Source organism: Myotis yumanensis, unplaced genomic scaffold (genome assembly GCF_028538775.1).
Source record: "Myotis yumanensis isolate MYYU_CA2020_CCGP unplaced genomic scaffold, mMyoYum1.0.hap1 SCAF_4, whole genome shotgun sequence".
Taxonomy (NCBI): Eukaryota; Metazoa; Chordata; class Mammalia; order Chiroptera; family Vespertilionidae; genus Myotis; species Myotis yumanensis.
The window spans coordinates 100,593,356-100,730,823 of NW_027223755.1; the positions used below are offsets into that span (position 1 = coordinate 100,593,356).

The 137,468-nt window shown below is 50.9% G+C and overlaps 10 protein-coding genes and 3 pseudogenes across 15 annotated transcripts in view; 1 reads left to right on the top strand and 12 right to left on the bottom strand.

Annotated features, from left to right (window-relative positions):
* Positions 1-7,853: 7,853 nt before the first annotated feature.
* LOC139009133 (interleukin-32-like) lies at positions 7,854-12,306 on the bottom strand. 2 transcript variants are annotated; one of them, XM_070413170.1, is made up of 7 exons: positions 12,113-12,303; positions 10,821-10,859; positions 10,623-10,676; positions 10,240-10,266; positions 10,023-10,079; positions 9,507-9,636; positions 7,854-8,400 (listed from the first exon to the last, which is right to left on the bottom strand). In XM_070413170.1, the coding sequence occupies exons 1-7, from the start codon at positions 12,125-12,127 to the stop codon at positions 8,201-8,203; spliced, it is 522 nt and encodes a 173-aa protein (XP_070269271.1). In that variant the 5' UTR covers positions 12,128-12,303; the 3' UTR covers positions 7,854-8,200. The 2 variants fall into 2 exon arrangements, with proteins under 2 accessions (XP_070269271.1, XP_070269272.1); XM_070413171.1 differs by lacking the exons at positions 10,023-10,079; positions 10,240-10,266 and having other exon boundaries at positions 12,113-12,306.
* A 3,097-nt stretch (positions 12,307-15,403) lies between these two features.
* Positions 15,404-18,147, bottom strand: LOC139009489 (matrix metalloproteinase-25-like). The gene is given in 7 exon segments (XM_070413769.1): positions 15,404-15,775; positions 15,918-16,175; positions 16,244-16,396; positions 17,411-17,493; positions 17,661-17,745; positions 17,831-17,947; positions 18,054-18,147. Coding segments are annotated over 7 exon segments (1,074 nt in total). The 3' UTR covers positions 15,404-15,491.
* Positions 18,148-18,330: 183 nt separating this feature from the next.
* Positions 18,331-18,676, bottom strand: LOC139009490 (pterin-4-alpha-carbinolamine dehydratase 2 pseudogene; annotated as a pseudogene).
* Positions 18,677-28,452: 9,776 nt separating this feature from the next.
* LOC139009131 (interleukin-32-like) lies at positions 28,453-37,881 on the bottom strand. Its single transcript, XM_070413167.1, has 7 exons — positions 37,798-37,881; positions 30,987-31,025; positions 30,789-30,842; positions 30,408-30,434; positions 30,193-30,249; positions 29,638-29,791; positions 28,453-28,758 (listed from the first exon to the last, which is right to left on the bottom strand). Exons 1-7 carry the CDS (start codon positions 37,810-37,812, stop codon positions 28,559-28,561), a joined length of 546 nt encoding a protein of 181 aa, XP_070269268.1. The 5' UTR covers positions 37,813-37,881; the 3' UTR covers positions 28,453-28,558.
* A 14,869-nt stretch (positions 37,882-52,750) lies between these two features.
* On the top strand, positions 52,751-56,315 carry ZSCAN10 (zinc finger and SCAN domain containing 10). 2 transcript variants are annotated; one of them, XM_070411583.1, is made up of 5 exons: positions 52,751-53,146; positions 53,371-53,638; positions 53,826-53,890; positions 54,069-54,126; positions 54,760-56,315. In XM_070411583.1, the coding sequence occupies exons 1-5, from the start codon at positions 52,751-52,753 to the stop codon at positions 56,313-56,315; spliced, it is 2,343 nt and encodes a 780-aa protein (XP_070267684.1). The 2 variants fall into 2 exon arrangements, with proteins under 2 accessions (XP_070267684.1, XP_070267685.1); XM_070411584.1 differs by lacking the exon at positions 53,371-53,638 and having other exon boundaries at positions 52,894-53,011.
* A 348-nt stretch (positions 56,316-56,663) lies between these two features.
* Positions 56,664-57,006, bottom strand: LOC139009492 (pterin-4-alpha-carbinolamine dehydratase 2 pseudogene; annotated as a pseudogene).
* Positions 57,007-63,740: 6,734 nt separating this feature from the next.
* LOC139009130 (interleukin-32-like) lies at positions 63,741-91,035 on the bottom strand. 2 transcript variants are annotated; one of them, XM_070413165.1, is made up of 11 exons: positions 90,968-91,035; positions 90,049-90,087; positions 89,851-89,904; positions 89,499-89,525; positions 89,279-89,338; positions 87,902-87,940; positions 87,704-87,757; positions 87,334-87,360; positions 87,114-87,173; positions 86,579-86,708; positions 63,741-64,222 (listed from the first exon to the last, which is right to left on the bottom strand). In XM_070413165.1, exons 1-11 carry the CDS (start codon positions 90,980-90,982, stop codon positions 64,011-64,013), a joined length of 717 nt encoding a protein of 238 aa, XP_070269266.1. In that variant the 5' UTR covers positions 90,983-91,035; the 3' UTR covers positions 63,741-64,010. The 2 variants fall into 2 exon arrangements, with proteins under 2 accessions (XP_070269266.1, XP_070269267.1); XM_070413166.1 differs by lacking the exons at positions 86,579-86,708; positions 87,114-87,173; positions 87,334-87,360; ... (5 more) ...; positions 90,049-90,087; positions 90,968-91,035 and adding exons at positions 65,131-65,281; positions 66,238-66,291; positions 66,436-66,474; ... (3 more) ...; positions 68,485-68,523; positions 69,740-69,881 and having other exon boundaries at positions 63,749-64,222.
* On the bottom strand, positions 72,977-75,776 carry LOC139008402 (matrix metalloproteinase-25-like). Its single transcript, XM_070411689.1, has 7 exons — positions 75,761-75,776; positions 75,416-75,532; positions 75,246-75,330; positions 74,996-75,078; positions 73,855-74,007; positions 73,529-73,786; positions 72,977-73,386 (listed from the first exon to the last, which is right to left on the bottom strand). The coding sequence occupies exons 1-7, from the start codon at positions 75,774-75,776 to the stop codon at positions 73,100-73,102; spliced, it is 999 nt and encodes a 332-aa protein (XP_070267790.1). The 3' UTR covers positions 72,977-73,099.
* LOC139008403 (pterin-4-alpha-carbinolamine dehydratase 2 pseudogene) lies at positions 75,915-76,260 on the bottom strand (annotated as a pseudogene).
* Positions 91,036-98,803: 7,768 nt separating the features above from the next.
* On the bottom strand, positions 98,804-108,646 carry LOC139009132 (interleukin-32-like). Of its 2 annotated transcripts, XM_070413168.1 has the most exons (7): positions 108,401-108,643; positions 102,514-102,552; positions 102,316-102,369; positions 101,924-101,950; positions 101,707-101,763; positions 101,155-101,284; positions 98,804-99,329 (listed from the first exon to the last, which is right to left on the bottom strand). In XM_070413168.1, the coding sequence occupies exons 1-7, from the start codon at positions 108,413-108,415 to the stop codon at positions 99,109-99,111; spliced, it is 543 nt and encodes a 180-aa protein (XP_070269269.1). In that variant the 5' UTR covers positions 108,416-108,643; the 3' UTR covers positions 98,804-99,108. The 2 variants fall into 2 exon arrangements, with proteins under 2 accessions (XP_070269269.1, XP_070269270.1); XM_070413169.1 differs by lacking the exon at positions 101,924-101,950 and having other exon boundaries at positions 108,401-108,646.
* A 1,334-nt stretch (positions 108,647-109,980) lies between these two features.
* LOC139009493 (matrix metalloproteinase-25-like) lies at positions 109,981-116,283 on the bottom strand. The gene is made up of 7 exons (XM_070413770.1): positions 116,280-116,283; positions 114,436-114,552; positions 114,266-114,350; positions 114,016-114,098; positions 112,872-113,024; positions 112,546-112,803; positions 109,981-112,403 (listed from the first exon to the last, which is right to left on the bottom strand). Exons 1-7 carry the CDS (start codon positions 116,281-116,283, stop codon positions 112,117-112,119), a joined length of 987 nt encoding a protein of 328 aa, XP_070269871.1. The 3' UTR covers positions 109,981-112,116.
* Positions 116,284-121,696: 5,413 nt separating this feature from the next.
* Positions 121,697-127,902, bottom strand: LOC139009134 (interleukin-32-like). Of its 2 annotated transcripts, none has more exons than XM_070413172.1 (9): positions 127,791-127,902; positions 126,534-126,572; positions 126,336-126,389; positions 125,963-125,989; positions 125,744-125,803; positions 124,477-124,515; positions 124,279-124,332; positions 123,130-123,280; positions 121,697-122,218 (listed from the first exon to the last, which is right to left on the bottom strand). In XM_070413172.1, exons 1-9 carry the CDS (start codon positions 127,803-127,805, stop codon positions 122,007-122,009), a joined length of 651 nt encoding a protein of 216 aa, XP_070269273.1. In that variant the 5' UTR covers positions 127,806-127,902; the 3' UTR covers positions 121,697-122,006. The 2 variants fall into 2 exon arrangements, with proteins under 2 accessions (XP_070269273.1, XP_070269274.1); XM_070413173.1 differs by lacking the exon at positions 127,791-127,902 and adding an exon at positions 127,423-127,768.
* Positions 127,903-131,124: 3,222 nt separating this feature from the next.
* MMP25 (matrix metallopeptidase 25) overlaps positions 131,125-137,468 on the bottom strand; it is a 10,398-nt gene continuing 4,054 nt past the window's right edge. Inside the window, exons 5-10 of the mRNA XM_070413174.1 lie at positions 133,278-133,454; positions 133,108-133,192; positions 132,858-132,940; positions 131,934-132,086; positions 131,608-131,865; positions 131,125-131,465 (exon numbers count right to left, since the gene is read on the bottom strand). Of these exons, the coding sequence (XP_070269275.1) occupies positions 131,179-131,465; positions 131,608-131,865; positions 131,934-132,086; positions 132,858-132,940; positions 133,108-133,192; positions 133,278-133,454 (1,043 nt within the window). The 3' untranslated portion in view covers positions 131,125-131,178. The remainder of the gene's footprint in view (positions 131,466-131,607; positions 131,866-131,933; positions 132,087-132,857; positions 132,941-133,107; positions 133,193-133,277; positions 133,455-137,468) is intronic.

The window sequence follows — 137,468 nt, forward strand, 5'->3', positions numbered from 1 at the left end:
ACCCCCCAAGGGGTCGCGACCCACAGGTTGAGAACCACTGGTCTAAGGGCTCAGGGAGGGGAGGGCACACCCCTAAACTCTGACCATGGCTCCTCCACTCTCCGAACCAGGGAATCTCTGAGACCAGGAATGGTCTCCTCCTCATCCCCTCATCAGCCTGAGACAGAGGGGAAGAGGAAAGTGCAGATTTCAAAAGCAGGTTGGAGCATTTCTCAGAGCTTCCATAATGAAGAGCTTCAGGCTGGGGAATCAAGGTGCATGGAACTGTCTGGAATGTTCACCAGGTCCCTTGAACAGAGTGCACCCCAGCTTCAGAGTCCAGTGTGCTAGGGTGAGGGACTATGGCATGGAAAAGTTACCTATTGTATTAGGGCCCGGGATCGTGGCAGAGAAAAATTATTAATTGTCTTAAGAAACAAAGTGTTATGATATGCTCCAGCCAGGTGTGACCCTGTTTTCCTACTGAACTTTTAACCCTGCCAGTTAATGCTTTGTAGTTCTTGCCAATAAAAGCCTTGCGGGACCCTTACTCTGCACTACAAGCTGTGAGGTTCCCAGAGGGGGAGGGATGCGGCTGTAGTCAGCTGGCCAGCTTAATAAAGGCTCCTAAATTTAAATTCTGAGTTGGTGGTCTATCTTGCTGATTGAACCCATAACATCCAGAGTTTTTATTGATGGGGAGCATAAGACATTTTTATGTCTAGCAATCTGATTTTGATCCAGTAACCTGCTTTCTACTGCACACTTTTTTTTAAACATTGTGGGATTAGAATTTCTGGTTTCTTTTCTTTTTTAAAAAAATATATTTTATTGATTTTTTTACAGAGGAAGGGAGAGGGATAGAGAGTCAGAAACATAGATGAGAGAGAAACATCGATCAGCTGCCTCCTGCACATCACCCACTGGGGATGTGTCTGCAACCCAGGTACATGCCCTTGATGGGACTGGAACCTGGGACCCTTCAGTCCGCAGGCCTACGCTCTATCCATTGAGCCAAACCGGTTAGGGTTCTACTGTATACTCTTGCTATCTGATAATTAACTCCATTTGTGAAAGAATGTAGGAGACTAGCAGCTGGACTCTGTACCTAGTTTATCACTGTCCCTAATGCACATTCAGGAAATCACTTTCCCTCCCTTAGTTATCTGGTCCTGCAGGAGCTATTTATCTAAATACTCCCAATCTACAATGGTCATAAACCAAGGATGTAACAGCTTAATTAGAGGGAGGTCATTGGTACCATCCATGATAGACATTAGATACAATCTAAGTTAACCATTCTGATTCTCGAAGGTTGGGGGTGGAGTCGGGTTCCACTACAGAAGCGTAGTAGTTAGGGAACAAAGAAACTCAGAAATGTATAAAGAGAAAATCTCATTGTCCAAGTTGTTCAGGGTCTGGATCTTAGAGTCCCCTGAATCAGCAGTGCTGCTTTGAATAAAGGCTTTTCCTGAAACCTCAGTGTCCAACTGTCTCTTCCGCACCAATACCATAAATTCCATATTCCATAACACTATAGCAACAACAGGCTCAGAAGATGGCAAGACCTGCAAGACCCCTAAGGTGGCTTTGTCCCACATAGCCTTGCTCACCCCTCAGCTCTTCCCTAATACCCACCTCTGGGCCAAAGCCCCACACAGCTCAGCACAGCCACTGTCTGCCCTCTGTATTAGGGATCCAGGCCTGCCGGAACAACGCACCACTGGGTGGCTAAACAACACAAACTGATTTCCTCACAGTTCTGGGGGCTAGATGTCTAAATCAAGCTGTTGGCAGAGTTGGTTCCTTCCAAAGCTGCAAGGGAAGGCTCCTAGGATTGTAGATGCCGTCTTCATGTTCACATGGCATTCTCCCTGTATCCATGCTGGGCTACTAACTTCCCACTTTCATGAGGACACTGGTTCTATTGGAGTAGGGCCTACCCTAGGGACCTCATTTAACCTGATTCCCTTCATACAGACCCTGTCTCCCGGTAAGGTGATATTCTGAAGAACTGGGGGTTAGGGCTTCAGTGTATGAATTTGTGTAGGAACACAGTTCAACCCCTAAGATCCTCAAAGAGAACCTGGCCCCTGAGTGGCCACTCTAATGAGCCCCATTGATGTATAGGCACTCCGTCTTGCTACTGTAATCTCTATTCTGTAAAAAACAAAACAAAAACAAAAACAAAAAAATACCCTGTTGTTTGGAATTTTAACCCTGCTATTTTGGCTTCTGTAAATACTTGCCTGCTTGAATAATAGGGAAAATAAGTTCAACTATCTGACCTTGAAAGCCGCTCTGTTGCTGCTTCTAGCTGCTCCCATGCCAGCTATTTGTTAGTTATCTGAATTGTGCTGTGCTCAAAGCCAAAAGCTCCCTACAAGACACTTACTAGGTGCACTGCCCCCCACCCCCCACCCAGCACACAGGGCTTCTTTTATTTTTTTAAAAGCCTACGAAAGGTTCGGAAGTCTCTTTCCAAATTTGGGAGACAGAGAGACCTAGAAACTATAAAAAGGGAAAAGCTACCTCCACGTTGGTGCTCAGAATTTGAGAGACATATTCCTCTGAGCCCACCGGCATAATAAAACTGCGTAACTCCATTTCTCTAAGTGTTGCTGGGTTTTTCTCCAGTCTTCTATAACATCACTGGTCCCCTGACCAAGAAGGACTAAGCGCACTGGCCTTTTAGCCTCTGGTGAGTGGACCAGGTTTGGGGCCTGGGGACACGGGATAGGCCTCTGAGAGGCACGCCCTGCTGATCTTAGCAGAATTGAACCGGGGAATTCCAGGCTCTCCGAGGCCTCAGCGTAGGACCCGGCCGGCATCTGGAGAGAGTGGGCAGACACCTCTGGACCTGTCGACAGAAATGGTAAGGTAGGGGCCCACGCAGTTAGGCCCACTCCGAGAGAGTGGAAGGGGGGATCTTGATCACCTCCCTGGAAGTCATACAACTTCGTCAGGCAAATTAGTCAGGACTCAGGTGGACTCTTTAACTTCTGAGTGAATGTCTGCTGAAGTGCAGTCCATTCAGGCATGCCTTTAGGGGCAGAAAAAGTAGCTGAACACTACTTAGGCAAAATATTTGCCTCAGGGACTTTCTGTGGGTAAAAGTCAAAACTCAGACTGACTGGTGTGTAAATGTGAGTGTGAAAGTGTTAAAGAGAAAGCTACCTTGTGTTGTCTTGTCTTTCTGTTAACTAGGAGGGAATTGTGCTGTCTGGCTGCAGACATAGGAAGTAGTTTCTGTAAATTTGCTGCCTTCAAATATGTGCTAAAGAAAATTAAGACGGGCCCCCAGCCTATGGCCCAGCCATTTGCCCTTGACTGGAATCAAACCTGGGACTCTTCAGTCCGCAGGCCAATGCTCTAACCACTGAGCCAAACCGGCTAGGGATGGACAGTTTTCTTTGTGTGTGTTGGTTGTGCTGTTTTTTAGTAAAGCTGACACTTGTACTTAATGAGTGTTAAAGTTCATCATACATAAACTAGCTACTAGAACTTAATATCTGTTACAATACTGATAGTTTTCTCTTAATCAGGAATAAAATAAAAAACAGAAGAGAAAAATATTTGGTCAAAAGAGAGACAATTAGATAAATGTCTACGTGTGACCAGAAGTGTCTAGGCCAGCGATTTTCAACTGGTGTGCTGCAAGAAGTTTTACAACGTGCAATACCTGACTATGTAGTCATGGGCACTGACCTCTTTTCCTTTAGATGGTCAAATAAAAAAGTGACAGCATCCAACACAATAGCCATCCAATGTGAATGAATCAAAATTATACCTATTTTTTGGTCAGATGGGCAAAAAATATATTTTTGGTGTGCCGCGGGATTTTAGTAATTTATGTGTGCCATCGGATAAAGAAGACAGAAAATCGCTGGTCTAAAGCAAAAAATTAAAGGCATGGTGCAGAAAGAATAAAAAAAGGAATTAAATTTACTAACTTGATGATAATGCCAGAGAGGAAAGCAAAATGAAGTCGGCTCTGTATTGATAACAAGGATTGAAAGATATAATTTCAAAAGAATCATCCACAATATTAAAATGCCTTTATATTTGCCTTAGATGCTGACTTGAGACTAAACTAACACAGCAAAGAAGATGGCTTTTGTGGTCATCACATTCCTTCTCTTCAAAGGGAAAGCTCTGGATGAGATTCAGGATGTCAAATGCAAATCTCCCTCTGGCCTTCCCTCCAGTGCCCATGGCAAGCACAGCTCAGGGATTTCCTTGATGAGGCCAAATTGAGCCTGGTGACCCTTCTCTACACAGCAAGGTGGCCACTGACCATCAAACCCTTTGTTGCTCAAATTGGAACCAATTTGCTCTTCTCAGTTTGTTTTTTCCTTTTTCTCTCTCTCTCTCTCTTCTCAGTTTTGATATTACATTACATGCCTTCCAGGGATAGAGTTCTATATTCATATAACAGCAGTCGTCAATTAATATAATCTTGTAATGTTTTATTTGGAAATGTCTTACCTTTTAAAAAATATTTGTACTTTTATTGATTCCAGAGAGGAAGGGTGAGGGAGAGAGAGATAGAAACATCAATGATGAGAGAGAATCACTGATTGGCTGCCTCCTTCACGTCCCCTACTAGGGATCGAGCCCACAACTCGGGCATGTGCCCTGACCCAGAATCGAACAGTGACCTCCTGGTTCATAGGTTGATGCTAAACTACTGAGCTATGCTGGCCGGGCTAAATCATGTGATTTCTAATAAAAATACAGGAGAGCCTGGCCAATGGTTGGTGTAGGTCAATGGTTGAGTGTTGGTCCATGCACCAGGAAGTCACCAGTTCAATTCCCTAGGTTGCAGGCTTAATCCTCAGTTGGGGGCTGTAGGAGGCAGCCGACTGATGTTTCTATCTCTCTCTCCCTCTCCCTTTCTCTCTCTGAAATTAATTTTTTAAAAATACATTAAAGTACACAAATTATGAAAAAGAAATACAGGAAAGGCAGACAGTCCATCCCAGCTCCAGAGCACATCAGAACTTCCTGTTGTTGTCTGTGGCTTTTCACCCACAAAAATGCTGGGTCTGAGTTTCTGTGGCCCCTCCACCCCACTTGACACATAACTGCTCTTTAACAAGTTTTTGTAGAAAGTTAGAGAACTTATGCACCAGGGCACACAGGACTAAGGGAGGTGGGTGGGAAAGCTCTGAGTCTAGCAAAGGTCAGCATTTTGGGGGTTGGGAGGAAGATTGGGGTATAGAGAGCCACCAGATGTCACACAACAAATTCAACTCCTGGAAAACCCCAGGGGGAGAAATTTCAAAGAGGAAGGATTGGTCAACCAGGAGACTGAGAGGAGCTGGGAGAACCCACGGCACTGAAAGCTTATTATTTATTGAGCACCTACTGTGTGCCAGGGACTGTGTGGGCTATTGAGGGGAACAAAGACTCCAATAGAGGGAGGGAGACAGCCTCAGGAGAGTGGAAAGGGCCTCCCACAGAGAGGGAACAGCATGGGCAAAGGCCCTGAGATGGGAGAGGCTTGGCAGGCAGCTAAAGAATGTTGTCCAGGAGGGGGATCTGCAGGGACCTATGATGCAGACAGAGCCTTACAGGCCAGGGTTGGGCTTCATTCACATGGGGAACACAGGAGATTTTCAGGCCGGGCGTTATTTCATTCTAAAAAAAATATATTTTATTGATTTTTTACAGAGAGGAAGGGAGAGGGATAGAGAGTTAGAAACATCGATGAGAGAGAAACATCGATCAGCTGCCTCCTGCACACTCCCTACTGGGGATGTGCCTGCAACCAAGGTACATGCCCTTGACCGGAATTGAACCTGGGACCCTTGAGTCCGCAGGCTGACGGTCTATCCACTGACTCAAACCGGTTAGGGCGTTATTTCATTTTTAACAATGAAAGCATTTAGAGCTTGGCTACTGGACTGAAATAGCTTAAAAGAGGCAAGACTGGGAGGTGAGCCGAGAGGTAACCTCAAGGGATTGATAAGCCACAAAGCTCCTGGTGGATTTAGCGCAGGAGGACAGTTTTTTCCGTTAGAAGAAGTAAGTGGGAGGGCATGAGCAGAGGTCAGTGGAGGTTTGATACAGAGTCACTTGGGAAATTCATGGACAGGGTTTGCAAGAACAAGAATGGTGACTGATGCCCAGCCGGTGTGGCTCAGAAGTTGACTCATGAACCAAGAGGTCGCCAGTTCATTCCCAGTCAAGGCACATGCCCAGGTTGCAAGCTCCATCCCCAGTAAGGGCTTGCAGGAGGCAGCGGATCAATGTTTCCTTCTCATTGATGTTTCTATCTCTCCCTTCCTCTCTCTCTAAAGAATCCATAAATGTCTAAAAGAGCCCAGCTGGCGTGGTGTGGCTCAGTGGTTGAGCATCGACCTATGAACCAGGAGGTCACAGTTTGAATCCTGGTCAGGGCACATGCCTGGGTTGTGAGTGATTCCCGGTAGGGCATGTGCAGGAGGCAGCCGATCAATAATTCTCTCTCATCATGGATGTTTCTACCTCTTTCTCCCTCTCCCTTCCTCTCTGAAATCAATAAAGACATATTTTTTTTTAAAAAAATCCATAGAAACATAAAGGAAAAAAAAAGGATGGTGCCTGGGACAGGAGGTGAGGATATGGCCAAGGGTAAGTGAAGGCTGGTCAGGACCTGCAGTGGGCAGCCCTTGGAGCCGGGGAATTCAGGCCAGAGATGGGCCTTACAGTGTGAAGGCATGTCAGAGGGTCCCCTGGAAGTGAAGGAGGATAGGATGTGAGCACAAGTGGGGCTCTGCTGAAAGGAACTCTCAGAGGGGCTGCCTTCTTCCTTAGGAAGGTAGGCGCCAGGGCCAAAGGTGAGCAAGATCCTTGCCACTCATGCCCTCCCTGCTGGGCCTGGGTCCCTCCGGATTATCGGGATCACTGAGAAGCTACCTGAAGGGTCAGGGTCCAGCCATTGCTCCTCTTGCAGGACTGACAGCTGGCCCTTACCGGGAGCTCCTCCTAAGAATCAAGATGTCGTTCCTACCAGCCAAAGGGTGTGAAGCTGGCAGAGGAGGGTGCAGGATACTGACCCACAGGAATGCCCCATCCTTCAGGTCTCCTGGCTCCCCCCCGCACACACACACCCACTGCTGGTGCTTGCTCTTCATCAGGCCCACTTCCTCCCTTTTCTTCCTGCTTCAGGTCAAAGCCCTACATTCATCTCATCTCAGCAGCTGCTGTTTGCTGCCTGTCACCCCTGAATGCAAAGTGGGTCTTTATGCATCTGCCCGGGGCAGGGAGTCAGGGCTGGGGGGTGGGAGGCATTTGGCCTCATAGATGGTGAGCAGTGCTGGCCCCCTCAGGCCTCAGGCCTTGCTCCAGTCTCTCCCCCATGCAGTCCCAGGTGAGGTGGCCAGCCCAGAGATCAGATGGCTGCCCCTCTCTACTCTGCCTTCCTTCTAGGCTCACATAGAAGTGCACTCTGCCCGCTCCCTACCTCCACCACTGCCCCAGTCCCTGGGCCTCTGATCTTGGAAGAAAGATGAAGGAGTTTCAGAGGCCCAGTCCAGCCCCAGTGATGAAGGCCCAAAGAGGGTGGTCAGGAAAACAAAAGGGGCCAAAGTCCCTCAGGCCTGAGCTCCTTGCGTTCAGGAACGGGCAGCTATGGAGCACTTATGATGTGCCAGGCCCTGCGAGAAGCCGTGCACAGGCTGACATCCTCATGTGCTCATTATAAGTCCGTGGCCAGTGTGACCAGCGCCCTGTCTACAGATTGGAGAGGTCAGGTGGCTTCTCCTTTCTCACCAGAGCCGAGATCCAGGCCTAGATCCATCTGATTGTTGCACAGCCTCTCCCTGTAACCACTGAGCACCCTGACACCCATTCACACAGGCACTCAACTTGGTTCAATCAACTTTTGAAGCAAATTACCTTTATTGTTGAAAGCATTACAGATCTCCCTTTTTCCCATTGACCTCCTCCACCCACTCCTGCCCCCTCCCCAGGCCAACCAACGTTTATTAAAATGCTGTAACAAGAGAAGGAAACCCAGGCAAGCTAGATGGAGAGGCTGTGAACAGGCTGGAAGTGAGGGAGGTTGTCGAGGATGGGTCAAGGGTGAGCAGGAAAGCAAATGTTACTTCAGAAGATTCTTTCTTAGAAGAGTGTGTGTGTGTGGTGGTGGTGGTGGGGTGCGGGGGCAGAATCAAAGGGCTGGGAGGTGTGATTGAGCTCCTCCAGTACCTCATGGGACTCTTTAGACCAGGAATTAACTTGAGAAGTACTGTGCCACACTGGAGAAGAAATCCTTAATCTCACTCCAGATGGACTTCATCACGCTGACAAAGGAGGCCCACTTCTCCTGCACCCAGGCCAGCAGGTCCTGCCACATCTTCTGCAGTCGACTTAGCATCTTTTGTAACAACCTCAGTACCCGTTCACAAAAGCTCTCCCCAGGCTTCTGGGCCCCTGAGAGAGACAAGTTAGGAAGCAAGGGCAAGTGGAATAGGGAAACTGAGACAGATGGTTAAACAACCAAGCCTTTACAGCCAACTAATACTAGTACATTGCAAAATCCTGTCTTCCCTAAGCAGGGACACAAGAGTAAATGGTTTAGAGCATTGTCCCGTACACAACACAGGTTGTGGGTTAGATTCCCAGTCAGGGTCCATACCTAGCTTGCAGGTTCAATCCCTGTTCAAAGCAAATACCAGAGGCAACCAATTATGCTTCTCTCTCACATAGATGTTTCCCTCCTTCTCTCTGTCTTTCTGGCTCTCTCTCTCTCTCTCTTCGTCTCTCTAAAATCAATAAACATATCCTCAGGTGAGGGTTTAAAAAAAAAAAGACTAAGTGGCTCATACTTCTCTTCCCAAAACAGGGAGTAAAGAGCTTAAATCACCCCATTCAGGGAGATAGTTAGCAGAAATCTAATTAGTGCCAATCACACCCAAGCACAGCTGAAGTTAAAGGAACACATCTCATTTTGGCAAATTAGCATAAAGCTGATGAATATTCTATTGAGATCCTTCCCCAAGACCTCCTCTAAACTCCCAGCCTTTAAACCCTCAAGACAAAGGACCAGGAGCAAGCCCACACCTTTCTTCCCTTTCAGGCATGCATCGGCTAAACCCTGGGACCCCGGGAGACTTGCAACCAGAGGAGCAGTGGGCAGCAGCAGCTCATCTGGACTGACCACCCCCCAAACCTGTCTCCAAGGCCCCCCTTTTCTCTAAATTTCCAGAGAGCCAAAGCAGCCCTGCCTAGGCTCTCTGCTGGTGCTTCTTCTATCCTAAGTCCTCCTCATTTCACTGTCCCCAGCTTTATTTTATTTATTTATTTATTTATTTATTTTATAAAACAGTTGAATCCTGAAGATTCATGTATATACTGCTAAGAAAACTGTCTAATTGTGGAAAAACTCTTAAAATACACAATGATACTCCCGGGAAATGATTAGGAACGTGTAAGAAACACTTGAAATTCAAGTAAATAGAGACGTAATATCTCTATGGCCGTGTTGAATCACCCGGATTCACTGTCCCCAGCTTTAATTAACATCCTCTCAAAATCACCTGGACTTTGGTTGGGCGATCCTTCTGGCTCAGAGTCCCACTCCGGGCCTGGTTTTTGTCCAGGGCAGGCTCTGCTACGGATTCTGTTACGCAGTTCCTGCTGCTGCTCCGGAAGTAAGGGAGTAGATTCCTGTGGGGATGGGGAATGTGTAGGGTCCGACCAGGTTCTGACAGAAGCTCACGCAGGGAGCTGCCTGCAGTCCACAGACAAAGACTTCTCGCAGAGGTTCAGCGCCCCAACTCCCCTTTGTAGCTAAACCACGATGGTCATACCTGCTTGTTGGCTGACTGGCCTCTGAGGCCAGCACCAGGCCCAGGGGGTTCCTCATTAACGCATGAAGTTGAGGGCAGGGCTTTGGCCACTGTGTGCTGGGTGGGGAGGTCAGGAGCTGGTGCCAGCCACCCCTCCACCCCCACCCCACTCAGGGCTGTGTATGCACATGGCAGCACCAACATCACAAGCGATTAGGGGTGAAGGGGAAGCACAGAGGGCTCTGACAGGAGCCTCAGACTCACCGGGTTGTTCTCACAGTGAGCAAGTATGGGATCAAGCGCGGCCTCATTGATGCTGCTCTGAGGAGAGGAGGGTGTGGAGGCTGCAGACCTGCTCCTGCCTGCTGTGGTCTGTAGTCCCCACTGTGACCTCCAAGGGAGCCAAAGCTCACCCCAATAACCTGGCCCAGCCAAACTCCTGGGGACTGAGCTTTGGGGGAGCGGGGAGGCCAAAACTCACCCCGAGCTCTTCTAGGCATATGTTGACCTGTTGGGAAAAAATGACTTTGTTTAAATTCCCCCGGCCTCCCTCATTTTCAGTCTAATCCCCTGTTCTCAGCTCACCATCTCCCCATAACTGGTCCAGCCATGTGCCTGGGGACCTGCTCTGTCATCAGTATACCTATGACTATGAGGCCTCTCAAGCTCCCTGGGCCTTCCTATCCCCCACCTGTGTACTCACCCGCCACACAGGTGTGAATTTTGTCCAGTGTAAGGAATGAGCCAACCTGAGGTGGCACCTTCATCATCATCATCATCATCATTGTCATTATCATCATCATCATCATTGTGAATCCTCCCCACCCGAATTGTGCAGAGCACAGAGTGGGAACCCTGACCCACCTGCTCCTCTTCTTCGGGTTTGACTTTATCACAGAAATTGTTTACAGCCTTGAGCTGTAAAAAGAGATAGAGTTGGGACAAAGCGATCTGATCCTTCTCCCTCCTGGACCCCAGGAGGTCGAGAACATTCTTAGCCTCCCACAGTAAAACCCAGGCCCCCGCCCACACCCTATCGATACGTGGGGAAGAGCTTCTTACCATTTCACTCCTCATTTTCTCACGATCTTCTTTGGATATCTGTGGAGGTAACAGTGACATTGATCTGATATGACTTACCAACCCCCAGACCTGTGGTACACATGCTCACACACTCACACTCACCATGACACACAAGCGTACAAGCATGAACATCGTTCTGGAGTGTGCAGGGCAATCTGGTTCCCAGATACCCAACCCTCTGTGGTACCGGTGAGAGTTGGCTGAGGGAGGAATTGGCAGTGGCCATCCCTCTCTGAGGAGGGGACAGACACAGCGGTGCCTCGATCCAGCTGCTCTTCCTGACTGCTGACCTTGCAGGCCCACAGCACCCCAGGCCCTTTTCACCCCTAAACCCTTGGCTCAACCAACGAGGCAGGGAGTTCCCCATAGATTTCCTCATGAGTCCACCTTATGGCCCCAATCTGGTCACTGAGCCCTGGATCACTTTATTCCTCAACGATGATTCCACGATCCCTTGGTCACCATCCCAAAGCATCCTGGAGCATCAGCCAACCTCATGGTTAGGGTGTGGGTGGGGCTGGGGGCGGTGGTAGGGTGGGGGAGGTTGGAAGGCACCACAAAAAAGAGGAATAGACACTGAGGCCAATGCCAGTACTGGGCTGCTGGCCCAGGCACCTGAGAGGATTTTTAAGTTCCCAGGAAAGCACTGCCTACCTCCCACCTCCCACCTCCCACCTCCCACCTTCAGGGTATTAAAATATAAAGGATCTACTGGGATTGGTGTTTCTTCTCACCTATAGACCCTCCCATTCTCCAGCTCTTCCCACAAATATGTCAGGTCTAATTGTTAAAGTAACACTTTGTCCCATAAGACTCATTGTTTCTCAGTCACACACACACACACACACCACACACACACACACACACAAACACACATACACACCCCTCTTCTCATACTCACAGAGTTGCCCCCATAATTTCTCTCCCAGTCATGAGTTTTGGCCCCACAACCAGAACCTGCTACATGAAGTGAAAGGCTGAGCACAAAATGAAACTGTGGGGCCTTTGTCAAGAATTATTCAGAATTTCAGTTTGGTGCCAGGATAGCATTTAACCAACCAGGCTCAGGGCCATCACAATGACCATACAGGTCACATTCTCATGACACCCTGCTTCCAGGGGTCTCCCCATGGCCCAGGAGAATGGAACAGAGCCGGGTGCATGTAGAGATCAGCTAGGGTGGGGCTGCACTGGTGGGAGAGGGGAACAAACACACAGTGGGAAAGGGGACTCCAGGGCCTACTGTCCCCTCCTCATTTGCTCTCACTCACCTTGCAGTAGCACATGGTTGCTCAGGGTTCAGAAGGCTGTGGCCTGATGGCGAGGAACAGGTATGAGAAGTGTTTCAGAGGAGCAGCCTCTTCTACAGAATCCCTTTGGCTTCAGCTCCTATTGGGGCCCCCACTGAGCCAATCACCTTCTCTCCCACATCCTCCCAGCACAGAGCTAGCTGACGTTTCTGAGGTTTCTGCACCAGAGGAGGTCAGCTGATTTCAGAGCAGCAGAGGAGGGCCTGGGGGGTGGGAGAAGTGGGGGAGGGTGACCTGCCCTAGAGAATAAAGTAGGGCTAACTCACAGTGTGGAGTGGGGGGCCGGGGGGCGGGGGGAGGATGAGACAAAAACAGAAAGAGGAGGAGGAAAGACAGGAAGAGGGAGGTCTAAGGGCTCAGGGAGGGGAGGGCACATCCCTAAACTCTGACCATGGCTCCTCCACTCTCTGAACCAGGGAATCTCTGAGACCAGGAATGGGCCTCCTCCTCATCCCCTCATCAGCCTGAGACAGAGGAGGGGAAGAGGAAAGTGCAGATTTCAAAAGCAGGTTGGAGCATTTCTCAGAGCTTCCAGAATCAAGAGCTTCCCGCTGGGGAGTCAAGGTGCAGGGGAACGTCTGGAGTGTCCACCAGGTCCCTCGAACAGAGTCCCCCCAGCTTCAGAGTCCAGAGGTTCGATAGCAGCGACAGGCTCCGGACATGGCAAGACCTGCAAGATCCCTGAGGTGGCTTTGTCACACACAGCCTTGCTCACCTCTCAGCTCTTCCCTAATACCCAACACGGGGCCAAAGCCCCACACAGCTCAGCACAGCCACTGTGTGCCCTCTGTATTAGGGACCCAGGCCTGCCGGAACAACGCACCACAGACTGGGTGGCTAAACAACACAAACGGATTTCCTCACAGTTCTGGGGGCTAGACGCCTAAATCAAGCTGTTGGCAGAGTTGGTTCCTTCCGAAGCTTCAAGGGAAGGCTCCTAGGTTTGTAGATGCCGTCTTCATGTTCACACGGCATTCTCCCTGTATCCATGCCTGGCTACTAACTTCCCACTTTTATGAGGACACTGGTTCTATTGGATTAGGGCCTACCCTAGTGACCTCATTTAACCTGATTCCCTTCACAAAGACCCTGTCTCCTGGTAAGGTGATATTCTGAAGTACTGGGGGTTAGGGCTTCAGCATACGAATTTGTGGAGGGACACAATTCAACCCCTAAGATCCTCAAAGAGAACCTGGCCCCTGAGAGGCCACTCATGACCCCATAAGGACAGACCTATACATCACACTGCCTTAGTGAAAGTCTCACTTGGGTTAGCTGGACCTCAGCGGACATCTCCCTGTCCCTTAAAAACCCATTCAATTGTCTGAAACCCCCTTCCACACCTAGGAAGTCCAGATCCTTCCCTGAGCTGTCTTTGAATTCCAGGGTGGGAGAGAAGGGAGCTGCTCCTGCTTCAGGTACAAGTATTACTTCTGGGCTTTGTCTCCAGAAGCCTGGCTCCCTGACCCCCCATAACACTCCACTCCTCCATGACTGTCTCACAAAAGCCACCATCTGAAGACATTTTGTGTTTCATTGTGCACTGTACCACTTTTTAAAAAATGTTTTTATTGATTTTTTCTTGAGAGAGAGGGAGAGGGAAAGAGAGATAGAAACATTGATGAGAGAAATACATCAGGGCTCATTATAGAGGGTTTAGGGTGCTTTACCTGTAGAGAGAATCAGATTGGCTGCCTCCTGCATGCCCCCTGCCCCTCCCCGCACCAGAGATTGAGCCTGCAACCAGGGCATGTGCCCTGACCAAATCGAGAGCCAGCTACCTCTTTTTTAAAAAATATATTTTTATTGATTTAGAGAGGGAGCGGGAGAGATAGAAACATCAGTGATGAGAGAGAATCACTGATTGGCTGCCTCCTGCATGTTCCCTACCTGGATCAAGCCCGCAACCCCTGCATGTGTCCTTGACTTGAATCAAACCCAGAACTCTTCAGTCCGCAGGCTGACGCTCTATCCACTGAGCCAAACCAACCTGATAAGCTTTGAAAATATAATTTTTCCTCTCCTTGTACTTTAACAGGATCCTGACAGAGCCTCAGATGGCTTAGAGTTCTCAGGTCATGGACAGGTCCAAGATGTGCCTGGCTGTTGTCTTAACACTGGTCTGCTTGCCCTGATAAACAGCAGGCCCTGTCTGTGCTCCCTGGGACTGGAGCCCACAGCCTCAGCTCCAGGTGGCACTGTGGATCATGAGGTTGGACAGCAGCCCAAGAAAAGGCCACTAAGTGACTCCAGCCATGGGGGTGACCTTATCAACTGTGGCCATCAGCTTGGCTCTGTAGGCGACATGAAAAGTTGGCTCCTGGGAGAACATGGCAGAGACACAGAAAACCACAAGACAGTCCCATCCCAAGTGAAGACTCAGGGTGAGGGCATGAGATTTGCATATTTAAGTTCCCTGGGTGAGTCTGATGTGGAATGTTCCAGAAGCACAGTTCCAGGGGCACTGATTTAGATCCCGAATTCTGGGGAGAGTGGGAAATGAATGAGATGGCCCAGGTTTCGCCCACTCATCAGCCAGGAGTGCTGAGGAAGCAGCGACCCCAGGTGAAGAGACTGCTCAATCTACTGTCTGTGGTCAGCACTGAGCGGACAGGAGCGAAGGAGTTCTCCTTGAGGGAACTGCAGACACGCAGGGTGGAGGCAAAAAGGTTTTTAAAGATGGGGAGGGTGTCCTATTGAATGGGACAGTTCTGGATTCAGGGTGGTGACCAGCAAGGAGGTCCAGGGGCCAGACTGTGGAAGGTCACCCTTGTGGTCATTGGTGCCACCCAGAACGGGCAGCACTGGTGCCCAGGGGTGGTCTCAGGACTGGGTCCCAGTTCCCCACCCATGTGGTGTTGACTGGGACCTGGTGGAAGCGGAACAGGGTGAGACACTTCTGGAAAAGTGGGGGGGGGGGGGGTCGGGGGGGAGGTGCTGGGGCTCAGTCTCCCGATCAGGCCTGTCCTCTAAAGACCCATGCACATGAGCCGCTGTTGCCAGGCAGGGCTTGTGCTGCAAGGAGTCTGCAGGCTGTGTTCTGAGAAAAGCCCGCCATTCCGGGAAAAGCACAGTCCTGGGGGGGCCAAAGGAGGGGGAGGCGGGTTTGGGGGAGGGGGGCTGAGCACTTCCTGTGTTCGTTCCAGGGCCAGCCTTCCTGTCCCACCCACCCCACCCCCTACCCCCAGGGCTTAGCTCCACCCACCTTGCTGGGCCCGCCCTGGGAACAGAGGATGGGGCCGGGCAGCCATCACCACCCCCCACAGGCCATCACCACCCCCTACACTGTACAGGCCGGTGGTGGGAGAACCGGCCCCGCCGTGGAGCGGCCTGTCCCCCCTCAGCGGGAGGTGATGTCCCCCACCAGCAGGGGCAGGAGCAGCAGGAGGGTCACCGACGACGAAGACGAGGACAAGCGCCCAGCGGCCTGGTTGATCTCGCAATGACAATTGCAGGGTTCGGGCTTGAGGGTCGCTTTGGGGGGTCTGGGGTAGCGAGGGCCAGCGCTGGGGGCCGGGCAGTCCAGCCACTGGGGGCCCATGGGCTGCGGGGAGTCCGGATCGGCCTTGACGCTGCCCTTGGGAAAGCGCCAGTAGTGGGCGCCCTTGAAGAAGTAGGTGGCACCTGCAAGGCGGGCGGACAGCTGCAGGGCTGGTGCCGGCTGCCCCCGCCCCGCCCACCCGAGGACCCCTCCGCACGCGCAGGACGACCTCCAGCCCCAACCCCAGGGCCCGCAGCTGGCCAGCCGGGGCGCGGGCTCTCCTACCGTCGTTGCTGATGGCGACATCGTCGGGGCTGGGAGGCGCCCCCTCCCAGAGACTCAGGTCGCGCGGGTAGCCAGGGTCCGGGCGCGCGGCCGCCTCGTCGTACCGCCAGTAGCGGTGGCCCCGGACCAGGTAGGTCTTCCCGTTCAGCGGCCAAGAGAACGCGGCGTCCACCTGCTCCCCGCGGGGCAGCCCCAGCTCGGCCAGCGGCCGCGCGTCGCCCTCTAGCTGCCGGTCCCGGAACACCCAGAACTGCGCGCCTGCAGGAGGGAGCCTGCTGAGCAACTGCTCCCACGCCCCGCCCGTCCCAGGGGGGCGCCCCACTCACCACTGAAGAGTAGGATTCGGCCGTCTCGGTGCCGGGTGTAGGCAGCCTGGATGACAGTCACCTGGGGGGGCAGCCCCTCCCAGAAGCGGTGGAGCCTGGCAGGCCGGGGGGACACCAGCCGTCCTGAGGGTTGGAGGCGCCAGAACCAGGGGCCTGTGCGAGAAGGGGTGGGCCTGGAGCATGAGGTGGCAAGTGGTCTTGTCCCCCAGGGTGTGTGGCTGGGACTTAGTGCTGGGTGGAAGGTCCATCTGAAAATCAAAGGGCCCAGTGGCTCTAGGGCAGTGGTTCTCAACCTTGGCTGCACATTAGAATCACTTGGGAATCTTTTAAAAATCCTGATTTCTGGTCCTCCTCCTCCGGAAATTCTGTTTCTTTGTTATGGGGTGGGGCCACAACATTAGTAACAAAGAAACAGAATTTCTGGAGGAGGAGGCTCAGAAATCAGGATTTTAAAAAGATTCCCAGGTGATTCTAATGTGCAGCCAACGTTGAGAACCACTGCTCTAGGGTGACCAGATGGTCCAGGACTTTCCTTCTACCTCCAGCTCCACTTTGTTTGTGTTTCAAATACAAGCAAAAGTTTATATAGAAAGTCACACAGGTAGAAGAAGTGAGCTCTGGGATAAGTGAGCCAGCTGGGCTGGGTGGGCTCAGGAGGCAAGTTACAGAGGGAAAAGTAGGGCTTAGGACAGTGATGGCGAACCTTTTGAGCTCGGCGTGTCAGCATTTTGAATAACCCTAACAACTCTGGTGCCGTGTCACATATAGAAATTTTTTGATATTTGCAACCATAGTAAAACAAAGACATATTTTTGATATTTATTTTATATATTTAAATGCCATTTAACAAAGAAAAATCAACCAAAAAAATGAGTTTGCGTGTCACCTCTGACACGCGTGTCATAGGTTCGCCATCACTGGCTTAAGAGAAAAAGCAAGGATATAGCCTGGGGGAGGTGGGGGCGGAGAGGCTCAGGTGAGCTTCAAAGAGTGTGCGCTGGGGAAAGAAAGGGATTGGGGAAGGGCAGTCACTGGTGTGCTCCACAGGGAGCCACTCCCACCCAGCTTGAAAGTCCACATCCCGGGAAACCCCACAGGCCTGGTGGGTTACCCTAAGTGGGTAGGAAACCAACTCTACGGGGCCAGGGAAGACCCGGAGTGACTCACCTTTAAAGAAGAAGGTTTCCCCATGGATGTTGGCGATAGCATCAAAATTGCCATCACATCAATCAGGGACAGGAAGGGAGGGGCTGAGGAGGAAAGGAGAGGTGAGGAGAAAGGGGTCAGGGCTCCTCCTGTCTGTACTTGACCTTGAGGACAGCCCTATGGGGCAGGGACCCTTACCAAGCCCTCTCACCAAAGAGGACTCCCCGGGCAGGAAGCTCACCCAAGAGGGCAAAGCTGGAGGAGGACTCACCTGCCTGGGGGCAGGGCAGGGGGCGGGGGAGGAGGAGCCAGGGGCTTCATTGTGGGCTTATCATATGGGGTCTGGGGTCCTTTCCCTGTAGAGAGAGTCAGAGAGACATGTGTTCCCCAACGCTGCCGCAGAGGCCACATGGGGAGCACCCCACACACAACTCCCTGTACCGTAGAGCTGCTGCAGGCCTTCACGGTCATCCTGGGACAGGCGGTACTTGGTGGGCTCCCCGACAGGACCCTGGTAAAAGGGCCTCATGATGGAGTCAGGCGCAGATAGTGGCCCACCTGAGACCCCACTCCCGGGAGACCCTGTACTAGCAGCTTGCCCTGCAGGCCTCTCCCTGGCCTCCTGGCAGCCCGGGCCTGCAGGGGAGCTCCTGGCCTCACCCACCCTGGCCCGGCCCACACCACCTCCCTCTGGCGCAGGTGAACCCTGCCCTTAGCTCTTCCCTTCCCCGGAAGCATCTCTTCCTGGCCTCAGGCATCTATTTGAAAATGCCCAAAGTAGAAGAGCCTTTAAAAACAATCATTTTGTACTTAAGCATTAATTTTACAAAATGTGGCATAAAGGTGAACTAAATGTACAACTTAAATTGTTCATATAAATTGTCTTCAAAATATATTACACCTAAGAGGTTTATAAGATTTTATATGCATTTTGGGAGAAATCACCCGGAAGCAGCTGCTTTTTCAATAAACGTGGCCAGTTTCACGCCTCTTTTGGTCAGTCCACCACAGCCATGTGAGGTGAGAGTGATCTGGACTTTCTTGTATACATTGAACCATTCCCAGTGACTTATTTTTTCTGCTTGTAGGGCAACTCGAGACAGAAAGCCAAATGCCTGATTGAAATTTTTGAAGAACTGTTTGTGCATGGCATCTCCCATTTATTTCTGACCCTCCTGCTGCTTTAAGGTCAAGCATAACTTGGTTCCTCTCCTCTGCTGTCAACCGGTGTGCCTCTGCCCACAGGGCCACAGGGCTGGGACTTGAACCCCACAGCAGGCACGGCATTGTCCCCAGCGTCTGTGCTGCCCCATGGCCACCACAGAAGCCTGCCCTACAACAGCCTTCTCTTTCTTTCTTCTTTTTTTTCTTAATCCTCACCTGAGGATTTTTAAAAATTTTTTTTTATTTTTAGAGAGAGGGGAAAACAGAAATATCGATGTGAGGAAACAGATCGATTGGTTGCCTCCTGCACGTGCCCCGACCAGGGCCCAGGCCAGGGAGGAGCTTCAAGCATGGTACGTGCCCTTGACCAGAATCAAAGCCAGGATCCTTCAGTCTATGGGCCAAAGCTCTACCCACTGAGCAAAACCGGGACTCCTCTTTCTTTTTTTTTACATTTACCCTAAAGACATCCATCACCCTCCTGACTCACACTGGTGGCTTTCTCCCTCCCCCCGATCCCAGAAAGGCCCGGAGTGGGGTGTGTGAGAGGAGGTGACTCTGTCACAGCCAGCCATGGGCAGGGCCAAGGAACCTCACTCACCCTGGGCTTTCTCCTCTGGAGTGGACCCTAGTCTGTGCTGTCCAATACAGTATCCTCTAGCCATAGGTGGCTCTTTACATTAAATAAGATTGAATAAAGTTTAAAGTCCCAGTTTCTGGATAATTATGGGAAACTGTTTTGGAATGTTCATAACTAATTCAAATGGGAAATGCTAGCAGGTGAAACGAAACCTGCCTGCAGCTAAGTCAGGTTATCAGCTGGGGGCCCCTGACTACTTATAATCCTCTAAACCAGTGGTTCTCAACCTTCCTAATGCCACGACCCTTTAATACCATTCCTCATGTTGTGGTGACCCCGATATCATTGTTACAAATTGAACATAATTAAAGTATAATGATTAATCACAAAAACAGTATGTAATTATATATGTGTTTTCCGATGGTCTTAGGTGACCCCTGTGAAAGGGTCGTTCGACCCCCAAAGAGGTCCAGACCCACAGGTTGAGAACCGCTGCTCTAAACCCAAAGCTGGATTGTCAGTGTGCCCCCCCATCTTTTTCCTACCAATCAGGCATTCTTGGCCTGTCTCCCCTCCCATGGACAGGTTTTTTTACTTGAATTTTTTAGAGAGGGGAAGGAAGAGAGAGAAAAACATGGATACGAAAGAGAACCATTGATTGGTTGCCTTCCACCCCCACCCTGACTAGGGATTGAACCCACAACCCAGGTATGTGCCTTGACCAGGTGTGCATGGCTGTTAGATCTGGTGGAATAATTGAATGGAGACCCTCCCCTGGGAGCTGGCCTTTAGGCCACTTCACAACAGACATTCCCTTTTGCTTAGCACTTGCTGAGACCACATTTCACTTGCTAAGACCATTATCTCTCCCCTCAGGACCCGCCCAGGGAATTCTCTGCCCAGAAAATGCCCGCCTAGAGTCCTTTAGAATCGCTGACTCCCAGTCCCTGGGTGCTGGTGCCACTTTGGGGCTCGGCCCATCTGGTTTTCCAGTGACCTAATAAGTTCATAATTCTTTACCCCTTTGGGCCTCGTGCATTCCTCCTTTGGTGACCCTAACAGTGACAATGTTCCAGCCAACTCCAGCCAGGACTTTGTTTATTTGAGAGAGACAAAGGGAGAGAGAAACATGGATTTGTTGTTCCACTTATTTAGGCATTCATTGGTTTATTCTTGTATGTGCCCTGACAGGATTGAACCTGCAACCTTGACCTATTGAGCTAACACTCTAACCAACTGAACTATCTGGCTGGGCTGGACAGTTTTCGTTTCTTTTCTTTTTTAAATATATTTTTATTGATTTCAGAGGGAGTGAGAGATAGAAACATCAATGAGAGAGAATCATTGATCGGCTGCCTCCTGCACACCCCCTACTGAGGATCCAGCCCGCAACCCAGGCATGTGCCCTTGACTGGAATCAAACCTTGGATTTTTCAGTCCGAAGGCCAGTGCTCTGTCCACTGAGCCAAACCGGCTAGGGCTGGACAGTTTTCTTTGTGTGTGTTGCTTGTGTTGTTTTTTAGTTAAGCTGACACTTGTACTTAATGAGTGTTAAAGTTCATCATTCATTAACTGGCTACTAGAACTTAATATCTGTTACAATACTGGTAGTTTTCTCTTAATCAGGAATAAAACAAAAAACAGAAGAGAAAAATATTTGGTCAAAAGAGAGACAATTGGATAAATGTCTACATGTGACCAGAAGTGTCTAGGCCAGCGATTTTCAACTGGTGTGCTGCAAGAAGTTTTACAACGTGCAATACCTGACTATGTAGTCATGGGCACTGACCTCTTTCCCTTAGATTGTCAAATAAAAAAGTGATAGCATCCAACACAATAGCCATACAATGTGAATGTATCAAAATTATACCTATTTTTTGGTCAGATGGGCAAAAAATATATTTTTGGCGTGCCGCAGGATTTTAGTAATTTATGTGTGCCATCAGATAAAGAAGAGAGAAAATTGCTGGTCTAAAGAAAAAAATTAAAGGCATGGTGCAGAAAGAACTGAAGATGAAAAAAGGAATTAAATTCACTAACTAGATGATAATGCCAGGGAGGAAAGCAAAATGAAGTTGGCTCTGTATTGATAACAGGGATTGAAAGAAACAAGAAATAATTTCCAAAAAATCATCCAAAATATTTTTTATTTTATTTTATTTTATTTTATTTTTTTATTTTAAATATATATTTTATTGATTTTTTACAGAGAGGAAGGGAGAGAGATAGAGAGTTAGAAACATCGATGAAAGAGAAACATCGATCAGCTGCCTCCTGCACATGTCCCAGTGGGGATGTGCCTGCAACCCAGGTACATGCCCTTGACCAGAATCGACCCTGGGACCTTTCAGTCCGCAGGCCGACGCTCTATCCACCGAGCCAAACCGGTTTCGGCTATTTTAAAAGGTTATAAATAACCCTCAAATTAAATGATCTTAGATCATGTTACCAAAAAAATCTCAGTGTATTTCTAAAAAAAAGAGAGAAATTTTAGAATCCCTATTCATTAACTATATCAACAAAATTATAAATGAAAACTCTTTTTTTTTCCAGCCAGGTTCTTTTCCATCCAAAATATTAAAATGCCTTTATATTTGCCTTAGATGCTGACTTGAGACTAAACTAACATGGCAAAGAAGGTGGCTTTTGTGGGCATCACATTCCTTCTCTTCAAAGTGAAAGCTCTGGGTGAGATTCTGGATGTCAAATGCAAATCTCCCTCCGGCCTTGCTCTCCAGCGCCCATGGCAAGCAACAGCTCAGGGGATTTCCTTGATGAGACCAAATTAGCCTGGTGACCCTTCTCTACACAGCGAGGCGGCCACTACCCATCAAACCCTTTGTTGCTCAAATTGGAACCAATTTGCTCTTCTCAGTTTGTTTTTTCCTTTTTTATTTTTTCTCTCTTCTCAGTTTTGATATTTCGTTGTATGCCTTCTGGGATAGAGTGCTATAGTCATAGAACAGCAGTAGTCAATTAATATAATTTTGAATTGTTTTATTTGGAAATATCTTACCTTTTAAAAAATATATACATTTATTGATTCCAGAGAGGAGGGGCGAGGGAGAGAGAAATAGACACATCAATGATGAGAGAGAATTACTGATTGGCTGCCTCCTTCTGGAGATTGAGCCCACAACTCCGGCATGTGCCCTGACCCGGAACCAAACAGTGACCTCTGGTTCATAGATCGATGCTCAAGTGTGCTGGGCTACATATCTGGCGCTTCGGCCAGACGGGTCATGCTGTGCTGTCTGTTCCTAAAACACAGATAGGAAGGTACTGACATCAGTCCAGGCCTTGAGATATGGTCTCATGGCCCCTTCCCAGCACGCAGGCCTTCTTTCTCAGAAGGCCCGAAAGTCTCATTCCAAATTTGGGAGACAAAGGACTGGAAAAAGTATAAATAAAGAGGGTTTCCTCCATATTTGGGGGCCCAGAATTTGAAAGACACATTTTCTCTGGGCCTCCACAAAATGTAATAAAATGTAACTCCTGTAGTCTGGGCTGCAGTTCAGCCTTTGCTTCAGCAGGGTGCTGTGACTGTGGTCAGCTGGCCAGCTTAATAAAGGCTCTTAAATTTAAATTCTGAGTCGGTGGTCTATCTTGCTGAGTGAACCCATAACACAACCACTGAACTATGCTGGCCAGACTAAATCACGTGATTTCTAATAAAATTACAGGAGAGCCTGGCCAATGGTTGGTGTGGGTCAATGGTTGAGTGTTGCTCCATGCACCAGGAGGTCACCAGTTAAATTCCCTAGGTTGCAGGCTTAATCCTCAGTAGGGGGCTCTAGGAGGCAGCTGACTGATGTTTCTATCACTCTCTCCCTTTCCCTTTCTCTCTCTGAAATCAATTAAAAAAAAACACAAAAAAACATTAAAATACACAAATTATGAAAAAGAAATACAGGAGAGGAAGACAGCCCACCCCAGCTCCAGAGCACATCAGAACTTCCTGTTGTTGTCTGTGGCTTTTCACCCATAAAAATGCTGTGTCTGAGTTTCTGTGGCCCCTCCACCTCACTTGACATAACTACTCTTTAACAAATTTTTGTAGGAGAAACCAAGATGGCGGCATAGGTAAACACCGGAGTTTGCTGCCTCGAACAACCACTTTAAAAATACAACTAGAAGATGGAACGGACATCACCCAGAACCACAGGAAGGCTGGCTGAGGAGAGACTCTTCAACTAGAAGGAAAAACAACAGCATTACGAGGCCCAGAGGAGGCGCAGTGTGGAAAATTTAAAGGTACGGTGGTGCGGCGGTGCACGCGCAAAGCAGGCTGGTGGCTGAGGGCGCAGTTGTCGTTTTCAATCAGGAGTGAGTCTCAGACTCTGGGCTACAGATCCGGGCGAGTCTCTAGGGACCCAGACTCAAACGGGAGAAGCGGGACTGTCTGGCTACGGTCCCTCTGAGGTTTGCAGCGGTTGTGGGGACAGAGAGGCAGAGCCCCTGGAGAGGACTGAGAGCAGCCATAGCTGCTCCCTCCCCCCGCCCTGTTGAGCCCGCCCCGCCCAGGCCCTGCGCAGAGCCATTTGCCGATCGCCTCAGGCAAAGGCTGGACTAGCGCCTCCCCAGAGGACTGAAGTTTTCCACAGAGCTGATTCCAACAGCCAGTCAGCCTGGTGGTCAAATCCCTCTAGTGTTAACTACAACAATTAAGGCTTGGCTAGAACAAGACTGCGCACAAAGACCACAAGGGGGTGCACCAGGAAAGCATAAAAGATGCGGAGACAAAAAAACATGACAGAAATGGAGGATATGGAGCTAAGAATCGCAATTTTGAGGGCTTGCTATAAACTTGTGCAGAGCCTCACGAAAACTAATGAGACCCTCGATGCTACGATAAAGAAATTAGAAAGTAAGCATACACAGACTGAAATAAAGAATATTATACCCAATAGCAGACCAGAGGAGCACAAGAATCAAACCAAAGATTTGACAAAAAACACCCAACTGGAAAAGCAAAATGAAAAAAGAATCCGAAAGTGTGAAGATAGTGTAAGGAGCCTCTGGGACAGTTTCAAGCGTACCAACATCAGAATAATAGGGGTGCCAGAAGATGAAAGACAGCAAGATATTGAAAACCTGTTTCAAGAAATAATGGCAGAAAACTTCCCCCACCTGGTGAAAGAAATGGACTTACAGGTCCAAGAAGCGCAGAGAACCCCAAACAAAAGGAATCCAAAGAGGACCACGCCAAGACACATCATCATTAAAATGCCAAGGGCAAAAGACAAAGAGAGAATCTTAAAAGCAGCAAGAGAAAGAGACTCAATTACCTACAAGGGAATACCCATACGACTGTCAGCTGATTTCTCAACAGAAACTTTGCAGGCCAGAAGGGAATGGCAAGAAATATTCAAAGTGCTGAATACCAAGAACCTACAACCAAGATTACTTTATCCAGCAAAGCTATCATTCAGAACTGAAGGTCAGATAAAGAGCTTCACAGACAAGGAAAAGCTAAAGGAGTTCATCACCACTAAACCAGTATTATACGAAATACTGAAAGGTATCCTTTAAGAAGAGGAAGAAGAAAAAGGTAAAGATACAAATTGTGAACAACAAACATGCATCTATCAACAAGTGAATCTAAGAATCAAGTGAATAAATAATCTGATGTACAGAATGAACTGGTGATTATAATGAATCAGGGACATAGAAAGGGAATGGACTGACTATTCTTGGGGGGGTAAGGGGAATGGGAGATTCGGGAAGAGACTGGACAAAAATCGTGCATCTATGGATGAGGACAGTGGGTGGGGAGTGAGGGCGGAGGGTGGGGCGGGAACTGGAAGGAGGGGAGTTATGGTGGGGGGGAGAGGAACAAATGTAATCTGAAAATAAAAATTTAATAAAAAAAAACAAAAACAAAAAAACACAAAAAACAAATTTTTGTAGAAAGTTAGAGAACTTATTCACCAGGGCTCACTGGACTAAGGGAGGTAGGTGGGTGAGTCTAGCAAAGGTCAGCATTTTGGGGGTTGGGAGGAAGATTGGGGTATAGAGAACCACCAGATGTCACACAACAAATTCAACTCCTGGAAAACCCCAGGGGGAGAAATTTCAAAGAGGAAGGATTGGTCAACCAGGAGACTGAGAGGAGCTGGGAGAACCCACAGCATTGAAAGCTTATTGTTTATTGAGCACCTACTGTGTGCCAGGGACTGTGTGGGCTATTGAGGGGAACAAAGACTCTAATAGAGTGGGGGAGGCAGCCTCAGAAGAGTGGGAAGGGCCTCCTGCACAGAGGGAACAGAATGGGCAAAGGCCCTGAGATGGGAGAGGCTTGGCAGGCAGCTAAAGAATGTTGTCCAGGAGGGAGATCTGCAGGGACCTATGATGCAGGCAGAGGGTTGGGCTTCAATCACATTGAGAACACAGGAGATTTTTAGGCGGGGAGTTATTTCATTTTTTACAATGAAAGCATTTAGAGCTTGGCTTCTGGACTGAAATAGCTTAAAAGAGGCAAGTCTGGGAGGTGAGCCAGGAGGTGACCTCAAGGGGTTGATGGGCCACAAAGCTCCTGGTGGCTTTAGCACAGGGGGACAGTTTTTTCTGTTAGAAGAATTAAGTGGGAGGGCATGAGCAGGGGTCAGTGGTTTGATACAGGGTCACTTGGGAAATTCATGGACAGGGTTTGAAAGAACAAGAATGGTGACTGATGCCCAGCTGGTGTAGCTCAGAAGTTGACTCATGAACCAACCTGTTCGATTCCCAGTTAAGGCACATGCCCAGGTTGCAGGCTCCATCCCCAGTAGGGGGCGTGCAGGAGGCAGCTGATCAATGTTTCCTTCTCATTGATGTTTCTATCTCTCCCTTCCTCTCTCTCTAAAAAGTCCATAAATCTCTAAAAGAGCCCAGCTGGTGTGGCGTGGCTCAGTGGTTGAGCATCGACCTATGAACCAGGAGGTCACAGTTTGATTCCTGGTCAGGGCACATGCCTGGGTTGTGGGCTCGATCCCCAGTAGGGGGTGTGCAGGAGGCAGCTGATCAATAATTCTCTCTCATCATGGATGTTTCTACTTCTTTCTCCTTCTCCCTTCCTCTCTGAAATCAATAAAAACATATTTTTATAAAAAATCCATAGAAACGTAAAGAAAAAAAAATGAATGGTTCCTGGGACGTGAGGTGAGGATATGGCCAAGGGTAAGTGAAAGCTGGTCAGGACCTGCAGTGGGCAGCCCTTGGAGCCGGGGAATTCAGGCCAGAGATGGGCCTTACAGTGTGAAGGCATGTCAGAGGGTCCCCTGGAAGTGAAGGAGGATAGGATGTGAGCACGGGTGGGGCTCTGCTAAAAGGAACTCTCAGAGGGGCTGCCTTCTTCCTTAGGAAGGTAGAGGCCAGGGCCAAAGGTGAGGAAGATCCTGGAAAGGGCCGGCGGGGCACGTGGCCCCGCAGGCATCCGGCAGGGAGGATGACGGGCAGCCATGGCCGAGGCAGCTCCTGACCAGATAGGCGCAGGCCCGCGGACGCCCAGAAGGACCCGGGCCGCCCTCCTCGGCCTCCGAGTCACTTTCGGGCCGAGCAGCGGGCGACCCAAGGGCCAGGCGGGGTGGTGGGCGGCCCGCCTCCCGGTGACGCCCACGGCGGCAGGCCTTGCATGGGAGCCGAGTGGCTGGCTTCCCATCCATTAAGGGACCTCCATTTTGTATGGAACCATGTGCTCAGCGAAGGCTCCCTCCCCCTCGGAAGGAGCCTCTGCTAGCCACACCCACCATTTCTCTGGACTAACCAATGGTAATCAAGGGAAGTGCACGCCATCGCTATGACCACATCCTGTGTAATGGGTCACCAGCTCGCACCTGGCCAATCGGCGGGGGGGCACAGCCCCCTCTCCCGCCCCTACTCCAACCCTCTATGAAACCCCTGGTTTGAGCAGACTGCTTTCTCTTTGCCACCTGCTGCTGCGTCAGTAAGGAAGGTAGAGGAGCTAAGCCCGGGCTTAAAATAAAAGACTCTTTGCTTTTGCATCGGATTGGATGGCTCCCTGGTGGCTTCTTGGGAATCTTGAAATCTGGGCATAACAATCCTTGCCACTAGGGCCCTCCCTGCTGGGGCCGGGTCCCTCGGGATTATTGGGATCACTGAGAAGCTACCTGAAGGGTCTGGGTCCAGCCATTGCTCCTCTTGCAGGACTGACACCTGGCTCTTACTGGGAGCTCCTCCTAGGAATCAAGATGTCGTTTCTACCAGCCAAAGGGTGTGAAGCTGGCAGAGGAGGGTGCAGGATACTGACCCACTGAAATGCCCCCATCCCTCAGGTCTCCTGGATCCCCGCCCCCCTCCCCACACCCACTGCTGGTGTTTGCTCTTCATCAGGCCCGCTTCCTCCCATTTCTTCCTGCTTCAGGTCAGCCCCACCTTCATCTCATCTCAGCAGCTGCTGTTTGCTGCCAATCACCCCTGAATGCAAAGCTGGTCTTTATGCATCTGCCTGGAGCAGGAAGTCAGGACTGGGGGGTGGGAGGCATTTGGCCTCATAGATGGTGAGCAGTGCTGGCCCCCTCAGGCCTCAGGCCTTGCTCCAGGCTCTCCCCCATGCAGTCCCAGGTGAGGTGGCCAGCCCAGAGATCAGATGGTTTCTCCTCTCTAATCTGCCTTCCTTCCAGGCCCACATAGAAGTGCACTCTCCCTGCTCCCTACCACCACCACTGCCCCTGTCCCGGGGCCTCTGATCTCAGAAGAAAGATGAAGGTGTTTCAGAGGCCCAGCCCAGCCCCAGTGAAGAAGGCCCAAAGAGGGTGGTCAGGAAAAGAAAAGGGGCCCAAGTCCCTCAGGCCTGAGCTCCTTGCGTTCAGGAACGGGCAGCTATGGAGCACTTACTGTGTGCAGGGCCCTGCGAGAAGCCGTGCACAGGCTGACATCCTCATGTGCTCATTATAGTCCGTGGCCAGTGTGACTAGGGCCCTGTCTACAGATTAGAGAGGTCAGGTGGCTTCTCCTTTCTCACCAGAGCCGAGATCCAGGCCTAGATCCATCTGATTGTTGCACAGCCTCTCCCTGTAACCACTGAGCACCCTGCCACCTACCCAGACGGGCACTCAACTTGGTTCAATCAACTTTTGAAGCAAATTACCTTTATTGTTGAAAGTATTACAGATCTCCCTTTTCCCCATTGACCTCCTCCACCCACTCCTGCCCCCTCCCCAGGCCAACCAATGCTCATTAAAATGCTGTAGCAAGAGAAGGAAACCCAGGCAAGCTAGATGGAGAGGCTGTGAACAGGGTGGAAGTGAGGGAGGTTGTGGAGGATGGGTCAAGGGTGAGCAGGAAAGCAAATGTTACTTCAGAAGATTCTTTCTTAGAAGTGTGTGTGTGTGTGTGTGGTGGTGGGGGTGGGGGGGGCAGAATCAAAGGGCTGGGAGGTGTGATTGAGCTCCTCCAGTACCTCATGGGACTCTTTAGACCAGGAATTAACTTGAGAAGTACTGTGCCACACTGGAGAAGAAATCCTTAATCTCACTCCAGATGGACTTCACCACGCTGACAAAGGAGGCCCACTTCTCCTGCACCCAGGCCAGCAGGTCCTGCCACATCTTCTGCAGTCGACTTAGCATCTTTTGTAACAACCTCAGTACCCGTTCACAAAAGCTCTCCCCAGGCTTCTGGGCCCCTGTGAGAGAGACAAGTTAGGAAGCCAAGGCAAGTGGAATAGGGAAACTGAGGCAGATAGTTAAACAACCAAGCCTTTACAGCCAACTAATACTAGTACATTGCAAAATCCTGACTTCCCTAAGCAGGGACACAAGAGTAAATGGATTAGAGCATCGTCCCGTACACCAACACAGGTTGTGAGTTCGATTCCCAGTCAGGGCACATACCTAGCTTGCAGGTTCAATCCCTGTTCAAAGCAAATACCAGAGGCAACCAATTATGCTTCTCTCTCACATAGATGTTTCTCTCCTTCTCTCTGTCTTTCTGGCTCTCTCTCTCTCTCTCTCTTCGTCTCTCTAAAATCAATAAACATAGCCTCAGGTGAGGATTTAAAAAAAAAAGACTAAGTGGCTCATACTTCTCCTCCCAAAACAGGGAGTAAAGAGCTTAAATCACTCCACTCAGGGAGATAGATAACAGAAATCCAATTAGTGCCAACCACACCCAAGCACAGATAAGTTAAAGGAACACATCTCATTTTGGCACATTAGCATAAAGCTGATGAATATTCTATTGAGATCCTTCCCCAAGACCTCCTCTAAACTCCCAGCCTTTAAACCCTCAAGACAAAGGACCAGGAGCAAGCCCACACCTTTCTTCCCTTTCAGGCATGCATCGCCTAAACCCTGGGTCCCAGGAGACTTACAACCAGAGGAGCAGTGGGCAGCAGCAGCTCATCTAGAATGACCCCCCCAAACCTGTCTCCAAGGCCCCATTTTTCTCTAAATTTCCAGAGAGCCAAAGCAGCCCTGCCTAGGCTCTCTGCTGGTGCTTCTTCTATCCTAAGTCCTTCCTGGTTAAACTGTCCCCAGCTTTAATAGCAACCTCTCAAAATCACCTGGTCTTTGGTTGTGCGATCCTTCTGGCTCAGAGTACCACTTCGGGCCTGGTTTCTGTCCAGGAAAACCTGCATCCTTATGTACAAGGCGAACTCTACTCAGGACTCTATTACGCAGTTCCTGCTGCTGTTCCAGAAGTAAGGAAGTAAATTTCTGTGGGGATGGGGCATGTGTAAGGTCCAACCAGGTTCTGACAGAAGCTCACACAGGGAGCTGCCTGCAGTCCGCAGACAAAGACTTCTCGCAGAGGTTCAGCGCTGCAATTACCCTTTGTAGCTAAACCACGATGGTCATCCTGCTTGTTGGCTGACTGGCCTCTGAGGCCAGCACCAGGCCCAGGGGGGTTCCTCATTAACACATGAAGTTGAGGGCAGGGCTTTGGCCACTGTGTGCTGGGTGTGGAGGTCAGGAGCTGGTGCCAGCCACCCTCCACCCCCACCCCGCCCCACCCGACCCCACTCAGGGACTGTGTATGCACACGGCAGCGCCAACATCACAAGCGATTAGGGGTGAAGGGGAAGCACAGAGGGCTCTGACAGGAGCCTCAGACTCACCTGGTTGTTCTCACAGTGAGCAAATAAGGTAACAAACGTGGCCTCACTGATGCTGATCTGAGGAGAGGAGATGGGGAGGCTGCAGACCTGCTCCTGCCTGCTGTGGTCTGTAGTCCCCACTGTGACCTCCAAGGGAGCCAAAGCTCACCCCAATAACCTGACACAGCCAAATTCTGGGGACTAAACTTTGGGGGAGCGGGGAGGCCAAAACTCACCCCGAGCTCTTCTAGGCATATGTTGACCTGTTGGGAAAAAATGACTTTGTTTAAATTCCCCCGGCCTCCCTCACTTCCAGTCCTATCCCCTGTTCTCAGCTCGCCATCTCCCCATAACTGGTCCAGCCATGTGCCTGGGGACCTGCTCTGTCATCAGTATACCTATGACTATGACGCCTCTCAAGCTCCCTGGGCCTTCCTATCCCCCACCTGTGTACTCACCCGCCACAAAGGTGTGAATTTTGTCCAGTGTAAGGAATGAGCCAACCTGAGGTGGCACCTTCATTATCATCATCATCATTATCATCATTGCCATTATTGTCATCGTGAAACCACCCCACCCAAATGGTACAGAGCACAGGAGTGGGAACCCTGACCCACCTGGTCCTCTTCTTCGGGTTTGACTTTATCACAGAAATTGTTTACAGCCTTGAGCTGTAAAAAGAGATAGAGTTGGGACAAAGAGATCTGATCCTTCTCCCTCCTGGACCCCAGGAGGGCCAGAACATTCTTAGCCTCCCACAGTAAAACCCAGGCCTCCACCCACACCCTATCTATACATGGGGAAGAGCTTCTTACCATTTCACTCCTCATTTTCTCAATATCATCTTTGGATGTCTGTGGAGGTAACAGTGACATTGATCTTATATGACTTACCAACCCCCAGACCTGTTGTACACATGCTCACACACTCACACTCACCATGACACACAAGCGTACAAGTACGAACATTGTTCTGGAGTGTGCAGGGCAATCTGGTTCCCAGATACCCAACCCTCTATAGTACCAATAAGGGTTGGCTGAGGAGGAATTTGTGTAGAGAGCACCTGGGAAGGCACATGGGCATTCCTTAATTATTGTCAGCTGAAGCCAGTGGTGTTGTCAAAGCCGCATCCTGGAAACACGTCTTTTGCCAAAAGACAGGAGTGTTCTCAGCTTGACCTTCAGCCCTGATGCCAGGGGATGGGTTTTGTTATTTAAGTCCAGCCAAGCACCAGGAATGATTAGGACTGGGGCACACCCAAGAATGCAAATAATCTCCTTTGTCTTGACTTTTAGTTTTTTGCTGTATAAAATAAATACACTGTATTGGCTCTGGGTCACTGTCCCTCACCCTGTCCTGGTCAGAGGACAGTGGTCCCACCCAGCCCCAGCTTTTTCTTCCATTTCTGTGTCTGTCTCTTTCTTTCATTTTCTCAATCCCCAGCTGCCCCTACTCAAGAACTGGACGACTCTCTAGTGAACTCGGAAAAGAGAGACATATTTACAAATTGGCAGTGACGATCCCTCTCTGAGGACGGGACAGACACAGCGGTGCCTACATACAGCTGCTCTTCCTGACTGCTGACCTTGCAGGCCCATAGCACCCCAGGCCCTTTTTCACCCCTAAACCCTTGGCTCATCCAACGAGGCAGGGAGTACCCCATAGACTTCCTCATGAGTCTCCACCTTATGTCCCCAATCTGGTCACTGAACCCTGGATCGCTTTATTCCTCAATGATGATTGAACAATCCCTTGGTCACCATCCCAAAGCATCCAGGCACCTGAGAGGATTTTTAAGTTCCCAGGAAAGCACTGCCCACCTCCCACCTTCAGGGTATCAATATATATAAAAGCCTAAGTGACCAAATGACCAAATGACTGGTCACTATGGTGTACACTGACCACCAAGGGGGCAGATGTTCAATGAGGAGCTGCCCCCTGGCGGTCAGTGCACTCCCACATCTAACCTCCCCTGGCCAGCCAACCTCGCAGTCCCTCCCCTCAGCAGGCCGGTCCCATTGGCCCAGATCAGGGTGACTGGACAAACTCCTGTGGCCTGACCCTCTGCTGGCCAATCTCCCATGGCCCCGCCCCATGACCCCAATTGGCTCCAATCGCTGGCCTTGCCAAGGGACCCCACCCATGCATGAATTTGTGCACTGGGCCTCTAGTTGGAATATAAAGGGTCTACTGGGATTGGTGTTTCTTCTCACCTATAGACCCTCCATTCTCCAGCTCTTCCCGCAAATATGTCAGGTCTAATTGTTAAAGTAACACTTTGTCCCAGGAAAGCTGGGACACACACACACACACACACACACCCCTCTTCTCATACTCACAGAGCTGCCCCCATCATTTCTCTCCCGGACATGAGTTTTGGCCCCACAACCAGAACCTGCTACATGAAGTGAAAGGCTGAGCACAAAATGAAACTGTGGGACCTTTGTCAAGAATTATTCAGGGAGAACCAAGATGGCGGCGTAGGGAGCGGACCTGTGTGTGCTGCTCTCTCACAGCATCATTGAAACTATCAACTATGAAGTAAACAACCGCCACTCAGAACCATGGGGAAGTTGGCCCAGTGGGAGATCTACAACTGGAGGAAAAGAAAGAAGCGCAGTGAGACTGAGTGGGAGCTACGGAGGCACCAAAACCAGAGGTACGCAGTCACACGCCACGCGGGCTGCAAATGGATTCTCGGTTTTTTACGAACCCTCGAATCCTCTGGGCTTGCTCGGGGCGGGTCTCTGAGGCCCCAGATCCCACAGGGAGAGGCGGCCACGGCCTTGCAGTGGTCGGAGAGCAAGGGAAGCTCTGATACGCGGCTGCTCGCCGGCACCGAGGGACAAGAAATCCTGGTGTCCCGGGGAGGCGAGGGGCGCGGAGACGCCGCCATCACTATTTCATCCATGCTGGTGACTCCCTGTGACCCCGCCCTACCCTCAGGGCTGTGCCAGAGGCACAAGAGGGAATGACTGTGCTTTTACAAACTCTCAAATCCACTGAGCTGGTTCGGGCGGGTCTCTGAGGCCCCAGGCCCCAAGGCGAGAGACGGCACGGCCTTCCAGCGGTCAGAAAGCGAGGGAGGCTCTGGCGCTCGGCTGCTCGCGGGCACTGGGGGACGCAAAGTCCTGGTGTCCTGGATAGGCAAGGGGCCGCTGAGTCTCTGCCCCGGCGACTCCCTGTGACCCCCGCCCTACGCAATTTACATTCCCATCTGGGCTGTGCCAGACTCACAAGTAGAAACGCCTTTGCTTCTGCAAACTTTCAAATCCACTGAGCTGGTTCAGGCGGGATCATGAAGCACCAGACCCTACGGGGAGAGGCAGCACGGCCTTGCAGCCATCAGAAAGCGAGGGAGACTCTGTTGCACAGCTGCTCGCCGGCACTGGGGGACACAAAGCCCTGGCAGAGAGTCAAGGGGCCGCGGAGACTCAGCCAGTGCTATTTGCTCCGCCATGGCGACTCCCTGAGTCTCAGCCTTAATCAATTTACATCCCCATCCAAGCTGTGCCAGGTGCACAAAAAGACCCACCTGCGCTTTTGCAGCCTATCCCAACAAATTGCAGACTTCAACTGCTCGCAGCCATGGGAGACACACTCAAGAAGCAGACCCAGGAGAACCAGGATGGCGGCATAAGGAAGAGACCTGTGCGTGCTACCTCACACAACAACATCGAAACTACCAAATATCAGACAAACACCTATCATACAGAACCATGGGAAACTTGGCCCAGTGGAAGCTCTACAACTGGAAGGAGAGAAAGAACATTGAGACTGAGTAGGATGTGACACCAAGTACAGAGCCCAACCCAACAAACTGCAGATTTCAACTCCTCGCATAGAAAGAAGCGCATTGAGACTGAGTAGGATGTGCTGAAGCACCAAGTACAGAGCCCATCCCAGCAGGCTGCAGATTTCAGCTCCTTGCATAGGGAGGGACGCAATCGGGGGGCAGAGTCGGGGCCGGGGCCGGCCAGGGCTGGGCCTGACTCGGCCGGCACTGTGGAACTGCTGTACCAGCAAGCGCACAAACATGCCCACTGGTCCCAGTCTCTGGTGGGGCGCTGCGGGTCAGCAGACAGGCAGTCTGTGCACTTGGTGGAGGGCAGGAGCGCTGGATGTGCAACCACCAGGAATGCCTGGAGATTTTGTCTAGTGGGGAGCCTCCGGCAGGGGACAGAGGACCAAACTTCCTGTTTCCCCGGTAAGGCTGGGATGGCCCCGGTGAGGTTGAAACGGCCCGGGTGTGGTAGGGACGACCCCAGCGAGGTTGAAACAGCCCCCGTGAGGTAGGGACGACCCCAGTCAGGTCGCAACGGCCCCGGTGTGGTAGGGACAACCCCGGTGAGGTTGAAACGGCCCCCGTGAGGTAGGGATGACCCCAGTCAGGTCGAAACGGCCCCGGTGTGGTAGGGACGACCCCGGTGAGGTTGAAACAGCCCCCGTGAGGTAGGGACGACCCCAGTCAGGTCGAAACGGCCCCGGCGTGGTAGGGACGACCCCGGTCAGGTTGAAACGGCCCCCGTGAGGTAGGGACGACCCCAGTCAGGTCGAAACGGCCCCGGCGTGGTAGGGACAACCCCGGTCAGGTTGAAACGGCCCCTGTGAGGTAGGGACGACCCCAGTCAGGTCGAAACGGCCCCGGCGTGGTAGGGACAACCCCGGTCAGGTTGGAACAGCCCCGGTGTGGTAGGGACAACCCCGGTGAGGTTGAAACGGCCCCCGTGAGGTAGGGACGACCCCAGTCTGGTCAAAACGGCCCCGGTGTGGTAGGGACGACCCCGGTGAGGTTGAAACAGCCCCCGTGAGGTAGGGACGACCCCAGTCAGGTCGAAACGGCCCCGGTGTGGTAGGGACGACCCCGGTGAGGTTGAAACAGCCCCCGTGAGGTAGGGACGACCCTAGTCAGGTCGAAACGGCCCCGGCGTGGTAGGGACAACCCCGGTCAGGTTGAAACGGCCCCCGTGAGGTAGGGACGACCCCGGTGAGGTTGAAACGGCCCCCGTGAGGTAGGGACGACCCTAGTCAGGTCGAAACGGCCCCGGCGTGGTAGGGACAACCCCGGTCAGGTTGAAACAGCCCCCGTGAGGTAGGGACGACCCCAGTCAGGTCGAAACGGCCCCGGTGGGGTAGGGACAACTCCGGTCAGGTTGAAACAGCCCCGGTGTGGTAGGGACAACCCCGGTGAGGTTGAAACGGCCCCCGTGAGGTAGGGACGACCCCAGTCAGGTCGAAACGGCCCCGGTGTGGTAGGGACGACCCCGGTGAGGTTGAAACAGCCCCCGTGAGGTAGGGACGACCCCAGTCAGGTCGAAACGGCCCCGGTGTGGTAGGGACGACCCCGGTGAGGTTGAAACAGCCCCCGTGAGGTAGGGACGACCCCAGTCAGGTCGAAACGGCCCCGGCATGGTAGGGACAACCCCGGTCAGGTTGAAACGGCCCCCGTGAGGTAGGGACGACCCTGGTGAGGTTGAAACGGCCCCCGTGAGGTAGGGACGACCCTAGTCAGGTCGAAACGGCCCCGGCGTGGTAGGGACAACCCCGGTCAGGTTGAAACAGCCCCCGTGAGGTAGGGACGACCCCAGTCAGGTCGAAACGGCCCCGGTGGGGTAGGGACAACTCCGGTCAGGTTGAAACAGCCCCGGTGTGGTAGGGACAACCCCGGTGAGGTTGAAACGGCCCCCGTGAGGTAGGGACGACCCCAGTCAGGTCGAAACGGCCCCGGTGTGGTAGGGACGACCCCGGTGAGGTTGAAACAGCCCCCGTGAGGTAGGGACGACCCCAGTCAGGTCGAAACGGCCCCGGTGTGGTAGGGACGACCCCGGTGAGGTTGAAACAGCCCCCGTGAGGTAGGGACGACCCCAGTCAGGTCGAAACGGCCCCGGCATGGTAGGGACAACCCCGGTCAGGTTGAAACGGCCCCCGTGAGGTAGGGACGACCCTGGTGAGGTTGAAACGGCCCCCGTGAGGTAGGGACGACCCTAGTCAGGTCGAAACGGCCCCGGCGTGGTAGGGACAACCCCGGTCAGGTTGAAACGGCCCCCGTGAGGTAGGGACGACCCCAGTCAGGTCGAAACGGCCCCGGCGTGGTAGGGACAACCCCGGTCAGGTTGAAACAGCCCCGGTGTGGTAGGGACAACCCCGGTGAGGTTGAAACGGCCCCCGTGAGGTAGGGACGACCCCAGTCAGGTCGAAACGGCCCCGGCGTGGTAGGGACAACCCCGGTCAGGTTGAAACGGCCCCCGTGAGGTAGGGACGACCCTGGTGAGGTTGAAACGGCCCCCGTGAGGTAGGGACGACCCTAGTCAGGTCGAAACGGCCCCGGCGTGGTAGGGACAACCCCGGTCAGGTTGAAACGGCCCCCGTGAGGTAGGGACGACCCCAGTCAGGTCGAAACGGCCCCGGCGTGGTAGGGACAACCCCGGTCAGGTTGAAACAGCCCCGGTGTGGTAGGGACAACCCCGGTGAGGTTGAAACGGCCCCCGTGAGGTAGGGACGACCCCAGTCAGGTCGAAACGGCCCCGGCGTGGTAGGGACAACCCCGGTCAGGTTGAAACGGCCCCCGTGAGGTAGGGACGACCCCGGTGAGGTTGAAACAGCCCCCGTGAGGTAGGGACGACCCCAGTCAGGTCGAAACGGCCCCGGCGTGGTAGGGACAACCCCGGTCAGGTTGAAACGGCCCCCGTGAGGTAGGGACGACCCCAATCAGGTCGAAACGGCCCCGGTGTGGTAGGGACAACCCCGGTCAGGTTGAAACAGCCCCGGTGTGGTAGGGACAACCCCGGTGAGGTTGAAACGGCCCCCGTGAGGTAGGGACGACCCCAGTCAGGTCGAAACGGCCCCGGTGTGGTAGGGACAACCCCGGTCAGGTTGAAAAGGCCCCGGTGTGGTAGCGACAACCCCAGTCAGGTTGAAACGGCCCTGGTGTGGTAGGGACGACCCCGGTGAGGTTGAAACAGCCCCCGTGAGGTAGGGACGACCCCGGTGAGGTTGAAATGGCCCTGGTGAGGCTCAGACGGCCCTGGTGAGGTTGAGACTACTCCAGTGAGGTTGGGACAAATAAAGGGGACCAGTATGGACTGAAGAACAGGGGTAGATACAGAAGCAGAGCAACATTGAACAGAATGTTAAACTACAATGGGGAGCCTGGGGAGGGTTGGGGGGGGGATTAAGAGACCAACTGAAGGACTTATATGCATGCATATAAGATTAACCAATGGACACAAGACACGGGGCGGGGGGGGGGGGGCGGGGGGTAGGGGCCGGGGGAATGTCATGGGGGGGAAAAAGGAGACATATGTAATACTCTTTGTAATACTTTAAGAAATAAAAATTATTATAAAAAAAAAAAAAAAAAAAAAAAAAGAATTATTCAGAATTTCAGTTTGGTGCCAGGATAGCATTCAACCAACCAGGCTCAGGGCCATCATGATGACCATACAGGTCACATTCTCATGACACCCTCCTTCCAGGGGTCTCCCCATGGCCCAGGAGAATGGAACAGAACTGGGTGCATGTAGAGATCAGCCAGGGTGGGGCTGCACTGGTGGGAGAGGGGAACAAACACACAGTGGGAAATGGGACTCCAGGGCTACTGTCCCCTCATCATTTCCTCTCACTCACCTTGCAGTAGCACATGGTTGCTCAGGGTTCAGAGGGCTGTGGCCTGATGGCGAGGAACAGGTATGAGAAGTGTTTCAGAGGAGCAGTCTCTTCTCCAGAATCCCTTTGGCTTCAGCTCCTTTTGGGGCCCTCACTGAGCCAATCACCTTCTGCCACATCCTCCCAGCGCAGAACCAGCTGAGGTTTCTTCACCAGAGGAGATCAGCTGATTTCAGAGCAGAGGAGGGCCTGGGGGCTGAGGGTGGGATGGGGCGGGGGGGCGGGATGAGACAAAAATAGAGAGAGAGAGGAAGAAAGACAGGAACGGGGAGGTCTAAGGGCTCAGGGAGAGGAGGGCACATTCCTAAACTCTGACGGTGTCTCCTCCACTCTCTGAACCAGGGAATCTCTGAGAACAGGAGTGGGCTTCCTCCTCATTCTCTCATCAGCCTGAGACATAGAAGAGGCAGAGGGAAAGTGCAGATTTCAAAAGCAGGTTGGAGCATTTCTCAGAGCTTCCAGAATCAAGAGCTTCCCGCTGGGGAGTCAAGGTGCAGGGGAAAGTCTGGAATGTCCACCAGGTCCCTCGAACAGAGTGCACCCCAGCTTCAGAGTCCAGAGGTTCGATAGCAGCGACAGGCTCCGGACATGGCAAGACCTGCAAGACCCCTGAGGTGGCTTTGTCACACATAGCCTTGCTCACCTCTCAGCTCTTCCCTAATACCCACCTCGGGGCCAAAGCCCCACACAGCTCAGCACAGCCACTGTGTGCCCTCTGTATTAGGGACCCAGGCCTGCCGGAACAACACACCACTGGATAGCTAAACAACACAAACTGATTTCCTCACAGTTCTGGGAGCTAGACGCCTAAATCAAGCTGTTGGCAGAGTTGGTTCCTTCCGAAGCTTCAAGGAAAGGCTCCTAGGTTTGTAGATGCCGTCTTCATGTTCACATGGCATTCTCCCTGTATCCATGCCTGGCTACTAACTTCCCACTTTTATGAGGACACTGGTTCTATTGGAGTAGGGCCTACCCTAGGGACCTCATTTTACCTGATTCCCTTCACAAAGACCCTGTCTCCTGGTACGGTGATATTCTGAAGTACTGGGGGTTAGGGCTTCAGCATACGAATTTGTGGAGGGACACAATTCAACCCCTAAGATCCTCAAAGAGAACTTGATCCCCATGTTGAAGCATGGTAGCAACTATGTTTGGGGAAATGTTTAATATTTTAATCCTGCTGACTTGGCTTCTGTCATTTGCTTGCCAAAATAATGGAAAAGTTATTTTGATTTTCTGAATTATATAAATCATCCCATTTGATTGAATACCCCATTGGTTGTGGTCATAGTGGTTTTAGAAAACACATTCCTTGTACTTTGAGGCCAGGACTGCACAATTACTCTAACTTGCTTCACTGGCTTTAGATAATGTGTTCCTGTCGACCTAGTGGTCCCAAGACCCGAAACTATAATTAATCTTTATAGATAACTAATCGCTCAAATTAGCTTCTGTAATAAACTGCTTTTTTGCAAACCAGGTTCCTCATTCCAAACCCTGAGATGTAATCAATACCTTTGTGATTTTTGCCTATATAAATCTGGTGTTGGGGCTATGTAAGTACTACGAGTTTTGGAGAGCATGGCCCCACTCGTAGTCCTGGCTTGGAAATAAATGTGACTCCTTAATTAGACTTTTTGAGGCGTCCTGGTGTGATTCGTGGGGTACATTACAACATTTGGAGGCTCCCCAGTGAGATTCAGCCCCCAGGAGTGCTGTTTCGGACACCAAGGGAGGCTGAACCTCCTCTGAGCCATTTGCAGAAACTGGGGGACTCCCGGGGTGCACAACCTGAGACCACGTTCCAGGTCCCTGGAAAACTCCCCTTGGGATCCAGGGAGTCAGCTGAGGACGTTGGCCCGTCCCTTAAAAAATGTCCTCAGAGTCACCTGAGAAATCCTCTAGAGGTGAGTTTTGGTTCTTGGAATAGGTCGCTTAGGGATTGGGAGAAAGGCTGGACACAGCCGTAACTTCCTCATCCTTGGAGTGCCCTGAGACGTCAGAGGCTATTCTTGGCTTTGTTTTTTTTTGGTTTCGGTTTTTCTTGTTTGTGAGTCCAATGTGTTTGTGAGTCCAATGTGTTTGTGAGTCCAATGTGTTTAGTCTGTCAATTTTGTTGTTTCGCCGAAATCCTCTTGGAGGACATTGAGTGGTTTCATCCAGCCTCTTATGCTACTGAAGGATTAGATGAATGGATTACTGATCTAGGTTATCAAGGATCTCTAAGGGACTTCACCCCAGATGAGGTGACTCTCTATTCTTTCTTCCTGATCTCTATATTGTCCCTCCCTGATTAAAGATTCCATTTCACAGGACTAACGCTGAGGGTCTCCCACAGTCCCTGGCAGGCGTCGAGGACAGGCGGTGCTGACAGGAACCGGAGCAGCGGCCGCTGGGTTTCCCACAGTGCATTGGACAATCTCATTGTGGGAAACAGACCAAGCTCTCAGAAAACGCCCCCTAAATTGTATGCTGAAGCATTTTAGGGAAGGGTTTGTGGAAGGGGCTGGTTATGGTGCTAAGCTCTCAGCAGGAAGGCTTATGCCCTGTGCGAGTCAGAATGGCCCACTTTTGGTGTAGGGTGGTCAGCGGCAGGCTCTTTTGACTCCACATTGATTCGGGCAGTGTGGAATGTTGTCACCGGAACAGCGGGCCACCCTGATCAATACCCCTACATTGATCAGTGCTTGGCTTTAGTCCAGAATCCCCCGGCCTGGATTAAGAACTATGCCTTGCAAATTGGGGCCCGAGTCTCAGTGGTAAAACCTAAGGCAGTTTCTAAGAAAGTTCAGAAGCCTGAACCCCCTGTTCCGCCCCCCACCCCGGAGCCCATTGTTCTGCCTCCCCCTCCTGAAGAAATAGACTTGCCTCCCCTTACAATCCTGCCCCGAAGCGCCTGCATGAAACACCATGAGAGGACACCCCCTCTCGCCGTCCCATAGCCGGAGTGGCTCAGAGTATGGAAGCTCTGAAGCACTCCTGCGAGAGGGAGCAGTTTCCTCTGCCATCTTGCCCTTGAGAGAAACACCACGCCCAGGGTATGAGGAAATGGGAGGGCGCCTCTTCATGGTTTATGTCCTGTTCTCCACAAGCGACCTCTATACTTGAAAGGCACAAAATCCTCTGTGCTCAGAGAAGCCTCAGGCTTTCATTGGCTTGCTTGAGACAGTTTTTTATACTCATCAGCCAACGTGGGATGATTGTCAACAGCTTTTAAAGACTCTTTTTTACCTCAGAGGAGCGAGCCGGATTCGTTTAGAAGCCGGGAAGGGTGTTCTCGGGCCAGGAGGGGGGTCACTTGAGAAAAACCGGGACCGGATTGAGGAAGCATTCCCCTCCCTTCGCCCCCAATGGAACCCCAATACCGATAGGGGCAGGGCTTCTTTGGACAATTTTCGCCACATTCTCCTACCTAGGGCAGTGGTTCTCAACCTTGGCTGCACATTGGAATCACCTGGGAATCTTTTTAAAGTCCTGATTTCTGGGCCTCCTCCTCCGGAAATTCTGTTTCTTTGTTACTAATGTTGTGGCCCCACCCCATAACAAAGAAACAGAATTTCCGGAGGAGGAGGGCAGTCAATGTGGCCTTTGCAGCTCAGTCAGCCCCCGATATAAGGAAGAAACTCCAAAAACTGGAAGGATTTGAAGGGATGAATCTGTCACAGTTAGTAGAGGTAGCCCAGAAGGTTTTTAATAATACAGACACCCCGGACGAGAAGCAGGACAAGAGAATGGCTAAGGCAGTGGTAGCTGCATTAAGAGAAACGGCACCAAGACAAAGGGAGAGGGGGAATGGAAAAAGGGAAGGAAAGACAGGAAGCAACTAGGCAGGAATCAGTGTGCCTATTGCAAAAAGGAGGGGCACTGGAAGAGAATGCCCTAGCACAGCGGTTCTCAACCTGTGGGTCGCGACCCCTTTGGCGGTGGAACGACCCTTTCACAGGGGTCGCCTAAGACCATCCTGCATATCAGGTATTTACATTACGATTCACAACAGTAGCAACATTACAGTTATGAAGTAGCCACGAAAATAATTCTATGGTTGGGTCACAACATGAGGAACTGTATTTAAAGGGCCAGAAGGCTGAGAACCACTGCCTAGCAGATTAGCGAAGGAGGGCCAAAGGGACACACAAACTCCGCAGGTCTTAAATTTAGAAGAGGATCGATGCGGCCGGGGCTCCATTCTATTGAGCCCCCAGGAGCCCATGGTAACCTTACAAGTGGGAGGCAAACCTGTTAGTTTTTTGGTAGACACTGGAGCAGCATATTCAGTCTTGACAGAGCCAATGGGACCCGTAACGTCTAAGAAGACATCAGTCCAGGGAGCCACCAGACAAACTGCCCTTTTTCCTTGGAAATCAAAGAAGACTGTGGACCTCGGAAAGAACACGGTAACACATTCGTTTCTGGTCATGCCAGAATGTCCGTACCCCTTACTTGGACGTGATCTCTTACAGAAACTACAAGCCACCATATCCTTCGAGGGGGACGGAGCACACTTCACCGTGGATCCAAGGAACCCAGGCCCGGACCCATCCTCCCCTGCCCGCATTCTTCTAACCTGACCTCTCTCAGAGGAATATCTCTTGCAGGAAAGGGCCAAGGTGACGTCAGACGAGGAACCTGAGCCCTCTGCTTACGTGGGGAAATTACAACATCTCTTTCCCATGGTTTGGAGAGTGAACAACCCCCGCTTCCCCCTGGGGTTGGCAGGTCATCATGCTCTTGTAGTGGTTTAATTGCTAGCCTCCGGCCACTCCAGCTCAGGTAAGGCAATGCCCGCTGAGTTTAGAAGCAAAGAAGGGAATTGCTATCTTTGCATTCGAGGGGAATGACCCAGAGGGTGGATTCTCAGGACAATGAACCTGGACTAGATAGCCTCAAGGTTTCAAAAACTCTCCCACCCTTTTTGATGAAGCCTTGAGCTCAGACCCACTTGCCTTTAGACAGGAGCATCCAGAATGTACCCTACTCCGGTATGTAGATGATCTTCTGCTGGCAGCAGATACTGAGGAAAATTGCCGACAAGCCCTGAGGGCCTGTTAGGCACCTTACAAGCATTAGGCTACCGGGGGTCAGCCAAGAAGGCACAGTTGTGCTCCTCTGATGTCACATAACTGGGGTACGACATTAGCAAAGGCAGACGGACCCTCTCCCTCAGTTGAATAGAGGCAATCTTGCGGATCCCCATGCCTACAACCAAGAAGCAGGTTCGGGAATTCTTAGGGACAGTTGGACACTGCCACCTGTGGATACCGGGGTTCGCAGAGATTGCTAAACCTCTATACTGAAGTACTGGGGGAATGCAGCCGCTGAACTGGACCGAAGTGGAACAACGGGCCTTTGAGGAGCTAAAGAAGGCTCTGTCTCAGCACCTGCCCTAGCCTTGCCAGACGTCAGGAAGCCCTTCCACCTCTATGTGAGTGAGGTAAGGGGCATTGCCAAAGGGGTTCTCACCCAGATTCTAAGTCCCTGGAAGAGACCTGTGGCCTATCTGTCTAAGAGACTAGGCGCCGTGGCTGCAGGGTGGCCAGTGTGCCTCCGGGCAGTGGCCGCCACAGCATTGCTGGTAAAGGAGGCAGAGAAGCTGATTTTGGGCCAGAAACTAGCCCTGACAACACCCCATGCTATGGAAGCCTTCCTTCGAGGTGCTCCGGAGAGATGGATGTCAAACACCAGGGTCACCCAGTACCAAGCTCTTCTCCTGGACCAGCCCCGCATCCGATTCCATAAGACACTGGCCATCAACCCTGCCAGCCTGCTCCCAGATAATGATCCGGAGGAGCCCATCCATGACTGCATAGAGGTAACAGATGCAGTACAAATGGCTCGCCCAGACTTGACAGATGTCCCGCTATCATCACCAGACAAGGTACTGTTATGTACAAGATGGGAGCAGTTATGTTCAGGATGAGATCTGGTATACAGTGGGCGGTGGGAGTCACCCTAGACCGCCCAAGGAAACTGAGCTGCAGACCAAGCTGCCAAGGGAAGCCGCCCAAAAACCAGTGGGGCCTTTACAAGAGGAGGAATTGGCAGAACAGAAACAAGCTACCAGAGGACCAAATGGTTGGTGGACTCTACCAGATGGCAGACTGTTGGTCCCAGAGGCTCTAGGTCGGACTTTAGTTTCCCAGTTACACCAGGCTACCCACCTAGGCGTCACCAAGACTTCTGAACTTCTGGGAGGCAGGTACTATATACCAAGCTTAGCAAAGATAATTAAAAGCATAGTTACTAGATGTACTATCTGTGCACAGGTAAGTGATAAGCAAGATAAGAGGGTCCCCCTGGGAATTCGGGCCCAGGGAAATTCCCCAGGAGCGCATTGGGAGGTAGACTTCACGGGGATCAAGACACCAGCATCAGGGTACAAGTACCTGCTAGTTTGTATAGACTCCTTCTCAGGATGGGTTGAAACCTATCCCACCAGGGCAGAAACTGCCTCTATAATGGTCAAGAAATTACTCCAGGAGATTATACCTAGATTCGGGCTACCAGCAGTCATAGGATCAGATAACGGCCCTGCCTTTGTAGCCAACGTATCTCAAAGTATAGCTCAAGTCTTAGTCATAAATTGGAAACTCCATTGTGCATACCAGCCACAAATTCAGGGCAGGTGTGAACAGGACTCTAAAAGGACTTTAAATTTATCCCAGAAACCGGTGAAAACTGGACCAACCTCCTGCCCTTTGCCTACTTACAGGCCATGTGTACCCCCAACTGGGAGGGGTTCTCTCCTTTTGATATCATGTTTGGTAGACTTCCCCCTATCCTACCCAAAGTTAGGGGAGGAATTAAAAGCTAAAAGTCATAACCATTCCTTGCTCAAGTCCTTGCAGGCTCTGCAGTATACCCAGAGAGCCACCCATAAGCTTGTTGGAGACGCCCTGCCAGTGCCCACCTCAGACCCTGTACATCCCTTTCAGCCTGGGGACTCAGTGTGGGTAAAGAAGTTCACGACCCAAGGACTCACCCCAACTTGGAAGGGACTATACACTGTCGCCCTAAGCACGCCCATTGCTGTTAAGATTGATGGCATCCAGACCTGGCTACACCACTCCCAGCTCCTGCACCAGGAAACAGCCTTGATCCCAGCAGCCAGCGGCCTCACCGGTGAGACCCCTAGCCTGGGCTCCACGCAAGCCAGGAGGAGGCTTGACGTCTGCAGGAGGGGAACTGGGCTTCAGTGAGGACAGTACTGACAGGGACCGTGGCACTAGGGGCTTTGGTAACTGTAAGAACATTTTTGCTAGCCAGTGAGAAAGTCCAGGGCCAAGTGGGGCTAGATGTGCTAGGGGACAGGAGAGCAGGAACTGAACAGAGAATGCCCTTAAAGAAGTGGGGTGAGTAAATAGAAAACTAAATGTGCCAAGCAGGCAGTTTAGAAAAATTAATTCGGTCAAACTACTTGTAGTTAGGGGGCAGTACAATCCACTAACTAATAAGGATGAGTCCAAGATTTGACTCATGTACATAAAACCAGTGGGGAATGAAGTATGGTAGCAATCATCTCAGGTAGAAACTGTAGTTTAACTTTAACCCAGCTGTTTGGCTTCTGTACTTATTTGCTTTGTTTAACAATAGAAAAGTTATTTTGATTTTCTGGATTATATAAATCATCCCATTCGATTGAATACCTTATTGATTGTAATGTGAATACCCCATTGGCTGTGGTCATACTGGTTTTAGAAAGCACATTCCTCTGTACCTGGGGACCAGGACAGCACAATTATCCCAAGACCGGAGGACTCTAGATAATGTGTCCCTGTCAACTCAGTGGTCTGGAGACCCAAAACTATAATTTAGCTAACATGCTTAAGTCTGCTTCTGTAAACTGCTTTTTGCAAACCAGGTTCCTCATTCCAAACCCTGGGATGTAATCAATACCTTTGTGATCTTTGCCTATATAAATCTGGTGTTGGGACTGGGTAAGGCACTGTGAGATTTGGGAGAGTGAAAGGGCCCCTCATAGTCCCGGATTTGCAATAAATGTGACTCCTTAATTCGACTTTTTAAAAAAATATATTTTATTGATTTTTTACAGAGAGGAAGGGAGAGGGATATAGAGTTAGAAACATCAATGAGAGAAATATCAATCAGCTGCCTCCTGTACACCCCCTACTGGGGATGTGCCCGCAACCAAGGTACATGCCCTTGACTGGAATCGAACTTGGGACCCTTGAGTCCGCAGGTGGACGCTCTATCCACTGAGCCAAACCGGCCAGGGCTAATTCGACTTCTTGAGGTGTCCTTGTGTGATTTGCGGGGTACATTACAACACAAGAACACTTAAAAGTCAGTGATTTTCATTTTGCTTCCCTAAACAGAGGGTAAATAGCTCATGCCAAAGTACTCAAGGAGACTGATAGCAGAAATCCAATTAGTGTCATTTGCTGTCCACACCTAAGGACAAATGTGTGAAGTCACAGCCCATGTAGCTTGGGTTCAAAGTCCTGGAGAAAGAGCTGACGCACAAATTAATACACAAGACAAGAAATATAAATTTAGAAATTATGGGGGAAGCCAGATGGAAACTTAGTTCTAGGAACTAAGCTCCACTGAATCTCTGCACCCATCTCCTTTTATTGACTCGATTACACAGTTGCCCTTTAGAAATGCAAACAGGCATATCAAAGGTAAAGTTTAGTAAACAGTAAAAGATTATCAGGTTAGGACAAACTCATTAGTCAACAGAGCCAAATATCAACAGTACAACAATTGTAATTTCTTTTGAGAGCCAAATTTTGTAAACTTAAACTGTATAGGTAGGTACATTGTTATTAACTTAATTAGGGTACTCCTAAGCTGGCCTTTGCTAAAAACGTCCTCAATCTGAGGGGTCGACCTCAGCGAACGTACCCCCACTTTCTTTAACACCACTTCTTCAAAATAGACCTGCCCAGGCCGAAAACCGACTTCTGCACATGGGCCACGAAGTTTCAATTGCACTGTACATGCACGCCCGCACATGCTATTTTGTGGAAGAGCCACACTGAAGGGGCCAAAGAGCCTCATGTTGCTCTCGAGCCTCGGTTTGCCAACCACTGGGATAGGGGGTTGCCTTTGGTGATCCATTCAACAGCAGGTAATAATATGCAGATTTTCAGCCCTGCTGAATATCAAAGCCCCATTCAGCCTTCTGATGGACTTCTTGCATTTGTATATTAATTACTGTTGATCTTTGCCTCCAGCACAAATTAAGTTAAAAAATAAGCCTTATTTTGGTAGGTTCTTTTATAGTAAAATAATTATGTTATATTAATTAGGGATTTAATAAAAACACCATCTTTTAATCATAGGAACTGAAGTTTGCTGGCCTATGTTCCTGTCTAATACACTTTAATATACAATCTTCTGGTAAAATCAAGTTTGACAATCCTTCAAGGGTTTACATTTTAAGAAACTTTTTCTTGACCTAGAATTGGCTTTACTAGTAGATCATCCCAATAGGCTCTGAAATGCCTCAAATGTTTGTTTTCTCTCTCATAAAGAAAGATTTTATACTGAAGGCACATAGGAACCTTTGTCAAATACAGTTATAACTAAAAGTTATTTATATAATATTATAGAATGTTGGGTTTTACAGAAAGGATAACATTCTATATCATCTACATTGTCATAAAATCTATAACCATATCATTTTAAATTTCTTCTTGTCATTTGAAGACAGTTACTGCTTTGTTATAATACATTTGGAAAAATATTACTCTGCAAAGTCCATGAAAAGGACTGGCAAGGAAAATCAGAAGATCTTAAAGCAGGTAAGTGTATTATTCGCCCTATATAATCCCTCCAAATTCTTAATAAATGAATCATGGCAATGCATTTCTTTGCATAAATTCAATAAGACCGGTTCCCAATGATAGTTTTATTGACCGAAAACTTTGACTGGAGCATTATGTTTTAAAGAGCCCTGTCTGGACTCTGAAGACTTGAAGCCAAGAAAGTTCCATGGAGAAAGCCTGGTATCTTACTTGGTAGCTCTGAAAAGAGATGGTGCTGGAGTGTCAGGCCCAGACCCTACCATCGCTGGCGGTTGGTCAGAGTAGAAGGAGAGCTGAGGGTGCCTCAGCATCCCTGTGGAGCCCCCACGCACTCTAGAACACAACGAGTAGGAGGGCTGCTGAGATAGTCCTTGAAGCCTAGGGCGCAGGCCTGGGTAGAGTCGTTGCAGGTGAGGGATTCACCTAACCAAGCAGACACTGCAGGCAGGCCTGATGGCAGCTGAATGGCTTGGCTTCCCTGCCCTACAGGGCTCATTGAGGCTCAATCATAAAATTCCAGCAAAGGTGGTCGATTACCATTCTTGTTGTGTTTATGCAAACAATCAGGCCAAATTAAACACAATAAATAAATTAGTCTTAGCCAAAACCGGTTTGGCTCAGTGGATAGAGCGTCGGCCTGCGGACTGAAAGGTCCCGGGTTCGATTCTGGTCAAGGGCATGTACCTGGGTTGCAGGCACATCCCCTGTGGGAGATGTGCAGGAGGCAGCTGGTCGATGTTTCTCTCCCATCGATGTTTCTAACTATCTATCTCTCTTCCTTCCTCTCTGTAAAAAATCAATAAAATATATTTAAAAAAATAAATAAATAAATAAATAAATTAGTCTTAGTTTGGCTCTTTTAATAGACATAAGGGTAATTTTAAGGAGAAAACATCAATTTCAACAAAAATTATTAGAACTGAAATGTTTTCTTTCCCTTCCACCAGACCATTTGTTGTAACTCTTGCTATTCTAATTGCTCAATAATACTAAATTTTATAATACAGTTTGTCTCCACCAGATCACAAGCCCACCTCCTTCTGTGCCCAGGCCTCGTCGTCCCTCTGACAGACAGCAAGGATCTCTTGGCTCTGAAAGAAAACTCCGTCCCTCTTCAGCATGGAAGTAGCCAGAGGAGCCCCACGGATGCTCATTTTCTCTAAAAGAATTCAGAGCCAGGATCCTTGAGGTAATCCACACCGAGGTAATATATTCGACAGTAAGACAGACATGAGTAGAGCAAGGACGATGGGCCACCTGGCGCTACCAGATGTAACTAGTCTTTCCATCTCTACGTATATGAGACAAGGGGCATAGGTCCTTGCCCAAAGTCTTGGGCCTTGGAAAAGACCAGTAGCCTACCTGTCCAAGAGACTCGACCCCCTTGCATCCGGTTGGCCTGCTTGCCAGCTATACTTGTCAAAGAAGCAGACAAGTTAACCCTAGGGCAGGAACTAATCCTAACTAATCCTAACGGCCTCACATGCGGTTGAGGCTTTACTCCAAAGCACGCCCAAGCGCCGGATGTCAAATGCTCGAGTCACCCAGTTTCAGGCTCTTCTACTCGACCAGCCCCGTGTCACGTTTCACAAGACTCTAGCCATCAACCCTGCCAGCCTCCTCCCTGACAATTACCCTGAAGAACCTCTACATGACTATTTGGAGGTCGTCGACTTGGTACAGACAGCCTGCCCGGACCTCACTGACACCCCACTGGCATCGCCAGACGAGGTATTGTTCACAGAAGGGAGCAGTTTTCTCCAGGAAGGAATCAGGTATGTGGGGCGGTGGTAGTTACTTGAGACTGAACCATCTGGTCTCAGGCACTCACTGTGGGATGTCGGCACAAAAAGCCGAGATAATTGCCCTTATTCAGACGCTCTGGTGGGCAAAAGAAAAATCAGTAACGATTTATACTGATAGCAGATAAGCATTTGTAACTGCTCACGTACACAGTGCTATTTACTAGGAAAGGGGACTCCATAAAAGCAAAAGGGAACCGGGCCTCAGACAAAGCAGCCTAACACCAGTGGGGGCTCTCACCACCTCACCAGCTTACACAGGTAGGGAGGAGAAAGTAGCCGCACAGAGGCAGGCCTCCAGAAACCCGGAAGGATGGTAGACCTTACCGGAGCGCCGACTTTTTAATTCCTAAGGCTCTAGGTCGGACAATAGTTAGCCAGTTACATCAGGCTACTCACTTAGGCCACACTAAGCTTACAGAGTTTCTAAAAAAATAAGTACTATATACCCAATCTGAAGAAGCTGAAATCCATAACCAATCTTTACTCAAGTTCTTTCAGGTTTTACAGTCTACCCAGAAAGCAGTCCAGAAGCTCGTCTGAGACGCTCTACCTGTACCAACTTCTCATCCAGTCTATCCCTTCCAACCTGGTGACTCTGTTTGGGTAAAGAAATTTACCACCCAAGGACTAACTCCTACCTAGAAAGGACTGTATACCGTTATCCTGGCCGCCCCCACAGCAGTAAAGGTCCACGGAATGCCGGTCTGGCTTCACCATACCAGACTCAAGGTGGCTGAAGCAAAATAGAAAATCCAGGACTCTTGCCAGAACTGGTTTGGCTCAGTGGATAGAGCGTCGGCCTGCGGACTGAAAGGTCCCAGGTTCGATTCCGGTCAAGGGCATGTACCTGGGTTGCGGGCACATCCCCAGTAGGAGATGTGCAGGAGGCAGCTGATCGATGTTTCTCTCTCATCGATGTTTCTAACTCTCTATCTCTCTCCCTTCCTCTCTGTAAAAAATCAATAAAATATATTTAAAAAAAAAAAATCCAGGACTCTTCATCAGACCTACTGAAGCTAAGACTCTCGTGTGCACTCCTGGCCCTCATTCTAGGCCCCTATCTTATAAACTTTGTTTAATAACAAAGAATTCAACAAAGAATTAATTCTATCAAGCTCATAGTCCTCAGGGGTCGGTATAACCCCCTCCCCAACAATGACCCACAAGAGTCAATGATTTGACTCATAAACATAAAACCACTGGGGAATGATGCATAGGCACCCCATCTTGCTACTGTAATCTGTATCCAAAAAAAAACAAACAAACACAAAACAAAACAAAACAAAAACACCCTCTGTTTGGAATTATAACCCTGCTATTTGGCTTCTGTAAATACCTGCTTGCTTGAATAATAGGGAAAATAGGTTCAACTATCTGACCTTGCAAACTGCTCTGTTGCTGCTTCTAGCTACTCCCATGCCAGCTATTTGTCAGTTATCTGAGTTGTGCTGTGCTCAAGACCATAAGCTTTTTACAAGATCTAGTGCCCCCTGGTGGCCAGTTAGAAACACTTTATTGCCGGCCAGACTCAGGATGGATTCCTCCCAGAGGGATAGACCAAGGAAGAATCCTAAATTTTAAAAAAAGAAAGGGAAGAACACTGCCTGTCCTGCCCACACCCAGCTCCCAAGGGCACACCCACTAGAGGCCTCCGAAACGGGCAGGGCGGTTCTGGCCTGCCTTGGGGACCCGTCTGTCACAAACTTCTGCAAGCTCTAAGCGGATCTCTCACCTGGAGACCATCCCAGCTCTTTGTCGGCCCATAAATTTGGTTGAACCCTCATGTCCCTTCACTTCCAAGCCCTTCAACATCTAAGAATAAAGACATTTCCTGCACACCACACATCTGAAATTCCATCTCAGAAATTCATCTTCATTGTCATCTAGTGCCCCATCCACGTTCACGTTTCCCCAATTCATCCCGAAATATCTTTGAGAGCCTTTTTAAAACATCAGAATCCAGCCCTGGCTAGTTGTTCAGTGGTTAGAGCGTCGGGCCCAGGACTGAAGTGTCTCAGGTTCGATTCCAGTCAAGGGCATATATCTTGGTTGCAGGCTCGATCCCTGGCCCCAATCCAGCCTGCCAGTGTCACTCAGTGGTTGAGAGTCAACCCAAGCACCGAGAGGCACGCTTGATTCCCAGTCAGGGCACATGCCTGGGTTTCCCTGGGTCCCAGGGCTCGATCCCCAGCAGGGGGCCTGCAGGAGGCAACTTATTGATGTATCGATGTTTCTTTCCCTATCCCTTCCTCTCTCTCTAAAATCAATTAGAAAAAAAATATTTAAACAATCAGAATTCTGTCCTAGCTGGTTTGGCTCAGTGGATAGAGCAAGGCCTGTGGACTGAGGGGTCCCGGGTTCCATTCCAGTCAAGGGCACGTGCCTTGGCTGTGGGCTCGAACCCCAGTGTGGGGCAAGCAGAAGGCAGCCGATCAATGATTATCTCTCATCATTGATGTTTCATCTCTCTCTACCTCTCCCTTCTTCAGAAATCAATAAAAAATATATTTTAAAAAATCAGAATCCGCCCTAACCGGTTTGGCTCGGTGGATAGAGCATCGGCCTGTGGACTGAAGGGTCCCTGGGTTCGATTCCGGTCAAAGACATGTGCCTGGGTTGCGGGCTCATCCCCAGTAGGGGGTGTGCAGGAGGCAGCTGATCGATGTTTCGCACTCATTGATGTTTCTAACTCTCTATCCCTCTCCCTTCCTCTCTGTAAAAAATCAAAATCCTACCAAGTTTCATGCTTTTAGTTGCAAAGGGTGTTAGTCTGGAGCAATTCGCTTCTACAGGTACTTATTTTTATAACATAGACTGAAGAGCCTGGGCCAGCTGTTCCCGGGAACATCCTGTCTTCAGGGTTGATTCCACTTTTCCTTGAGGGCTCATTTGACTTCTTACGCCCTGCACTGCCCTTTATACTGGAAGTTGGGTCTGAAGAACAAATTGGGTTGCGATGGAACATAGTTGGTAAGGACCCATCCTCAGTACTGCCAGCTACTCCCCTCGGCGTTACATCAAGAGGCAGGGAAAGCCGCCAACTGTGACCACTGGGGTAAACTGAGGCGGAGTTCTAACTACTGCAGAGAGCATGGCGATACAGAACTGTCCGTTTCTCTGCCTTTCGGTGCATTGGGCTGGCCGAGCCATTCTCATGACCAGGGCAAGAAACGATTCCTCTGGAGGCCACATCTTTAGGTATCTCTCTCTCTCTCTCTCTCTCTCTCTCTCTCCCTCTCTCTCTCTTTTCTTTTTCATCTCTTACCACAGGTGTGGGAGCAGAGAGGGAGAGAGACTCAGAGTGGGAGCAGTGTGGTGAGGTGACCCCGAAGGTGAAGGATGCTTGTGGAAACCGTCCCGGCGGAGAGGGAGCCCGAGCAGCTCAGTGCAGTAAAACTGGAGGAGGAGGAGGCTGCCGGCCAGGAGGACCCCAGGCGGCCAGAGATCAGGCTCAGGCCCGAAGTGGCTCACCAGCTCTTCAGATGCTTCCAGTATCAGGAGGACATGGGGCCCAGGGCCTCGCTGAGCCGGCTCCGGGAGCTGTGCGGCCACTGGCTGCGGCCAGCCCTGCACACCAAGAAGCAGATCCTGGAGCTGCTGGTGCTGGAGCAGTTCCTGAGCGTGCTGCCCCCGCACATCCTGGCCCGGCTCAAGGGCCAGCAGCTCAGGGACGGCGAGGAGGTGGTGCTGCTGCTGGAGGGTGTCCAGAGGGAGTCCATTGACGTGGGGCCACTGGTAAGAGGCTGGCAGCTCGGTGGGCTGGACAGCTGGTGGGAAAGAGGGACTTCATGGCCCCATTAGAAATCACTGGGCCCTCCCCTTTCCTCCCTGTGCCCATTCCTTAACCTCCTAATTTCTTCCCATCTGCCTCTCCTCTTTCCTTGGTTTCGTGTCTTAGGAGCCAGCAGGACGTGGGTTACCACCCTGTCTGTTGCCTGACATGGATTTGTTTTGAACAGGACTTTAGTTTTAATGCGGGCAAGAACTGTCCCCGTGCAGACATCACCGTGGAAGAGCGCGGGGACCCTTCCCAGGTCTCTATCCACAGCCCCAAAAAGGAAGTGCCCCCAGAAAAGCCTCCAGCCCTGGAACCAGCACCGGAACTCCTGCCCCCCCAGCCAGGGCCCTCCCAGCCTGCTGAGCAGGGGGCCTGGAGACTTCCCCCAAATTCAAAGCAGCCGCTGAGCCCAGGTCCCAAGAGGACATTCCAGGCCCTGCAGGATAGTGGTGAGGAGCTGGTGCCCAAGGAAGGGGGGAGCTGGGAGGCCAGGTGGGGAGGGAAGTGGGCAGCCCCTAATTGGTGGGAGTGGGTGAGAGCCAAGAAGTCTCAGAGACTGAACAACAGGTGCCTGTCCTCCGCCTGCTGCTGGGTAAGGCTGGCCTCTCACAGCGCTTTCTCCCCCGAGGCTGTCAGCCCCCCAGGGCCCCGAGCTGTGGTCTGAGGAGAACTCCCGTGATCAGGAGCTGGCAGCTGTTCTGGTGAGTTGGACTGGGCCCCTCACTCCAGGATGCTCTTCTGTCCCAGATGTTCGTTGCCTCTGCAGTTTTAGCAACTCCTTGTCTTCCCGAATTTAAGCCTAGTAAACTCTTCCATCCCCTCAGGCCCCAGGGCCGTGTTCCTTACTCACTGCGGGTTCTGCCCCTCCTTTTGTTACAGGAGTCCTTGACCTTTGAAGATGTCCCCGTGAAGAAGGCATGGCCTGTGTACCCTCAGGGTAAGAGCCCCTTCCAGGGCTTACAAACCCTGAAGCCCCTTTCTTTTCATTGGGATGTGATTCCTGAAGCTCCAGACCCCCTACCTGATACTTGAACCGTTTTGGCTAAACATGGGCTATTTTTTTAAAAAAATATATTTTATTGATTTTTTACAGAGAGGAAGGGAGAGAGAGAGTTAGAAACATCGATGAGAGAGAAACATCGACCAGCTGCCTCCTGCACATCTCCCACCGGGGATGTGCCCGCAACCCGGGGATGTGCCCGCAACCCAGGTACATGCCCCTGACCGGAACCGAACCTGGGACCTTTCAGTCCGCAGGACGAAGCTCTATCCACTGAGCCAAACCGGTTCCGGCTAAACATGGGCTATTTTGATGGAGATCATATATATGGTGGAGCAAACGTAGGCTTACAGTCCTGCCAGGGAGGCCCAGTGGTTGAACCAGGAGGTTCCTGGTTCGATTCCCAGTCAGGGCACACGCCCGGGTTGCAGGCTCCATCCCCAGTTTGGGGCGTGCAGGAGGCTGCCAGCCAATCAATGATTCCTTCTGTTCCCAGGCAATGAGGTTCTGGCGCCTCCTGGGAGCCCCTTGGCATAGGCCTGATCAGTCCTGGTTTTGCTCCTTTTACAGGATTTACAAACAGAATCCCAGACGAGGAGTTCCAAGAAGATCCCAAAGGGGTTGCCTGGTCTGCTGCTATCGCAACAGAGTCTCCAGACAGTCCAGGGGCGGCAGGAGGAGCCCAGGAGCAGCCGCTCGGGCAGGGCCCCGCGGTGAGCAGCTCCCGTGGAGGAGAGTCCTCAGGCAGCAAGAGTGACGTGCTTGCTGAGGGCCAAGCGGCCTCCGGCGCCCCCAAGTCGGAGCCAGAGACCAAGTTCATCTGCACAGAATGTGGGGTGAGCTTCCCGAAGCTGGCCCGCCTGGAAGGGCACCTGCTGCGCTCTCACCCGGGCCGGCGGTCCTTCCAGTGCCTGTGCTGCGGGAAGACCTTCGGCCGCAACTCCATCCTCAAGCTGCACATGCGCACGCACACGGATGAGCGGCCGCACGCCTGCCATCTGTGCAGCCACCGCTTCCGCCAGAGCTCCCACCTCAACAAGCACCTGCAGACACACTCGGAGCCCGCCTTCCTGTGCGCCGAATGCGGCCAGGGCTTCCAGAGCCGGACCAGCCTCCTGCAGCACCTGCTGGCGCACGCCCAGGACCAAAAGGGCCCCTGCGCCCCGGACACCAAGACCAAAGTGGCAGAGCTGACCGTCGTCCTGTGCTCGCACTGCGGCCAGACCTTCAAGCGCCGCTCCAGCCTCAAGCGTCACCTGCGGATTCACGCCAAAGACAAGAGCCACCAGGGCCCCGAGGGCGCAGACAGCGCGCGCCCCGCCCCGGAGCGCAGGCCCTACGTGTGCAGCGAGTGCGGCAAGGCCTTCCGGCGCAGCGAGCACCTGGCGGCCCACCTGCGCGTGCACACGGGCGAGCGGCCCTTCTCCTGCCAGGTGTGCGGCCGCAGGTTCAGCCAGAGCACCCAGCTGGTCTGCCACCAGCGCGTGCACACCGGCGAGAAGCCCTACGGCTGCCCGCAGTGTGGCAAGCGCTTTGTGCGCCGAGCGAGCCTGGCCCGCCACCTGCTCACCCACGGCGGCCAGAGGCCCTACCGCTGTGCCCAGTGTGGCAAGACCTTCGGCCAGACGCAGGACCTGGCCCGCCACCGGCGCAGCCACACGGGCGAGAAGCCCTGCCGCTGCAGCGAGTGCGGCGAGGGCTTCAGCCAGAGCGCCCACCTGGCGCGCCACCAGCGCATCCACACCGGGGAGAAGCCCCACGCCTGCGACACCTGCGGCCACCGCTTCCGCAACAGCTCCAACTTGGCCCGCCACCGCCGCAGCCACACGGGGGAGCGGCCCTACGCCTGCAAGACGTGCGGCCGGAGCTTCCGGCGCAATGCCCACCTGCAGCGGCACCTGGCCACCCATGCGGGCACCGGGGACCTGGCATCCGGGCAGGCCGAGCCCCCGCAAGAGTGCCTGGAGTGCGGCAAGAGCTTCAGCCGCAGCTGCAACCTGCTGCGTCACATGCTGGTGCACACAGGGGCCAGGCCCTACTCCTGCACACAGTGTGGCCGCAGCTTTAGCCGCAACTCCCACCTGGTTCGCCACCTGAGAACCCACTCCCGGGAGACCCTGTACTAGCAGGCTTCCCCTGCAGGCCTCTCCCTGGCCTCCTGGCAGCCCGGGCCTGCAGGGGAGCTCCTGGCCTCACCCACCCTGGCCCGGCCCACACCACCTCCCTCTGGCGCAGGTGAACCCTGCCCTTAGCTCTTCCCTTCCCCGGAAGCATCTCTTCCTGGCCTCGGCATCTATTTGAAAATGCCCAAAGTAGAAGAGCCTTTAAAAACAATCATTTTGTACTTAAACATTAATTTTACAAAAGGTGGCATAAAGGTGAACTAAATGTACAACTTAAATTGTTCATATAAATTGTCTCAAAATATATTACACCTAAGAGGTTTATAAGATTTATATGCAATTTGGGAGGAATCACCCGGAAGCAGCTGCTTTTTCAATAAACGTGGCTGGTTTCACACCTCTTTTGGTCAGTCCACCACAGCCGTGAGGTGAGAGTGATCTGGACTTTCTTGTATACATTGAACCATTCCCAGTGACTTATTTTTTCTGCTTGTAGAGCAACTTAGGCAGAAAGACAAATGCCTGATTGAAATTTTTGAAGAACTGTTTGTGGATGGCATCTCCCATTTAATTCTGACCCTCCTGCTGCTTTAAGGTCAAGCATATCTTGGTTCCTCTCCTCTGCTGTCAACCGGTGTGCCTCTGCCCACAGGGTCACAGGGCTGGGACTTGAACCCCACAGCAGGCACGGCATTGCCCCCAGCATCTGTACTGCCCCATGGCCACCACAGAGGCCTGCCCTACAACAGCCTTCTCTTTCTTTTTTTCTTAATCCTCACCTGAGGATTTTTTTTAAAAAATTTTTTTATTTTTAGAGAGAGGGGAAAACAGAAATATCGATGTGAGGAAACACATCGATTGGTTGCCTCCTGCACATGCCCCGACCAGGGCCCAGGCCAGGGAGGAGCTTCAAGCATGGTACGTGCCCTTGACCAGAATCAAAGCCAGGATCCTTCAGTCTACAGGCCGAAGCTCTACCCACTGAGCCAAACCGGTGAGGGCTCCTCTTTCTTTTTTTTACATTTACCCTAAACACATCCATCACCCTCCTGACTCACACTGGTGGCTTTCTCCCTCCCCCCCCCCATCCCAGAAAGGCCCGGAGTGGGGTGTGTGAGAGGAGGTGGCTCTGTCACAGCCAGCCGTGGGCAGGGCCAAGGAACCTCACTCCCCCTGGGCTTTCTCCTTTGGAGTGGACCCTATCTGTGCTGTCCAATACAGTATCCTCTAGCCATAGGAGGCTCTTTAAATTAATTAAGATTGAGTAAAATTTAAAGTCCCAGTTTCTGGATAATTATGGGAAACTGTTTTGGAATGTTCATAACTAATTTGAATGGGAAATGCTAGGAGGTGAAACATAACCTGCCTGCAGCTAAGTCAGGTTATCAGCTGGGGACCCCTGACTACTTACAATCCTCTAAACCAGTGGTTCTCAACCTTCCTAATACCGCGACCCTTTAATACAGTTCCTCATGTTGTGGTGACCCCGATATCATTGTTACAAATTGAACGTAATTAAAGCATAGTGATTAATCACAAAAACAATATGTAATTATATATGTGTTTTCCGATGGTCTTAGGCGACCCCTGTGAAAGGGTCGTTCGACCCCCAAAGGGGTCGCGACCCACAGGTTGAGAACCGCTGCTCTAAACCCAAAGCTGGATTGTCAGTGTGTCCCCACCTTCTTTTTCCCACCCATCAGGCATCCTTGGCCTGTCTCCCCCTCCCACGGGCAGTTTTTTTTACTTGAATTTTTTAGAGAGGGGAAGGAAGAGAGAGAAAAACATGGATATGAGAGAGAACCATTGGTTGGTTGCCTTCCACCCGCACCCTGACTAGGGATTGAACCCACAACCCAGGTATGTGCCTTTTTTTTTTTAAATATATTTTATTGCTTTTTACAGAGAGGAAGGGAGAGAGATAGAGAGTCAGAAACATCAATGAGAGAGAAACATCGATCAGCTGCCTCCTGCACATCTCCTACTGGGGATGTGCCTGCAACCCAGGTACATGCCCTTGACCGGAATCGAACCTGGGACCCTTCAGTCCGCAGGCCGACACTCTATCCACTGAGCCAAACCGGTTTCGGCCCAGGTATGTGCCTTGACCAGGTGTGTGTGGCTGTTAGATCTGATGGAATAATTGAATGGAGACCCTCCCCTGGGAGCTAGCCTTTAGGCCACTTCACAACAGACATTCCCTTTTGCTTAGCACTTGCTGAGACCACATTCCACTTGCTAAGACCATTATCTTTCCCCTCAGGACCCGCCCAGAGAATTCTCCGCCCAGAAAATGCCCGCCTAGAGTCCTTTAGAATCGCTGACTCCCAGTCCCTGGGTGCAGGTGCCATTTTGGAGCTCAGCCCATCTGGTTTTCCAGTGACCTAATAAATTCATAATTTACCCCTTTGGGCCTCGTGCATTCCTCCTTTGGTGACCCTAACAGTGACAATGTTCCAGCCAACCCCAGCCAGGACTTTGTTTATTTGAGAGAGACAAAGGGAGAGAGAAACATGGATTTGTTGTTCCACTTATTTAGGCATTCATTGGTTTATTCTTGTATGTGCCCTGACGGGATTGAACCTGCAACCTTGACATACTGGGCTGACACTCTAACCAACTGAACTATCCAGCTGGGCTGGACAGTTTTTGTTTCTTTTCTTTTTTAAATATATTTTTATTAATTTCAGACAGATAGAGAGATAGAAACATCAATGAGAGAGAATCATTGATCGGCTGCCTCCTGCACACCCTCTACTGAGGATCCAGCCCGCAACCCAGGCATGTGCCCTTGACTGGAATCAAACCTGGGATTTTTCAGTCCGAAGGCCAATGCTCTATCCACTGAGCCAAACCGGCTAGGGCTGGACAGTTTTCTTTGTGTGTGTTGGTTGTGCTGTTTTTTAGTTAAGCTGACACTTGTACTTAATGAGTGTTAAAGTTCATCATTCATTAACTGGCTACTAGAACTTAATATCTGTTACAATACTGATAGTTTTCTCTTAATCAGGAATAAAACAAAAAACAGAAGAGAAAAATATTTGGTCAAAAGAGAGACAATTGGATAAATGTCTACATGTGACCAGAAGTGTCTAGGCCAGCGATTTTCAACTGGTGTGCTGCAAGAAGTTTTACAACGTGCAATACCTGACTATGTAGTCATGGGCACTGACCTCTTTCCCTTAGATTGTCAAATAAAAAAGTGACAGCATCCAACACAATAGCCATCCAATGTGAATGAATCAAAATTATACCTATTTTTTGGTCAGATGGGCAAAAAATATATTTTTGGTGTGCCGCAGGATTTTAGTAATGTATGTGTGCCATTGGATAAAGAAGACGGAAAATCGCTGGTCTAAAGAAAAAAATTAGCCGAAACCGGTTTGGCTCAGTGGATAGAGCGTCGGCCTGCGGACTGAAAGGTCACAGGTTCGATTTCGGTCAAGGGCATGTACCTGGGTTGCGGGCACATCCCCAGTAGGAGATGTGCAGGAGGCAGCTGATCGATGTTTCTCTCTCATCGATGTTTCTAACTCTCTATCTCTCTCCCTTCCTCTCTGTAAAAAATCAATAAAATATATAAAAAAAATAAATAAAATAAAAAAAATAAAAAAAATAAAAAAAGTCTTGAAGCTTTAGTTAAAAAAAAAAAAATTAAAGGCAGAGTGCAGAAAGAACTGAGGATGAAAAAAGGAATTAAATTCACTAACTAGATGATAATGCCAGAGAGGAAAGCGAAATGAAGTCGGCTCTGTGTTGATAACAAGGATTGAAAGAAATAATTTCCAAAAAATCATCCAAAATATTAAAATGTCTTTATATTTGCCTTAGATGCTGACTTGAGACTAAACTAACATGGCAAAGAAGATGGCTTTTGTGGGCATCACATTCCTTCTCTTCAAAGTGAAAGCTCTGGGTGAGATTCGGGATGTCAAATGCAAATCTCCCTCTGGTCTTCCTCTACAGCGCCCATGGCAAGCAACAGCTCAGGGGATTTCCTTGATGAGACCAAATTGAGCCTGGTGACCCTTCTCTACACAGCAAGGCAGCCACTGCCCATCAAACCCTTTGTTGCTCAAATTGGAACCAATTTGCTCTTCTCAGTTTGTTTTATCCTTTTTTTTTTCTCTTTCTCTTCTCAGTTTTGATATTACATTGTATGCCTTCCGGGATAGAGTGCTATAGTCATAGAACAGCAGTAGTCAATTAATATAATTTTGAAATTTTTTATTTGGAAATGTCTTACCTTTTAAAAAATATATACTTTTATTGATTCCAGAGAGGAGGGGCGAGGGAGAGAGAAATAGAAACATCAATGATGAGAGAGAATCACTGATTGGCTGCCTCCTTCATGTCCCCTACTAGGGATCGAGCCCACAACTCGGGCATGTGCCCTGACCGGGAATCGAACAGTGACCTCTGGTTCATAGGTTGATGCTCAACCACTGAACTATGCTGGACAGACTAAATCATGTGATTTCTAATAAAATTACAGGAGAGCCTGGCCAATGGTTGGTCCATGCAACAGGAAGTCACCAGTTCAATTCCCTAGGTTGCAGGCTCAATCCCCAGTAGGGGGCTGTAGGAGGCAGCCGACTGATGTTTCTATCTCTCTCTCCCTCTCCCTTTCTCTCTCTGAAATTAATTTAAAAAAACATTAAAATACACAAATTATGAAAAAGAAATACAGGAGTCGAAGACAGCCCACCCCAGCTCCAGAGCACATCAGAACTTCCTGTTGTTGTCTGTGGCTTTTCACCCACAAAAATGCTGGGTCTGAGTTTCTGTGGCCCCTCCAACCCACTTGACACATAACTGCTCTTTAACAAATTTTTGTAGAAAGTTAGAGAACTCATTTACCAGGGCTCACGGGACTAAAGGAGGTGGGTGGGAAAGCTCTGAGTCTAGCAAAGGTCAGCATTTTGGGGGTTGGGAGGAAGGTTGGGGTATAGAGAGCCACCAGATGTCACACAACAAATTCAACTCCTGGAAAACCCCAGGGGGAGAAATTTCAAAAAGGAAGGATTGGTCAACCAGGAGACTGAGAAGAGCTGGGAGAACCCACAGCATTGAAACCTTATTATTTATTGAGCACCTACTGTGTGCCAGGATCTGTGTGGGCTATTGAGGGGAACAAAGACTCTAATAGAGGGAGGGAGGCAGCCTCAGCAGGGTAGGAAGGGCCTCCTGCACAGAGGGAACAGCATAGGCAAAGGCCCTGAGATGGGAGAGGCTTGGCAGGCAGCTAAAGAATGTTGTCCAGGACGGGGATCTGCAGGGACCTATGATGCAGGCAGAGCCTTACAGGCCAGGATTGGGCTTCAATCACATTGAGAACACAGGAGATTTTCAGGCTGGGAATTATTTCATTTTTAACAATGAAAGCATTTAGAGCTTGGCTACTGGACTGAAATAGCTTAAAAGAGGCAAGACTGGGAGGTGAGCCAGGAGGTGACCTCAAGGGATTGCTGGGTACAAAGCTCCTGGTGGCTTTAGCACAGGGGGACAGTTTTTTCTGTTAGAAGAAGTAAGTGGGAGGGCATGAGCAGAGGTCAGTGGAGGTTTGATACAGGGTCACTTGGGAAATTCATGGACAGGGTTTGAAAGAACAAGAATGATGACTGATGCCCAGCTGGTGTAGCTCAGCTGGTGTTGACTCATGAACCAACCTGTTCGATTCCCAGTTAAGGCACATGCCCAGGTTGCAGGCTCCATCCCCAGTAGGGGGCGTGCAGGAGGCAGCTGATGAATGTTTCCTTCTCATTGATGTTTCTATCTCTCCCTTTGTTCCCTTCTCATTGATGTTTCTATCTCTCCCTTCCTCTCTCTCTAAAGAACCCATAAATGTCTAAAAGAGCCCAGCTGGTGTGGCGTGGCTCAGTGGTTGAGCATCGACCTATGAACCAGGAGGTCACGGTTCAATTCCTGGTCAGGGCACATGCCTGGGTTGTGGGCTCGATCCCCAGTAGGGGGTGTGCAGGAGGCAGCTGATCAATAATTCTCTCTCATCGTGGATGTTTCTACCTCTTTCTCCCTCTCCCTTCCTCTCTGAAATCAATAAAAACATATTTTTATTAAAAAAATCCATAGAAACAGAAAGAGAAAAAAAATGAATGGTTCCTGGAACGTGAGGTGAGGATATGGCCATGGGTAAGTGAAGGCTGGTCAGAAACTGCAGTGGGCAGCCCTTGGAGCCGGGGAATTCAGGCCAGAGATGGGCCTTACAGTGTGAAGGCATGTCAGAGGGTCCCCTGGAAGTGAAGGAGGATAGGATGTGACACAAGTGGGGCTCTGCTGAAAGGAACTCTCAGATGGGCTGCCTTCTTCCTTAGGAAGGTAGGGGCCAGGGCCAAAGGTGAGGAAGATCCTTGCCACTTGTGCCCTCCCTGCTGGGGCCGGGTCCCTCGGGATTATCGGGATCACTGAGAACCTACCGGAAGGTCTGGGTCCCGCCATTGCTCCTCTTGCAGGACTGACACCTGGCCCTTACCGGGAGCTCCTCCTAGGAATCAAGATGTCGTTTCTACCAGCCAAAGGGTGTGAAGCTGGCAGAGGAGGGTGCAGGATACTGACCCACTGAAATGCCCCCATCCCTCAGGTCTCCTGGCCCCCCCCCTCCCCACACCCACTGCTGGTGTTTGCTCTTCATCAGGCCCGCTTCCTCCCTTTTCTTCCTGCTTCAGGTCAGCCCCACCCTCATCTCATCTCAGCAGCTGCTGTTTGCTGCTTGTCACCCCTGAATGCAAAGCTGGTCTGTATGCATCTGCCTGGAGCAGGAAGTCAGGGCTGGGGGGTGGGAGGCATTTGGCCTCATAGATGGTGAGCAGTGCTGGCCCCCTCAGGCCTCAGGCCTTGCTCCAGGCTCTCCCCCATGCAGTCCCAGGTGAGGTGGCCAGCCCAGAGATCAGATGGTTTCTCCTCTCTAATCTGCCTTCCTTCCAGGCTCACATAGAAGTGCACTCTGCCTGCTCCCTACCACCACCACTGCCCCCCGTCCCGGGGTCTCTGATCTTGGAAGAAAGATGAAGGAGTTTCAGAGGCCCAGTCCAGCCCCGTGACGAAGGCCCAAAGAGGGTGGTCAGGAAAAGAAAAGGGGCCCAAGTCCCTCAGGCCTGAGCTCCTTGCGTTCAGGAACGGGCAGCTATGGAACACTTACTGTGTGCCAGGCCCTGCGAGAAGCCGTGCACAGGCTGACATCCTCATGTGCTCATTATAGTCCGTGGCCAGTGTGACCAGGGCCCTGTCTACAGATTAGTGAGGTCAGGTGGCTTCTCCTTTCTCACCAGAGCCGAGATCCAGGCCTAGATCCATCTGATTGTTGCACAGCCTCTCCCTGTAACCACTGAGCACCCTGCCACCGACCCAGACGGGCACTCAACTTGGTTCAATCAACTTTTGAAGCAAATTACCTTTATTGTTGAAATATTACAGATCTCCCTTTTCCCCATTGACCTCCTCCACCCACCCCTGCCCCCTCCCCAGGCGAACCAACGTTTATTAAAATGCTGTAGCAAGAGAAGGAAACCCAGGCAAGCTAGGTGGAGAGGCTGTGAACAGGGTGGAAGTGAGGGAGGTTGTTGAGGATGGGTCAAGGGTGAGCAGGAAAGCAAATGTTACTCTAGAAGATTCTTTCTGAGAAGGGGGGAATCCAAGGGCTGGGAGGTGTGACTGAGCTCCTCCAGGCCCTCATGGGACTCCTTAGAACTGAAATAAACTTGAGAAGCACTTTGCCGCACTGAAGCAGAAATCCTTAATCTCACTCCAGATGTACTTCACCACGCTGACAAAGGAGGCCCACTTCTCCTGCACCCAGGCCAGCAGGTTCTTCCACATCTTCTTTAGTCGCCTTAGCATCTCTCGGAACAACCTCATTATCCATTCACAAAAGCTCTCCCCAGGCTGCTGGGCCCCTGTGAGAGAGACTAGTTAGGAAGCCAGGGCAAGTGGAATAGGGAAACTGAGACAGATGGTTAAAGACCAAGCCTTTACAGCCAACTAATACTAGTACATTGCAAAATCCTGTCTTCCCTAAGCAGGGACACAAGAGTAAATGGTTTAGAGCGTGGGCCCGTACACAACACAGGTTGTGGGTTCGATTCCCAGTCAAGGCATATATCTAACTTGCAGGTTCAATCCCTATTGAAAGCAAATAAAAAAGGCAACCAATTAATGTTTCTCTCTCACATAGATGTTTCCCTCCTTCTCTCTCTCTCTCTCACTCTCTGCCCCCCTTCCCCTCTCTCTAAAGTCAATAAACATATCCTCAGATGAGGATTTAAAAAAAAAAAAGACTAAGTGGCTCATACTTCTCTTCCCAAAACGGGGAGTAAAGAACTTAAATCACCCCACTCAGGGAGATAGATAGCAGAAATCCAGTTAGTGCCAACCACACCCAAGCACAGCTGAAGTTAAAGGAACACATCTCATTTTGGCACATTAGCATAAAGCTGATGAATATTCTAATGAGAGCCTTCCTGAAGACCTCCTCTAAATTCCCAGCCTTTAAACGCTCAAGACAAAGGACCAGGAGCAAGCCCACACCTTTCTTCCCTTTCAGGCATGCATCGGCTAAACCCTGGGTCCCCATGAGACTTGCAACCAGAGGAGCAGTGGGCAGCAGCAGCTTGTCTGGACTCAATCCCTCCCCACATAAAAAACCTGTCTCCAAGGCCCCCCTTTTCTCTAAATTAACAGTGAGCAAAAGCAGCCCCACTTAGGCTCTCTGCTGGTGTGTCTTCTTCCTAAGCCCTTCCTGGTTTCACTGTCCCAAATTTAATTAACATCCTCTCAAAATCACCGGAACCTTGGTTGTGCGCACCTTCTGGCTCAGGGTCTGGGTCAGGGTCCGGCTCAGGGTCTGGGTCAGGGTCCGGGTCCGGGTCCGGGCCTGGTTTCTGTCCAGGGCGGACTCTGCTACCGACTCTGTTACGCAGTTCCTGCTGCTGCTCCGGAAGTAAGGGAGTAGATTCCTGTGGGGATGGGAATGTGTAGGGTCCGACCAGGTCCTGACAGAAGCTCACGCAGGGAGCTGCCTGCAGTCCACAGACAAAGACTTCTCGCAGAGGTTCAGCGCCCCAACTCCCCTTTGTAGCTAAACCACGATGGCCTTACCTGCTTGTTGGCTGACTGGCCTCTGAGGCCAGCACCAGGCCCAGGGGGTTCCTCATTAACACATGAAGTTGAGGGCAGGGCTTTGGCCACTGTGTGCTGGAGGGGAGGTCAGGAGCTGGTGCCAGCCACCCCTCCACCCCCACCCCACTCAGGGGCTGTGTATGCACATGGCAGCGCCAACATCACAAGCGATTAGGGGTGAAGGGGAAGCACAGAGGGCTGTGACAGGAGCCTCAGATTAACTTGGTTGTTGTTCTCACAGTGAGCAAATAAGGTATCAAGCGCGGGCTCATTGATGCTGATCTGAGGAGAGGAGGGTGTGGAGGCTGCAGACCTGCTCCTGCCTGCTGTGGTCTGTAGTCCCCACTGTGACCTCCAAGGGAGCCAAAGCTCACCCCAATAACCTGGCCCAGCCAAACTCCTGGGGACTGAGCTTTGGGGGAGCGGGGAGGCCAAAACTCACCTCCAGATCTTCTAGGCCTATGTGGATCCATTGGGAAAAAATGACTTTGTTTAAATTCCCCCGGCCTCCCTCATTTTCAGTCCTATCCCCTGTTCTCAGCTCATAACTGGTCCAGCCATGTGCCTGGGGGCCTTCTCTGTCATCAGTATACCTATGACTTGGACACCTCTCAGGCTCCCTGGGCCTTCCTATCCCCCAGCTGTGTACTCACCTGCACACAGGTGTGAATTTTGTCCAGTGTAAGGAATGAGCCACTCTGAGGTGGCACCTTCATTATCATCATCATCATCATCATTGTGAAACTACCCCACCCAAATGGTACAGAGCACAGGAGTGGGAACCCTGACCCACCTGCTCCTCTTCTTCGGGTTTGACTTTATCACAGAAATTGTTTACAGCCTTGTGCTGTAAAAAGAGATAGAGTTGGAACAAAGAGGTCTGATCCTTCTCCCTCCTGGACCCCAGGAGGGCCAGAACATTCTTAGCCTCCCACAGTAAAACCCAGGCCCCCGCCCACACCCTATCGATACATGGGGAAGAGCTTCTTACCATTTTACGCCTCATTTCCTCAATATCATCTTTGGATGTCTGTGGAGGTAACAGTGACATTGATCTTACATGACTTACCAACCCCCAGACCTGTGGTACACATGCTCACACACTCACACTCACCATGACACACAAGCGTACAAGATGAACATTGTTCTGGAGTGTGCAGGGCAATCTGGTTCCCAGATACCCAACCCTCTGTGGTACCGGTGAGAGTTGGCTGAGGGAGGAATTGGCAGTGGCCATCCCTCTCTGAGGAGGGGACAGACACAGCGGTGCCTACATCCAGCTGCTCTTCCTGACTGCTGACCTTGCAGGCTCATAGCACCCCAGGCCCTTTTCACCCCTAAACCCTTGGCTCAACCAACGAGGCAGGGAGTTCCCCATAGACTTCCTCAAGAGTCTCCACCTTATGGTCCCAATCTGGACACTGAGCCCTGGATCACTTTATTCCTCAACGATGATTCCACGATCCCTTGGTCACCATCCCAAAGCATCCTGGAGCATCAGCCAACCTCATGGTCAAGATGGGGGTGAGGCTGGGGGCGATGGTAGGGTGGGGGAGGTTGGAAGGCACCACAAAAAGGAGGAATAGACGCTGAGGCCAATGCCAGTACTGGGCTGCTGGCCCAGACACCTGAGAGGATTTTTAAGTTCCCAGGAAAGCACTGCCCACCTCCCACCTCCCACCTCCCACCTTCAGGGTATTAAGATATAAAGGATCTACTGGGATTGGTGTTTCTTCTCACCTATAGACCCTCCATTCTCCAGCTCTTCCCACAAATATGTCAGGTCTAATTGTTAAAGTAACACTTTGTCCCAAAAGACTCATTGTTTCTCAGTCACACACACACACACACACACACACACACACACACCCCTCTTCTCATACTCACAGAGCTGCCCCCATAATTTCTCTCCTGGACATGAGTTTTGGCCCCACAACCAGAACCTGCTACATGAAGTGAAAGGCTGAGCACAAAATGAAACTGTGGGGCCTTTGTCAAGAATTATTCAGAATTTCAGTTTGGTGCCAGGGTAGCATTTAATCAACCAGGCTCAGGGCCATCACGATGAGCATACAGGTCACATTCTCATGACACCCTCCTTCCAGTGTGGGTGGGTCGGTCAGCAGCTGGTGCCAGCTATCTCTCCACCCCACCCCATCCCACTGCACCCCACTCAGGGGCTGTGTATGCACATGGCAGCGCCAACATCAAAAGCGATTAGGGGTGAAGGGGAAGCACAGAGGGCTCTGACAGGAGCCTCAGACTCACCTGGTTGTAGTTCTCATAGTGAGCTAATAAGGTATCAAACAAGGCCTCATTGAAGCTGATCTGAGGAGAGAAGGGTGGGAGGCTGCAGACCTGCTCCTGCCCGCTGTGGTCTGTAGTCCCCACTGTGACCTCCAAGGGAGCCAAAGCTCATCCCAATAACCTGGCCCAGCCAAACTCCTGGGGACTAAGCTTTGGGGGAGCGGGGAGGCCAAAACTCACCTCCAGCTCTTTTAGGCATATGTGGACCTGTTGGGAAAAAATAACTTTGTTTAAATTCTCCCGGCTTCACTCACTTTCAGTCCTATCCTCTGTTCTCAGCTCATAACTGGTCCAGCCATGTGCCTGGGGACCTGCTCTGTCATCAGTATACCTATGACTTGGACACCTCTCAGGCTCCCTGGGCCTTCCTATCCCCCACCTGTGTACTCACCTGCCACAAAGGTGTGAATTTTGTCCAGTGTAAGGAATGAGCCAACCTGAGGTGGCACCTTCATTATCATCATCGTCACCGTCATCATCGTGAAACCTCCCCACCCAAATTGTGCAGAGCACAGGAGTGGGAAGCCTGACCCACCTGGTTCTCTTCTTTGGATTTGACTTCATCACAGAATGTGTCTATAGCCTTCAGCTGTAAAAAGAAATAGAGTTGGAACAAAGAGATCTGATCCTTCTCCCTCCTGGACCCCAGGAGGGTCAGGACATTCTTAGCCTCCCACAGTAAAACCCAGGCCCCCGCCCACGCCCTATCTATACATGGGGAAGAGCTTCTTACCATTTCACGCCTCATTTTCTCACGATTTTCTTGGGATATCTGTGGAGGTAACAGTGGCATTGATCTGATATGACTTACCAACACCCAGACCTGTGGTACACATGCTCACACACTCACACTCACCATGACACACAAGCGTACAAGCATGAACATTGTTCTGGAGTGTGCAGGGCAATCTGGTTCCCAGATACCCAACCCTCTGTGGTACCGGTGAGAGTTGGCTGAGGGAGGAATTGGCAGTGGCCATCCCTCTCTGAGGAGGGGACAGACACAGCGGTGCCTACATCCAGCTGCTCTTCCTGACTGCTGACCTTGCAGGCCCACAGCACCCCAGGCCCTTTTCACCCCTAAACCCTTGGCTCAACCAACGAGGCAGGGAGTTCCCCATAGACTTCCTCAAGAGTCTCCACCTTATGGTCCCAATCTGGACACTGAGCCCTGGATCACTTTATTCCTCAACGATGATTCCACGATCCCTTGGTCACCATCCCAAAGCATCCTGGAGCATCAGCCAACCTCATGGTTAGGGTGCGGGTGGGGCTGGGGGCGATGGTAGGGTGGGGGAGGTTGGAAGGCACCACAAAAAGGAGGAATAGACTCTGAGGCCAATGCCAGTACTGGGCTGCTGGCCCAGGCACCTGAGAGGATTTTTAAGTTCCCAGGAAAGCACTGCCTACCTCCCACCTCCCACCTCCCACCTTCAGGGTATTAAGATATAAAGGATCTACTGGGATTGGTGTTTCTTCTCACCTATAGACCCTCCATTCTCCAGCTCTTCCCACAAATATGTCAGGTCTAATTGTTAAAGCAACACTTTGTCCCATAACACTCATTCTCAGTCACACACACACACACACACACACACACACCCCTCTTCTCATACTCACAGAGCTGCCTCCATAATTTCTCTCCTGGACATGAGTTTTGGCCCCACAACCAGAACCTGCTACATGAAGTGAAAGGCTGAGCACAAAATGAAACTGTGGGGCCTTTGTCAAGAATTATTCAGAATTTCAGTTTGGTGCCAGATAGCATTTAACCAACCAGGCTCAGGGCCATCACGATGACCATACAGGTCACATTCTCATGACACCCTCCTTCCAGGGGTCTCCCGGTGGCCCAGCAGGATGGAACAGAGCCGATGAATGTAGAGATCAGCTAGGGTGGGGTTGCACTGGTGGGAGAGGGGAACAAACACACAGTGGGAAATGGGACTCCAGGGCCTACTGTCCCCTCCTCATTTGCTCTCACTCACCTGCAAGCAGGCCATGGCTGTTCAGGGTTCAGAGGGCTGTGGCCTGATGGCGAGGAACAGGTATGAGAAGTGTTTCAGAGGAGCAGCCTCTTCTACAGAATTTCTTTGGTTGCAGCTCATTTAAGGCCCCCAGTGAGCCAATCACCTTCTCTCCCACATCCTCCCAGCACAGAGCTAGCTGAGGTTTCTGAGGTTTCTGCACCAGAGGAGGTCAGCTGATTTCAGAGCAGCAGAGGAGGGCCTGGGGGATTGGAGGGGGAGAGGGTGACCTGCCCTTGAGAATGAAGTAGGGCTAACTCACAGTGTGGTGTTGGGGGGGGGGGGGCGGGGGGGATGAGACAAAAACAGAAAGAGGAGGAGGAAAGACAGGAAGAGGGAGGTCTAAGGGCTCTGGGAGGGGAGAGCACATCCCTAAACTCTGACCATGGCTCCTCCACTCTCTGAACCAGGGAATCTCTGAGACCAGGAATGGGCCTCCTCCTCATCCCCTCATCAGCCTGAGACAGAGGAGGGGAAGAGGAAAGGGCAGATTTCTACAGCAGGTTGGACCATTTCTCAGAGCTTCCAGAATCAAGAGCTTCCCGCTGGGGAGTCAAGGTGCAGGGGAACGTCTGGAATGTCCACCAGGTCCCTCGAACAGAGTGCACCCCAGCTTCAGAGTCCAGAGGTTCGATAGCAGCGACAGGCTCCGGACATGGCAAGACCTGCAAGACCCCTGAGGTGGTTTTGTCACACAGCCTTGCTCACCCCTCAGCTCTTCCCTAATACCCAACTCGGGGCCAAAGCCCCACACAGCTCAGCACAGCCACTGTGTGCCCTCTGTATTAGGGACCCAGGCCTGCCGGAACAACGCACCACAGACTGGATGGCTAAACAACACAAACTGATTTCCTCACAGTTCTGGGAGCTAGACGCCTAAATCAAGCTGTTGGCAGAGTTGGTTCCTTCTTAAGTTGCAAGGGAAGCCTCCTAGGTTTGTAGATGCCGTCTTCATGTTCACATGGCATTCTCCCTGTATCCATGCCTGGCTACTAACTTCCCACTTTTATGAGGACACTGGTTCTTTTGGATTAGGGCCTACCCTAGTGACCTAATTTTACCTGATTCCCTTCATAAAGACCCTGTCTCCTGCTAAGGTGATATTCTGAAGTACTGGGGGTTAGGGCTTCAGTGTACGAATTTGTGGAGGGACACAATTCAGCCCCTAAGATCCTTAAAGAGAACCTGGCCCCTGAGAGGCCACTCATGAGCCCCATAAGGACAGACCTACACATTGCACTTCCTTAGTGAAAGTCTCACTTGGGTTAGCTGGACCTCAGCGGACATCTCCCCGTCCCTTAAAAACCCATTCAATTGTCTGAAACCCCCTTCCACACCTAGGAAGTCCAGATCCTTCCCTGAGCTGTCTTTGAATTCCAGGGTGGGAGAGAAGGGAGCTGCTCCTGCTTCAGGTGAAAGTATTACTTCTGGGCTTTGTCTCCAGAAGCCTGGCTCCCTGACCCCCCATAACACTCCACTCCTCCATGACTGTCTCACAAAAGCCACCATCTGAAGACATTTTGTGTTTCATTGTGCACTGTACCACTTTTTTAAAAATGTTTTTATTGATTTTTTCTTGAGAGAGAGGGAGAGGGAAAGAGAGATAGAAACATTGATGAGAGAAATACATCAGGGCTCATTATATAGGGTTTAGGGTGCTTTACCTGTAGAGAGAATCAGATTGGCTGCCTCCTGCACGCCCCCTGCCCCTCCCTGCACCAGAGATTGAGCCTGCAACCAGGGCATGTGCCCTGACCAAATCGAGAGCCAGCTACCTCTTTTTTTAAAAATATATTTTTATTGATTTAGAGAGGGAGCGGGAGAGATAGAAACATCAGTGATGAGAGAGAATCACTGATTGGCTGCCTCCTGCATGTTCCCTACCTGGATCAAGCCCGCAACCCCTGCATGTGTCCTTGACTTGAATCAAACCCAGAACTCTTCAGTCCGCAGGCTGACGCTCTATCCACTGAGCCAAACCAACCTGATAAGCTTTGAAAATATAATTTTTCCCCTCCTTGTACTTTAACAGGATCCTGACAGAGCCTCAGATGGCTTAGAGTTCTCAGGTCATGGACAGGTCCAAGATGTGCCTGGTTGTTGTCTTAACACTGTCTGCTTGCCCTGATAAACAGCAGGCCCTGTCTGTGCTCCCTGGCACTAGAGCCCACAGCCTCAGCTCCAGGTGGCACTGTCGATCATGAGGTTGGACAGCAGCCCAAGAAAAGGCCACTAAGTGACTCCAGCCATGGGGGTGACCTTATCAACTGTGGCCATCAGCTTTGCTCTGTAGGCGACATGAAAAGTTGGCTCCTGGGAGAACATGGCAGAGACACAGAAAACCACAAGACAGTCCCATCCCAAGTGAAGACTCAGGGTGAGGGCATGAGATTTGCATATTTAAGTTCCCTGGGTGAGTCTGATGTGGAATGTTCCAGAAGCACAGTTCCAGGGGCACTGATTTAGATCCTGAATTCTGGGGAGAGTGGGAAATGAATGAGATGGCCCAGGTTTCGCCCACTCATCAGCCAGGAGTGCTGAGGAAGCAGTGACCCCAGGTGAAGAGACTGCTCAATCTACTGCCTGTGGTCAGCACTGAGCGGACAGGAGCGAAGTTCTTGAGGGAACTGCAGACACGCGGGGTGGAGGCAAAAAGAGGTTTTTAAAGATGGGGAGGGTGTCCTATTGAATGGGACAGTTCTGGATTCAGGGTGGTGACCAGCAAGGAGGTCCAGGGGCCAGATTGTGGAAGGTCACCCTTGTGGTCATTGGTGTCACCCAGAACGGGCAGCACTGGTGCCCAGGGGTGGTCTCAGGACTGGGTCCCAGTTCCCCACCCATGTGGTGTTCACTGGGACCAGGTGGAAGCCGAACAGGGTGAGACACTTCTGGAAAAGTGGGGGGAGGGGGGCGCGTGCTGGGGCTCAGTCTCCCGATCAGGCCTGTCCTCTAAAGACCCATGCACCTGAGCCGCTGTTGCCAGGCAGGGCTTGTGCTGCAAGGAGTCTGCAGGCTGTGTACTGAGAAAAGCCAGCCATTCCTGGAAATGCACAGTCCTGGGGGGGCCAAAGCAGGGGGAGGCGGGTTTGGGGGAGGGGAGGCTGAGCACTTCCTGTGTTCGGTCCAGGGCCAGCCTTCCTGTCCCACCCACCCCACCCCCTACCCCCAGGGCTTAGCTCCACCCACCTTGCTGGGCCCGCCCTGGGAACAGAGGATGGGGCCGGGCAGCCATCAACACCCCGGACAGGCCATCACCACCCCCTACACTGTACAGGCCGGTGGTGGGAGAACAGGCCCCGCCGTGGAGCGGCCTGTCCCCCCTCAGCGGGAGGTGATGTTCCCCACCAGCAGGGGCAGAAGGAGCAGCAGGAGGGTCACCGACGACGAAGACGAGGACAAGCGCCCAGCGGCCTGGTTGATCTCGCAATGACAATTGCAGGGTTCGGGCTTGAGGGTCGCTTTGGGGGGTCTGGGGTAGCGAGGGCCAGCGCTGGGGGCCGGGCAGTCCAGCCACTGGGGGCCCATGGGCTGCGGGGAGTCCGGATCGGCCTTGACGCTGCCCTTGGGAAAGCGCCAGTAGTGGGCGCCCTTGAAGAAGTAGGTGGCACCTGCAAGGCGGGCGGACAGCTGCAGGGCTGGTGCCGGCTGCCCCCGCCCCGCCCACCCGAGGACCCCTCGGCACCCCCAGGACGACCTCCAGCCCCAACCCCAGGGCCCGCAGCTGGCCAGCCGGGGCGCGGGCTCTCCTACCATCGTTGCTGACGGCGACATCGTCGGGGCTGGGAGGCGCCCCCTCCCAGAGACTCAGGTCGCGCGGGTAGCCAGGGTCCGGGCGCGCGGCCGCCTCGTCGTACCGCCAGTAGCGGTGGCCCCGGACCAGGTAGGTCTTCCCGTTCAGCGGCCAAGAGAACGCGGCGTCCACCTGCTCCCCGCGGAGCAGCCCCAGCTCGGCCAGCGGCCGCGCGTCGCCCTCTAGCTGCCGGTCCCGGAACACCCAGAACTGCGCGCCTGCAGGAGGGAGCCTGCTGAGCAACTGCTCCCACGCCCCGCCCGTCCCAGGGGGGCGCCCCACTCACCACTGAAGAGTAGGATTCGGCCGTCTCGGTGCCGGGTGTAGGCAGCCTGGATGACAGTCACCTGGGGGGGCAGCCCCTCCCAGAAGCGGTGGAGCCTGGCAGGCCGGGGGGACACCAGCTGTCCTGAGGGTTGGAGGCGCCAGAACCAGGGGCCTGTGCGAGAAGGGGTGGGCCTGGAGCATGAGGTGGCAAGTGGTCTTGTCCCCCAGGGTGTGTGGCTGGGACTTAGTGCTGGGTGGAAGGTCCATCTGGAAACCAAAGGGTCCAGTGGCTCTAGGGCTGTGTTCTCAACCTTGGCTGCACATTAGAATCATCTGGGAATCTTTTTAAAATCCTGATTTCTGGGCCTCCTCCTCCGGAAATTCTGTTTCTTTGTTATGGGGTGAGGCCACAACATTAGTAACCAAGAAACAGAATTTCCGGAGGATGAGACCAAAAATCAGGATTTTAAAAAGATTCCCAGGTGATTCTAATATGCAGCCAAGGTTGAGAACCACTGCTCTAGGGTGACCAGATGGCCCAGGACTTTCCTTCTACCTCCACCCACACTTTGTTTGTTTGTGTTTCAAATACAAGCAAAAGTTTATATAGAAAGTCACACAGATAGAAGTGATAAGCAAGCCAGCTGGGCTGGATGGGCTCAGGAGGCAAGTTACAGAGGGAAAAGTAGGGCTTAGGACAGTGATGGCGAACCTTTTGAGCTCCGCGTGTCAGCATTTTGAAAAAAACCTAAGTTAACTCTGGTGCCGTGTCACACATAGAAATTTTTTTATATTTGCAACCATAGTAAAACAAAGACATATTTTTGATATTTATTTTATATATTTAAATGCCATTTAACAAAGAAAAATCAACCAAAAAAATGAGTATGGGTGTGATAGGTTCGCCATCACTGGCTTAAGAGAAAAAGCAAGGATATAGCCTGGGGGAGTTGAGGGGGAGAGGCTCAGGTGAGCTTCAAAGAGTGTGGGCTGGGGAAAGAAAGGGATTGGGGAAGGGCAGTCACTGGTGTGCTCCACAGGGAGCCACTCCCACCCAGCTTGAAAGTCCACATCCTGGGAAACCCCACAGGCCTGGTGGGTCACCCTAAGTGGGTAGGAAACCAACTCTACGGGGCCGGGGAAGACCCGGAGTGACTCACCTTTAAAGAAGAAAGTTTCCCCACGGATGTTGGCGATAGCATCAAAATTGCCATCACATCGATCAGGGACAGGAAGGGAGGGGCTGAGGAGGAAAGGAGAGGTGAGGAGAAAGGGGTCAGGGCTCCTCCTGTCTGTACTTGACCTTGAGGACAGCCCTATGGGGCAGGGACCCTTACCAAGCCCTCTCACCAAAGAGGACTCCATGGGTAGGAAGCTCACCCAAGAGGGCAAAGCTGGAGGAGGACTCACCTGCCTGGGGGCAGGGCAGGGGGCGGGGGAGGAGGAGCCAGGGGTTTCACTGTGGGCTTATCATATGGGGTCTGGGGTCCTTTCCCTGTAGAGAGAGTCAGAGAGACACGTGTTCCCCAACGCTGCCGCAGAGGCCACATGGGGAGCACCCCACACACAGCTCCCTGTACCGTAGAGCTGCTGCAGGCCTTCACGGTCATCCTGGGACAGGCGGTACTTGGTGGGCTCCCCGACAGGACCCTGGTAAAAGGGCCTCACGATGGAGTCAGGCGCAGATAGTGGCCCACCTGAGACCCCACTCCCGGGAGACCCTGTACTAGCAGCTTGCCCAGCAGGCCTCTCCCTGGCCTCCTGGCAGCCCGGGCCTGCAGGGGAGCTCCTGGCCTCACCCACCCTGGCCCGGCCCACACCACCTCCCTCTGGCGCAGGTGAACCCTACATTAGCTCTTCCCTTCCCCGGAAGCATCTCTTTCTGGCCTCAGGCATGTATTTGAAAATGCCCAAAGTAGAAGAGCCTTTAGAAACAATCATTTTGTACTTAAGCATTAATTTTACAAAATGTGGCATAAAGGTGAACTAAATTTACAACTTAAATTGTTCATATAAACTGTCTTCAAAATATATTACACCTAAGAGGTTTATAAGATTTTATATGCGTTTTGGGAGAAATCACCCGGAAGCAGCTGCTTTTTCAATAAACATGGCTGGTTTCATGCCTCTTTTGGTCAGTCCACCACAACCATGTGAGGTGAGAGTGAGCTGGACTTTCTTGTATACATTGAATCATTCCCAGTGACTTATTTTTTCTGCTTGTAGGGCAACTCGAGACAGAAAGCCAAATGCCTGATTGAAATTTTTGAAGAACTGTTTGTAGATGGCATCTCCCATTTAATTCTGACCCTCCTGCTGCTTTAAGGTCAAGCATAACTTGGTTCCTCTCCTCTGCTGTCAACCGGTGTGCCTCTGCCCACAGGGCCACAGGGCTGGGACTTGAACCCCACAGCAGGCACAGCATTGCCCCCAGCGTCTGTGCTGCCCCATGGCCACCACAGAGGCCTGCCCCAAAACAGCCTTCTTCTTCCTTCTTCTTTTTTTCTTAATCTTCACCTGAGGATTTTTAAATTTTTTTTTTTTATTTTTAGAGAGAGGGGAAAACAGAAATATCGACGTGAGGAAACATATCGATTGGTTGCCTCCTGCAGGTGCCCCGACCAGGGCCCAGGCCAGGGAGGAGCTTCAACCATGGTACGTGCCCTTGACCAGAATCAAAGCCAGGATCCTTCAGTCCATGGGCCGAAGCTCTACCCACTGAGCAAAACCGGGACTCCTCTTTCTTTTTTTTACATTTACCCTAAAGATATCCATCACCCTCCTGACTGTCACACTGGTGGCTTTCTCCCTCCCCCCCATCCCAGAAAGGCCCGGAGTGGTGTGTGTGTGAGAGGAGGAGGTGGCTCTGTCACAGCCAGCCATGGGCAGGGCCAAGGAACCTCACCCTGGATTTCTCCTCTGGAGTGGACCCTATCTGTGCTGTCCAATACAGTATCCTCTAGCCATAGGTGGCTCTTTAAATTAAATAAGATTGAATAAAGTTTAAAGTCCCAGTTTCTGGATGATTATGGGAAACTGTTTTGGAATATTCATAACTAATTCAAATGGGAAATGCTAGCAGGTGAAACATAACCTGCCTGCAGCTAAGTCAGGTTATCAGCTGGGGACCCCTGACTACTTATAATCCTCTAAACCAGTGGTTCTCAACCTTCCTAATGCCACGACCCCTTAATACAGTTCCTCATATTGTGGTGACCCCGATATCATTGTTACAAATTGAACATAATTAAAGCATAGTGATTAATCACAAAAACAGTATGTAATTATATATGTGTTTTCGGATGGCCTTAGGTGACCCCTGTGAAAGGGTCGTTCGACCCCCAAAGAGGTCCAGACCCACAGGTTGAGAACCGCTGCTCTAAACCCAAAGCTGGATTGTCAGTGTGCCCCCCACCTTCTTTTTCCCACCCATCAGGCATTCTTGGCCTGTCTCCCCCTCCCATGGACAGGTTTTTTTACTTGAATTTTTTAGAGAGGGGAAGGAAGAGAGAGAAAAACATGGATACGAAAGAGAACCATTGATTGGTTGCCTTCCATCCACACCCTGACTAGGGCTTGAACCCACAACCCAGGTATGTGCCTTGACCAGGTGTGCGAGGCTGTTAGATCTCATGGAATAATTGAATAGAGACCCTCCCCTGGGAGCTGGCCTTTAGGCCACTTCACAACAGACATTCCCTTTTGCTTAGCACTTGCTGAGACCACGTTCCACTTGCTAAAACCATTATCTTTCCCCTCAGGACCCGCCCAGAGATTTCTCCGCCCAGAAAATGCCCGCCTAGAGTCCTTTAGAATCGCTGACTCCCAGTCCCTGGGTGCTGGTGCCACTTTGGGGCTCGGCCCATCTGGTTTTCCAGTGACCTAATAATTCATAATTCTTTACCCCTTTGGGCCTCGTGCGTTCCTCCTTTGGTGACCCTAACAGTGACAATGTTCCAGCCAACTCCAGCCAGGACTTTGTTTATTTGAGAGAGACAAAGGGAGAGAGAAACATGGATTTGTTGTTCCACTTATTTAGGCATTCATTGGTTTATTCTTGTATGTGCCCTGACAGGATTGAACCTGCAACCTTGACCTATTGAGCTAACACTCTAACCAACTGAACTATCTGGCTGGGCTGGACAGTTTTCATTTCTTTTCTTTTTTAAATATATTTTTATTAATTTCAGACAAAGAGAGAGATAGAAACATCAATGAGAGAGAATCATTGATCGGTTGCCTCCTGCACACCCCCTACTGAGGATCCAGCCTGCAACCCAGGGCATTTGCCCTTGACTGGAATCAAACCTGGGACTCTTCAGTCTGCAGGCCAATGCTCTATCCACTGAGCCAAACCGGCTAGGGCTGGACAGTTTTCTTTGTGTGTGTTGCTTGTGTTGTTTTTTAGTTAAGCTGACACTTGTACTTAATGAGTGTTAAAGTTCATCATTCATTAACTGGCTACTAGAACTTAATATCTGTTACAATACTGATAGTTTTCTCTTAATCAGAAATAAAACAAAAAACAGAAGAGAAAAATATTTGGTCAAAAGAGAGATAATTGGATAAATGTCTACATGTGACCAGAAGTGTCTAGGCCAGCGATTTTCAACTGGTGTGCTGCAAGAAGTTTTACAACGTGCAATAACTGACTATGTAGTCATGGGCACTGACCTCTTTCCCTTAGATGGTCAAATAAAAAAGTGACAGCATCCCACACAATAGCCATCCAATGTGAATGAATAAAATTATACCTATTTTTTGGTCAGATGGGCAAAAAATATATTTTTGGTGTGCCGCAGGATTTTAGTAATTTATGTGTGCCATCGGATAAAGAAGATGGAAAATCGCTGGTCTAAAGAAAAAAATTAAAGGCAGAGTGCAGAAAGAACTGAGGATGAAAAAAGGAATTACATTCACTAACTTGATAACGCCAGAGAGGAAAGCAAAATGAAGTCGGCTCTGTGTTGATAACAGGGATTGAAAGAAATAATCTCAAAAGAATCATCCACAATATTAAAATGCCTTTATATTTGCCTGAGATGCTGACTTAAGACTAAACTAACATGGCAAAGAAGATGGCTTTTGTGGGCATCACATTCCTTCTCTTCAAAGTGAAAGCTCTGGGTGAGATTTGGGATATCAAATGCAAATCTCCCTCTGGCCTTGCTCTCCAGCACCCATGGCAAGCACAGCTCAGGGATTTCCTTGATGAGACCAAATTAGCCTGGTGACCCTTTTCTACACAGCGTGGTGGCCACTACCCATCAAACCCTTTGTTGCTCAAATTGGAACCAATTTGCTCTTCTCAGTTGTTTTTTCCTTTTTTTCTCTCTCTTCTCAGTTTTGATATTACATTGTATGCCTTCTGGAATAGAGTTCCATATTCATATAACAGCAGTAGTCAATTAATATAATTTTGATCCCAGTGGGGCTGAAATGGTCCCAGTGAGGCTGATACGGTCCCTGTGAGGCTGAAACGGGCCCAGTGGGGCTGAAACGGTCCCTATGAATCTGAAACCATCCCAATGGGACTGAAACGGTCCCTGTGAGGCTGTGAAGGCCCCTGGGAAGCTGGCGGAACCGCGTGAGCTGCCCAGGGGGCTTTGTCGATGGCCTGCGAACCAACGCGCAGCCCCAAGCACAACTATCACCCGAAGGATGAGAGGGGCGAGAGCAGCGGAAGTGTTGCTTGCTCCTCGCTTCTGGTAGCAAAATCCTCAGTTTAAGCATAAGAGGTCACATTATTTTAAAAAGCCGTTATGTGTCTCCCGTACCCTTTCTAAGTAGAGCGTGAACAAGTCGTGAGAGACCTTTCCGAACACAAGGACATGTCGCGGATGGAAATAGCTACATTTTCCATGTGTATGACCTTTGACCCAGCAACAAAAAGTGTACACCTATGGATGAGGACAGTGGGGGGGGGGGGGGGGGGTAAGGGCAGAGGGTGGGATAGGAACTGGGTGGAAGGGAGCTATGGGGGGAGAAAAGGGGAACAACTGTAATAATCTGAACAATAAAGATTTATTAAAAAAAATAAAAATAATAGTAAATATATATATATATAAAATTTTGAAATGTTTTATTTGGAAATGTCTTACCTTTTAAAAAATATATACTTTTATTGATTCCAAAGAGGAAGGGCGAGGGAGATAGAAACATCAATGATGAGACAGAATCACTGATAGGCTGCTTCCTTCACTGTCGTCTACTGGGGATCGAGCCCACAATTCCGGCATGTGCCCTGGCCGGGAATCCAACAGTGACCTCTGGCTCATAGATTGATGCTCAACCGCTGAGCTATGCCGGCCGGACTAAATCATATGATTTCTAACAAAAATACAGGAGACCTGGCCAATGGTTGGTGTGGGCCAATGGTTGAGTGTTGGTCCATGCACCAGGAGGTCACCAGTTCAATTCCCTAGGTTGCAGGCTTAATTCTCAGTAGGGGGCTGTAGGAGGCAGCCAACTGTTGTTTCTATCTCTCTCTCCCTCTTCCTTTCTCCCTCTGAAATCAATTCACAAAACATTAAAATACACAAATTATGAAAAAGAAATACAGGAGATGAAGACAGCCCACCCCAGCTCCAGAGCACATCAGAACTTCCTGTTGTCTGCCTTTTCACCCACAAAAATGCTGTGTCTGAGTTTCTGTGGCCCCTCCACTCCACTTGACACATAACTGCTCTTTAACAAGTTTTTGTAGAAAGTTAGAGAACTTATTCACCATGGCTCAGGGGACTAAGGGAGGTGGGTGGGAAAGCTCTGAGTCTAGCAAAGGTCAGCATTTTGGGGGTTGGGAGGAAGATTGGGATATAGAGAGCCACCAGATGTCACACAACACATTCAACTCCTGGAAAACCCCAGGGGAAGAAACTTCAAAGAGGAAGGATTGGTCAACCAGGAGACTGAGAGGAGCTGGGAGAACCCACGGCATTGAAAGCTTATTATTTATTGAGCACCTACTGTATGCCAGGGACTGTGTGGGCTATTGAGGGGAACAAAGACTCCAGTAGAGAGAGGGAGGCAGCCTCAGGAGGGTGGAAAGGGCCTCCCGCACAGAGGGAACAGCATGGGCAAAGGCCCTGAGATGGGAGAGGCTTGGCAGGCAGCTAAAGAATGTTGTCCAGGAGGGGGATCTGCAGGGACCTATGATGCAGGCAGAGCCTTATAGGCCAGGGTTGGGCTTCATTCATATTGAGAACACAGGAGATTTTTAGGCGGGGAGTTATTTCATTTTTTTTAATTAAATATTTATTGTTCAGATTATTACAGTTGTTCCTCTTTTTTCCCCCCATAGCTCCCCTCCACCCGGTTCCCACCCCACCCTCTGCCTTTACCGCCCCTCCCCACCACTGTCCTCATCCATATGTGTACGATTTTTGTCCAGTCTCTTCCCGCATCCCCACACCCCTTTCCCCCCAAAGAATAGTCAGTCCACTCCCTTTCTATGCCCCTGATTCTATTATAATCACCAGTTTATTCTGTCATCAGATTATTTATTCACTTGACTTTTAGATTCACTTGATAGATGTGTATTTGTTGTTCATAATTTGTATCTTCACCTTTTTCTTCTTCTTCCTCTTCTTAAAGGATACCTTTCAGCATTTCATATAATACTGGTTTGGTGGTGATGAACTCCTTTAGCTTTTTCTTATCTGTGAAGCTCTTTATCTGACCTTCAATTCTGAATGATAGCTTTGCTGGGTAAAGTAATCTTGGTTGCAGGTTCTTGTTATTCATCACTTTGAATATTTGTTGCCACTCCCTTCTGGCCTGCATAGTTTCTATTGAGAAATCAGCTTACAGTTGTATGGATACTCCCTTGTAGGTAACTGACTGTTTTTCTCTTGCTGCTTATAAGATTCTCTCTTTGTCTTTTGCTCTTGGCATTTTAATTATGATGTGTCTTGGTGTGGACCTCTTTGGATTCCTTTTGTTTGGGGTTCTCTGCGCTTCCTGGACTTGGAAGTCCATTTCTTTCACCAGGTAGGGGAAGTTTTCTGTCATTATTTCTTCAAATAGGTTTTCAATATCTTGTTCTCTCTCTTATTCTGACACTCCCATAATTCGGATGTTGGTATGCTTGAGGTTGTTCCAGGGGCTCCTTACACTATCTTCATATTTTTGGATTCTTTTTCTTTTCCTTTTTCCTGTTGGGTGATTTTTGCTTCTTCGTATTTCAAATCTTTGACTTGATCCTTGGGATCCTCTAGTCTGCTGTTGGGAGTCTGTATAATATATTTTATTTCAGTCAGTGTATGCTTAATTTCTAGTTGGTCCTTTTTCATAACCTCGAGGGTCTCACTAGATTTCTTGAGGGTCTCACTAAATTTATCAGCGGTTTCTAGAAAATTCTTGAATAACCTTAAAAGTGTGGTTTTGAACTCTATATCCAGTAGTTCGCTTTCCTCCATTTCTATCATTTGTGACCTATTTCTTTGTCTCTGCATTTTTTATGCTTCCCTGTGTTGATAGAGTGGCTTTCTGTGCTAGGTGTCTTATAGGGCCCAGTGGATCAGCCTCCCCAATGACCTGAGGTGGACACTCTTGGTGCACCCCTTTGTGGGCTTTGTGCACAGTCTTGTTGTAGTTAAGCCTTGATTGTTGTAGGTATCACTGGGAGGAATTGACCTCCAGGCCAATTGGCTGTGATCATCAGCTGTGTCTGCAGTGGGAGAACTTCTGTGCTGGAGATACCCTTATGGGGCAAGACTTGCTTCAGTGGAGCTTTGGTGCTCACTGAGTCTGCCCCCTGGGTGTGTCCCTTATGGATCTGAGGAGTTGTAATCTGGATGGTCCCACTCTGACCACTGGGTACACTGGCTCTAGGATCTCTAAGAAGGTGCTAATTTAGCCTCTGCCTGAGCCTACCCAGCAGGAGCTATTGAGAGATTCCTCTTCTTTGTTTGGAGTTTGGAGGTGCCCAGATGAGGCCCACCCACATCTCAGTGTCCTGGTAATCGCTGCAAGCACCTCGGAGAGAAAGCCGCCCTCGAGTTCTGCCCGATGCCAGACAGTCCAGTTTCTCCCCGTATGAGTCTGGGTCCCCAGAGACTCACCCGGAACTGGAGGTCAGAGCAGTCGGGAGCTTGAGACTCCCTCCTGATTGAAAAAGACAACCGTGTCCTCAGCTGCCAGCCCTTTCCGCATGCGCCTCCGTACCTCTGCACTTTACTTCTGCACTTCCTCTGAGTCTCAGTGTGCTTATCTCTTTCCTTCTATTTGTAGAATTTCCATTGAGCCAGTCTTCCTGTGGTTCTGGATGATGTTTGTTTTGTCTTTTAGTTGTATTTTTGAAGTGGTTGTTGAGTTATTTCATTTTTAACAATGAAATCATTTAGAACTTGGCTACTGGACTGAAATTGCTTAAAAGAGGCAAGACTCGCAGGTGAGCCAGGAGGTGACCTCAAGAGATTGATGGGCCACAAAGCTCCTGGTGGCTTTAGCACAGGGGGACAGTTTTTTCTGTTAGAAGAATTAAGTGGGAGGGCATGAGCAGAGGTCAGTGGAGGTTTGATACAGGGTCACTTGGGAAATTCATGGACAGGGTTTGAAAGAACAAGAATGATGACTGATGTCTAGCCGGTGTAGCTCAGAAGTTGACTCATGAACCAACCTGTTCGATTCCCAGTTAAGGCACATGCCCAGGTTGCAGGCTCCATCCCCAGTAGGGGGCGTGCAAGGAGGCAGCTGATCAATGTTTCCTTCTCATTGATGTTTCTATCTCTCCCTTCCTCTCACTCTAAAAAACCGATAAATGTCTAAAAGAGCCCAGCTGGTGTGGCGTGGTGTGGCTCAGTGGTTGAGCATCGACCTATGAACCAGGAGGTCAGGGTTCGATTCCTGGTCAGGGCCCATGCCTGGGTTGTGGGCTTGATTCCCAGTAGGGGATGTACAGGAGGCAGCTGATCAATAATTCTCTCTCATCATGGATGTTTCTACCTCTTTCTCCCTCTCCCTTCCTCTCTGAAATCAATAAAAAACATATTTTTATAAAAAACCCATAGAAACATAAAGAAAAAAAAAAGAATGGTGCCTGGGACGGGAGGTGAGGATATGGCCATGGGTAAGTAAAGGCTGGTCAGAACCTGCAGTGGGCAGCCCTTGGAGCCGGGGAATTCAGGCCAGAGATGGGCCTTACAGTGTGAAGGCATGTCAGAGGGTCCCCTGGAAGTGAAGGAGGATAGGATGTGAGCACAAGTGGGGTTCTGCTAAAAGGAACTCTCAGAGGGGCTGCCTTCTTCCTTAGGAAGGTAGGGGCCAGGGCGAGGAAGATCCTTGCCACTTGTGCCCTCCCTGCTGGGGGCGGGTCCCTCGGGATTATTGGGATCACTGAGAACCTACCGGAAGGTCTGGGTCCAGCCATTGCTCCTCTTGCAGGACTGACACCTGGCCCTTACAGGGAGCTCCTCCTAGGAATCAAGATGTTTCTACCAGCCAAAGGGTGTGAAGCTGGCAGAGGAGGGTGCAGGATACTGACCCACTGAAATGCCCCCATCCCTCAGGTCTCCTGGCCACCCCCCAACCCCCCCACACCCACTGCTGGTGTTTGCTCTTCATCAGGCCCACTTCCTCCCTTTTCTTCCTGCTTCAGGTCAGCCCCACCTTCATCTCATCTCAGCAGCTGCTGTTTGCTGCCAATCACCCCTGAATGCAAAGCTGGTCTGTATGCATCTGCCTGGAGCAGGAAGTCAGGGCTGGGGGGTGGGAGGCATTTGGCCTCATAGATGGTGAGCAGTGCTGGCCCCCTCAGGCCTCAGGCCTTGCTCCAGGCTCTCCCCAGTCTCTGCATTTGCAGTCCCAGGTGAGGTGGCCAGCCCAGAGATCAGATGGCTGCACCCTCCCTACTCTGCCTTCCTTCCAGGCTCACATAGAAGTGCACTCTGCCTGCTCCCTACCACCACCACTGCCCCTGTCCGGGGGCCTCTGATCTCAGAAGAAAGATGAAGGAGATTCAGAGGCCCAGCCCAGTCCTGCCCCGTGATGAAGGCCCAAAGAGGGTGGTCAGGAAAAGAAAAGGGGCCAAAGTCCCTCAGGCCTGAGCTCCTTGTGTTCAGGAACGGGCAGCTATGGAGCACTTACTGTGTGCAGGGCCCTGCGAGAAGCCGTGCACAGGCTGACATCCTCATGTGCTCATTATAAGTCCGTGGCCAGTGTGACCAGCGCCCTGTCTACAGATTAGAGAGGTCACGTGGCTTCTCCTTTCTTACCAGAGCCGAGATCCAGGCCTAGATCCATCTGATTGTTGCACAGCCTCTCCCTGTAACCACTGAGCACCCTGCCACCCACCCAGACGGGCACTCAACTTGGTTCAATCAACTTTTGAAGCAAATTACCTTTATTGTTGAAAGTATTACAGATCTCCCTTTTCCCCATTGACCTCCTCCACCCACCCCTGCCCCCTCCCCAGGCCAACCAACGTTTATTAAAATGCTGCAGCAAGAGAAGGAAACCCAGGCAAGCTAGGTGGAGAGGCTGTGAACAGGGTGGAAGTGAGGGAGGTTGTTGAGGATGGGTCAAGGGTGAGCAGGAAAGCAAATGTTACTCTAGAAGATTCTTTCTGAGAAGGGGGGAATCCAAGGGCTGGGAGGTGTGACTGAGCTCCTCCAGGCCCTCATGGGACTCCTTAGGCCTGGAATAAACTAAAGAAGAACTGTGCCACACTGCAGAATAAATTCTTAATTTTCCTGCAAATGAACTTTATGTTCTTGACAAAGATGACCAACTTCTTCTTGACCCAGGCAAGCAAGTACAGCCACGTCTTCTGCAGTCGACTTAGCATCTTTTGGAACAACCTCAGTACCCATTCACAAAAGCTCTCCCCAGTCTTCTGGGCCCCTGTGAGAGAGACTAGTTAGGAAGCCAGCGAAGTGGAATAGGGAAACTGAGATAGATGGTTAAACGACCAAGCCTTTACAGCCATCGAATACTAGTACATTGCAAAATCCTGACTTCCCTAAGCAGGGACACAAGAGTAAATGGTTTAGAGCATGGGCCCCTACACAACACAGGTTGTGGGTTAGATTCCCACTCAGGGCATATACCTAACTTGCATGTTCAATCCCTGTTCAAAGCAAATACTAGAGGCAACCAATTAATGTTTCTCTCTCACATAGATGTTTCTCTCTCTCTCTCTCTCTCTCTCTCTCTCTCTCTCTCTCTCTCCCCCTTCCTATCTCTCCAAAATCAATAAACATATCCTCAGGTGAGGATTAAAAAAAAAAAAGACTAAGTGGCTCATATTTCTCCCAAAACAGGGAGTAAATAGCTTAAATCACCCCACTCAGGGAGATAGATAGCAGAAATCTAATTAGTGCCAACCACACCCAAGCACAGCTGAAGTTAAAGGAACACATCTCATTTTGGCACATTAGCATAAAGCTGATGAATATTCTATTGAAATCCTTCCCGAAGACCTCCTCTAAACTCCCAGCCTTTAAACCCTCAAGACAAAGGACCAGGAGCAAGCCCACACCTTTCTTCCCTTTCAGGCATGCATCGCCTAAACTCTGGGTCCCAGAAGACTTGCAACCAGAGGAGCAGTGGGCAGCAGCAGCTCAAGTGGACTGATGTGCCCCCTCCCCCCGCCCTGCAAAACCTGTCTCCAAGGACCCCCTTTCCTCTAAATTAACAGTGAGCAAAAGCAGCCCCACCTAGGCTCTCTGCTGGTGCTTCAATCTATCCTAAGCCCTTCCTGATTTCACTGTCCCCAGCTTTAGTTAACATCCTCTCAAAATCACCTGGACTTTGGTTGTGCGATCCTTCTGGCTCAGAGTCCCACTCCGGGCCTGGTTTCTGTCCAGGGCGGACTCTGCTACGGACTCTGTTACGCAGTTCCTGCTGCTGCTCCGGAAGTAAGGGAGTAGATTCCTGTGGGGATGGGGAATGTGTAGGGTCCGACCAGGTCCTGACAGAAGCTCACGCAGGGACCTGCCTGCAGTCCACAGACAAAGACTTCTGGCGGAGGTTCAGCGCCCCAACTCCCCTTTGTAGCTAAACCACGATGGTCGTACCTGCTTGTTGGCTGACTGGCCTCTGAGGCCAGCACCAGGCCCAGGGGGTTCCTCATTAACACATGAAGTTGAGGGCAGGGCTTTGGCCACTGTGTGCTGGGGGGGAGGTCAGGAGCTGGTGCCAGCCACCCCTCCACCCCACCCCACCCCACCCCACCCCACCCCACTCAGGGGCTGTGGTATGCACATGGCAGCGCCAACATCAAAAACTATTAGTGTGAGGGGGAAACACAGAGGGCTGTGACAGGAGCCTCAGACTCACCTGGTTGTTGTTCTCACAGTGAGCAAATATGTTATCAAGCTCGGTCTCATCAATGCTGATCTGAGGAGAGGAGGGTGTGAAGGCTGCAGACCTGCTCTTGTCTGCTGTGGTCTGTAGTCCCCACTGTGACCTCCAAGGGAGCCAAAGCTCACCCCAATAACCTGGCCCAGCCAAACTCCTGGGGACTAAGCTTTGGGGGAGCGGGGAGGCCAAAACTCACCTCCAGATCTTCTAGGCCTATGTGGACCTGTTGGGAAAAAATGACTTTGTTTAAATTCCCCCGGCCTCCCTCATTTTCAGTCTAATCCCCTGTTCTCAGCTCACCATCTCCCCATAACTGGTCTAGCCATGTGCCTGGAGACCTGCTCTGTCATCAGTATACCTATGACTATGACGCCTCTCAGGCTCCCTGGGCCTTCCTATCCCCCACCTGTGTACTCACCTGCACACAGGTGTGAATTTTGTCCAGTGTAAGGAATGAGCCAACCTGAGGTGGCACCTTCATCATCATCATCATCGTCGTCATCATCATCCTGAAACCACCCCACCCAAATTGGGTGCAGAGCACAGGAGTGGGAACCCTGACCCACCTGGTTCTCTTCTTCAGATTTGACTTTATCACAGAATGTGTCTAAAGCCTTGTGCTGTAAAAAGAGATAGAGTTGGGACAAAGAGGTCTGATCCTTCTCCCTCCTGGACCCCAGGAGGGCCAGAACATTCTTAGCCTCCCACAGTAAAACCCAGGCCCCCGCCCACACCCTATCCATACATGGGGAAGAGCTTCTTACCATTTCACTCCTCACTTTCTCATGATCTTCTTGGGATGTCTGTGGAGGTAACAGTGACATTGATCTGATATGACTTACCAACCCCCAGACCTGTGGTACACATGCTCACACACTCACACTCACCATGACACACAAGCGTACAAGCATGAACATCGTTCTGGAGTGTGCAGGGCAATCTGGTTCCCAGATACCCAACCCTCTGTGGTACCGGTGAGAGTTGGCTGAGGGAGGAATTGGCAGTGGCCATCCCTCTCTGAGGAGGGGACAGGCACAGCGGTGCCTACATCCAGCTGCTCTTCCTGACTGCTGACCTTGCAGGCCCATAGCACCCCAGGCCCCTTTTCACCCCTAAACCCTTGGCTCAACCAACGAGGCAGGGAGTACCCCACCGACTTCCTCATGAGTCTCCACCTTATGGCCTCAATCTGGTCACTGAGCCCTGGATCACTATATTCCTCAATGATAGTGTATGTTTTTGTTTCCCCCCCACGGCCAGCGTGGTTCAGGGTTCAGGATCTAGAAGAGGGGCCGCACACAAAAGAAAGAGATCAGACTTCCCACAAATGATTTTTCCAGGATCCCTTAGTCACAATCCCAAAGCATCCTGGAGCATCAGCTCAACCTCATAGTTAAGGTGCAGTTGGGGCTGGGGACAGTGATAGGAGTGGGGAGGTTGGAAGGCACCACAAAAAGGAGGAATAGACTCTGAGGCCAATGCCAGTAATGGGCTGCTGGCCCAGGCACCTGAGAGGATTTTTAAGTTCCCAGGAAAGCACTGCCCACCTCCCACCTTCAGGGTATTAGGATATAAAGGGTCTACTGGGATTGGTGTTTCTTCTCACCTACAGACCTTCCATTCTCCAGCTCTTCCCACAAATATCTCAGGTTTAATTGTTAAAGTAACACTTGTCCCATAAGACTCATTATTTCCCTGTGCCACACACACACACACACACACACACACACACACACATACCCCTCTTCTCATATACACAGAGTTGCCCCCATAATTTCTCTCCCAGACATGAGTTTTGGCTCAACAAGAACCTGCTACATGAAGTGAAAGGCTGAGCACAAAATTAAACTGTGGGGCTTTTGTCAAGAATTATTCAGAATTTTCATTTGGTGCCAGGATAGCATTCAAACAACCAGGCTCAGGGCCATCACAATGAGCATACATGTCACATTCTCATGACACCCTGCTTCCAGGGTGGGTGGTAGGGTCAGGAGCTGGTGCCAGCCACGCCTCCACCCCCATCCCACCCCACCCCACCCAACCCCACTCAGGGGCTGTGTATGCACATGGCAGCGCCAACATCAAAAGCGATTAGAGTGAAGGGGAAGCCCAGAGGGCTCTGACAGGAGCCTCAGACTCACCTGGTCGTTGTTCTCATAGTGAGAAGATATGGTATCAAGCAAGGTCTCATTGATGCTGATCTGAGGAGAGAAGGGTGTGGAGGCTGCAGACCTGCTCCTGCCTGCTGTGGTCTGTAGTCCCCACTGTGATCTCCAAGGGAGCCACAGCTCACCCCAATAACCTGGCCCAGCCAAACTCCTGGGGACTGAGCTTTGGGGGAGGGGCGAGGCCAAAACTCACCTCCAGCTCTTCTAGGCCTATGTTGACCTGTTGGGAAAAAATGACTTTGTTTAAATTCCCCCGGCCTCACTCATTTTCAGTCTTATCCTCTGTTCTCAGCTCATAACTGGTCCAGCCATGTGCCTGGGGGCCTGCTCTGTCATCAGTATACCTATGGCTTGGACACCTCTCAGGCTCCCTGGGCCTTCCTATCCCCCAGCTGGGTACTCACCCACCACACAGCTGTGAATTTTGTCCAGTGTAAGGAATGAGCCAACCTGAGGTGGCACCTTCATCATCATCATCATCATCATCATTGTGAAACCTCCCCACCCAAATTGTGCAGAGCACAGGAGTGGGAACCCTGACCCACCTGGTCCTCTTCTTCGGATTTGACTTGATCACAGAATGTGTTTACAGCCTCGAGCTGTAAAAAGAGATAGAGTTGGGACAAAGACATCTGATCCTTCTCCCTCCTGGACCCCAGGAGGTCCAGAACATTCTTAGCCTCCCACAGTAAAACCAAGGCCCCCGCCCACACCCTATCCATACATGGGGAAGAGCTTCTTACCATTTTACTCCTCATTTTCTCATGATCTTCTTGGGAAATCTGTGGAGGTAATAGTGACATTGATCTTATATGACTTACCAACCCCCAGACCTGTGGTACACATGCTCACACACTCACACTCACCATGACACACAAGCGTACAAGCATGAACATTGTTCTGGAGTGTGCAGGGCAATCTGGTTCCCAGATACCCAACCCTCTGTGGTACCGGTGAGAGTTGGCTGAGGGAGGAATTGGCAGTGGCCATCCCTCTCTGAGGAGGGGACAGGCACAGCGGTGCCTACATCCAGCTGCTCTTCCTGACTGCTGACCTTGCAGGCCCCCAGGCCCCTTTTCACTCCTAACCCCTTGGCTCAACCAACGAGGCAGGGAGTACCCCATAGACTTCCTCATGAGTCTCCACCTTATGGCCCCAATCTGGTCACTGAGCCCTGGATCACTTTATTCCTCAACGATGATTCCACGATCCCTTGGTCACCATCCCAAAGCATCCTGGATCATCAGCTCAACCTCATGGTTAGGGTGCTGGTGGGGCTGGGGGCGGTGGTAGGGAGTTGCCCCCATAATTTCTCTCCCGGACATGAGTTTTGTCCGCACAATCAGAACCTGCTACATGAAGTGAAAGGCTGAGCACAAAATGAAACTGTGGGGCCTTTGTCAAGAGTTATTCAGAATTTTAGTTTGGGGCCAGGATAGGGTTCAACCAACCAGGCTCAGGGCCATCACAATGACCATACAGGTCACATTCTCATGACACCCTCCTTCCAGGGGTCTCCCCATGGCCCAGGAGGATGGAACAGAGCCGATGAATGTAGAGATCAGCTAGGGTGGGGCTGCACTGGTGGGAGAGAGGTACAAACACACAGTGGGAAAGGGGACTCCAGGGCCTACTGTCCCCTCCTCATTTGCTCTCACTCACCTTGGAGCAGACCATGGTTGCTCAGGGTTCAGAGGGCTGTGGCCTGATGGCGAGGAACAGGTATGAGAAGTGTTGCAGAGGAGCAGCCTCTTATACAGAATCCCTTTGGCTGCAGCTCCTTTGAGGCCCCCACTGAGCCAATCAACTTCTTCCACATCCTCCCAGCACAGAGCTAGCTGAGGTTTCTGCACCAGAGGGAGGTCAGCTGATTTCAGAGCAGCAGAGGAGAGGGAGGGTGACCTGCCCTGGCGGGCACATCCCTAAATCTGACCATGGCTCCTCCACTCTCTGAACCAGGGAATCTCTGAGACCAGGAATGGGCCTCCTCCTCATCCCCTCATCAGCCTGAGACAGAGGAGGAGAAGAGGAAAGAGCAGATTTCTACAGCAGGTTGGAGCATTTCTCAGAGCTTCCAGAATAAAGAGCTTTTTGCTGGGGAGTCAAGGTGCAGGGGAACGTTTGGAATGTCCACCAGGTCCCTTGAACAGAGTGCACCTCAGCTTCAGAGTCCAGAGGTTCTGTTGATGGGGAACATAAGATATTTTTGGGGCTAGCAATCTGATTTTGTTCCAGTAACCTGCTTTCTAGTGCACACTCTTTTTTTAAAAAAGAAAACACAATGTGGAATTAGAATTCCTGGTTTCTTTCTTTCTTTCTTTTTTTAAAACTATATTTTATTGATTTTTTTTACAGAGGAAGGGAGTGGGATAGAGGCTCAGAAACATAGATGAGAGAGAATCATCGATCAGCTGCCTCCTGCCCACTGGGGATGTGCCTGCAACCAAGGTACATGCCCTTGACCCAAATCGAACCTGGGGCCCTTCAGTCCACAGGCCGATGCTCTATCCACTGAGCCAAAGTGGTTAGGGCAATACTGCACACTCTTGCTAGCCAATAATTAACTCCATTTGTGAAAGAATGTAGGAGACTAGCAGCTGGACTCTGTACCTAGTTAATCAGCATTCCTAATGCACATTCCTGAAAAGTCACTGCCCCTCCCTTAATTATCTGGTCCTGTGTGAAAGTCCACGGCCAGAGTGGATTTCAGGGTTCAAAGGCTTGGAGGAAGAGCTGCCGCACAAATGACACACAAGACGAAATATTAATTTTTGATACCGGGGAAACCAGAGGAAAACGTAACCATAGCAGTCAAGTTCTCCCTGAGTCTCCCTTCCCAGCTGCTTTTATTTGCTAGAATACACAATTGCCTTTTAGGAATGCAAATGGACATATCAATGGTAATGTTTACTAAACAGTAAGAGTGTCAGGTTTGGGGGGAGTTTGCTTTAGGCCATTGAGTCAGCAGCAGGTAATAAAATGTAAATGTTCACCCTGTGAATATCAAAAGGAGTCCTGGTCAGCCTTCTGCCAGACTCCTCACATTTATATTAATTACTGTTGATCCTGGTTTCCGGCAGTCCTGCAAGAGCGATTTATCTAATACTTCCAATGTACAAGGGTCATAAACCAAGAATGCAACAGCTTAATTAGAGGGAGGTCACTGGCACCATCCACAATGGACATTAGATACAATCTAAGTAAACCATTCTAACTGATTCTCGAAGGTAGGGTGTGTGTGTCCACTACAGAAGCATAGTAGTTAGGGAACAAAGAAACTCAGAAATGTATAAAGAGAAAATCTCATTGTCCAAGTTGTTCAGGGTCTGGATCTTAGAGTCCCCTGAATCAGCAGTGCTGCTTTGAATAAAGGTTTTTCCTGAAACCTCAGTGTCCAACTGTCTCTTCCGCACCAATACCATAAATTCCATATTCCATAACACTATAGCAACAACAGGCTCAGAAGATGGCAAGACCTGCAAGACCCCTGAGGTGGCTTTGTCACACACAGCCTTGCTCACCCCTCAGCTCTTCCCTAATACCCAACTCGGGGCCAAAGCCCCACACAGCTCAGCACAGCCACTGTCTGCCCTCTGTATTAGGGACCCAGGCCTGCCGGAACAACGCACCACAGACTGGGTGGCTAAACAACACAAACGGATTTCCTCACAGTTCTGGGGGCTAGATGCCTAAATCAAGCTGTTGGCAGAGTTGGTTCCTTCCGAAGCTGCAAGGGAAAGCTCCTAGGTTTGTAGATGCCGTCTTCATGTTCACATGGCATTCTCCCTGTATCCATGCCTGGCTACTAACTTCCCACTTTTATGAGTACACTGGTTCTATTGGATTAGGGCCTACCCTAGGGACCTCATTTAACCTGATTCCTTTCATAAAGACCCTGTCTCCTGGTAAGGTGATATTCTGAAGTACTGGGGGTTAGGGCTTTAGCATACGAATTTGTGTAGGAACACAATTCAACCCCTAAGATCCTCAAAGAGAACCTGGCCCCTGAGTGGCCACTCATATGAGCCCCATTGATGCATAGGCACTCCATCTTGCTACTGTAATCTCTATTCTGTAAAAAACAAACAAACAAAAAAAAAAAACCAAAAAAAAAATACCCTGTTGTTTGGAATTTTAACCCTGCCATTTTGGCTTCTGTAAATACTTGCCTGCTTGAATAATAGGGAAAATAAGTTCAACTATCTGACCTTGAAAGCCGCTCTGTTGCTGCTTCTAGCTGCTCCCATGCCAGCTATTTGTTAGTTATCTGAATTGTGCTGTGCTCAAGGCCAAAAGCTCCCTACTAGATACTTACTAGGTGCACTGCCCCCCAGGCCCCACCCAGCACACAGGGCTTCTTTTATTTTTTAAAAAGCCTACGAAAGGTTCGGAAGTCTCATTCCAAATTTGGGAGACAGAGAGAGACCTAGAAACTATAAAACTGGAAAAGCTACTTCCAAGTTGGTGCTCAGAATTTGAGAGACATATTCCTCTGAGCCCACCGGCATAATAAAACTGCGTAACTCCATTTCTCTAAGTGTTGCTGGGTTTTTCTCTTCTATAACATCACTTGTTCCCTGACCAAGAAAGACTAAGCACGCCGGCCTTTCAGCCTCCGGTGAGTGGACCAGGTTTGGGGCCCGGGGACATGGGATAGGCGTCTGGGAGGTGCGCCCTGCTGATCTTAGCAGAATTGAACCTGGGAACTCCGGGCGCTCCCAGGCCTCAGCCTAGGACCCAGCCGGCATCTGGAGAGAGTGGACAGACACCTCTGGACCTGTCGACAGAAATGGTAAGGTAGGGGCCCACGCAGTTAGGCCCACTCCGAGAGAGTGGAAGAGGGGATCTTGATCACCTCCCCGGAAGTCAGAGGACTTCGTCAGGCAAATTAGTCAGGTGCAGGTGGACTGTTTAACTTCTGAGTGAATGTCTGCTGAAGTACAGTCCATTCAGGCATGCCTTTAGGGGCAGAAAAAGTAGCTGAACACTACTTAGGCAAAATATTTGCCTCAGGGACTTTCTGTGGGTAAAAGTCAAAACTCAGACTGACTGGTGTGTAAATGTGAGTGTGAAAGTGTTAAAGAGAAAGCTACCTTGTGTTGTCTTGTCTTTCTGTTAACTAGGAGGGAATTGTGCTGTCTGGCTGCAGACATAGGAAGTAGTTTCTGTAAATCTGCTGTCTTCGAATATGTGCTAAAGAAAATTAAGACGGGCCCCCAGCCTATGGCCCAGGCATTTGCCCTTGACTGGAATCAAACCTGGGACTCTTCAGTCCGCAGGCCAATGCTCTAACCACTGAGAAAAACCGGCTAGGGATGGACAATTTTCTTTGTGTGTGTTGGTTGTGCTGTTTTTTAGTAAAGTTGACACTTGTAATTAATGAGTGTTCAAGTTCATCATTCATTAACTAGCTACTAGAACTTAATATCTGTTACAATACTGGTAGTTTCCTCTTAATCAGGAATAAAACAAAAAACAGAAGAGAAAAATATTTGATCAAAAGAGAGACAATTGGATAAATGTCTACTTGTGACCAGAAGTGTCTAGGCCAGCGATTTTCAACCTGTGTGCTGCAAGAAGTTTTACAACATGCAATACCTGACTACTTAATCAGGAGCACTGACCTCTTTTCCTTTAGATGGTCAAATAAAAAAGTGACAGCATTCAACACAATAGCCATCCAATGTGAATGAATCAAAATTATACCTATTTTTTGGTCAGATAGGCAAAAAATATATTTTTGATGTGCCACAGGATTTTAGTAATTTATGTGTGCCATCAGATAAAGAGGATGGAAAATCGCTGGTATAAAGAAAAAAATTAAAGGCAGAGTGCAGAAAGAACTGAGGATGAAAAAAGGAATTACATTCACTAACTTGATGATAATGCCAGAGAGGAAAGCAAAATGAAGTCGGCTCTGTATTGATAACAAGGATTGAAAGAAATAATTTCAAAAAAATCATCCACAGTATTAAAATGCCTTTATATTTGCCTTAGATGCTGACTTGAGACTAAACTAACACGGCAAAGAAGATGGCTTTTGTGGGCATCACATTCCTTCTCTTCAAAGTGAAAGCTCTGGGTGAGATTCGGGATGTCAAATGCAAATCTCCCTCTGGCCTTGCTCTCCAGCGCCCATGGCAAGCACAGCTCAGGGATTTCCTTGGTGAGACCAAACTGAGCCTGGTGACCCTTCTCTACACAGCAAGGTGACCACTGCCCATCAAACCCTTTGATGCTCAAATTGGAACCAATTTGCTCTTCTCAGTTTGTTTTTTTCTTTTCTCTCTCTCTCTTCTCAGTTTTGATGTTACATTGCATGCCTTCCAGGGATAGAGTTCTATATTCATAGAACAGCAGTCGTCAATTAATATAATTTTGAAATGTTTTATTTGGAAATGTCTTACCTTTTAAAAAATATTTGTACTTTTATTGATTTCAGAGAGGAAGGGTGAGGGAGAGAGAGATAGAAACATCAATGATGAAAGAGAATCACTGATTGGCTGCCTCCTTCACATCCCCTACTGGGGATCAAGACCACAACTCGGCCATGTGCCCTGACCGGGAATCAAACAGTGACCTCTGGTTCATAGGTCGATGCTCAACCACTGAACTATGCTGGACAGACTAAATCATGTGATTTCTAATAAAATTACAGGAGAGCCTGGCCAATGGTTGGTGTAGGTCAATGGTTGAGTGTTGGTCCATGCACCAGGAGGTCACCAGTTCAATTCCCTAGATTGCAGGCTTAATCCTCAGTAGGGGGCTGTAGGAGGCAGCCAACTGATGTTTCTATCTCTCTCCCTCCCCCTTTCTCTCTCTGAAATTAATTTTAAAAAACATTAAAATACACAAATTATGAAAAAGAAATACAGGAGACGAAGACAGCCCACCCTAGCTCCAGAGCATATCAGAACTTCCTGTTGTCTGTGGCTTTTCACGCACAAAAATGCTGTGTCTGAGTTTCTGTTGCCCCTCCACCCCACTTGACACATAACTGCTCTTTAACAAGTTTTTGTAGAAAGTTAGAGAACTTATTCACCAGGGCTCAGGGGACTAAGGGAGGTGGGTGGGAAAGCTCTGAGTCTAGTAAAGGTCAGCACTTTGGGGGTTGGGAGGAAGATTGGGGTATAGAGAGCCACCAGATGTCACACAACAAATTCAACTCCTGGAAAACCCCAGGGGGAGAAATTTCAAAGAGAAAGGATTGGTCAACCAGGAGACTGAGAGGAGCTGGGAGAATCCACAGCATTAAAAGCTTATTATTTATTGAGCACCTACTGTGTGCCAGGGACTGTGTGGGCTATTGAGGGGAACAAAGACTCCAATAGAGGGAGGGAGACAGCCTCAGGAGGGTGGAAAGGGCCTCCCACAGAGAGGGAACAGCATGGGCAAAGGCCCTGAGATGGGAGAGGCTTGGCAGGCAGCTAAAGAATGTTGTCCAGGAGGGGGATCTGCAGGGACCTATGATGCAGGCAGAGCCTTACAGGCCAGGGTTGGGCTTCATTCACATGGGGAACACAGGAGATTTTTAGGCGGGGAGCTATTTCATTTTTTAAAAAATATATTTTATTGTTTTTTTTTACAGAGAGGAAGGGAGAGGGATAGAGAGTTAGAAACATCGATGAGAAAGAAACATCGATCAGCTGCCTCCAACACACTCCCTACTGGGGATGTGCCTGCAACCAAGGTACATGCCCTTGACCGGAATCAAACCTGGGACCCTTGAGTCCACAGGCTGACGCTCTATCCACTGAGCCAAACCGGTTAGGGTGTTATTTCATTTTTAACAATGAAAGCATTTAGAGCTTGGCTACTGGACTGAAATAGCTTAAAAGAGGCAAGACTGGGAGGTGAGCCGAGAGGTAACCTCAAGGGGTTGATGGGCCACAAAGCTCCTGGTGGCTTTAGCACAGGGGGACAGTTTTTTCTGTTAGAAGAAGTAAGTGGGAGGGCATGAGCAGAGGTCAGTGGAGGTTTGATACAGGGTCACTTGGGAAATTCATGGACAGGGTTTGAAAGAACAAGAATGATGACTGATGCCCAGCTGGTGTGGCTCAGAAGTTGACTCATGAACCAACCTGTTCGATTCCCAGTTAAGGCACATGCCCAGGTTGCAGGCTCCATCCCCAGTAGGGGGCGTGCAGGAGGCAGCTGATCAATGTTTCCTTCTCATTGATGTTTCTATTTCTCCCTTCCTCTCTCTCTAAAGAATCCATAAATCTCTAAAAGAGCCCAGCTGGCGTGGCGTGGCTCAGTGGTTGAGCATCGACCTATAAACCAGGAGGTCACAGTTTGAATCCTGCTCAGGGCACATGCCTGGGTTGTGAGTGATTCCCAGTAGGGGGTGTGCAGGAGGCAGCTGATCAATAATTCTCTCTCATCATGGATGTTTCTACCTCTTTCTCGCTCTCCCTTCCTCTCTGAAATCAGTAAAGACATATTTAAAAAAAAAAAATCCATTGAAACATAAAGAAGAAAAAAAAAGAATGGTGCCTGGGACGGGAGGTGAGGATATGGCCAAGGGTGAGTGAAGGCTGGTCAGGACCTGCAGTGGCAGCCCTTGGAGTCGGGGAATTCAGGCCAGAGATGGGCCTTACAGTGTGAAGGCATGTCAGAGGGTCCCCTGGAAGTGAAGGAGGATAGGATGTGAGCACGAGTGGGGCTCTGCTAAAAGGAACTCTCAGATGGGCTGCCGTCTTCCTTAGGAAGGTAGGGACCAGGGCCAAAGGTGAGGAAGATCCTTGCCACTAGTGCCCTCCCTGCTGGGGCCGGGTCCCTCGGGATTATCGGGATCACTGAGAAGCTACTGGAAGGGTCTGGGTCCAGCCATTGCTCCTCTTGCAGGACTGACACCTGGCCCTTACAGGGAGCTCCTCCTAGGAATCAAGATGTCGTTCCTACCAGTCAAAGGGTGTGAAGCTGGCAGAGGAGGGTGCAGGATACTGACCCACAGAAATGCCCCCATCCCTCAGGTCTCCTGGCTCCCCCCCTTCCCCACCCCCACTGCTGGTGCTTGCTCTTCATCAGGCCCACTTCCTCCCCTTTCTACCTGCTTCAGGTCAGCCCCACCTTCATCTCATCTCAGCAGCTGCTGTTTGCTGCCAATCATCCCTGAATGCAAAGCTGGTCTTTATGCATCTGCCTGGAGCAGGGAGTCAGGGCTGGGGGGTGGGAGGCATCTGGCCTCATAGATGGTGAGCAGTGCTGGCCCCCTCAGGCTTGAGCTCCTTGGATTCAGGAACGGGCAGCTATGGAGCACTTACTTTGTGCCAGGCCCTTTGAGAAGCCGTGCACAGGCTGAAATCCTCATGTGCTCATTATAGTCCGTGGCCAGTGTGACCAGGGCCCTGTCTACAGATTAGTGAGGTCAGGTGGCTTCTCCTTTCTCACCAGAGCCGAGATCCAGGCCTAGATCCATCTGATTGTTGCACAGCCTCTCCCTGTAACCACTGAGCACCCTGCCACCCACCCAGACGGGCACTCAACTTGGTTCAATCAGCTTTTGAAGCAAATTACCTTTATTGTTGAAAATATTACAGATCTCCCTTTTCCCCATTGACCTCCTCCACCCACCCCTGCCCCCTCCCCAGGCCAACCAACGTTTATTAAAATGCTGCAGCAAGAGAAGGAAACCCAGGCAAGCTAGGTGGAGAGGCTGTGAACAGGGTGGAAGTGAGGGAGGTTGTTGAGGATGGGTCAAGGGTGAGCAGGAAAGCAAATGTTACTCTAGAAGATTCTTTCTGAGAAGGGGGTGCGGGGAACCCAAGGGCTGGGAGGTGTGACTGAGCTCCTCCAGGTCCTCATGCGACTCCTTGGACCTGCAATAAACTTGAGAAGGACTGTGCCGCAATGGAGCAGAAATTCATAATCTCACTCAAGATGGACTTCACCATGTTGACAAGGGAGGCGCACATCTGCACGCAAGCCAGCACGTCCAGCCACGTCTTCTGCAGTTGACTTAGCATCTCTTGGAACAAACTCAGTACCTCTTTACAAAAGCTCTCCCCAGTCTTCTGGGCCCCTGTGAGAGAGACTAGTTAGGAAGCCAGGGCAAGTGGAATAGGGAAACTGAGACAGATGGTTAAAGACCAAGCCTTTACAGCCATCTAATACTAGTACATTGCAAAATCCTGTCTTCCCTAACCAAGGACACAAGAGTAAATAGTTTAGCCCTAACCGGTTTGGCTCAGTGGATAGAGCGTCAGCCTGCAGACTCAAGGGTCCCAGGTTCGATTCTGGTCAAGGGCATGTACCTTGGTTGCGGGCACATCCCCAGTAGGGGGTGTGCAGGTGGCACCTGATCGATGTTTCTCTCTCATTGATGTTTCTAACTCTCTATCCCTCTCTCTTCCTCTCTGTAAAAAATCAATAAAATGTATATATTTTTTAAATGAGTAAATGGTTTAGAGCATCATCCCGTACACCAATACAGGGTGTGGGTTCGATTCCCAGTCAGGGCACACACCTAGCTTGCAGGTTCAATCCCTGTTCAAAGCAAATACAAGAGGCAACCAATTAATGTTTCTCTCTCACATAGATGTTTCTCTCCTTCTCTCTCTCTTTCTCTCTCTCTCCTCCTTCCTCTTTCTCTAAAATCAATAAACATATCCTCAGGTGAGGATTAAAAAAAAAAAAAGACTAAGTGGCTCATATTTCTCCCAAAACAGGGAGTAAATAGCTTAAATCACCCCACTCAGGGAGATAGATAGCAGAAATCCAGTTAGTGCCAATCACACCCAAGCAGAGGTGAAGTTAAAGCAGTGGTTCTCAACCTTCCTAATGCCATGACCCTTTAATACAGCTCCTCATGTTGTGGTGACCCCCAATTTCATTGTTACAAATTGAACATAATTAAAGCATAGTGATTAATCACAAAAACAATATGTAATTATATATGTGTTTTCCGATGGTCATAGGCGACCCCTGTGAAAGGGTCATTTGACCCCCCAAAGGGGTCGCGACCCACAGGTTGAGAACTGCTGAGTTAAAGGAACACATCTCATTTTGGCACATCAGCATAAAGCTGATGAATATTCTATTGAAATCCTTCCCCAAGACCTCCTCTAAACTCCCAGCCTTTAAACCCTCAACACAAAGGACCAGGAGCAAGCTCACACCTTTCTTCCCTTTCAGGCATGCATCCTCTAAACCCGTGGTCAGCAAACTGCGGCTCTTGAGCCACATGCGGGTCTTTGGCCCCTCAGTGTGGCTCTTTCACAAAATACCGCCTGTGGGCGTGCATGTACAGTGCGATTGAAACTTCGTGGTCCATGTGCAGAAGTCAGTATTTTGTGGAAGAGCCGGAATTTTGTGGAAGAGCCACACTCAAGGGGCCAACGAGCTGCATGTGGCTCGCGAGCCGCAGTTTGCCGACCACTGGCCTAAACTCTGGGTCCCCGGGAGACTGGCAACCAGAGGAGCAGTGGGCAGCAGCAGCTCATATGGACTGACCTCCCCCAAACCTGTCTCCTAGGCCCCCATTTTCTCTAAATTAACAGTGAGCAAAAGCAGCCCTGCCTAGGCTCTCTGCTGGTGCATCTTCTGTCCTAAGCCCTTCCCCGTTTCACTGTCCAGCTTTAATAAACATCCCCTTGCCCTAGCCGGTTTGGCTCAGCGGATAGAGCTTCGGCCTATGGACTGAAGGGTCCCAGGTTCGATTCCGGTCAAGGGCACATGCCCAGGTTGTGGGCTTGATCCCCAGTGTGGGGCATGCAGGAGGCAGTTGATCAATAATTCTCTCTCATCATTGGTGTTTCTATCTCTCTCTCCCTCTCCCTTTCTCTCTGAAATCAATAAGAATATATATTTTTAAAAATAAACAAAAACAAACATCCTCTCAAAATCACCTGGACTTTGGTTGGGCGATCCTTCTGGCTCAGAGTCCCGCTCCAGGCCTGGTTTCTGTCCAGGGCTGACTCTACCATGGACCCTGTTATGCAGTTCCTGCTGCTGTTCCGGAACTAAGGGAGTAGATTCCTGTGGGGATGGGGCATGTGTAGAGTCCGACCAGGTCCTGACAGAAGCTCACACAGGGAGCTGCCTGCTTTCCTGCCTGCAGTCCACAGACAAAGACTTCTCTCGGAGGTTCAGCGCCCCAACTCCCCTTTGTAGCTAAACCACGATGGTCATACTGCTTGTTGGCTGACTGGCCTCTGAGGCCAGCACCAGGCCCAGGGGGTTCCTAATTAACACATGAAGTTGAGGTCAGGGCTTTGGCCACTGTGTGCTGGGGGGGAGGTCAGGAGCTGGTGCCAGCCACCCTCCACCCCACCACCCCACCCCACCCCTCCACCCCCACCCCACTCAGGGGCTGTGTATGCACATGGCAGCGCCAACATCACAAGCGATTAGGGGTGAAGGGGAAGCACAGAGGGCTCTGACAGGAGCCTCAGACTCACCGGGTTGTTCTCACAGTGAGCAATTATGGTATCAAACGCGGCCTCATTGATGCTGTTCTGAGGAGAAGAGGGTGTGGAGGCTGCAGACCTGCTCCTGCCTGCTGTGGTCTGTAGTCCCCACTGTGACCTCCAAGGGAGCCAAAGCTCACCCCAATAACCTGACCCAGCCAAACACCTAGGGACTAAGCTTTGGGGGAGGGGCGAGGCCAAAACTCACCTTCAGCTGTTCTATGCCTCTGTAGGCCTATTGGGAAAAAATGACTTTGTTTAAATTCCCCTGGCCTCCCTCACTTTCAGTCTAATCCCCTGTTCTCAGCTCGCCATCTCCCCATAACTGGTCCAGCCATGTGCCTGGGGACCTGCTCTGTCATCAGTATACCTATGGTTTGGACACCTCTCAGGCTCCCTGGCCTTCCTATCCCCCACCTGTGTACTCACCCGCCACACAGGTGTGAATTTTGTCCAGTGTAAGGAATGAGCCAACCTGAGGTGGCACCTTCATCATCATCATCATCATCATCATCATCACCATCATCATCATCATCATCATCATCGTGAAACCACCCCACCCAAATTGTGCAGAGCACAGGAGTGGGAATCCTGACCCACCTGCTCCTTATCTTGGTATTCGAGTTGATCACAGAATATGTCTATACCCTTGTGCTGTAAAAAGAGAGAGAGTTGGGACAAAGAGATCTGATCCTTCTCCCTCCTGGACCCCAGGAGGGCCAGAACATTCTTACCCTCCCACAGAAAAACCCAGGCCCCCACCCACACCCTATCCATACATGGGGAAGAGCTTCTTACCATTTTACTCCTCATTTTCTCACGATCTTCTTGGGATATCTGTGGAGGTAACAGTGACATTGATCTTATATGACTTACCAACCCTCAGACCTGTGGTACACATGTTCACACACTCACACTCACCATTGCACACAAGCATACAAGTATGAACATTGTTCTGGAGTGTACAGGGCAATCTGGTTCCCAGATACCCAACCCTCTATGGTACCGATGTGGACGAAAGGGGCCACATGTTGACCTGACAAGCTCAGGGGAGGCCTGCATGGCAGCCTTGCAAATTCAGAGACCTAAAGTAACCACAAAGGATGGTCTGAAATTAAACCTTAAAAGCAATTATGGTGGGCAGTTACGTCCTAGGTCGGTATCTTCACTGACAAGGTCAACCTTTACCTTAACTGAGCCTATCTGTCTTTTTGCATCTATGATAACATACCCTTGAAATGTCTGGGTAACTTGTAACTTCCCTTTTTCTGGATCCCCTGGGGCACAACCAAAAGCGCTGGGCGCCAGAGCCAATACCACAAATTCCTTCATTATCATGTTAATTGTTCCTGCACCCACCTAAGTATGTGTCCATCATTTTACTTTTTATCCAATCCCAGGGGTTTCCCCTGCTTTGCTTTATCACACCTCCTTAATCTATCACCAATGAATTCCTGTAACCCACCCACATCCCTCCTTTGATTGCAATGTATAAATACAGATGTAACCTGCCATTCTCTGGAGGATTATCTCAATTTGTTGAGGTTCTGTTTCCCGGCATATGTCAACAGTTTAGCTCAAATAAACTCACAGAAATTCTTTACAGCTTTCAATGCTTTGTGTTTTTGTTTGTTTGTTTGTTTTTATGTTAACACCGGAAAGAGTTGGCTGAGGGAGGAATTGGCAGTGATCATCCCTCTCTGAGGAGGGGACAGGCACAGCGGTGCCTACATCCAGCTGCTCTTCCTGACTGCTGACCTTGCAGGCCCACAGCACCCCAGGCCCTTTTCACCCCTAAACCCTTGGCTCAACCAACGAGGCAGGGAGTTTCCCACCGACTTCCTCAAGAGTCTCCACCTTATGGCCCCAATCTGGTCACTGAGCCCTGAATCACTTTATTCCTCAATGATGATTCCACGATCCCTTGGTCACCATCCCAAAGCATCCCGGAGCATCAGCCAACCTCATGGTTAGGGTGCGGGTGGGGCTGAGGGCCTGGTAGGGTGTGGGAGGTTGGAAGGCACCACAAAAAGGAGGAATAGACTCTGAGGCCAATGCCAGTACTGGGCTGCTGGCCCAGGCACCTGAGAGGATTTTTAAGTTCCTAGGAAAGCATTGCCCACCTCCCACCTTCAGGGTATAAAGGGTCTACTGGGATTGGTGTTTCTTCTCACCTATAGACCCTCCATTCTCAAGCTCTTCCCACAGATATGTCAGGTCTAATTGTTAAAGTAACACTTTATCCTATTGAGGAGGAAACTGGTCTTGCAAGGTGTGTCAGGCCATAAAAACTGTGAACAATGCACTGCCCTGGGGTGGGGGGGCCGGTGAGGGGGAAGGTCATTATCGCTGGCCCCAGGACAGATCATCGGATATGGCCTGGGGACCCCCAACACCTGGGGGCCTTCCTTAAGCCCACAAAAGGGGGCGGAAGCATATCTGCAAGACAAAGACCCCAGAAGGTTATAAAAAGTGAAGCCCTCTGCATGTTACTTCACTCTTATTTGGAAATTATTCCCAGAGTCCACTAGTGTTAATAAATGAGGTTCCTGCCTTTCTCTAGGAAACATGCTTGATATTTCTTTGGTCTTCTGAAACATATGGTTCCCTGACCTGGAAGCTAACCACTTTTGGTTCTTGCCTCCAGTGAGTAGACAGGGTTTGGGGCCCCGGGGGCGTGGGACGGGCCTCCGGAACCTCGTGTTGCTGATTTTAGCAGAATTGAATGGGGGGAGGGGGGGAGCGGGGGCGGGGGGGGGGGGGGGGGGGGGGACTCCAGGCGCTCCCAGACCTCAGCCCAGGACCTGGCTGGCATCTGGAGAAAGTGGACGGACACCTCTGAACCTGTCGACAGAATCTGTAAGGTAGGGGCCCCAGTCAGTCAGGCCCACTCCAAGTGAGTGAAAGGGGGAGCTTGATCACCTCCCCAGAAGTCATAGGACTTCGTCAGGTAAATCAGGAATCAGGACTTTGGAGGTGAGTGAATTCAGATTCGATTAAGGAATTACAGGTTCACTCTTCTGTTTGTGTGTGGGACTAGCCAATTTGCTACCGAGAAGGGGGGCTGGACACAGCTTTAACTCCTCTGGTAGGTTCTCACCGACACGTGGGTTGAGAATTCTGGTCTCGGGTGTGGATGCCAGGAGTGCCCCCATGCCCATCTGGGGAGTTGGGCATTATCTGCTCAGCTCCAGTCTGGGCTAGTCTGAGAGAGTGTGAGTACGAATGTTTGTCTGTCTTGGCATAATTATCTGCTGATTAACTGGTCTGTGTGAAAGCAAAAGCTACTTTGATTTTCTGTCTGCTCATCTGGTTAAAATGTTTGATTTGCTGAAGGCTGAACTGGTGCTGGTCTGCAAAAGTCTCAAGCAGTGCTATTGAGTTAGTTTTCTCAGAGACGTTTGCTCTCTATCACAGGAGGAATCAGGCCACTTAGTAACAATTTCTGTCTATGTTTGTGTACTAGGGACTTTTGTTTGCTCTGTGATTTTGCTGTGTAAGGTTGAAATTTTGGAATTCTAGGGTAGATTTAAAGGTATTTGTGGCTTTTCTTGTCTGACTGGGACTTGTCCTGTATCTGGAGGAATGGCTTCTAGACGGTATTCATTGTCTCTGGGACTTCCGGGATGGAAGTCAAAACTCGGACTGGCTAAGGGCTCGAGTCTAGCCTGTCTTTTTAAAAAAAGATAGGAGAGAAGCGTTCCTAGGCAGTTTTCTACTGCCTCTGTTCAGGGACTTGTTCTGTATCTCTGCACAATTGAAACTGATTTGGTGGTATTCTGTGGTGTAAATGCGGCGCATGCCGGTGTAAAAGTGTTTTTATGTTTGTTTGTTTCTGTTTTGTTTTTTTTAAAAAACACCCTTCTAAACCTCTCTCGAGTTTCCATGGTGATTCAAAGTTTTTAATGCGGAATGTTATCTGTCATTATTGTTTAAATATGTGTCTTTGTTGTGTTGTTTGTTTAAAATTGTTTAGCTAGTGAAATTTCTGTTTATGTCTCTTTAAAAAATATGAAAGTATTGCTAATCTGAGGAATGTTAATTATTTACATGTCACCTAAAAATTAAGGCTAAGAGTTCTAACTAACTGAAAAGTATGGCTTTGGTGTAATGGAGGAAGATAAAGAGAAACATTGAAAGAAAGTTGAATGGATGACAGGCCAGTAAGCTGGGACAAGTATAATAGGGAAACTGAGCAGAAATCCTGTCTTCCCTAAATCCTTAAATCCTGTCTTCCTTAAATCAAGGACATTGGAACCATCTTGTAAATCCTGTCTTCCCTAAACCAAGGACACTTGGGAGTAAATGATTTGTATTTGCCTCCCTAAACAGAGGTTAAATAGTTTATGTCAATGTACTCAGGGAGACTGATAGAAATCTGATTAGTGTCTTTTGCTGTCCACACCCAAGGACAAATGGAGTTAGAAAATCAGCCTTATTTTGATTAGTTCTTTTATTCAGGTATTTTTTAAAGAGGAGGCAACCCAGTCCCTCCCTGCAACATGGGTAATAGCTCCTCCTCAAACTCTACTGTCTTAGAATGTATGTTAAAGAATTTTAAAAAGGGGTTGGTTGGGACTATGGAGTAAAACTATTCCCCTGGGAGTTAAAAAGGATGTGTGAAATAGACTGGCCATCTTTTGGAGTAAGATGGCCACCAGAGGGCACATTGGCTGTCCCCACAATCAGGAATGTTCACAGAATTATCACAGGAGACCCAGGTCATTCCAAACGGTTCCCTTATATTGACCAGTGGCTAGAAATAGCAGAGCTTAAGCTGCTTTGGATCCGGTTTTGTGTATATAAGGGAAAAGGGCAGGACCCTCAGAAGGGGAATAAGCCTCTTATTCTGCAGGAACTCCTGAAGAAGCCCTGCCAGTTCTACCACCTCCATACATGCCTCAAGCAGTACCCAGTGGCCCTCTGCCTAGCCAGGGAAGCCTAGATACACCACCTCCTTCCGTCTCCCCCCAACTGGACTCTCCAGAGCCAGTTGGGTGATATTTGCGCTCAGCTGATCGGGGACTCAAACCACTCCTGGCTTTCCAGATGCCTTTCCAAGAAATGCAGGGTCCTCATATAATTGGAGAAAACAGGACCCCACAAGAGGGGGATCAGTCTTTTACTACCAGCCTTTCACTATGACCGATATCTAAAATTGGAAGCATCACACTCCCATTTATTTTGACAAACCTCAAGCCAATCTGTCAGACCCAGAAGCCCACTTGGGTCGATTGCAAGCAACTCCTTCTCTTGCTCTTTAACACTGAGGAGTGCATGAGAATAATAGCTACTTGCTTAGAAACTCTCTACCCAAATATGCTAGACCCGGTAGTCCACAAGAAAACCCAATCAAGCCAGATTTTTGTTAGCTATACTTATCAGCCTGCGGCATGATACGACTCTACTACCAAATGCACGTGTGTGGGGGGGGTGGGGGGGGATTGTATTGGACGGAAAAAATAATAATAGGACCTGTCACGGCCAATGTGCAGCTAACTAATGTTGCTCCTATTTGTTTCAACAGTATGCAGGGCCCACATCCAACAGGTCACCTCCCAGATGAAACTATGCAACTCTACCTCCAAGGCTGAAAACACCACCTACCCCTGGTGCCCCCTGCAGGAACATTCTATGCGTGTGGGACCACTGCTTACCTCTGCCTGCCTGAAACCAGAAGAACTCCCTACAAACCCCTCTGAGAGGGAGAAGCTGGATGCTAACCCCTTGGCCATCGTCCCTTTCCAGAAGGAAGTAGCTAAGAGCAGTCGTCACCGCCCCCCCCCCCCCCCCCCCCCCACTTCACGATAACATCCCCTGGTCCTTGCTCCACAAGGCTAAAAGAAGTTTGTGGGACAAGGTTGTGGGGGGTGGGGTGGGGGGGGAGGAAATGAGGAGGAAACTGGTCTTGCAAGGTGTGTCAAGCCATAAAAACTGAACAATGCGCTGTCCTGGGGGGTGGGAGGGGAGGTCATTATTGCTGGCCCCAGGACAGATAATCAGATATGGCCTGGGGACCCTCAACACCTGGGGGCATTCCTGTAAGCCCATGAAAGGGGGCGGAACGATATCTGCAAGACAAAGACCCCAGAAGGTTATAAAAAGTGAAGCCCTCTGCGCATTACTTCACTCTGATTTGGAAATTATTCCCGGAGTCCACTAGTGTTAATAAAGGGGGTCCCTCCCTTTCTCTAGGAAGCGTGCTTGGTATTTCCTTGGTCTTCTGCCACACTATAAGACTCATTGTTTCTCAATCACACACACATACACACACACACACACACACACACACACACACCCTCCTCCCATACACACAGAGTTGCCCCCATAATTTCTCTCCCAGACATGAGTTTTGGCCCCACACTCAGAACCTGCTACATGAAGTGAAAGGCTGAGCACAAAATGAAATTGTGCGGCCTTTGTCAAGAATTATTCAGAATTTTAGTTTGGTGCCAGAATAGCATTCAACCAACCAGGCTCAGGGCCATCACGATGACCATACAGGTCACATTCTCATGACACCCTCCTTCCAGGGGTCTCCCCATGGCCCTGGAGGATGGAACAGAGCCGGGTGCATGTAGAGATCAGCTAGGGTGGGGCTGCACTGGTGGGAGAGGGGAACAAACACACAGTGGGAAATGGGACTCCAGGGCCTACTGTCCCCTCCTCATTTGCTCTCACTCACCTTGGAGAAGCCCATGGTTGCTCAGGGTTCAGAGGGCTGTGGCTTGATGGCGAGGAACAGGTATGAGAAGTGTTTCAGAGAAGCAGCCTCTTCTATAAAATACCTTTGGTTTCAGCTCCTTTTAAGGCCCCCACTGAGCCAATCACCTTCTTCCACACCCTTCCAACACAGAGCTAGCAGAATTCCTAAGATTTCTGATCGAGAACGTCAGCTGATTTCAGAGCAGCCCAGGAAGGCCAGTGGGGTGGGAGAGGTGGGGGAAGGTGACCTGCCCTAGAGAATGAAGTAGGGCTAACTGACCAGAACGAAGTAGGGCTAACTGACCGTGTGGGGTGGGGGAGGGGATGAGACAAAAATAGAGACAGAGGAAAGACAGGAAGGGGAGGCAAAGGACTCTGGGAGGGGCGGGCACACCCCTAAACTCTGAGGATGGCTCCTTCACTCTCTGAACCAGGGAATCTCTGAGACCAGGAATGGGTCTCCTCCTCATCCCCTCATCAGCCTGAGACAGAGGAGGGGAAGAGGAAAGGGCAGATTTCAAAAGCAGGTTGGAGCATTTCTCAGAGCTTCCAGAATCAAGAGCTTCCCGCTGGGGAGTCAAGGTGCAGGGGAACGTCTGGAATGTCCACCAGGTCCCTCGAACAGAGTGCACCCCAGCTTCAGAGTCCAGAGGTTCGATAGCAGCGACAGGCTCAGGACATGGCAAGACCTGCAAGACCCCTGAGGTGGCTTTGTCACACATAGCCTTGCTCACCTCTCAGCTCTTCCCTAATACCCAACTCGGGGCCAAAGCCCCACACAGCTCAGCACAGCCACTGTGTGCCCTCTGTATTAGGGACCCAGGCCTGCCGGAACAACACACCACCGACTGGATGGCTAAACAACACAGACTGATTTCCTCACAGTTCTGGGGGCTAGACGCCTAAATCAAGCTGTTGGCAGAGTTGGTTCCTTCCAAAGCTGCAAGGGAAGGCTCCTAGGATTGTAGATGCCGTCTTCATGTTCACACGGCATTCTCCCTGTATCCATGCCTGGCTACTAACTTCCCACTTTTATGAGGACACTGGTTCTATTGGATTAGGGCCTACCCTAGTGATCTCATTTTACCTGATTCCCTTCATAAAGACCCTGTCTCCTGGTACGGTGATATTCTGAAGTACTGGGGGTTAGGGCTTCAGCATACGAATTTGCAGAAGGACACAATTCAACCCCTAAGATTCTCAAAGAGAACCTGGCCCCTGAGAGGCCACTCATGAGCCCCATAAGGACAGACCTACACATCACACTTCCTTAGTGAAAGTCTCACTTGGGTTAGCTGGACCTCAGCTGTCACCTCCCTGTCCCTTAAAAACCCATTCAATTGTCTGAAACCCCCTTTCCACACCTTGGAAGTCCAGATCCTTCCCTGAGCTGTCTTTGAATTCCAGGGTGGGAGAGAAGGGAGCTGCTCCTGCTTCAGGTACAAATATTACTACTGGGCTTTGTCTCCAGAAGCCTGGCTCCCCGAGCCCCCATAACACTCCACTCCTCCATGACTGTTTCACAAAAGCCACCATCTGAAGACATTTTGTGTTTCATTGGGCACTGTACCACTTTAAAAAAATGTTTTTATTGATTTTTTCTTTGAGAGATGAAGAGGGAAAGAGAGATAGAAACATTGATGAGAGAAATACATCAGGGCTCATTATATAGAGTTCAGGGTGCTTTCCTTGTAGAGAGTCAGATTGGCTGCCTCCTGCACACCTCCCACCAGAGATTGTGCCTGCAACCAGTGTCTGTGCCCTGACCAAAAAGCTACCTCTTTTTTAAAAATATATATTTTTTTTATTGATTTCAGAGAGGAAGGGAGAGGGAGAGATAGAAACATCACTGATGAGAGAGAATCACTGATTGGCTCCCTCCTGCATGCCCCCTACCCGGGATCAAGCCTCCACCCGGGCATGTGTCCTTGACCACAATCAAACCCAGAACTCTTCAGTCTGCAGGCTGACGCTCTATTCACTGAGTCAAACCAACCTGACAAGCTTTTAAAATACAAATTTCCCCCTCCTTCTACTTAAAAAGGATCCTGACAGAGCCTCAGATGGCTTAGAGTTCTCAGGTCATGGACAGGTCAAAGATGTGCCTGGCTGTTGTCTTCACACTGGTCTGCTTGCCTTGATAAACATCAGGCCCTGTCTGTGCTCCCTGGGACTGGAGCCCACAGCCTCAGCTCCAGATGGCACTGTGGATCATGAGGCTGGACAGCAGCCCAAGAAAAGGCCACTAAGTGACTCTAGCCATGGGGGTGACCTTATCAACTGTGGCCATCAGCTTGGCTCTGTAGGCGACATGAAAAGTTGGCTCCTGGGAGAACATGGCAGAGACACAGAAAACCACAAGACAGCCTCCTGGCCCATCAGGCATCCCACCCCCACCCCAGCTTGTTCAAATGCAGACTTCTGGCCCCATCCCAAGAGAATATTCAGGGTGAGGACATGAGATTTGCATTTTTAAGTTCCCTGGGTGATTCTGATGTGGAATGTTCCAGAAGCACAGTTCCAGGGGCACTGATTTAGATCCTGAATTCTGGGGAGAGTGGGAAATGAATGAGATGGTCCAGGTTTCACCCACTCAGCCAGGAGTGCTGAGGAAGCAGCGACACCAGGTGAAGAGACTGCTCAATCTACTGTCTTGCGGTCAGCACTGAGCGGACAGGAGGGAGGGAGTTCTCCTTGAACAGCGGTTCTCAACCTGTGTGTTGCGACCCCTTTGGGTGTCGAACGACCCTTTCACAGGGGTTGCTTAAGAACATTAAAAAACACATATATGATTACATATTGTTTTCGTGATTAATCACTATGCTTTAATTATGTTCAATTTGTAACAATGAAAATACATACTGCATATCAGATATTTACATTATGATTCATAATAGTAGCGAAATTACAGTTATGAAGTAGAAATGAAAATAATTTTATGGTTGGGGGGCACCACGAGATGAGGAACTGTATTAAAGGGTTGCAGCATTAGGAAGATTGAGAACCACTGTCCTTGAGGGAACTGCAGACACGCCAGGTGGAGGCAAAAAGAGGTTTTTAAAGATGGGGAGGGTGTCCTATTGAATGGGACAGTTCTGGATTCAGGGTGGTGACCAGCAAGGAGGTCCAGGGTCCAGATTGTGGAAAGTCCAACTTCTGGTCATTGGTGCCACCCAGATCGGGCAGCACTGGTGCCCAGGGGTGGTCTCAGGACTGGGTCCCAGTTCCCCACCCATGTGGTGTTGACTGGGACCTGGTGGAAGCGGAACAGGGTGAGACACTTCTGCAAAAGTGGGGGGGGGGGGGGGTGCTGGGGCTCAGTCTCCCGATCAGGCCTGTCCTCTAAAGACCCATGAAACCTGAGCCGATTGCCCTGCAAGGAGTCTGCAGGCTGTGTTCTGAGAAAAGCCAGCCATTCCGGGAAATGCATAGTCCTGAGGGCCAAAGCAGGGGGAGGCGGGTTTGGGGGAGGGGAGGCTGAGCACTTCCTGTGTTCGGTCCAGGGCCAGCCTTCGTGTCCCACCCCCTCACCCCCTACCCCCAGGGCTTAGCTCCACCCACCTTGCTGGGCCCGCCCAGGGAACAGAGGATGGGGCAGGGCAGCCATCAACACCCCGGACAGGCCATCACCACCCCCTACACTGTACAGGCCGGAGGTGGGAGAACCGGCCCCGCCGTGGAGCGGCCTGTCCCCCCTCAGCGGGAGGTGATGTCCCCCACCAGCAGGGGCAGAAGGAGCAGCAGGAGGGTCACCAACGACGAAGACGAGGACAAGCGCCCAGCGGCCTGGTTGATCTCGCAATGACAATTGCAGGGTTCGGGCTTGAGAGTCGCTTTGGGGGGTCTGGGGTAGCGAGGACCAGCGCTGGGGGCCGGGCAGTCCAGCCACTGGGGGCCCATGGGCTGCGAGGAGTCCGGATCGGCCTTGACGCTGCCCTTGGGAAAGCGCCAGTAGTGGGCGCCCTTGAAGAAGTAGGTGGCACCTGCAAGGCGGGCGGACAGCTGCAGGGATGGTGCCGGCTGCCCCCGCCCCGCCCACCCGAGGACCCCTCCGCACCCCCAGAACGACCTCCAGCCCCAACCCCAGGGCCCGCAGCTGGCCAGCCGGGGCGGGGGCTCTCCTACCGTCGTTGCTGACGGCGACATCGTCGGGGCTGGGAGGCGCCCCCTCCCAGAGACTCAGGTCGCGCGGGTAGCCAGGGTCCGGGCGCGCGGCCGCCTCGTCGTACCGCCAGTAGCGGTGGCCCCGGACCAGGTAGGTCTTCCCGTTCAGCGGCCAAGAGAACGCGGCGTCCACCTGCTCCCCGCGGAGCAGCCCCAGCTCGGCCAGCGGCCGCGCGTCGCCCTCTAGCTGCCGGTCCCGGAACACCCAGAACTGCGCGCCTGCAGGAGGGAGCCTGCTGAGCAACTGCTCCCACGCCCCGCCCGTCCCAGGGGGGCGCCCCACTCACCACTGAAGAGTAGGATTCGGCCGTCTGGGTGCCGGGTGTAGGCAGCCTGGATGACAGTCACCTGGGGGGGCAGCCCCTCCCAGAAGCGGTGGAGCCTGGCAGGCCGGGGGGACACCAGCCGTCCTGAGGGCTGGAGGCGCCAGAACCAGGGGCCTGTGCGAGAAGGGGTGGGCCTGGAGCATGAGGTGGCAAGTGGTCTTGTCCCCCAGGGTGTGTGGCTGGGACTTAGTGCTGGGTGGAAGGTCCATCTGGAAACCAAAGGGCCCAGTGGCTCTAGGGCTGTGTTCTCAACCTTGGCTGCACATTAGAATCACCTGGGAATCTTTTTAAAATCCTGATTTCTGGGCCTCCTCCTCCGGAAATTCTGTTTCTTTGTTATGGGGTGAGGCCACAACATTAGTAACCAAGAAACAGAATTTCCGGAGGATGAGACCAAAAATCAGGATTTTAAAAAGATTCCCAGGTGATTCTAATGTGCAGCCAAGGTTGAGAACCACTGCTCTAGGGTGACCAGATGGCCCAGGACTTTCCTTCTACCTCCACCCACACTTTGTTTGTTTGTGTTTCAAATACAAGCAAAAGTTTATATAGAAAGTCACACAGGTAGAAGAAGTGATAAGCAAGCCAGCTGGGCTGGATGGGCTCAGGAGGCAAGTTACAGAGGGAAAAGTAGGGCTTAGGACAGTGATGGCGAACCTTTTGAGCTCGGCGTGTCAGCATTTTGAAAAAAACCTAACTTAACTCTGGTGCCGTGTCACATATAGAAATTTTTTTATATTTGCAACCATAGTAAAACAAAGACATATTTTTGATATTTATTTTATATATTTAAATGCCATTTAACAAAGAAAAATCAACCAAAAAAATGAGTACGTGTGTGATAGGTTCGCCATCACTGGCTAAGGAGAAAAAGCAAGGATATAGCCTGAGGGAGGTGGGGGGGAGAGGCTCAGTTGAGCTTCAAAGAGTGTGGGCTGGGGAAAGAAAGGGATTGGGGAAGGGCAGTCACTGGTGTGCTCCACAGGGAGCCACTCCCACCCAGCTTGAAAGTCCACATCCTGGGAAACCTCACAGGCCTGGTGGGTCACTCTGAGTGGGTAGGAAACCAACTCTACGGGGCCAGGGAAGACCCGGAGTGACTCACCTTTAAAGAAGAAAGTTTCCCCACGGATGTTGGCGATAGCATCAAAATTGCCATCACATCGATCAGGGACAGGAAGGGAGGGGCTGAGGAGGAAAGGAGAGGTGAGGAGAAAGGGGTCAGGGCTCCTCCTGTCTGTACTTGACCTTGAGGACAGCCCTATGGGGCAGGGACCCTTACCAAGCCCTCTCACCAAAGAGGACTCCACGGGTAGGAAGCTCACCCAAGAGGGCAAAGCTGGAGGAGGACTCACCTGCCTGGGGGCAGGGCAGGGGGCGGGGGAGGAGGAGCCAGGGGCTTCATTGTGGGCTTATCATATGGGGTCTGGGGTCCTTTCCCTGTAGAGAGAGTCAGAGAGACATGTGTTCCCCAACGCTGCCGCAGAGGCCACATGGGGAGCACCCCACACACAACTCCCTGTACCGTAGAGCTGCTGCAGGCCTTCACGGTCATCCTGGGACAGGCGGTACTTGGTGGGCTCCCCGACAGGACCCTGGTAAAAGGGCCTCATGATGGAGTCAGGCGCAGATAGTGGCCCACCTGAGACCCCAATCCCGGGAGACCCTGTACTAGCAGCTTGCCCAGCAGGCCTCTCCCTGGCCTCCTGGCAGCCCGGGCCTGCAGGGGAGCTCCTGGCCTCACCCACCCTGGCCCGGCCATACCGCCTCCCTCTGGCGCAGGTGAATCCTGTGTTAGCTCTTCCCTTCCCCGGAAGCATCTCTTCCTGGCCTCAGGCATGTATTTGAAAATGCCCGAAGTAAAAGAGCCTTTAAAAACAATCATTTTGTACTTAAGCATTAATTTTACAAAATGTGGCATAAAGGTGAACTAAATTTATAACTTTAATTGTTCATATAAATTGTCTTCAAAATATATTTCACCTAAGAGGTTTATAAGATTTTATATGCATTTTGGGAGAGATCACCCGGAAGCAGCTGCTTTTTCAATAAACGTGGCCAGTTTCATGCCTCTTTTGGTCAGTCCACCACAGCCATGTGAGGTGAGAGTGATCTGGGCTTTTTTGTATACATTGAAGCATTCCCAGTGACTTATTTTTTCTGTTTGTAGGGCAACTCGAGACAGAAAGCCAAATGCCTGATTGAAATTTTTGAAGAACTCTTTGTAGATGGCATCTCCCATTTAATTCTGACCCTCCTGCTGCTTTAAGGTCAAGCATAACTTGGTTCCTCTCCTCTGCTGTCAACTGGTGTGCCTCTGCCCACAGGGCCACAGGGCTGGGACTTGACCCCCACAGCAGGCACGGCATTGCCCCCAGCGTCTGTGCTGCCCCATGGCCACCACAGAAGCCTGCCCTAAAACTGCCTTCCTCTTTCTTTCTTCTTTTTTTCTTAATTCTCACCTGAGGATTTTTAAAATTGATTTTTAGAGAGAAGGGAAAACAGAAATATCAATGTGAGGAAACATATCGATTGGTTGCCTCCTGCACGTGCCCCGACCAGGGCCCAGGCCAGGGAGGAGCTTCAAGCATGGTACGTGCCCTTGACCAGAATCAAAGCCAGGATCCTTCAGTCTACAGGCCGAAGCTCTACCCACTGAGCCAAACCGGCTAGGGCTCCTCTTTCTTTTTTTTACATTTACCCTAAAGACATCCATCACCCTCCTGACTCACACTGGTGGCTTTCTCCCTCCCCCCCATCCCAGAAAGGCCCGGAGTGGGGTGTGTGTGAGAGGAGGTGGCTCTGTCACAGCCAGCCGTGGGCAGGGCCAAGGAACCTCACTCACCCTGGGCTTTCTCCTCTGGAGTGGACCCTATCTGTGCTGTCCAATACGGTATCCTCTAGCCATAGGTGGCTCTTTAAATTAATTAAGATTGAGTAAAATTTAAAGTCCCAGTTTCTGGATAATTATGGGAAACTGTTTTGGAATGTTGGTAACTAATTTGAATGGGAAATGCTAGCAGGTGAAACATAACCTGCCTGCAGCTAAGTCAGGTTATCAGCTGGGGACCCCTGACTACTTACAATCCTCTAAACCAGTGGTTCTCAACCTTCCTAATACCGCGACCCTTTAATACAGTTCCTCGTGTTGTGGTGACCCCGATATCATTGTTACAAATTGAACATAATTAAAGCATAATGATTAATCACAAAAACAATATGTAATTATATATGTGTTTTCCGATGGTCTTAGGCGACCCCTGTGAAAGGGTCGTTTGACCCCCAAAGGGGTCGCGACCCACAGGTTGAGAACCGCTGCTCTAAACCCAAAGCTGGATTGTCAGTGTGTCCCCACCTTCTTTTACCCACCCATCAGGCATTCTTGGCCTGTCTCCCCCTCCCACGGGCAGTTTTTTTTACTTGAATTTTTTAGAGAGGGGAAGGAAGAGAGAGAAAAACATGGATATGAGAGAGAACCATTGGTTGGTTGCCTTCCACCCACACCCTGACTAGGGATTTAACCCACAACCCAGGTATGTGCCTTTTTTTTTTTTTAATATATTTTATTGCTTTTTACAGAGGGGAAGGGAGAGAGATAGAGAGTCAGAAACATCAATGAGAGAGAAACATCGATCAGCCGCCTCCTGCACATCTCCTACTGGGGATGTGCCTGCAACCCAGGTACATGCCCTTGACCGGAATTGAACCTGGGACCCTTCAGTCCGCAGGCCGACGCTCTATCCACTGAGCCAAACCGGTTTCGGCCCAGGTATGTGCCTTGACCAGGTGTGATTGGTTGTTAGATCTGATGGAATAATTGAATGGAGACCCTCCCCTGGGAGCTGGCCTTTAGGCCACTTCACAACAGACATTCCCTTTTGCTTAGCACTTGCTGAGACCACATTCCACTTGCTAAGACCATTATCTCTCCCCTCAAGACCCGCCCAGAGAATTCTCCGCCCAGAAAATGCCCGCCTAGAGTCCTTTAGAATCGCTGACTCCCAGTCCCTCGGTGCTGGTGCCATTTTGGAGCTCAGCCCATCTGGTTTTCCAGTGACCTAATAAATTCATAATTCTTTACCCCTTTGGGCCTCGTGCATTCCTCCTTTGGTGACCCTAACAGTGACGATGTTCCAGCCAACTCCAGCCAGGACTATTTTTATTTGAGAGAGACAAAGGGAGAGAGAAACATGGATTTGTTGTTCCACTTATTTAGGCATTCATTGGTTTATTCTTGTATGTGCCCTGACGGGATTGAACCTGCAACCTTGACATACTGGGCTGACACTCTAACCAACTGAACTATCCGGCTGGGCTGGACAGTTTTCGTTTCTTTTCTTTTTTAAATATATTTTTATTAATTTCAGACAGAGAGAGAGATAGAAACATCAATGAGAGAGAATCATTGATCGGTTGCCTCCTGCACACCCCCTACTGAGGATCCAGCCCGCAATCCAGGGCATGTGCCCTTGACTGGAATCAAACCTGGGATTTTTCAGTCCGAAGGCCAATGCTCTATCCACTGAGCAAAACTGATTAGGCCTGGACAGTGTTCTTTGTGTGTGTTGCTTGTGTTGCTTTTTAGTTAAGCTGACACTTGTACTTAATGAGTGTTAAAGTTCATCATTCATTAACTGGCTACTAGAACTTAATATCTGTTACAATACTGGTAGTTTTCTCTTAATCAGGAATAAAACAAAAAACAGAAGAGAAAAATATTTGGTCAAAAGAGAGACAATTGGATAAATGTCTACATGTGACCAGAAGTGTCTAGGCCAGCGATTTTCAACCTGTGTGCTGCAAGAAGTTTTACAACGTGCAATACCTGACTATGTAGTCATGGGCACTGACCTCTTTCCCTTAGATTGTCAAATAAAAAAGTGACAGCATCCAACACAATAGCCATCCAATGTGAATGAATCAAAATTATACCTATTTTTTGGTCAGATGGGCAAAAAATATATTTTTGGTGTGCCGCAGGATTTTAGTAATTTATGTGTGCCATCGGATAAAGAAGACGGAAAATCGCTGGTCTAAAGAAAAAAATTAAAGGCAGAGTGCAGAAAGAACTGAGGATGAAAAAAGGAATTAAATTCACTAACTAGATGATAATGCCAGAGAGGAAAGCAAAATGAAGTCGGCTCTGTGTTGATAACAAGGATTGAAAGAAATAATTTCCAAAAAATCATCCAAAATATTAAAATGTCTTTATATTTGCCTTAGATGTTGACTTGAGACTAAACTAACATGGCAAAGAAGATGGCTTTTGTGGGCATCACATTCCTTCTCTTCAAAGTGAAAGCTCTGGGTGAGATTCGGGATGTCAAATGCAAATCTCCGTCTGGCCTTCCCTGCAGTGCCCATGGCAAGCACAGCTCAGGGATTTCCTTGATGAGACCAAACTGAGCCTGGTGACCCTTCTCTACACAGCGAGGCAGCCACTGCCCATCAAACCCTTTGTTGCTCAAATTGGAACCAATTTGCTCTTCTCAGTTTGTTTTATCCTTTTTTTTTCTCTCTCTCTTCTCAGTTTTGATATTACATTGTATGCCTTCCGGGATAGAGTGCTATAGTCATAGAACAGCAGTAGTCAATTAATATAATTTTGAAATTTTTTATTTGGAAATGTCTTACCTTTTAAAAAATATATACTTTTATTGATTCCAGAGAGGAGGGGCGAGGGAGAGAGAAATAGAAACATCAATGATGAGAGAGAATCACTGATTGGCTGCCTCCTTCATGTCCCCTACTATGGATCGAGCCCACAACTCGGGCATGTGCCCTGACCGGGAATCGAACAGTGACCTCTGGTTCATAGGTCGATGCTCAACCACTGAACTATGCTGGACAGACTAAATCATGTGATTTCTAATAAAATTACAGGAGAGCCTGGCCAATGGTTGGTCCATGCAACAGGAAGTCACCAGTTCAATTCCCTAGGTTGCAGGCTCAATCCCCAGTAGGGGGCTGTAGGAGGCAGCCGACTGATGTTTCTATCTCTCTCTCCCTCTCCCTTTCTCTCTCTGAAATTAATTTAAAAAAACATTAAAATACACAAATTATGAAAAAGAAATACAGGAGACGAAGACAGCCCACCCACCCCAGCTCCAGAGCACATCAGAACTTCCTGTTGTTGTCTGTGGCTTTTCACCCACAAAAATGCTGTGTCTGAGTTTCTGTGGCCCCTCCAACCCACTTGACACATAACTGCTCTTTAACAAATTTTTGTAGAAAGTTAGAGAACTCATTTACCAGGGCTCACGGGACTAAAGGAGGTGGGTGGGAAAGCTCTGAGTCTAGCAAAGGTCAGCATTTTGGGGGTTGGGAGGAAGGTTGGGGTATAGAGAGCCACCAGATGTCACACAACAAATTCAACTCCTGGAAAACCCCAGGGGGAGAAATTTCCAAAAGGAAGGATTGGTCAACCAGGAGACTGAGAAGAGCTGGGAGAACCCACAGCATTGAAACCTTATTATTTATTGAGCACCTACTGTGTGCCAGGATCTGTGTGGGCTATTGAGGGGAACAAAGACTCTAATAGAGGGAGGGAGGCAGCCTCAGCAGGGTAGGGAGGGCCTCCCGCACAGAGGGAACAGCATAGGCAAAGGCCCTGAGATGGGAGAGGCTTGGCAGGCAACTAAAGAATGTTGTCCAGGACGGGGATCTGCAGGGACCTATGATGCAGGCAGAGCCTTACAGGCCAGGGTTGGGCTTCAATCACATTGAGAACACAGGAGATTTTCAGGCTGGGAATTATTTCATTTTTAACAATGAAAGCATTTAGAGCTTGGCTACTGGACTGAAATAGCTTAAAAGAGGCAAGACTGGGAGGTGAGCCAGGAGGTGACCTCAAGGGATTGCTGGGCCACATAGCTCCTGGTGGCTTTAGCACCGGGGGACAGTTTTTTCTGTTAGAAGAAGTAAGTGGGAGGGCATGAGCAGAGGTCAGTGGAGGTTTGATACAGGGTCACTTGGGAAATTCATGGACAGGGTTTGAAAGAACAAGAATGATGACTGATGCCCAGCTGGTGTAGCTCAGCTGGTGTTGACTCATGAACCAACCTGTTCGATTCCCAGTTAAGGCACATGCCCAGGTTGCAGGCTCCATCCCCTGTAGGGGGCATGCAGGAGGCAGCTGATCAATGTTTCCTTCTCATTGATGTTTCTATTTCTCCCTTTGTTCCCTTCTCATTGATGTTTCTATCTCTCCCTTCCTCTCTCTCTAAAGAATCCATAAATGTCTAAAAGAGCCCAGCTGGTGTGGCGTGGCTCAGTGGTTGAGCATCGACCTATGAACCAGGATGTCACGGTTCAATTCCTGGTCAGGGCACATGCCTGGGTTGTGGGCTCGATCCCCAGTAGGGGGTGTGCAGGAGGCAGCTGATCAATAATTCTCTCTCATCGTGGATGTTTCTACCTCTTTCTCCCTCTCCCTTCCTCTCTGAAATCAATAAAAACATATTTTTATTAAAAAAATCCATAGAAACATAAAGAGAAAAAAAATGAATGGTTCCTGGAACGTGAGGTGAGGATATGGCCATGGGTAAGTGAAGGCTGGTCAGAAACTGCAGTGGGCAGCACTTGGAGCCGGGGAATTCAGGCCAGAGATGGGCCTTACAGTGTGAAGGCATGTCAGAGGGTCCCCTGGAAGTGAAGGAGGATATGATGTGAGCACGAGTGGGGCTCTGCTAAAAGGAACTCTCAGAGGGGCTGCCTTCTTCCTTAGGAAGGTAGAGGCCAGGGCCAAAGGTGAGGAAGATCCTTGCCACTTGTGCCCTCCCTGCTGGGGCCGGGTCCCTCGGGATTATTGGGATCACTGAGAAGCTACCAGAAGGGTCTGGGTCCAGCCATTGCTCCTCTTGCAGGACTGACACCAGGCCCTTACTGGGAGGTCCTCCTAGGAATCAAGATGTCGTTTCTACCAGCCAAAGGGTGTGAAGCTGGCAGAGGAGGGTGCAGGATACTGACCCACTGAAATGCCCCCATCCCTCAGGTCTCCTGGATCCCCCCCCTCCCCACACCCACTGCTGGTGTTTGCTCTTCATCAGGCCCGCTTCCTCCCATTTCTTCCTGCTTCAGGTCAGCCCCACCTTCATCTCATCTCAGCAGCTGCTGTTTGCTGCCAATCACCCCTGAATGCAAAGCTGGTCTTTATGCAGCTGCCTGGAGCAGGAAGTCAGGGCTGGGGGGTGGGAGGCATTTGGCCTCATAGATGGTGAGCAGTGCTGGCCCCCTCAGGCCTCAGGCCTTGCTCCAGGCTCTCCCCCATGCAGTCCCAGGTGAGGTGGCCAGCCCAGAGATCAGATGGTTTCCCCTCTCTACTCTGCCTTCCTTCCAGGCTCACATAGAAGTGCATTCTGCTGGCTCCCTACCACCACCACTGCCCCCCGTCCCGGGGCCTCTGATCTTGGAAGAAAGATGAAGGCGTTTCAGAGACCCAGTCCTGCCCCGTGACGAAGGCCCAAAGACGGTGGTCAGGAAAAGAAAAGGGGCCCAAGTCCCTCAGGCCTGAGCTCCTTGCGTTCAGGAACGGGCAGCTATGGAGCACTTACTATGTGCCAGGCCCTTTGAGAAGCCGTGCACAGGCTGACGTCCTCATGTGCTCATTATAGTCCGTGGCCAGTGTGACCAGGGCCCTGTCTACAGATTAGAGAGGTCAGGTGGCTTCTCCTTTCTCACCAGAGCCGAGATCCAGGCCTAGATCCATCTGATTGTTACACAGCCTCTCCCTGTAACCACTGAGCACCCTGACACCCACCCAGACGGGCACTCAACTTGGTTCAATCAACTTTTGAAGCAAATTACCTTTATTGTTGAAAATATTACAGATCTCCCTTTCTCCCCATTGACCTCCTCCACCCACTCCTGCCCCCTCCCCAGGCGAACCAACGTTTATTAAAATGCTGTAGCAAGAGAAGGAAACCCAGGCAAGCTAGGTGGAGAGGCTGTGAACAGGGTGGAAGTGAGGGAGGTTGTTGAGGATGGGTCAAGGGTGAGCAGGAAAGCAAATGTTACTCTAGAAGATTCTTTCTGAGAAGGGGGGAATCCAAGGGCTGGGAGGTGTGACTGAGCTCCTCCAGGCCCTCATGGGACTCCTTAGAACTGAAATAAACTTGAGAAGCACTTTGCCGCACTGAAGCAGAAATCCTTAATCTCACTCCAGATGTACTTCACCACGCTGACAAAGGAGGCCCACTTCTCCTGCACCCAGGCCAGCAGGTTCTTCCACATCTTCTTTAGTCGCCTTAGCATCTTTTGGAACAACCTCATTATCCATTCACAAAAGCTCTCCCCAGGCTGCTGGGCCCCTGTGAGAGAGACAAGTTAGGAAGCCAGGGCAAGTGGAATAAGGAAACTGAGACAGATGGTTAAAGACCAAGCCTTTACAGCCAACTAATACTAGTACATTGCAAAATCCTGTCTTCCCTAAGCAGGGACACAAGAGTAAATGGTTTAGATCATCGTCCCGTACACAACACAGGTTGTGGGTTCGATTCCCAGTCAAGGCATATATCTAACTTGCAGGTTCAATCCCTATTGAAAGCAAATAAAAAAGGCAACCAATTAATGTTTCTCTCTCACATAGATGTTTCCCTCCTTCTCTCTCTCTCTCTCTCACTCTCTGGCCCCCTTCCCCTCTCTCTAAAGTCAATAAACATATCCTCAGATGAGGATTTAAAAAAAAGAAAAGGTTAAGTGGCTCATACTTCTCTTCCCAAAACGGGGAGTAAAGAACTTAAATCACCCCACTCAGGGTGATAGATAGCAGAAATCCAGTTAGTGCCAACCACACCCAAGCACAGATAAGTTAAAGGAACACATCTCATTTTGGCACATTAGCATAAAGCTGATGAATATTCTAATGAGAGCCTTCCCCAAGACCTCCTCTAAACTCCCAGCCTTTAAACGCTCAAGACAAAGGACCAGGAGCAAGCCCACACCTTTCTTCCCTTTCAGGCATGCATCGGCTAAACCCTGGGTCCCCATGAGACTTGCAACCAGAGGAGCAGTGGGCAGCAGCAGCTTGTCTGGACTCAATCCCTCCCCACATAAAAAACCTGTCTCCAAGGCCCCCCTTTTCTCTAAATTAACAGTGAGCAAAAGCAGCCCCACTTAGGCTCTCTGCTGGTGCGTCTTCTATCCTAAGCCCTTCCTGGTTTCACTGTCCCAAATTTAATTAACATCTTCTCAAAATCACCGGAACCTTGGTTGTGCGCACCTTCTGGCTCAGGGTCTGGGTCAGGGTCCGGCTCAGGGTCTGGGTCAGGGTCCGGGTCCGGGTCCGGGCCTGGTTTCTGTCCAGGGCGGACTCTGCTACGGACTCTGTTACGCAGTTCCTGCTGCTGGTCCGGAAGTAAGGGAGTAGATTCCTGTGGGGATGGGGAATGTGTAGGGTCCGACCAGGTCCTGACAGAAGCTCACACAGGGAGCTGCCTGCAGTCCACAGACAAAGACTTCTCGCAGAGGTTCAGCGCCCCAACTCCCCTTTGTAGCTAAACCATGATGGTCATACCTGCTTGTTGGCTGACTGGCCTCTGAGGCCAGCACCAGGCCCAGGGGGGTTCCTCATTAACACATGAAGTTGAGGGCAGGGCTTTGGCCACTGTGTGCTGGGTGGGGAGGTCAGGAGCTGGTGCCAGCCACCCCTCCACCCCCACCCCTCCCCACCACCCCACCCCACTCAGGGGCTGTGTATGCACATGGCAGCGCCAACATCACAAGCGATTAGGGGTGAAGGGGAAGCACAGAGGGCTGTGACAGGAGCCTCAGATTAACTTGGTTGTTGTTCTCACAGTGAGCAAATAAGGTATCAAGCGCGGCCTCATTGATGCTGATCTGAGGAGAGGAGGGAGTGGAGGCTGCAGACCTGCTCCTGCCTGCTGTGGTCTGTAGTCCCCACTGTGACCTCCAAGGGAGCCAAAGCTCACCCCAATAACCTGGCCCAGCCAAACTCCTGGGGACTGAACTTTGGGGGAGCGGGGAGGCCAAAACTCACCTCCAGCTCTTCTAGGCCTATGTGGATCCATTGGGAAAAAATGACTTTGTTTAAATTCCCCCGGCCTCCCTCATTTTCAGTCCTATCCCCTGTTCTCAGCTCGCCGTCTCCCCATAACTGGTCCAGCCATGTGCCTGGGGACCTGCTCTATCATCAGTATACCTATGGCTTGGACACCTCTCAGGCTCCCTGGGCCTTCCTATCCCCCACCTATGTACTCACCCGCCACACAGGTGTGAATTTTGTCTAGTGTAAGGAATGAGCCACTCTGAGGTGGCACCTTCATCATCATCATCGTCATCATCATCATCATCATTGTGAAACTACCTCACCCAAATTGTGCAGAGCACAGGAGTGGGAACCCTGACCCACCTGCTCCTCTTCTTCGGGTTTGTGTCCATCCCATAATGCGTTTACAGTTGCCTTCTGTAAAAAGAGATAGAGTTGGAACAAAGAGGTCTGATCCTTCTCCCTCCTGGACCCCAGGAGGGCCAGAACATTCTTAGCCTCCCACAGTAAAACCCAGGCCCCCGCCCACACCCTATCGATACATGGGGAAGAGCTTCTTACCATTTCACGCCTCATTTCCTCAATATCATCTTTGGATGTCTGTGGAGGTAACAGTGACATTGCTCTTATATGATTTACCAACCCCCAGACCTGTGGTACACATGCTCACACACTCACACTCACCATGACACACAAGCGTACAAGCATGAACATCGTTCTGGAGTGTGCAGGGCAATCTGGTTCCCAGATACCCAACCCTCTGTGATACCGGTGAGAGTTGGCTGAGGGAGGAATTGGCAGTGGCCATCCCTCTCTGAGGAGGGGACAGACACAGCGGTGCCTATATCCAGCTGCTCTTCCTGACTGCTGACCTTGCAGGCTCATAGCACCCCAGGCCCTTTTCACCCCTAAACCCTTGGCTCAACCAACGAGGCAGGGAGTTCCCCACTGACTTCCTCATGAGTCTCCACCTTATGGTCCCAATCTGGACACTGAGCCCTGGATCACTTTATTCCTCAACGATGATTCCACGATCCCTTGGTCACCATCCCAAAGCATCCTGGAGCATCAGCCAACCTCATGGTCAAGATGGGGGTGAGGCTGGGGGCGATGGTAGGGTGGGGGAGGTTGGAAGGCACCACAAAAAGGAGGAATAGACGCTGAGGCCAATGCCAGTACTGGGCTGCTGGCCCAGACACCTGAGAGGATTTTTAAGTTCCCAGGAAAGCACTGCCCACCTCCCACCTCCCACCTCCCACCTTCAGGGTATTAAGATATAAAGGATCTACTGGGATTGGTGTTTCTTCTCACCTATAGACCCTCCATTCTCCAGCTCTTCCCACAAATATGTCAGGTCTAATTGTTAAAGTAACACTTTGTCCCATAACACTCATTCTCAGTCACACACACACACACACACACACACACACCCCTCTTCTCATACTCACAGAGCTGCCCCCATAATTTCTCTCCTGGACATGAGTTTTGGCCCCACAACCAGAACCTGCTACATGAAGTGAAAGGCTGAGCACAAAATGAAACTGTGGGGCCTTTGTCAAGAATTATTCAGAATTTCAGTTTGGTGCCAGGGTAGCATTTAATCAACCAGGCTCAGGGCCATCACGATGAGCATACAGGTCACATTCTCATGACACCCTCCTTCCAGTGTGGGTGGGTAGGTCAGCAGCTGGTGCCAGCTATCTCTCCACCCCACCCCATCCCACCGCACCCCACTCAGGGGCTGTGTATGCACATGGCAGCGCCAACATCAAAAGGGATTAGAGTGAAGGGGAAGCCCAGAGGGCTGTGACAGGAGCCTCAGACTCACCTGGTTGTAGTTCTCATAGTGAGCTAATAAGGTATCAAACAAGGCCTCATTGAAGCTGATCTGAGGAGAGAAGGGTGGGAGGCTGCAGACCTGCTTCTGCCCGCTGTGGTCTGTAGTCCCCACTGTGACCTCCAAGGGAGCCAAAGCTCACCCCAATAACCGGACCCAGCCAAACTCCTGGGGACTAAGCTTTGGGGGAGCGGGGAGGCCAAAACTCACCTCCAGCTCTTTTAGGCATATGTGGACCTGTTGGAAATAAATGACTTTGTTTAAATTCTCCCGGCCTCACTCACTTTCAGTCCTATCCTCTGTTCTCAGCTCATAACTGGTCCAGCCATGTGCCTGGGGACCTGCTCTGTCATCAGTATATCTATGACTTGGACACCTCTCAGGCTCCCTGGGCCTTCCTATCCCCCAGCTGTGTACTCACCTGCCACAAAGGTGTGAATTTTGTCCAGTGTAAGGAATGAGCCACTCTGAGGTGGCACCTTCATCATCATCATCATCATCATCATCATCATCGTCACCGTCATCATCGTGAAACCTCCCCACCCAAATTGTGCAGAGCACAGGAGTGGGAAGCCTGACCCACCTGGTTCTCTTCTTTGGATTTGACTTTATCACAGAATGTGTCTATAGCCTTCAGCTGTAAAAAGAAATAGAGTTGGAACAAAGAGATCTGATCCTTCTCCCTCCTGGACCCCAGGAGGGTCAGGACATTCTTAGCCTCCCACAGTAAAACCCAGGCCCCCGCCCACGCCCTATCTATACATGGGGAAGAGCTTCTTACCATTTCACGCCTCATTTTCTCACGATCTTCTTGGGATGTCTGTGGAGGTAACAGTGGCATTGATCTTATATGACTTACCAACTCCCAGACCTGTGGTACACATGCTCACACACTCACACTCACCATGACACACAAGCGTACAAGCATGAACATCGTTCTGGAGTGTGCAGGGCAATCTGGTTCCCAGATACCCAACCCTCTCTGGTACCGGTGAGAGTTGGCTGAGGGAGGAATTGGCAGTGGCCATCCCTCTCTGAGGAGGGGACAGACACAGCAGTGCCTACATCCAGCTGCTCTTCCTGACTGCTGACCTTGCAGGCCCATAGCACCCCAGGCCCTTTTCACCCCTAAACCCTTGGCTCAACCAACGAGGCAGGGAGTTCCCCACTGACTTCCTCATGAGTCTCCACCTTATGGTCCCAATCTGGACACTGAGCCCTGGATCACTTTATTCCTCAACGATGATTCCACGATCCCTTGGTCACCATCCCAAAGCATCCTGGAGCATCAGCCAACCTCATGGTTAGGGTGCGGGTGGGGCTGGGGGCGATGGTAGGGTGGGGGAGGTTGGAAGGCACCACAAAAAGGAGGAATAGACTCTGAGGCCAATGCCAGTACTGGGCTGCTGGCCCAGGCACCTGAGAGGATTTTTAAGTTCCCAGGAAAGCACTGCCTACCTCCCACCTCCCACCTCCCACCTTCAGGGTATTAAGATATAAAGGATCTACTGGGATTGGTGTTTCTTCTCACCTATAGACCCTCCATTCTCCAGCTCTTCCCACAAATATGTCAGGTCTAATTGTTAAAGCAACACTTTGTCCCATAACACTCATTCTCAGTCACACACACACACACACACACACACACACACCCCTCTTCTCATACTCACAGAGCTGCCTCCATAATTTCTCTCCTGGACATGAGTTTTGGCCCCACAACCAGAACCTGCTACCTGAAGTGAAAGGCTGAGCACAAAATGAAACTGTGGGGCCTTTGTCAAGAATTTTTCAGAATTTCAGTTTGGTGCCAGATAGCATTTAACCAACCAGGCTCAGGGCCATCACGATGACCATACAGGTCACATTCTCATGACACCCTCCTTCCAGGGGTCTCCCGGTGGCCCAGCAGGATGGAACAGAGCCGATGAATGTAGAGATCAGCTAGGGTGGGGTTGCACTGGTGGGAGAGGGGAACAAACACACAGTGGGAAATGGGACTCCAGGGCCTACTGTCCCCTCCTCATTTGCTCTCACTCACCTGCAAGCAGGCCATGGCTGTTCAGGGTTCAGAGGGCTGTGGCCTGATGGCGAGGAACAGGTATGAGAAGTGTTTCAGAGGAGCAGCCTCTTCTCCAGAATTTCTTTGGTTGCAGCTCATTTAAGGCCCCCAGTGAGCCAATCACCTTCTCTCCCACATCCTCCCAGCACAAAGCTAGCTGAGGTTTCTGAGGTTTCTGCACCAGAGGAGGTCAGCTGATTTCAGAGCAGCAGAGGAGGGCCTGGGGGGTTGCAGGGGGAGAGGGTGACCTGCCCTTGAGAATGAAGTAGGGCTAACTCACAGTGTGGTGTTGGGGGGGGCGGGGGGGGGGGGATGAGACAAAAACAGAGAGGAGGAGGAAAGACAGGAAGAGGGAGGTCTAAGGGCTCTGGGAGGGGAGGGCACATCCCTAAACTCTGACCATGGCTCCTCCACTCTCTGAACCAGGGAATCTCTGAGACCAGGAATGGGCCTCCTCCTTGTTCGCTCATCAGCGTGAGACAGAGGAGGGGAAGAGGAAAGGGCAGATTTCAAAAGCAGGTGGGAGCATTTCCCAGAGCTTCCAGAATCAAGAGCTTCCCGCTGGGGAATCAAGGTGCAGGGGAACGTCTAGAATGTCCACCAGGTCACTCGAACAGAGTGCACCCCAGCTTCAGAGTCCAGAGGTTCGATAGCAGTGACAGGCTCAGGACATGGCAAGACCTGCAAGACCCCTGAGGTGGCTTTGTCACACATAGCCTTGCTCACCCCTCAGCTCTTCCCTAATACCCAACACGGGGCCAAAGCCCCACACAGCTCAGCACAGCCACTGTGTGCCCTCTGTATTAGGGACCCAGGCCTGCCGGAACAACGCACCACCGACTGGATGGCTAAACAACACAGACTGATTTCCTCACAGTTCTGGGAGCTAGACGCCTAAATCAAGCTGTTGGCAGAGTTGGTTCCTTCTTAAGCTGCAAGGGAAGGCTCCTAGGTTTGTAGATGCCGTCCTCATGTTCACATGGCATTCTCCCTGTATCCATGCCTGGCTACTAACTTCCCACTTTTATGAGGACACTGGTTCTATTGGATTAGGGCCTACCCTGGTGACCTCATTTAACCTGATTCCCTTCATAAAGACCCTGTCTCCTGGTACGGTGATATTCTGAAGTACTGGGGGTTAGGGCTTCAGCATACGAATTTGCAGAAGGACACAATTCAACCCCTAAGATCCTCAAAGAGAACCTGGCCCCTGAGAGGCCACTCATGAGCCCCATAAGGACAGACCTACACATCGCACTTCCTTCGTGAAAGTCTCACTTGGGTTAGCTGGACCTCAGCGGACATCTCCCTGTCCCTTAAAAACCCATTCAATTGTCTGAAACCCCCTTCCACACCTAGGAAGTCCAGATCCTTCCCTGAGCTGTCTTTGAATTCCAGGGTGGGAGAGAAGGGAGCTGCTCCTGCTTCAGGTACAAGTATTACTTCTGGGCTTTGTCTCCAGAAGCCTGGCTCCCTGACCTCCCATAACACTCCACTCCTCCATGACTGTCTCACGAAAGCCACCATCTGAAGACATTTTGTGTTTCATTGTGCAATGTACCACTTTTTAAAAAATGTTTTTTATTGATTTTTTCTTGAGAGAGAGGGAGAGGGAAAGAGAGATAGAAACATTGATGAGAGAAATACATCAGGGCTCATTATTTAGGGTTTAGGGTGCTTTACCTGTAGAGAGAATCAGATTGGCTGCCTCCTGCACGCTCCCTGCCCTCCCTGCACCAGAGATTGAGCCTGCAACCAGGGCATGTGCCCTGACCAAAGCGACAGCCAGCTACCTCTTTTTTAAAAAATATATTTTTATTGATTTCAGAGAGGGAGCGGGAGAGGTAGAAACATTAGTGATGAGAGAGAATCACTGATTGGCTGCCTCCTGCATGTTCCCTACCTGGATCAAGCCCGCAACCCCGGCATGTGTCCTTGACTTGAATCAAACCCAGAACTCTTCAGTCCGCAGGCTGACGCTCTATCCACTGAGCCAAACCAACCTGATAAGCTTTGAAAATATAATTTTTCCCCTCCTTGTACTTTAACAGGATCCTGACAGAGCCTCAGATGGCTTAGAGTTCTCAGGTCATGGACTGGTCAAAGATGTGCCTGGCTGTTGTCTTCACACTGGTCTGCTTGCCTTGATAAACAGCAGGCCCTGTCTGTGCTCCCTGGGACTGGAGCCCACAGCCTCAGCTCTAGGTAGCAATGCGGAGCACGAGGCTGGACAGCAGCCCAAGAAAAGGCCACTAAGTGACTCCAGCCATGGGGGTGACCTTATCAACTATGGCCATCAGCTTGGCTCTGTAGGCGACATGAAAAGTTGGCTCCTGGGAGAACATGGCAGAGACACAGAAAACCACAAGACAGTCCCATCCCAAGTGAAGACTCAGGGTGAGGGCATGAGATTTGCATATTTAAGTTCCCTGGGTGAATCTGATGTGGAATGTTCCAGAAGCACAGTTCCAGGGGCACTGATTTAGATCCCGAATTCTGGGGAGAGTGGGAAATGAATGAGATGGCCCAGGTTTCGCCCACTCATCAGCCAGGAGTGCTGAGGAAGCAGCGACCCCAGGTGAAGAGACTGCTCAATCTACTGTCTGTGGTCAGCACTGAGCGGACAGGAGCGAAGGAGTTCTCCTTGAGGGAACTGCAGACACGCGCGGTGGAAGCAAAAAGAGGTTTTTAAAGATGGGGAGGGTGTCCTATTGAATGGGACAGTTCTGGATTCAGGGTGGTGACCAGCAAGGAGGTCCAGGGGCCAGATTGTGGAAGGTCACCCTTGTGGTCATTGGTGCCACCCAGAACGGGCAGCACTGGTGCCCAGGGGTGGTCTCAGGACTGGGTCCCAGTTCCCCACCCATGTGATGTTGACTGGGACGGGGTGGAAGCAGAACAGGGTGAGACACTTCTGGAAAAGTGGGGGGAGGGGGGCGCATGCTGGGGCTCAGTCTCCTGATCAGGCCTGTCCTCTAAAGACCCATGCACATGAGCCGCTGTTGCCAGGCAGGGCTTGTGCTGCAAGGAGTCAGCAGGCTGTGTTCTGAGAAAAGCCCGCCATTCCGGGAAATGCACAGTCCTGGGGGGGTCAAAGCAGGGGGAGGCGGGTTTGGGGGAGGGGGGGCTGAGCACTTCCTGTGCTCGGTCCAGGGCCAGCCTTCGTGTCCCACCCCCTCATCCCCTACCCCCAGGGCTTAGCTCCACCCACCTTGCTGGGCCCGCCCAGGGAACAGAGGATGGGGCAGGGCAGCGATCACCACCCCCCACAGGCCATCACCACCCCCTGGCAGGCCATCACCACCCCCTACACTGTACAGGCCGGTGGTGGGAGAACCGGCCCCGCCGTGGAGCGGCCTGTCCCCCCTCAGCGGGAGGTGATGTCCCCCACCAGCAGGGGCAGAAGGAGCAGCAGGAGGGTCACCGACGACGAAGACGAGGACAAGCGCCCAGCGGCCTGGTTGATCTCGCAATGACAATTGCAGGGTTCGGGCTTGAGGGTCGCTTTGGGGGGTCTGGGGTAGCGAGGGCCAGCGCTGGGGGCCGGGCAGTCCAGCCACTGGGGGCCCATGGGCTGCGGGGAGTCCGGATCGGCCTTGACGCTGCCCTTGGGAAAGCGCCAGTAGTGGGCGCCCTTGAAGAAGTAGGTGGCACCTGCAAGGCGGGCGGACAGCTGCAGGGCTGGTGCCGGCTGCCCCCGCCCCGCCCACCCGAGGACCCCTCGGCACCCCCAGAACGACCTCCAGCCCCAACCCCAGGGCCCGCAGCTGGCCAGCCGGGGCGCGGGCTCTCCTACCGTCGTTGCTGACGGCGACATCGTCGGGGCTGGGAGGCGCCCCCTCCCAGAGACTCAGGTCGCGCGGGTAGCCAGGGTCCGGGCGCGCGGCCGCCTCGTCGTACCGCCAGTAGCGGTGGCCCCGGATCAGGTAGGTCTTCCCGTTCAGCGGCCAAGAGAACGCGGCGTCCACCTGCTCCCCGCGGGGCAGCCCCAGCTCGGCCAGCGGCCGCGCGTCGCCCTCTAGCTGCCGGTCCCGGAACACCCAGAACTGCGCGCCTGCAGGAGGGAGCCTGCTGAGCAACTGCTCCCACGCCCCGCCCGTCCCAGGGGGGCGCCCCACTCACCACTGAAGAGTAGGATTCGGCCGTCTCGGTGCCGGGTGTAGGCAGCCTGGATGACAGTCACCTGGGGGGGCAGCCCCTCCCAGAAGCGGTGGAGCCTGGCAGGCCGGGGGGACACCAGCTGTCCTGAGGGCTGGAGGCGCCAGAACCAGGGGCCTGTGCGAGAAGGGGTGGGCCTGGAGCATGAGGTGGCAAGTGGTCTTGTCCCCCAGGGTGTGTGGCTGGGACTTAGTGCTGGGTGGAAGGTCCATCTGGAAATCAAAGGGCCCAGTGGCTCTAGGGCTGTGGTTCTCAACCTTGGCTGCACATTAGAATCACCTGGGAATCTTTTTAAAATCCTGATTTCTGGGTCTCCTCCTCCGGAAATTCTGTTTCTTTGTTATGGGGTGAGGCCACAACATTAGTAGCAAAGAAACAGAATTTCTGGAGGAGGAGGCCCAGAAATCAGGATTTTAAAAAGATTCCCAGGTGATTCTAATGTGCAGCCAAGGTTGAGAACCACAGCCCTAGGGTGACCAGATGGCCCAGGACTTTCCTTCTACCTCCAGCTCCACTTTGTTTGTGTTTCAAATACAAGCAAAAGTTTATATAGAAAGTCACACAGGTAGAAGTGAGCTCTGGGATAAGTGAGCCAGCTGGGCTGGGTGGGCTCAGGAGGCAAGTTACAGAGAGAAAAGTAGGGCTTCAGAGAAAAAGCAAGGATATAGCCTGGGGGAGGTGGGGGGGAGAGGCTCAGGTGAGCTTCAAAGAGTGTGCGCTGGGGAAAGTAAGGGATTGGGGAAGGGCAGTCGCTGGTGTGCTCCACAGGGAGCCACTCCCACCCAGCTTGAAATTCCACATCCTGGGAAACCCCACAGGCCTGGTGGGTCACCCTAAGTGGGTAGGAAACCAACTCTACGGGGCCGGGGAAGACCCGGAGTGACTCACCTTTAAAGAAGAAGGTTTCCCCACGGATGTTGGCGATAGCATCAAAATTGCCATCACATCGATCAGGGACAGGAAGGGAGGGGCTGAGGAGGAAAGGAGAGGTGAGGAGAAAGGAGTCAGGGCTCCTCCTGTCTGTACTTGACCTTGAGGACAGCCCTATGGGGCAGGGACCCTTACCAAGCCCTCTCACCAAAGAGGACTCCACGGGCAGGAAGCTCACCCAAGAGGGCAAAGCTGGAGGAGGACTCACCTGCCTGGGGGCAGGGCAGGGGGCGGGGGAGGAGGAGCCAGGGGCTTCACTGTGGGCTTATCATATGGGGTCTGGGGTCCTTTCCCTGTAGAGAGAGTCAGAGAGACATGTGTTCCCCAACGCTGCCGCAGAGGCCACATGGGGAGCACCCCACACACAGCTCCCTGTACCGTAGAGCTGCTGCAGGCCTTCACGGTCATCCTGGGACAGGCGGTACTTGGTGGGCTCCCCGACAGGACCCTGGTAAAAGGGCCTCATGATGGAGTCAGGCGCAGAGGAGTGGCCCAGGCCCAGTGCGTGGCCAAACTCATGAACTGCCACCGCGAACAGGTCTGTCCCCTCGCCATCTGGGGAGGAAGGGAGACTGGGCTGGAGCTGGAGCAGCCAGGAAAGGGGCAGCGAGGAAGCCCCTGGGAGCGGGGCCTGCTGGCAGCCAGGAACAGCCAGGAGACCCTCAGAGGTGGTCACAGCATCCTCTGCCCAAAAGCCTCCCCGAGCCACCTCTTCCTTCCTGTACAAGTTTACTTATTCAGCAAATATTTTTGCTTGGCAGTGCTAGACACTGAGACACTGGGCTCAAATGATCCATAGAACAGGTGAGGGGACGGGCAGGAGGAGACAGCCTGGCCCAAGGAAGGCCAGCTTACACTGATGGAGGCCTGCCCACAGGAACATGGGGGAGGGGAAGCAGGAGCCCGGGGTGCACACAATTCTCTCAAGGCAGCCCCAGCCCTTGCAGTTTCCCCCTCCCAGCTCCAACCAGTGGTCTGAGGTCCCCACCCCCCTCGACACCCTTCCCACTCCCACCCGCGAGGAATGCTGCTCAATACCTTGGCCTCTGCTCCCAAGACCCTCAGAATCCCACTCCCACCCCCATGGTTCTTCCACCTCCCCTCCTCCCATCTCTACCGCCCTTCCCCATCTCTCCCTCCCACAGCCTCCACCACTCCCCACCTCCCTGGGGTCCTGGCCTCTCCTCCCCACCACTGCAGCCTTCATCCATCTCCTCAGAACCCGCAGCCTCAGCATGCACTCTCTGACCACAGTCTGCTGGCCTGGGTGCCCAGCCTCGCTCCCAGCCTCTCTGAGCACGGAGGCCTCTTCCTTGGGGACCCAGCCCAGGCGCCAGCAGCAAGCCCGATCTCAGCTCCTCATCCATCCACACGCTTCCTGCTGGCTCCTGCTAAGCAGGTGAGAGGCCAAAAGAGACAGAGACAGTCAGAGGGGTGAGCAGCCCCCAGGAGGCATAGATTCCCCCCCCGAGGTTGATCTGCTTCCTGGACATCTCGAACTGGCATCAGCAGTGTTGAACATGGGTGAACTGGACATGGCCTCGGAACGGAGAAGCAATTTTCTCTCAGCTCCTGAAGACCACTAGCTGGGAGTCTAAGAGTGGAATGTGTACGTCCTAAGAGGAGCAACAAACACTTCCCTCATTTACTGCCCACAGAACCTCGACCTCCAACCACATTGATAGGCCAGGATGCCGAGGCTCTGAGAGGTGAGGTTCAATGACAGCTAGAACCAAGGCCGAGTCCTCTGGCTGTGCTGTCCTGCTCTCAGCAGTGACTGCGATAGTCTCTTCACACTCGTATGTGCTGATGAGCTCCTATGTCCTATGTTGCCTGTGGGTTTCTGATCGCTCTGGGTCCTTTTTCTGAGAAACGAGGAAGTTTGGTGGTTTTTTGTTGTTGTTGTCATCCTCACAGGAGGATATTTTTTCCATTGCTTTTCAGAGAGAGTGGAAAGGAGGGAGGGAGGGATGGAAGGATGGAGGAAGAGAGGGAGGGATGGAGAGGGAGAGAGAGAGAGAGAGAGGGAGAGGGAGAGGGAGAAAGAGAGAGAGAGAAACATCGATGTCCATCGGCTGGTTGCCTCCCCCACTTGCCCTACTGGGCGAATCCCGAAACCTAAGTATGTCCCCTTGACTGGGAATCCATGCCTGAGCCAACACTCTAACCACTTAGCAACACTGGCCAGGGCCAGTTAGGTGTCTTAATCAGGTAGCTCTCTTTCATCTTTTACCGCACCTGCCCCTCCTCTGTCTAGCTTCTCCTTTGGCCACACCCCTTCCTTGAATTCTTCTCATGCTCTGCAGCTGGGGGAAATTACCCAACTGTGCAGATCAGCCCCAGATTAGACGGTGGGGTCCTCAACACCTCCTCTTAAACTTGCCCTGGGCCTCGGCTGGAAGCTGCTTTGCTCTCGGCCTCAGTTCCAAGCCCACAGCCCCTCAAGTTACCACCCAGGTCCAGCCCCAACTCTTAGATGACAAGTGCTGACAAATGCATTTCCTATTTCAAGACAGGCCATCCTTTGTAATTTGTAATTTCCTGTGTACCCAGAACAGGTAGCTTCATCTCCCCCATGCTCACCTCCTGCCCTGCCCTGTTCAAGGAGCCTGCCTTGCTCAACTCCTCTAGGACAAGAACAATGCCCCACCCATTCGTCCATGCCTGCACCCTTCCATGCTTCCATCTGTCTGTTTATCCGTCCATCCACCAACCCTTTCTTTCTAGTAACTCATTCGGCGTCCCCGAGTGCTCAAGACTCCCGCATCCTAAGACATTCCCTAGACCTGACGGTCCACTTCCTCGGTTCCTCTCACGCCTACCCCTACTGTGGTCTGGATTCTTCCCCCATCCACCAAGCCTACAGGCACCAAGGTCACTTCATTCCCAGATGACCAAATCCAAGCCCATGTCAATCACGGGATTGGTCTGCCATGCTGACCACTTCCTTTTTCACTCTTGTTCTTGATCACCTTTTGGCCTGTTCTTTCTTTATTTCTTTATTTCTTCCTCCCTTGATGCCTTCCCCTTTACTATGGGGCTCTCCACAGCTCTATATTCGACCTTCACATTCCACACTCTCCTCCTTCCCAACCCCCCAGTACCTCTGACTCTTAAATCTGAGGAAGGGGGCAGATCAGGTAGCTGCTGGCAATGAACAGAGCACTACTGTCAGGCCTCGTGCAGAGCGCTGGAGGTGAATTACTCATTAAATCCGTAAGTCCACGCTACCAGCAGGTAATATTATTCCCATTTCTCAGCGCAAAAACTAAGCACACTGAAGTCAAGTAACTTATACACATAGCAAACAGGATCCCAGCCTTGAGTTCTGCTTCAAGCTTGCAATCTTTTGGTTTTGTTGTGTTTTGTTTTTGAGAGGAAGAGAGAGAGAGAGGCAGAGAGAGAGAGACATGGATAGGCTGCCTCCTGCATGCCTCCTACTGGGGATTGAGCCTGAAACCCAGGCATATGCCTTGGGAATCAAACCTACAACCTTTCAGTGCAGGGGATGACACCCAACCCACTGAACCACACAGGCCAGTGCGAGCTTGTGTTCTTAAATGCTGTGTTACACAGTCTCACTATTGTGGCTGCTAGCTGTACCTTGCCCAAATCCTCTTGAGCCTGTGTGCCTATTCCCTGGCTGCCCCCTTCCTCAGAAAATGGCTCTCTCTCCCTCCCAGGCCCAGCAGGTCACAATGGCTGATGGATGCAGGACTAGGAGAGCTGGGCACTTCGCCTCCAGGGAGGACCAATCCTGTGACACCATTTGTGCTCCAGAGCTCCTAGTGGGGTCAGGCTCCTCTGGAGCCGAGACCACATCCTTGCTCAGCTTCTCTCCCGTCTTCTCCTGCTTCCCTTTCCCCTGAGAACTTACCCCTGAGAAACTGCTTGCATAAGAATTTACATCGTGGCCGAAACCGGTTTGGCTCAGTGGATAGAGCGTTGGCCTGCGGACTGAAAGGTCCCAGGTTCGATTCCGGTCAAGGGCATGTACCTGGGTTGCGGGCACATCCCCAGTAGGAGATGTGCAGGAGGCAGCTGATCGATGTTTCTCTCTCATCGATGTTTCTAACTATCTTTCTCCCTTCCTCTCTGTAAAAAATCAATAAAATATATTTAAAAAAAAAAAGAATTTACATCGTGAGCTCCAATTCTGGGGAACCTGACCTAAGTCAGAGGAGTCCAAGCTCTAGAGCAACATACTGAACCACCAATGCACTCGTCGCACTGACTGCCCATAAGCACTGCAGACACACACCCCACCTAAACTCACCCCTACCTTCCCCCAGCCTGCTTCTCCTGCTCCCACACTTCCCACCTGCATTAACAGGACTGTCCTCCAGGGGCCAGCACACCAACCTCCTATACCCTTTGCCCCCAGGATCCGGTCAGACCCCAACCTTTGCCCATCCTGATTAAACTTCCCTCAGAGCTGCCCACTGCCCTCCATTCAGCACCTCCCATCTCCCACCACCATCTCTCACAGTGACTCTGCAGCAACTTTCTGCTGTCCTGCCCTATCTTGCCCTGCTCCGCAGCCAGTGGCATTTCTAGAATGCAAAACCT

What these genes read in the sequence shown, in the direction of transcription:
- LOC139009132 (XM_070413168.1), bottom strand. An exon ending in AGAAAATGAGGAGTAAAATG is followed by an intron (nt 102,370 to 102,513) that starts GTAAGAAGCTCT and finishes CTCTTTTTACAG; the next exon opens with CACAAGGGTATAGACATATT. An exon ending in CTCACTGTGAGAACAACCCG is followed by an intron (nt 101,285 to 101,706) that starts GTGAGTCTGAGG and finishes CCATCCCCACAG; the next exon opens with GAATCTACTCCCTTAGTTCC.
- LOC139009493 (XM_070413770.1), bottom strand. An exon ending in CCTGCCCTGCCCCCAGGCAG is followed by an intron (nt 114,099 to 114,265) that starts GTGAGTCCTCCT and finishes TTTCCTCCTCAG; the next exon opens with CCCCTCCCTTCCTGTCCCTG. An exon ending in CCGAATCCTACTCTTCAGTG is followed by an intron (nt 112,804 to 112,871) that starts GTGAGTGGGGCG and finishes TCCCTCCTGCAG; the next exon opens with GCGCGCAGTTCTGGGTGTTC.
- LOC139009134 (XM_070413172.1), bottom strand. An exon ending in TATGCCTAAAAGAGCTGGAG is followed by an intron (nt 125,804 to 125,962) that starts GTGAGTTTTGGC and finishes TTCTCTCCTCAG; the next exon opens with ATCAGCTTCAATGAGGCCTT. An exon ending in ACTATGAGAACTACAACCAG is followed by an intron (nt 124,516 to 125,743) that starts GTGAGTCTGAGG and finishes TTACCTCCACAG; the next exon opens with ACATCCAAAGATGATATTGA.
- LOC139009133 (XM_070413170.1), bottom strand. An exon ending in AACCCGAAGAAGAGGAGCAG is followed by an intron (nt 10,267 to 10,622) that starts GTGGGTCAGGGT and finishes TTTTCCCAACAG; the next exon opens with GTCAACATATGCCTAGAAGA. An exon ending in CTCACTGTGAGAACAACCCG is followed by an intron (nt 9,637 to 10,022) that starts GTGAGTCTGAGG and finishes CCATCCCCACAG; the next exon opens with GAATCTACTCCCTTACTTCC.
- LOC139008402 (XM_070411689.1), bottom strand. An exon ending in CCTGCCCTGCCCCCAGGCAG is followed by an intron (nt 75,079 to 75,245) that starts GTGAGTCCTCCT and finishes TTTCCTCCTCAG; the next exon opens with CCCCTCCCTTCCTGTCCCTG. An exon ending in GGAAACTTTCTTCTTTAAAG is followed by an intron (nt 74,008 to 74,995) that starts GTGAGTCACTCC and finishes CTTCTCGCACAG; the next exon opens with GCCCCTGGTTCTGGCGCCTC.
- LOC139009130 (XM_070413165.1), bottom strand. An exon ending in AGAAAGTGAGGAGTGAAATG is followed by an intron (nt 87,758 to 87,901) that starts GTAAGAAGCTCT and finishes CTCTTTTTACAG; the next exon opens with CACAAGGCTTTAGACACATT. An exon ending in ATCGCACAACCAAAGTCCAG is followed by an intron (nt 64,223 to 86,578) that starts GTGATTTTGAGA and finishes TCTCTCTCACAG; the next exon opens with GGGCCCAGCAGCCTGGGGAG.
- ZSCAN10 (XM_070411583.1), top strand. Translation starts at nt 52,751, where the DNA reads ATGCTTGTGGAAACCGTCCCGGCGGAGAGGGAGCCCGAGCAGCTCAGT. An exon ending in AGGAGCTGGCAGCTGTTCTG is followed by an intron (nt 53,891 to 54,068) that starts GTGAGTTGGACT and finishes CTTTTGTTACAG; the next exon opens with GAGTCCTTGACCTTTGAAGA. An exon ending in ATGGCCTGTGTACCCTCAGG is followed by an intron (nt 54,127 to 54,759) that starts GTAAGAGCCCCT and finishes CTCCTTTTACAG; the next exon opens with GATTTACAAACAGAATCCCA.
- LOC139009131 (XM_070413167.1), bottom strand. An exon ending in AGAAAATGAGGAGTGAAATG is followed by an intron (nt 30,843 to 30,986) that starts GTAAGAAGCTCT and finishes CTCTTTTTACAG; the next exon opens with CTCAAGGCTGTAAACAATTT. An exon ending in AACCCGAAGAAGAGGACCAG is followed by an intron (nt 30,435 to 30,788) that starts GTGGGTCAGGGT and finishes TTTTCCCAACAG; the next exon opens with GTCAACATATGCCTAGAAGA.